Here is a 109,010-nt window from a genome sequence, read left to right on the forward strand (position 1 = left end):
GCTGGGGTGCTGCCCAGGAAGGGGGAGGGTGGCTGGGCCGTTATGTCTGAGGGAGGAGGGAGGCAGAGGAGGGGAAATAAAAAGAGATTACATTTTTTAAAAGGTACTCTAGCTGTCAGCTGACACCATCCCTGGTCTCCATCCGTTTTACAGCCTGCGGGGATCAGGCAGCTGGGCCGTCTGTCAGCGGGCGGAGGGCGGGGCGAGGAGCCAAGCCCCCCAGGCGGCCCAGCCATCAGGGCCTCTCCCCGGCTTGCCTTCCCCAGGGGCTGCCCAGGCAGCAGGAGCCCAGCCCCACGCAGGGCGGGTGCTCAGTGCAGGTGAGACCCCTGGGTGGAGGGGAGCTGCCCCCGCGGGCGGCCACTATCGCTGCCCATCTATCCCCCTGACAGGTCAATTTTCTCTCGTGTTTTACAGGAGCTTTCAGGGCAGGAAATGTGATCGGGCAGCTGATTTATGTCCTCACCTGGTCTTTGTTCACCAGCCTTTGCTCCAGCCCCCCGCACTGCTGCAGGGCCAGAGGACATCTCCTGAGGGGAGTCCCACCCTCACGCCTCCTCCAGCAACCGCTGACCACCAGAACTCGAGCTGGCCCCGCTGAGATGGGGACATCCTTGAAGGCTCATTCCCGTGTTTTGTATGAAGGGTGCCCAGGCTGGTGGGGGTCCCTGGCTGCAAAGGCCTCACCTAAGGCTGAGGCCCGGGGCCCAGGAACCAGCCTCGCCTGAGGGGCAGCTGCCCCCGGGGGAAGGAACTGATTGCCCAGGACGACTTTTCTTTTTGAGCTCAGAGTTCTTGTCTGATGTTGTAGCCAAATCCTTTTATTACCTCTGCGGACAGGGGTGGAGGGGTCACGGGGAGACACTTGCACCCCCTTTTGTCTGGAGGAAGGAGTGGCTAGAGGCCTTAGCCTCCACTTCCTGGGGCTACCTCCCGAGAGAAGACCCTCTTATTTGTAACTGGTGGCTCTAAGCTTTTGGGGAGTAGCAAAGAGCATGTTCAGAAAACTTCCCGCAGACCGTCCTAGTGCGACAGCTGGGCTCCACACAGCCCCAGCTCTGTCCCTCTTCTGCCAGGTGCTGCCCTGTTGAGAGCCACAGCCGAAGGGGCCCCAGCAAACTTCCAGCTGCCGGCTGATGATTGGCTCACAGCGGCCCCAGCAACATCTAGCTGATTGGCTCCTCTGCGGTGATGCTCATTGGGCTGTTTCCCTGCCCTTTCAGACCACGGAGCTGCTCATTGGGGGACTTTTTTGGCTCCGCCCACGTGACCCAGCCAATCGGCCTCAAGAGCAGGAGGATTGTGGGAGGTGGAGAGAAGCTGGTGTGGGAGAGAGAGGCTTGTGGAAAGCCAGTGGTGGCAGTTGGGCTCTGAGGGTTTTTCCTGAGGAGCTGTTTTGTTTGGCGTGTGTGGTTCTAAAAATAAAGTTAGTTTCTTTTGACAAGTGGCTCCTGATTGTGCCCAGCCAGACTGCGGCACTGCCCCCAACCCCTTTCGGATTCTGGGAACTTGGGCTGCGGTCCCCTGGACCTCCCCCAGCAGGTGGTGGGCGCTGTCACAGACTCAGGTGCTACCAGGGTCATACTACAGCCACCAGACAGGTGACACTCACTGCAGCCCCCTGCTACCCTGAGAGAGTCCTGGCCCCCAGCGAGGACCCCCACAGCGTGCGTGGGGCCACGTGGGGAAGTCTGCCTGCCAGGAGACCCCACTCTGGGACACTGGGCTCTGCCCTGGAGCCTGGCAGGAGCCACAACCTGATCTTGGCTGGAGGAGGACTCCCTCAGCTCTGTAGCCCCTGCTGCCCAGAAGCTGGGCTCTGCTCTCCTGCAGCCAGGATGCTGTGTGACCCAGACCTTGGCTGGCAGACATCAGGTCCCCGGGTGATGGGTTGGCAGAGTCCTGGTGGTGTGGCTCTGGAGCACTGGCCAGGTTGTGCCACCACAAGATGGCCGATGCTCTGCCCCTTCAGAAGGCCCTTTTCCTGAGCTCCACCTTCAGCTGCTTCTCAGCTCGAGAAATAAGGGTCTTTTTTTTTTTTTTGGTACCAGGATTGAACTCGGGGGCACTCGACCCCTGAGCCACATCCCCAGCCCTGTTTCATATTGTATTTAGAGACAGGGTCTCTTGCTGAGGCTGGCTTTGAACTCAGCCCCTGGAGCCGCCGGGATGACAGGTGTGGCCACGGCTACGTCATCCTCTTCTAATCTCAACCTTTTCATTTCCTCTTTCTTCTTTCTCTCAAGGAGCTGGGGGTGGGACCCTGGGACCCCAGGCCCTTGCATGCTAGGCAAGTTCTCTACCAATGAACTACGCCCCAGGACCCAATCTCAGGGTTTGTTTTAATTTATTTTCATTTTTTATTTTTTAGTACTAGGACTGAACCCAGGGACACTTAACCACTGAGTCACAGCCCCAGCCCACCCCTCAACTTTTTTGAGATAGGAACTCCCTAAACTACTGAGGCTGGCTTTGAATTTGTGATCCTCCTGCCTCAGCTTCCCAAGCTGCTGGATCACAGGCGTGGGCCACCTCGCCCAACCCACTTTTTATTTTTGTGGTGGTGCTGGCAATTGAACCCAGGGCCCTTTGCATGCTTCAATCCTTTTGATGAAGAGAGCAGGATTGCTTTCTGTTGTCAAAAACTGGCTGGAAGCTGTGGTTGATGTAAGTTCCAGCAGAATGAAGTTGACAGGGTTGAAACTCAGGGTTCTACCTAGAAAAGACTTCAGTCAAGATCACACCCACAAATTCACCCATTTATCTATCCCTCCATCCTTCCACCCACCAACCCCTGTATTCACCTGTGCCTCCATCCACCTGTCTACATAACATCTGTCCACGCATCCACCCACCCATACATCCATCTACATAGTTGCACACTTACCCACCAACACACCCATCTGCATGCTATCCACCGACTGCCCCCTTCCGTCCACCCATCTATCCATCCATTCCTTCATTTATTTACCTACCTATCCATCACCCACTTACCTATCCATCCTGCTCTCTAGTCATGCATCCATCCACCCTTCCATCCATCATCCATCCTCTCTTCCATAATTCTACCTATCCATACACTCATCCATTCTTTATTCACCCTCCTGTCCATTCACTTACCTGTTCACTCACCCATTCACCTACCTGTCCATTCCCCTTTCTGTCCACCATCTACCTACCACCTGCCCACCTTCTTTTTGGAGTACTGACACGTTTCTGTCCTGAGCTCACTGACCTCCTGTTTGTCACGGTGGAAGAGACAGATGTCCTATAAATGCAAGAGCTCTGGGCACTTGGGCAGGGCACCTGTGACCCAGTCGGGGGGGCGAGCAGTCCAGGGAGTCTTCCAGGAGGTGTTTAGAGAGGGATAAGAATGAAGAGCCCGTTAGGTAGAGGGTCAGGTTAGGGTTAGAGGGAAGGGGGGCCTGGTTTCTTCAAGGTGCTGGGCTCCAGAGGGCCAGAGGACAGCCCTGGGCCTGGAGCCTGGCAGGAACTGGGCGGGGCAGTGGGCGGCTGCTGGAGCTCACTCCTAGGTGGCAAGAAGGGAGAGGGGTGGTGGGGCTCCTTGTGGGGCTGTTGCTGCTTTACCAGGGCAGAAGGGTTGGGAGGAGGTTTGTGATGAAGAGGGGCAGGGTCACCAGTGTGGCACCCTAATCCAGGGCCCTAAGGGAGCTTCCCAGCCCTGCACATGTCCCTCCATGACTCTGCCTTCTCCCAGCCGCTCTCCTCACCCCTGAGCCGTATCTGACATTTGTAGGTCGACTCCTGGCCAAGAAACAAGTCTGGCTTCCTGGGTGGTGCCCATTACAGTTGCAGAAGGTGCAGACTGAGAAAGCGCCCTTGGCGTGAATGCTGCTCTGGAATTCTTAACAGATTTATCTCTGCACTTGCTTTGTAAGAGAGGTCTGGGGGGTGCTGGAGCAGGCCCTTCAGAGCTGCCATGCGCCTCACAGGGTCCCTCGAGGCCACGTCTGCATGCAGAGTCCTCAGTGCCGCAAGCACAGAACCTAGTGGCCCCTGGACTGCAAAGGACCAGCTGCAAGGTGGTCACCATGCGAGGTTGGGTCATCAAGGGCCCCGGGGGCCACACTTCCTGTTGGAAATGGAAATTGCCCTAATGGAAGCACAGAGGCCGGCAGGTGCCCTGTGTTCCTTCCTGTGTCAGCCGACTGACCACCTGCCCCCTGCCCTGGGGTGAGAGGGAAGGAGGGGAGGAGAGGGCAGCCCAAGGCTCCTTTCCTGTCCTGCTCTCCTCCCTGGGAAGCAGGGAAGAGCAGCTCTGTGGAATGCACACACATGGAGAAGCCAAGCAAAAACAGTCGGCTCTGGGAGCGGGTGGCCGGGGGCTAGCCGAGCACACCCTTGGTTCCTTCCCCAGCACCACAGAGACAAAGAAGCAAAGAGTTAGTTCCTCTGGTGCAGTTCATGTGCCGTGTTGGTAATGAGGACACTGTGCTCCCGCTGACTACAAAAGGCGGGTGGGTGTGGTCCCAGGTTTGGCCTCTGTTTGGGCTCTGAGCGGGCGCTGTACCACACAGGGATGGACAGCGGAAGCCATGCGGATCATTTGAATGTTTCTTTCTTTTTCTTTTTTTTTTGTGGTGCTGGAGACGGAACCCACACCCTCGGGCGTGCTGCACAAGTGCTCTACCACTGAGCTGCCCCCAGCCCTTCTTTATTTTATAATGATGTATTTGGCAAATAAAAAGAACCATGGAGCCGTCCTGGTGGTGGACGCCTGTTACCACAGCGACTCAGGAGGCTGATGCAGGATTGAAGTTCAAGGCCAGCCTCAGTAACTTACGAAGCCCTGTCTCAAATTCAAAAAAAGTAAATAAGGGCTGGGGATGTGGCTCAGGCGGTAGCGCGCTCGCCTGCCATGCGCGCGGCCCGGGTTCGATCCTCAGCACCACATACAAACAAAGATGTTGTGTCCGCCGAGAACTAAAAAAAAAAATAAATAAATAAAATAAAATAAAAAAAGTAAATAAGAGGCCGTGGGGAGCTGGGGAAGCGGCTCAGTGGTAGAGCAGCCCTGGGTTCAACCCCCAATACAAAAAAACAAAACAGGCAAGTGGAAAGAAGGGAAAAGCTTTAGACTAAACACTGTTGATGGCATTTTTTTCTGCCTTTTGAACAAGGCACCCCAAATTCTCAACTTGCACTGGCCCCACAGACTACACAGTAGGCCTGGCAGGTGGCCGAGCAGACTCCTCCTTCCCGGGGGTTTGGAGTGCAGTGCTAGGAAAGCCAGGCCTGGTACCTCTTAGGAATCGCCTCTTGGGGCAACTCCCACACATGGCCATGAAATGGCCAGTTTAGGACTCTGTCAGTTGAGAGTGACCTTATGGCTCGGTTTCCAGGGCAAGAAGTCCCTTTCAAGACCTCCTGTTGGGGGCAGCTCCTGAGGCTCTGTCCTTCCCCAGGATGCAGATGGGTCTTCCCACCTATGCTAAGCACAGGACATTTGTCTGCGGGGCCACAGGGAAGGAAGAGAAGTGGGCCTGGCGCTGGGGCTGGACAAAGACGCAGACAAAGGCAGGATGATCTCTGACTCCTAAGCCTCTCCCTGCCCAGCATGGAGGCGGAGAGGGCCGTCTCTCTGGGGCAGCACCCCAGGTGGCAGCATCAAGGGCAGCAGGCCTGGGGGCTCACACTGGGCAGGCCGCAGAGCCTGGGCCCAGGGCCGCCCTGGCCTGGCCTCTGGGATGAAGGCAGTTGGCACCGACGCTCCCCAGCCTTTGGCTGCAACCTTCCTGTTCCCCAGGCCTGTCTGTCTTCCTCGGAGCGCAAAGCCTACACACCGGGTGTCCCAACCATGGCCTGCGGGTGTGACCTGGAGGTTCTGGCCCAGCCTGGTCCTGGAAGCAGCCTCTCTTGCCCACTGGGCACCCACCGCCTCAGCCTTCTCTCCCTGCCGGCTCCACTCTGTCCCCAGGGAGAACCTGCCTCCCTCCCTCCCCCTGCTCACTGCCCCATCACTCCTCAGCTGTCAGGGGCCTTAATCACCAGGCGGCATCTGATCTGCCTGGGCCTCTGCACAGCTGGGAAGGCTCTCTGGAGCCTGGGCATGCTGCATACCTGCATATCTCCCTGGGGCCACTGTCCTGCCCAGCTGCAGGGTAGCCAAGGGCACAGGGATGGGGCGGGGGGGGGGGGGGGGGGGCTGCAGCTGCTAGAGGGAGGATCTGGACACAGCCCAACTGTGCCCCAGGACTCCCAGCTGTGTCCCTTTGATTCTCTACCCCCTCCCCATTGTAGCTTATCCCACAGCCTCACAGAAGGAAAACAGGGATTTCTGTCTCCAGGATCCAGGCCCTTGAAGGAGCTGAGTTCTAATCAGCAAAGAGGCCCAGAATCCCCACGCCAGGCAGGGCTCTCTGAGGTCCAGTCACTTCTGACCCCGTGGGTCACAGTCTTTCCTGGAGTTAAGCCCCACTTGGGTGCACCTTTTTGGGGAGACTGGTAACATTTCTGCTGATCTGCTGCCGGGAGTAGCCAGCCCTAGAGTGGTCTCCCTGTCTTTAGTATCAGCAACTCCAGCGTCTGCCTGCGGAGGACACAGGTGAGGACCCCAGGCCCTCCCACCCACACCACAGGCTTCCTGAGCAAGGCCAGGGTGTGGGCAAGTGCGGGTTTGGGGGCATTGCTGCCTCTCCCTTCCGCAGTGAGAAATTGAAAGTCTTTGGGGTGTCTCATGCTGGCCAGCCGGGATGCACACATCCTACCCTCTACCCTCTGCCTGTGATGTGGCCTGAGCAGCCCGAGGTCTCAGCTGTCGTCTTGGGTGATGTGAGGCCTTGTACTCCCCTCACTGACCTTCCTGGACACAGGATCCCTGGACAGGGCAGGGCAGGCTGAGTGTGTGCTGGTCTCAGCCTGGATCTGCCCAAGGCTGAGGCTGGGCAGAAGGTGGCCATGGTGCTGCCTGGCCCAGAGAAGACTGAGGCCTGTACCCTACAGAGACCCTGTGCCACTTGGTGGTCAGCGCCAGCCTGGGTGGGGTCAGCTGGGTTCTGGTGCGAGGACACCAGGAGAAGGAAATGAGATGGAGAACGTGCTCAGAAATGACCGCTTCTGTTCTTATGCCTCCATGACCTGCCTCCTGCCCAAACATGTAGGGTGACCATGTGTGAATTTCCCAGGGGCCTGCAGGGGAACCTGCCAGAGCCCGGTAGAGGCCTGTGTGTGCTGGCTGGCCGCTGTGTGTGCGTCTCCTTGTATGCCCTCCACCTGTGTCCAGGCACAGAAATTTGAGAAAAGGGACAAAATTATAGAGGAAAGCAGGTTCTCATCTTGTGGAATTCTCAACTGAAGGCTCATGGGAAGTCCCCTCCAGGTGGCCGACATGATAACCTGCAGCTCTTATCTGAGCAGCAGACATCTGTGAAGGTCATACTGTCTGGCCAGCCCCCCTCCCCGTGCTGCTGTCTGGGGCCAGGTAGGGCCCACCACCCTCAGACCCCACCCTGAGGGCCTGGGGACACACATTTGCCGCGGGACCACTGCACCCCCCTTGCCCACCCTCTGCTGGGCCTGGCAAGGGCTCACATCCTGAGACCTGGGCAAAGGGAGCCCTGGCGTGGGGCCCAGCTGCCCTTTCTCTTGGAGGTCTGCAGAGGGTTGGCCCTGAGGCTCCAGTTTAGCACACAGGGGCTCAGCAGTGTGTTCAGTGTGTCCTAAAGCCCCGGACTCTGCAGAGCAGTGTAGGATCGACACCGCCGAAGGGCCAACCCTCGTTGATCCCACCCTCCCCTAAGTGTGGGGGTTAGGTGGAAGTGGCCCAGTGGTGTTGAGGTCACAGTGACCTGTGACCTGCTCAACACCTGGCCATACCCTTAGGAGTTCTGTGGCCTTGAGGGCATGACTTCGGCTTCCCCTGTGTAGAACGGAGACCGTCATGGCTGGGGGTCACCGCTGGCTGCCTCTGTCAGGAACCCAAAGCCACAGTGACTTGAAAACCGAGGTCTGCTCTGTTGGTGGGGTGCAGGCCCAGGCCGAAGCGGGAGCCTCCATCCTCAGGCCCAAGCTTCCTTTCGGCCGTGCAGTGCCTCAGAGCTTCCGCCGCAGGGGGAGGGAGGCCTGATGAGCAGTGGGGGGCAGACGGCAGGGGGAGGGGGACGTGCCCAGGGAGACCGCGGCAAGGGCAGTGCGGGGCGGGGGGGCAGCGCTGCCCTTCTCCACAGATGGAGAGGCAGGGGTGGCAGGGCAGGAGGGCTGGGAAGACTGTGCTCCGCGGAGGCCACAGCCAGTCCCCAGGCCTGGGGAGGGACCTTCCGGAAGGAGCATGGCTGCAGCAGAACAACAGGTGAAGGTGCCGGCAGACTGTGCTGCAAGGGCCTGGGCTGAGCAAGGGCGTGAGCTGACCCTCTGGCTGCTGTGTGCTGGCAAGACCGGGGCCCAGCGGGACAGCACTACAGCAATACAGTCTGGGAGAGAAGCCATTGTCCTGGTCAGCTTCCGTCACCATTCAAGAGACCTGAGTTGGTCAACTTAAAAGGAGGAAGGTTTTATACTGGCTCATGGTTTTGGAGGTGACAGTCCAGGGTCACTTGGCCCTCTTGTTTTGTGGTGACCCAGAATGTCCTGGTAGGGAGTGCATGGGAGAGGACGCTGGTTCATCTCGTGGTGGCAGCGAGAGGAAGAGGAGGAGGGGGACTGGCTTCCCAGGGTTCCCTTCAAGACCACACCCCCAACACCTAACCTCCTCCCACAGGCCTCCCGCCTAAAGGTCTCACTCTCTCCCAGAGCACAGGCTGGTGGCCAAGCCTTCCACACTTGGGCCTTTGGGGGACACTTAAAATCCAGGCTCCAACAGCAATGATGACCCAGGTTGGGGCAGAGACATGAGGTGGGAGGGATGTTCAGAATCACAGGCATCTGGACATGGACTCACCAGCATTTCCTGACAGATCGGATAAGGGGTGGGACTGGGAAGAAGTCAAGGATGGTTTGATAGAAGCAGCCATCGCACCTGCATTTCAGGCAGCAGGAATGAGGAAAGTGGGGAGGTAAAAGCGCTTTCTTGCAGTCCACCCAAGCCTCTTGCTCATGTTGGTCCGGTCTTAGTCACATAGCACGCCTACCCTCTGCCTGGCTGCCCTGCTCTCTTCCCACCCTTTGGTGAAGCCTGGCGCAGTCACTGGGTCTCTCTACAGACGCTCCCCTGATCCTCCTAGAAAGACCCTGCCCTGTCTTGAGATCAGCCTGCCCCTGTGCTTCTCAGCATCTCAGAGACCTCAAGAGCAGCCAAACAAAGCACCAGTGTCCTGGAGCTTGCCTCAGTGAGGGACCCAGATTGGCTGGCCCACAACCACCACAAGTCCATTCTCTTCTGGTTCCAGGGCCAGGAGTCCAACAACGAGCGTCGGCAGGGCCATGCTGCCTCCTGTCTCTTGAGAGGGGTCCTTCCTGACCTGCCCATCTTCTGATGATCCTGATGTGTGGCCATCTCACTCCAGTCTCTGTGCTGTCACATGGTTTCTTCTCGCTGCATTCAGGGCCCACTGGACATCCAGGATGCTCTCACCTCCAGATCCTCACCTTAATCACATGTGCAGATGAGGTACATTCTGGGGCTCCAGGCAGACCAATGTTTGGGGGGCCACTGTTGACCCACTATAGAAGGGAATCCCCACTGTTTCCTGCCTGACAAACCCCTCCGTAGCACTCAGAACCCCTCGCACCTGAGTTTGCTCATCTCCCCTCCTGCTCCTGAGGGCGTGAGCTCCAGGAGAAGGCCTTGCCTGGCTTCCTGCCCCTTCTGGCCTCATGCCAGGGCCCAGCGCACCCCTGTGCCCATGCAGCTCACCAGTTTCCTGAGCGCCTGGCTCCCAGGGACACTCACCCTTGCTCAGCACACAGCCCCGGTCCTGGCTGGAGCCATGGAGACCTGTGACTCCTGCAGAAGTGTGGCTGGCCCTTGTCCAGCAGCTCCCCTGAGGCTGGGACAGGAGAGACTGGGGACACAGTGAGGATGCTGCTGGCCCGCCCCTGCGGCGAGGGCCAGGAGCAGGGTGGGCCACAGGCAGAGGGCCCAGAGATGGTACGATTGCACAGTGGCAGCAGTGTTCTCAGAGCTGGGGAGCAGCAGGGACTCTCTCCATCCTCAGGGACAATGAGGCCAGCAAAGGTGAGGTGCCTACCTGCAAGTCTCCCCAAGAACGGGACTGAGCCTGCAGCTCCTGGACCCCAGTGGCCACCCAGCAAGGCAGGCAGGAAGGAGCCCAGAGGAGCCGGTGGGCGTCTGGTGGGCTTCTCCGTCTGTGGCACCCGCGGGAGGGAGGCTGCATTTCGCACAGCGTGCTTCCTGTGGTTCCCAGGGGGAGGGCTGCTCTGATGCTGTGAACTTGGCTCCGGGCGAGTGTGCAGTTGGGTTGGCTTCAGGGGTGGCTGGGTGGTAAGGGCGCCCAGAGCCCAGGCCGGCAGTGTGAGAAAGGCACGAGGGACTCACGGTGGGGCTGGGTGCTGAGGGAGGCTGTGGCAGGTGCAGAGCTGTGGTGGCCCGCTGTTGGCCCTTCCAGCTGCCAGCAGCCCGCATGTGTGCCTGTGGCATGGTCCTGGGACCTGCGTGCGCCAGCACACGCGGGGCGAGGGTCCTGGGGTTGCTAGCACAAAGTGCTGTGGACGGCGGGGAGCGGGGCTTGACACAACAGGAAGCATCTCAGGGCTCTGCGGGCCAGATGTCCAGTCCAGGTGGGCTTCTCCTGAGCTGTGAGACAGCAGAAGTGCAGCCTGCTCTCTGCCTTCATCTGCCCATGGCTCAGCCCCATGCGAATGTCTCCAAATCTCCCCTCTGATGAGGACCCCGGTCATGTGGGAGATAGGACCCGCCCTACTCCAGAAGGACCTCAGCCTGACCAATGGCATCTCTAGAGGTCACATTCTGAAGTACCAGGGCTGGGACTCTGGGGGGAACGCAACCCTTGCATGTAGGGGACAGGTGTCCTGGGAGTTTCTTAGCGGGGCCTGCCCTGGCGCGCTGCAGGCTTCCTGGGCAGGTATCTAGGGGTGGGTCCTGGGGCCCAGGGGCAGGGGAGCCTGCTCAGACGTGGCCACTGACCAGTGGCCGTTTCTCACTTCCTTGTGGAAAATTCCCTTTGGTCTTTCCACCCTGGGTCTCCTCAGTGAGATTCCTGGGGATGGCAGGATGGTCCCCAAGAGCAGGACCGAGCCTGGGCTCCTGGACCCCAGCTGAAGGAGGGAGGTGTGGTGGGGTCTTCCCACCTCTGGGAAAGGTGGAGGGTAAGCTGGGGCTGGAAGGGCTTCCTGGGTGCCCTTCTTAGGTCCTAGACCCACAAAGAGGGATCCCCAACTCCTCCCTTGGCCTGTCTGGTCTCCCCTAGGGCTGGTGTCTCCCTGCCTGCTGCACACAGCCCTGCCTTGGGCCATCTTGAGGGAGGTGGGAAGGGCTGGTGGAGGCTGCCTGGCCTCCTGGGAAGACTGGGGGAGGCTGTCTGGCCTAGGATGGGCTGGGAGGAGGCTGGCCTGGCCTCTTGGGAGGACTGTTAGAGGCTGGCCTCCCAGGGCTCCTGCCTTCTCTGTCTCCCGGAACCCTAGGGGTGGGCATGCTGGAGGGCTGGCCTCCCATGTGTTTTGGCAGTGCCACCACCAGCAGTTTTTCCAGCTGAGGGTCTCGTGGCCCCTGGCTGTAGCGAGAGGCCTCTAGAGGAAGGACACCCAGCAGAGAAGGTGTCCAGGCCCCTAGGCCCCGCTGACCCCTAGTGGGCTTCCAGGCCTGCTCCACCCAGGCGCCCAGGCAGCTCCCTGCCTCCTCTCCTGTCAGGGTGGCAGCAGGAGGGTGTCCACCTGCCCAGCACCCCCTGGTCCTCAGACCCCCAGCCCTCCTCCCAGAAGGAGAGACACCAGGGGCATTAAGCCTGAACTCCCAGCTTGGGCTCCCCCCACCTGACCCCCTGGCTGCCCCCACCCCACCCAGCCCCAACTCTGCCCCCTGCCCCTTCCTCATGCTTCGTCCTAAAGCATCTAGGCGGGGCAGGGCCAAGGGCTGGCTCAGCCAGGTCCTTGTCCTCCTTGGTTTGGGGGAGGCCCTGACAGAGAAGGAGGAGACCCACCCAGCTGGCCACACTGGGGGCGGCCGGAGCTAGCTTCTTCTCCCTTTCCCCAAAGGGCCAATGAATTGAACTGACAGGAGCCCTTCAAACCCCACCGAGGGGTGGGAACAGGACAGCTGGGTCGGACTCCTCATCCCTCATGCCCCTACTCAGAACACGCAGGTCAGGGCCAGTGTGGGCACTGCACCCTGAGACTCCCTGAGCCTGTCTGTCCCCAGGCTGCCCCTGGGATGTGGCCCTTGGCATTGGTCCTGGTTGGTCCCAAGACCCTCTGTGTGGGAGGGAGTGGACTGACTCAGCACCCACGGACTGGCCCCAGCAGCTTCCCGTCCAGCCATAGCCTCAAGGGCTGCAGATGCTAGATTAGATCCATTCTTGCCTGCTGGGCCTGTGGCGAGCTTTATGGCTCTGGGTTTATACAAACAGTGGGAAGCAAGGCCGGCTGGACAGAGGCCACCAGGCCTGGGACCCCCATCCCTTCAGATGTCACCCTGTGTTGGGTGGCCTCAGAGTTCTGCTGGAGCACAGAAGACTGGAAGGGAAGGGTTCCTAGAGGAAGGGGCAGGGCCTGAGTTTGCACATGATTCAGCGCCTGAGCCAGGGGGGCTCTTGACCCCTCCTTGCTGGGGATGAAACCCAGGCCCCAACACAAGCCTCCAGGACCCCACGGTGCCAGCCCACAGTCCATCCTGGCCTCTAAGCATGGCTCCAGCTTGGATTTGGAGACAGATGGAGGTGGAGGTCAGCCCATGGGAGGACCGCTCTCACTGGACTTCACAGAAAGCCTCAGGGGTCATCAAAGTCTCAGCTGTCCAAGTGACCTGACCCAGCCCTGTCCACCGCTGGTGCTCCTGGAGCGCTGGTCTCCTCTCCCAGGCATTCTTCCTGGAAGCGGGCCACGGCCCCTGTGAGGCCAGCCTCTGTGTTTCTTTGGTGGGACACTTGAAAAGCCACAGTCACTCTGGGGATTGATTGCACTCTTGTGGATGGAGGCGTGTGGGTGGAGAAGGGCCCCGGCGTGTCCTCGCCCTACTCTTCCTTAAATTGTGTCTTAAGCATTTAGGCAGAGAAGGACCCGGGGAGTGACTGAGTTGCGGGAGGGGTGTCTTGCGGATGGGGCCATACAGCGCAGATCTCGGAGGGCGGAGGTGAGTTCCTCACTGTGGAAGTCACGAACATGGGTGGGGAGAAGGCTGGCCAGACAGTCCTGAGGCCTGGGCCTCCAAGGTGCTTGGAGGGGTGGGTGTGAACTGTGTCTTTCAGTGCAGGTGGCTGACCCAGGAAGGAATGGAGACAGGGATGTATGGTGCGGTCACCCAGCGCATTGAAGCACACATACATCTTTTCTAGCTGTATCTACAGACGGAACCTGGGAGCAGAAGTTTGGCAAAGGCTGCAGACACATAACGCCCAAGTCTGGCCTCCAACTCTGTCCTCCACTGAGGGGAACCAGAGATCCAGGGAGACCAGGCTGATTCCAGCCAGGAGCACCCAGAAAGCAAGGAGGTGCTCAAAGAATGGAGGGATGGAAGAACACGGGAACCACAGAGGGGTTCTGCAACCCAAATCTGGGTAATTCCAGCATCAAAACAGTGTTAGTTGCGTCACATGCATGAGGCCTGGGTTTGATGCCCAGCATTGAAAAAAAAAAAAAGTCAGCACAAATTATAACCCACTGAATAAAATAGGAACCATGAATCTATACTGATATCGTTATATTAATTAATGAAAAGCTTGGTAAGAAACAAGATATGTCATTTCAAAGTACCTCCCCAGAAACCATTCATTAATTCTAGAAGAGAAAGAGGTAGATTTGCAGGGAGAGACCTCATCAGCGATGGGAGGGCAGAAGTCGTGTGTCACCAGATGGGACGGTGAAACAGCACCACCTCATAACCCACATCTCATCATGGGGGGATTGGCAGAATCATGGCCCCCCAAAGATGTGCACCCCTTAATCCTGGAGCCTGTATGTGACCTCATGTGGCAAAAGGGTCTCTGTAGGTGTGATTAAGGTCACAGACCTTGAGATAGGAGATTATCCCAGATGATCTGATGGGCCCGATCTAATCACATGAACCCTTAAAATCGAAGAGCTTTCTCCTGCTGGGTCGGAGATGCAGCATGAAGGGACCTGACTCTCCTCCCTGCGTCACTGGCTTTGAAGATGGAGGAAGTGGGCTGCGAGCCAGGGAGGGCAGCAGCCCTGGAAAGGTGGCTGCAAGAAACGGGCTTTGGCCCGGCAACCAAGGGTGCAAGTCCTGCCACCCACCAACCGGCAGACCCCCCCTGGAGCCTCCAGATAGGAAGGTGGCCCACTGGCAGCTTGAACTCCGTCCAGCGAGGTCTGTGCTGGACTCCTAACCCCCAGAGCTAAGAAATAAAAAGTGGGCATCAAGCAACTGGATTTGTGGTAATCCGTTACACCAGCAATGAAAAATTAGTGGAGACATCAGACAAACCCAAATTAAGGGCCACGGGGTTGCTTATCTAGAACATAGAAATAATGCCTCAAAATTCATAAGGATGAACAGCTAAAAAAGAAAAATGGAGGGCTGGAGTTATGGCTCAGTGGTAGAGCGCTTTCCTAGCACATGTGAAGCACTGGGTTCAATCCTCAGCACCACATAAAAATAGATAAATGAACCAGGCACGGTGGCACACGTCTGTAATCCCAGTGGCTTGGGAGGCTGAGATTGGAGGATCACGAGTTCAAAGCCAGCCTCAGCAATGGCAAGGTGCTAAGCAACTCAGTGAGTTGCTTTCACAGAAGAAATGTGAACAGAAAACCAAAAATATGAATAGATGATTAACCTCATTTGTAATTAGGGAAGAGAAATTAAAGCCTCAGTGAGACTACATTTTATTTACCAGATTGGCCAAGCTGATGATATCAAATGTTGGGGACAACATAGAGCAGAGCGTCCACAGTCCACAGCCTTCAGGTCAACTGGGCCAACTGCTGTTTTGTAAATAAAGTTTTATTAGAGCAGACACACCCACTTGTTGTGTATTGTTCAGGACTGCTTTAGTGCTAAAGTGGCAGAACTTAACAGTTTTGAAAGAAACAGCGAGGTCAAGGAAGCAGGAAATACTCACCAACTGACACTTAACAGGAAGCTTGCCAACCTCCAATGCAAACCAGGAAGGACTCTTACAGCTGCGTTCAAGAGCAATTTGGCGGGCTGGGGATGTGGCTCAAGCTGTAGCGTGCTCGCCTGGCATGCGTGAGGCCCGGGTTCGATCCTCAGAACCACATACAAACAAAGATGTTGTGCCCGCCGATAACTAAAATAAATAAATAAATAAATAAATATTTAAAAAAAAAAAAAGAGCAATTTGGCAATTACTAGTAAAGATATGCATGGGTTTGAATCTGCAATCCAACTTCTAGGTATTTACCCTGGAGAACTTCTAACATGTAGACACTGAGGTGACAAGTACAACAATACTCAGTACATCACTGTTTATAATGGCAAACAACTGGAAACAACTCAGTGCCCTTGGCAGGAGAATGGATTTATATTCTGGGCTACTTAAACAATGGAATCCATAGAGCAGAAAGAATGACTTACCCCCACCACACTGTCGTGATGGTGATGGTGAATCTTATAAACAACGTTGAATGAGATAGTTGCAGAATGTATACAATATAATTCCATTTAGTATACAAGTAAAAAAATGCAAAAATGCTTTATCCCAATATACTATTGAGTTAATTAGGCTATAGCTTTGGCTTCGTGAAACAGAATCCAAAATAACAGCAGCTTAAACCAGACAGTCTGTCTACCTTATGGAGCAGTCCAGAGACAGTAGTCTGCACAGGTATGATGGCTCTGTCCCACGGTGCCCAGGAACCCAGGCTCCTCCTGGCTCCACACCTGCCATGGTCTCATCCTGGCCCCCATGGTCTGTGTTCCAAACAGCACATGAAAGAAGGGACAAATTCCTCCTTCTGAGGATTGATCTAGAAGTTGCAGCTGTCATTTTTGCTCACTTCCTGTTGGCTGGAACTTAGTCACACGGTCGCCCTTACTTGCAAGGGAGGCTGGGGACTGTTTTCCTTATTCTAGGCAGCCACATGTGCAGGCCAAATCCCTATTAAATTGGAATAAATAACAATAAAGACACAAGCATAATTGTTCAGTGGTAAACTTTAAAGAAAAGTAATGATAAAATCTGGATAATGATGATTTCAGAGTGGTAGGGAAAAGGGAACTGGGGAGGAACTCAAGTTTGAGTTTCTAGTAACCCCGCTCTTAAAGCTGAAGTCCCCACAGGTATTATTATTCATTACAACCTGTGTTAAGTTTCACATCTTGGGGCTGGGGTTGTGGCTCAGTGGTAGAGTGCTCGCCTAGCATGTGTGAGGCCCTGGATTCGATCCTCAGCACCATATAAAAATAAATGAATAAAGATATTGTGTCCAACTAAAAAATAATAGATATTAAAGAAAGTTTCACATCTTGAACACGAAATTTCATAAAAATTACATAATTAATCAAAAGTAGTTTATACACTGTATGATATTTGCATAAAATAAATGAGTGCAGGCATTTATTATTTTGATTTTGTACTCAGTTACTCTTAATCCTGGCATCTCCTCCTCTTCTTCTCTTGAAGGTGGGACAGGGCATTACTTAGTGGCTGCACTGCCTCATGCCTGAAGAGCCTCTCATTTAAGACACAAGACCCTGCATTTGCCTGCAGACATGGCCAAGAGCTTCCCCAGCAACCTGCAATTCTCATGTGCAATTCCAGTTCAGGGGACTGGTGGGCATCGCCAGATATCAGGATTTATTATGGGTCAGGGCCCTCCTTTCTTCTCTCACCTCCCCAACATCTATTTCTACAGGAAGAATTTTCATTTGTCCAAGCCCCAGCCTATTGGCCACCCGCTCTGGAAGCTCTCCCAGATTTCTCTGGTCACATCAGTCTTTCCATCTCTTCCTCTCACATTTCCTTCACTCCTTTTCATATTAGGCTGTTAGATTCCTCCCACTACTGCAGGGGCGATTCTGCAGACTCCACGTCCGGCTTCTGTCTTAGCTAAGTCTCCTGCCGGTAGTGGAGTGGACCAACCCCTCGGTGCTGAAGTGGCACCCCTTTCTCCACAGAAAAGTCTTAACTGGGCATTTCTGAAGATTTCTCCAGAAATCTTCACCATGGCTGATTTTAGGATTGTCAACAAGAGTCTCTGCAAAAGAGTTTAATGTAGATAAACTTCCTTTTTTTCGTGTTGCCGTTTTACTTGGCTACTGGCTGGGAAGAAATCAGCACTCCAGGTGCTGGACACCCTCTTACTAGTTTTTCACAACCGGATCTAGTATAGCAGTTTGTACAAATGTGCAAACTAGGCCTCTGGCCTTGAGCTGGGCTTCACAGAGATGTCCACATTTCTAGGATAAGAGAAGTTACCAATTGGGCTCCATGGTAACAGCTGGTAGGGGGGAGGAAAGAGAGGGGATCTCAGGTGTTGTCCTTGAAGGGCTAACTTGCCCAGAATAGTGAAAGAAAAAGCTGCTTTTATGTGAACTTCTACAGACTGTAAACTTCTGAGCCCCTCCCCTTAGATGCTGGGTATAAGACTCTGAAACTCCCTGAACTCGGGGTTCAGGTTATTGATTGATTACAGCAAAAGCTGTGCCCTCTGAACCCGGCTGCAGCCAAATAAAAGCGTTTCCTGCTCTCTTCCGTGCCTTGCCTCATATGTCCCACAACAGTGCCTCGGCCATCAGAGTACCAAGCACACGCCCTAAAATCAGTCGTAAGGGCTAAGCGCTGCCGATGAACGCTAGAACCCCGCTCGTCTTCGCAGGGCGCAGCGACCCCCTTTCTCTCCAGCCCTGATTGTCCTTCCGCATGAAGCTCCCAGGGGAAGAACCCCTGGCCGTCCAGCCCCATTAGTATCCGAGGAGGAGCCGACCTGGTTAGCGCCGGCTAAGTACCAGGCAGGAACCGGGCTAGCGCGCCGGCACCGCCCCTCCTGGGCACGCTTGCCTCTCATTGGCGCTCACCACCCCGAGGCCCGCCCCGTCGTACAAGCCCCGCCCCCATCCCTCTCAACTTTCCGGGACCGCCTCTTGCTGGCTCGGGTCCCGCCGTGCCCCGCCTTCGTTACCGTCACTTCCGGGCAGGGAGTGAGCGGAAGGCGGAAGTGTGTGTGCTGGGGCCGGCGAAGCCGGGCTGAGGTGTAGCTCCAGAGCCGCGGCTCTTCCGGGTCGGCGCCGCGGGCCGCGAGAGCGAGCGCAGGACCATGGCTGGGAGGCGGCCGCGCGGCCTGGCGGGGTCTGGAGGCTGACTGCGCGCCCCCGCCCCGACACTCAGGATGACGGCGGCCGCCGCCTCCAACTGGGGGCTGGTCACGAACGTGGTGAACAGCATCGTGGGCGTCAGCGTGCTCACCATGCCCTTCTGCTTCAAGCAGGTGAGCCGGGCCGCCGACGTGCGAGCCGCCCGCAGGCCGCGCCGCGCCGGCTCCGGGCTGCGCCGACGCCAGGGCAAGGCCCGGGCGCGGAGAGGTCGGTGTCACCGCGGAGTGACTGCCACGTGGAGGACAGCGCCGCGTCTGCGTGGCCCCTGCTCGCAGCTTGCGCGCGCGGGCGGGCGGGCGGGCGCCCGGGAGGCCGCGCCCTCCCGGGGCCGTTAACCGTGCGCTGGCCCCGGTCCCGCTGCCGGGAGGTCCTGGCCGCTGGCCACGCCAAAGAGGCAGGCAGTGAACATGCAATGGGGGGCTGCGGCTCAGTGGCAGAGCACTTGCCTGGCCTGTGTGCGACACTGGGTTCCCTTCTCAGCGCCACGTATAAATAAGTGAATAAAGTAAAGGTCCAGCAACAACTAAAAAATACATATTAAAAAAAAATGAGACGGGCATTTTGGAGCCGGAGGTGGGTGCCGGTAGTTGTTTGAGCACTTCGCGTGTTTCACAAGTAGCTCTTTTGGATGAAAACATCAAAAAAAAAGTTGCGATCCAGGAATTTTCCGTCCTGCACGCAGAGCTCTGCAGCCTTTTCGTGTGGGTTGTTAGTCTAACATTGTTGGCCAGTGTAGGCGGGAGGACAGAACTGCGATGTCACCAGAGCCCCTGGCTAGGGCATCCCAGCACTGTGTTACCCCAGGGTGCTTCCGGAATTCCTGCCTCCCCCAGTGTCCGCAGCAGAACTGTTGGGGATAGCGGTGGCTGTGAAATGCCTCCGTGGTTGGGACTAGGGCCCAGGTGATTCATGTGTCCCCAGATTTGGAGCACCTGCTGCCAGAGGATGAGGTCAGCAGAGGCCTTCCTGGGAAGAGCTTGGAAGTTTAGCCGGGAGCCTCTGTGCTAGCAGAGGATGAGAAACAGTCACACGTGTCCTTAGTGCCAGCCAGCTGCTTCCTCTGGACTCATCATCTCCTTCAGCAGAAGCCAACACGCTAGTTGGAGAGGGGTGTGTTTAGTGTTTGGCAGCTCTGCCATTAAAAAACTTGCATTAGTGTTTCTTTTTCTCACCCAGTAATTCTGGCACTTACACACACATGCACACATATAAACATTTTGTTGAATTTTAATGTATAGAAAACTTTATATGCTTCAGGTATACTCAGTGATTTTTTATAAAGTCAACAAACATAGTGATTTACTTTGCATTGAAGAATGCCATAGTGCTAGCATCCTTGCCAGTCACTCCTGCCCACTACACAGGCCACCACCTGCCTCTGGTGCGGGAGGTTCCATTGCCTGCTTTCTGCTGACATTAGATGGAGTTGGTGTGTTTATTTCAGGATCTGGTAGTATTCTGTCATATGGAAATAGAGTTTGTCCTACCTTTGCAGGCATCTCTGGTGTTTCCTGTTTGGAGCCCTTGGGACCAGTTGCCGAGGCTCTATGAGTGATAGCGTTTATTTTGGGTGTGTACCTGGGTAGAACATCAGGGTCACAAGGTGTGTGTGTGCAGTTCTAGTGGATGCTGCTGAGAGTTTCCAGGGCAGATCGATGTTCTAGTGTTCACTCCTGCCAGCAGGTGTCTGAGGTCCAAGTGCTCCACACTCTGCAGTATTTGATATCCTGTTTCTTTTCCATTTGAGCCATTCTGATGAGAGTGTGGTGACATCACATTGTGTGTGCATTTATTTTTTTGTGGTGCTGACAATTGGACCCAGGGCCTTGCACATACTGGGCAAGTGCTCTACCACTGAGTCCCAGCTCTTGATTTTTTAAATTTTGACACAGTGTCTCATTAAGTTGCCCAAGATGGCCTGGGACTTGCCATCTTTCTGTCTCCCCTGAGTAGCTGGGATTACAGGCATGTGCCACCATGCCTGGTTCATTTGTGTTTTTAAAATTGATAGACTTATATTTTTTTATATTTATTTTTTAGTTTTAGGAGACACAATATTTTATTTTTATGTGGTGCTGAGGAGCGAACTCTAGTGCCTCAGCTGCTAGGCAAGCACCCTACCTCTGAGCCAGAACCCCAGCCCCTAGATTTATATATATATTTTTTAATTTTTTTAAATTGTTGATGGACCTTTATTTTAATCATTTATCTGTATGCGGTGCTGAGAATTGAACCAAGTGCCACATATTCGAGGCAAGCACTCTACCACTGAGCCAGAACCCCAGCTGGGATTTACATTTTTAAGTAGTTTTAGGTTTATGACCAACTGAGTGGGAAGTACAGGGAGTTCCTGTAGACTGCCTGACCCCTTAACGCCTTGTCCCACGTAGAGGTGCTGATGTTTTAAGAGTCCATTATTATTATTTTTTTTTTAAAGAGACAGAGAGAATTTTAATATTTATGTATTTTTTAGTTTTCGGCGGATACTACATCTTTGTTTGTATGTGGTGCTGAGGATCGAACCCGGGCCGCATGCATGCCAGGCGAGCGCGCTACTGCTTGAGTCACATCCCCAGCCCTTAAGAGTCCATTATTAAGGGATCGTTTACATGCAGTGAAACTTACCTATTTTAGGGTGTGGTTCCTTGGATTTTGATGTTTGTGTACTGTCATGTAGCCACACAACCAAGTTCCATCACCTCATAAAGTGACCTCTGTCCCTCTGCTGTCCACACTCTCCCATCCTCAACCCCTGTGACCTGCACAACTTGCTCAGGTTGTACCTTTCTTGAATGTCCTATAAATGTCACCACACTTCATTGCCTTTGGGTCTAGCTTCTTTCCGTTGGCATGGTGCATGCAGGATACATTCATGTCAAAAGGGGTACAGTGGTTCCTTTTTTACTGCTGAATAATGTTCCTTTGCATGGATGGACCACAATTTCTTTATTGTTATTGAAGGCCACCCAGGTTACTTTCCAGTTTGGGGATTATGGTTACACCTGCTATAGAGATATAGGTTTGTTCAAGGACATGTTTTCATTTCTCTGGGGGAATTACCTAGGAGTTTAGTTGCAGAGTCACATGGGAAGTGTCTGTTTAACTAATAAGAAAGTCACACATGTCATCTCTTATCTCTCAGAAGGTGCTTACCACTTATAGTTGTTGATCCAAGTAGCTAACACGTGGTGAATGTGACGTGTGTGCAGAGAATTGGGGAACCAGCTAGCCGGGTTGGCAATACCTAGCTGTCGAGTAGGACTTGAGGAAGGGGAAGATTCACATGCAGGATTCCCCTGCTTCAGGGCAACAGCCCTCAGTAAGAGGAGACTGCGGTGGAGCCTCCCTGCGGGCAGAGAGTGCTGTGTGAACCCTGATGCTGTGTGTGAGGTGGAGGTGCTGGGGAGGATCTGTTTTGTGATGTCTCTTTGTCTCCACTCTCCAGTGTGGCATTGTCCTGGGTGCCCTGCTCTTGGTCTTCTGCTCCTGGATGACGCATCAGTCATGCATGTTCTTGGTGAAGTCTGCCAGCCTGAGCAAACGGAGAACCTACGCCGGCCTGGGTGAGTACTGGCTCTTGGAGTAGTTGGTTCAACACAGTTCAACACAGGGGCTGGGTTGAAGTCACTGGCTGGCCTTCTCTGCGCTTAAGCCCTTTCTCAAGAAGCATGACATTCTACCTCTGGGGCTGTGGGGTCTTATTCCTCTGATTTGGTTGTTTTTCTTCCATTTTATTTCTTAAATTAATTATTATTGTTGCTATTTTTTGCTGTACTGGAGATTGAACCCAGGGGTGCTCTACCATTGGGCTCTACCTTTAGCTCCTGATTTTTTATTCTGAGACAGAGTCTTGCTTAGTTGTTCAGGTTGGCCTTGAACTTGTGATTCCCCCTGCCTTAGCCTCCTTACCGTGGGGATAAAAGGTGTACTCCACTATGCCCAGCTCTACTTTATTCTTAATGAGTTTCTTGGACATCAATGTTCTTTCTTATTTTAAAATTTAATGCAATTTAAAATAAAAGTGTTAATAGAATCACCTGCTTCAGTATTGAAGTGATAGGGAAAGGTTGAGGTGTCAGGTCTCCCACTTGCTCTCCTGCACCCCCACTCTGAGCGGGTGATGTATGTACTTTCCTCTCCAAGTCTGGCAGGGATAGCTATGCTCACCCTCTTTAGGGCTGCCTGGCTGTGTCACTCCCCTTACCCAGAAGCCTTCCTTGGAGCTGTCGAAAGGGATTCTCCTGAACTCCCCACCTGGAAGTCTATGGAGGATCTTGTTCTGAGCTTTGGCTGTATCTGGGATTAGACGGACAAAGACGATAGGCTTTGTCTGTCTCCTGGTTCCCTTGCTGCGGTTTTGTTTCCTGTAGTTTTTTCTTCCTTTAATGTGACTTTAGTCAGAAGGAGTGAAGGCTGTGCTCTCCATTTCGGTTTGGGCTCTTAATACTTTGGCTTTGAGGGCACCGCCTTCACTCTCCTGTCTGCCTGCCTAGTCTGGTGTATTCAGCCAGGGTAGTGTGTGTTCTGTTCTCTCCAGGTCTCTCTGCCTGCCTTGGCTCCCTCCTCTCAGCTCTGGGGGCACAGGGAGGAGACTGGTGAGAGGAAACAGGGTGCAGAATTACAGGGCTGAAGAAAGTAGACTCCTCTGGACATGCACAGTGAACTTGGGCATAGCCTCTCGTTTCCTCCCAGCCTGCCTTGCACTGGCACTGGGACACTAGTATTTGTTTCTGACTCCAGAACCCAGGGACCCCTTCCTTCTCTTCTGCTCTTGAGGATAGTGGCACTCAGTCTTTCGTTGTCATTGAGTATGTATGAGTTATTGGTGAAACTTGACCCATACTGAGAGGGCCTAACTGCTAGGTCTGAAGTAGTCCCTTCCTGGTCTGCACACCTGTGGCTGGTGAGATGCTTGTCCCCACTGAGGTCTTCCTCTGCATTTTATAGCAGAGACTGCAGCTTCGTACTCATACTGTATCCTGAAAGAAGTTGTGGGGCCCTCGGCTGGGAAGGTCATGGCTTTTGATAACTGGCTGGCTGATTATTCTTCGAAAGTTCCTGAGAAGTCAAACCGGTTTGACAAGATGTGAAAGATTGAAAGAAAATTGCCTTGTGAGCAGTGCTGTATGCTGGCCACCTGGGCTCCAGCCTTAACCACGTGGGCAACTGCTGCCCAGCTCGTCCTGCTGCATGTGGACACCCTCCTTCAAGCCTCGTTTCATTTCAGAAAATGCACAGGCATCAGAATCGATTGTTTAGATGCCATGACCCCCATGAAACTTTCTGAGCCCTGGACGTTGCCCTGAGTTATGGCCAAATCCTGGCACGTGTGGTCTGGGCTGGAAGCTGCTTCTGCTGCAGCAGGGACCTCTGAGTTCTTGGTTGTGAGCAACCAGTGTTGCCGGTGCCGTGTCACACACATTCCATGGCCCTTGGGCTTCCTGGGCGTGTGCTGTGTGGCTTGGGAAACAGGGCTGTCAAACTGAGCTTTCAGACCCTTTCCACCCTTGGCTTTCTCCTGCTGTGTGCTGCTGGCCCTGTGTCCCATGCAGCAGTTGGGTCCCCAATACCATTCCTCCCCTGGTTCCAGGAGGAGCTGTGTTGAAGTCACTGGCTGGCCTTCTCTGCCTTGTATGTGTTGTCCTTTTTTTTAATGGGGGTTATTGGGGATTGAGCTCAGGTGCATTCGACCACTGAGCCACACCCCCAGCCCTATGTTGTGTTGTATTTAGAGACAGGTCTCACTGAGTTGCTTAGCCCCTCAGCTGAAGCTGGCTTTGAGCTCATTATCCTCCTGCCTCAGCCTCCCGAGCCACTGGGATTACAGGTGTGTGTGGCGTGTTGTTCTGTTTTGAACAGCACCCCTTCTCTGCCCCGTGTGTCCCCCCATCTTGCACAGCACCCCCTTCTCTCCTTTGCTGCTGCTGGGTTTTGCAAGCAGGAGAGGGTGGGAGTCAGCTCTGCTGGGCAGCCTGTGGTGCTGGGGAGGAAAAGGTGGCCCTGTTTCTCAGGGTCCAATGAAGGCAGGAGGCAGGCAGGTGGAAAGCCTGGGTGCTTCCCTGGTGCCAGAGCCAGCTGGCCTCCTCGTCCCCATGTGGCCTGCCCTGGATGGAGGAGGGGGCCCATGAGTGTGGGGAAGGGTGTGCCCACCCACACTGAGGTGGTTCTTGGACACCTGCAGACACTGGGGTGTGGGTGAGCCAGGGGAAAAGAAGAGAGAAGAGGGGCGGCTGCAGTGACAGGGCCTGGTTTTGGCATGGCCCTGCTTGGAGTCATGTTCTAGGAGCCAGAAGAGAGCTCTGCCTCTCACTTCTTCTCTGATTTCCTGTGGGCTTTCCACTCTCCCATGTCTGGATGCAGGCATGTTCTGGAACTTTTCTGCAGCAGGCATTCCAGTGTGAAGCATCCTGTAGACTCAGCTTTCTTTTGGAGAAGAATTGGGGATGGGCAGGTACCATCACTTCCACCTGTGGGACTGGAGATTCTGTGTCCTGCCAGCTGGTGCTTAGGTCTTGATCAGCATTCTGGATTCTGGGTAGGGATCAGGCTCAGGCTTTGGCTTTTGTTAGATGCACTTGAAGGGTGCCAGCTGAGTTTGGGAAAGGCCAGAGTGACCCCTGGAGGCAGAAGCCTTCTCTGCTCTCAGGATGGGCCTAGGCTAAGGCCAGTTCTCCAGCTCTTGCCAATACAGGGCCTTTCCCAAGTAAATTAAAAATGACGGGATCATTCATACCCAACAGGCTGCATGTTTCCTGCTTTCAGACCTTGCCAGGGGGCCTCCAACCCCCTGTGAAGGAAATGAGCAGGAAGCTGGGGCTGCTGACAAGGATGAAGCCATCCTGTCACATGCACCCCCTTTGGGCTGCTCCTTGGAGACCAGAACTTCCCCTTCCCCTCATCTGACTGGACCATAGGGAAATTGATGATGACCAGATCACCATCAGGGTCCTGGGAGGGACTTTGCCAAGTCAGCAATTTCTCATTTCTAGAAATGATTCTGGGGTCAGGAAGGAAAGACAGAGGCTCCGTTTGTGGTAGGGTGCCCTGTGTTGTGGCAGTGCCCACTGTTCATCAGTGCAGCATTCTGGCTGTCTACTTGGACACGGGCAAGCCCCAGAGCTCTCCTCTCCTCCCTTGGTCCCAAGAGTGACATGCTCATAAGATTGTGTTTCCTTCTGCAAGTCACTATTGAAGGTTGAAGACAAAAGCCCTCCTTCCTGTGCTGCAGGCTTGGAGATCGGCCTTCTGGCCAAGGGCTGGACCTGCGGGGTGCCTGCAAGCCCTGGAGACCTTTCCCCTGTGCCCTCGGTATTGGCCCTGTTCTAGGCAGGCCTCCTCGTGGTCGCCACATGCTGGGAACCTCTGCTTTGTGGGGACTTTTCTCTGTTTCTTTTTAAAAATATTGTCATGTGGGGCTGGGATTGTGGCTCAGCGGTAGAGCGCTTGCCTCTCACATGCGAGGCCCTGGGTTCGTTCCTTAGCACCCACATAGATAAATAAAATAAAGATATTGTGTTCAACTACAACTAAAAATATATATATTAAAAAAAAACAACATTGTCATGTGAAAAAACAACCTGACTTTTGTCTCCCTTGCTTTCTTTTTGTCTCATGTGGTTTTGTTTATGGAGGGTGGATTCCCCAAAATGCCTGGGGCCAGAATTTGAAAGTATCCCCCCCCTTAGATCCATAACACATAAGACCAGTGGGTTTGGGTCACATGGTCTCACTGCCCTGCTGCTCACCGTTGGACTGAGCGCTTTTCTTCTCTTTGGTGCTAGCGTTCCACGCCTATGGGAAGGCCGGGAAGATGCTGGTGGAGACCAGGTAAGCCGCGAAGCCACACCCACCTTCTCTTTCCTTCATCATTACCTGCAGCTGCAGATGCTGCGGATGTAGGAGGCGAATGGCCTGTTTCACATGCGGATTGGTTTATAACTTAGTCAAAAGTCTAATGTGTCTTATTCTGAAAGTGATTGCTGCAAGGTTGAAAGCCTTACACAAGTCTTACCAAGAAGTCCATAAAGCTGGGGAACTTGGAACCCAGTAGAATAGCTCTCCCTCCACTGTAAATAACGGCTCAGTGCTGTTCCCTTACCTGTAACCCAGCACTGCTGCAGATAGGCGGATTAAACTGAGGCATGTTTTTTTCATTTGGACTAAAATTTTATGAGATGAAACTTTGCTGGGAAATTGCAATTTTATTTATATGCTTATTTTTTGGTACTGGGAAATTGTACTTTTAGCTTTCTAAATTAGGGAATTGTAAACTTGCGGGGCGAGGCCTCCCTTTTTTGGGAGCAGATCATCGTTCTTTTTTTTAGTGCTGGAGATTGAACTCAGAGGCACTGGACCACTGAGCCACATCCCTAGCCCAATTGTATTTTATTTAGAGACAGGTCTCACTGAGTTGCTTAGTGCCTCGTCGTTGCTCAGGCTGGCTTTGAACTCACGATCCTCCTGTCTCAGCCTCTGAGCTGCTGGGATCACAGGTGTGCGCCACTGTGCCCTGCTAGATCATTGTTCTTTTAACTTGTCTTACGTCATGATGCATTTCTGCACAGCTAAAAGAACTTTGAGACCCTCCTGTCGAGAGAAAAATACAGTACCACACAGAGAAGTTTACTGTTGTTCAGTCTTCACTCCAAGTACGATAGAGTGCACCCCACTCATGCCCAAGTCCTGTGAACTTGGACGTTTGAAATTGCACTCTCATCCCACCAGCCTATGCAGTCATGGGTCAGCACAGCCCAGGGAACAGGTTTCCTGGCCTTCAGTCCTGTCCTCAGGACTTGCAGGCACCTGCTCCCTGCTTCAGTCATGACAAGATGTCCCACTCCTTCAAAATACTGTTTCAAACCCACGGTTTCCTTTGTTGCAGCATGATTGGGCTGATGCTAGGAACATGCATCGCCTTCTATGTGGTGATCGGTGACCTGGGGTCTAACTTCTTCGCTCGGCTCTTTGGGTTTCAGGTAAGGGCGTTCTCATCTCTTCTGGTCTGTTGGCCTGCTGGAGGTTGTCTGTGGCACCTAGGGGTCAGGTCACTCCCACTAGCCAGCTGAGATCGGTATGCTTGGCTGGGAGACGCTCCCTGGGCCTCGAGTCCACTGATGCTCCCTGAGCTGGAGCTCGAGGCCTTGCTGTGGTAGCCTCTGTGGAGGTGGCGGAGAGGCAGGACGCGCAGCTGCCGTGCTGCCCATGGCTGTAGGCATGAGCGGGGAGGAGGGGCAGTGGGACATCTCACAGCAAGGTGCAGCGCAGAGCAGGTGAAGTGGCCAGGCCCTTGTTGGCCACTGTGCTCAGGTATCGGTTAGAGTGGCCACCCTGGGAGCTCTGTCTTTATCCTGCTGAGGTGGACGTGAGGGCACTGCGGCCAGGGCTGTTGGACTCACGCTTTGTGCAGTCTGGGGGATTCCGTGTGGCATCCTCCAAGCTTGGTGTTCCTGCCCCTGAGGGTCCCATCTGTGAACTGGGCCCCTCACATACCTCTTTACTTCCCTGATGGCAGCAAAGCTGTAGCCAGAGGCTGGCTAGGGTGAACACATGATGTCGCATAAAGGGTCTTCTCTATGAAGAGTTCTTCATATTTGGATGCCAGTGGGGTAGAAAAGGATTTCAGTTTGCAAAGATTATGGCTGGGGGGAGCAGTCCTCTGCATGAGTGGAATGTGCCAGACTTACACATTGCCAAGAACATTCCAGTGAGTGAGTGTGGCCCTGGTCTGTGCCCTGAGCATGTCTTCCCAGTTGATTTTCTACTTCCCAAGTCTCACCATGGACTCTGTAGACGTAGTTCTGCCTGTAGAACACAAGGGGACCGTCTTTGTACCACCAGCTGCACCCCAGGTCCAGACGTCTCACTGGTCCTGTGGGACGCACAGGAGAGACAGTGGTGGCTGCTGCTGCCTGGCAGTGCTTCCCAGCAGGCCAGTGTGTGCAGCACCTGTCCATCTCATCCCCCTTAGTGGGTTGTCGAGGTCACTCTGCATGTGTGACGCTCCCATGCTGAGAGGCATGGGGCTGGGATAGGTGCGCAGGTGTTTGGAGCTGGGAGAATGTGTCTTGGCAGAGCCCCCACCACCCCTGGCTGGCTGCCGGCAGCTCTGAAGCTGGGTAAGCATGTATCAGCTGCAGCCAAGTGACATGTCAGGTACCCCAGACCCTTGCAGGTTCTGCTAAAGTAAACACAGTCTGGAGTTTTGCCACTGATTTTTCTGGATCAGTATTTCAAGAGTCCTAGCCTGCTTGAAGCAAGGTTGGCTTTGAGTTGGCTGGAGAAGCAACCTGTGGTAGGTTCTCTGGGTTTCTGTCAGCCTGGGTGCTAGGCTCCCACCACCTTCCTTCCCTGTGTGAAGTAGGGAACAGCTGACTTTTTCTTTCTTTTTCTTTTTCTTTTTCTTTCTCTCTCTCTCTCTCTCTTTTTTTTTTTTTCCGGCTCTGGCTGATCTCATTCTGGGGTGGACTGTATCCCATGGTGTTCAAAAATGTGCACTGAGCCACACTGCCCAGTGACCTTGAGGGCCACTTCTGGAGACTCACCACCTTCTGCTTTAGATGCTGTTGGTCCCCTAGGCCCCATGGTGCTCCCCATACCCTTGCTAGTGAGTGAGCTCAGGGCTGCAACCCAGGAGACCCTGCTGATTCCCTTCTAGGTGACCGGCACCTTCCGTGTGTTCCTGCTCTTCGTGGTGTCCCTGTGCATTGTGCTCCCACTCAGCCTACAGAGGAACATGATGGCCTCCATCCAGTCCTTCAGTGCCATGGCTCTCATCTTCTACACTGTCTTCATGTTTGTGGTGAGAGCCTTGTGCCCTGTGGAAGGGCTCAGTCACATGCCCAGACCTGGTTTATCTGCCAGTGCCTCTTGGGGAACCATGGGGAAGTGGCTCAAAGCCTGAGAAATGTTTTAGAAAGATCAGAATGTGCATGAAGCCCACAGGTCTCGTGGCCAGTGAGCACTTTCAGCAGGAGTGGCTCTGGGGACTCAGGTGTAGCACCTGCATAGTTTCGTTTCTTTTCTTTTTTTTTTTTTTTTTTTAATGACACTGGGGATTGGATCCAGGGCTTTGTGCATGCTGGGTAAATGCTCTCCACTGAGCTACATCCCCGGCCCTATGTCTGCATTTTTCTGGAAAGACCTTTCATGTGGGATTTGTGATCCAGAGCATAGCAGTTCAGTTTTTTGTCCCATAGTGGCAAGTTATTGTTTTTTTTAAGTGAGCATTTTGGTGGACTAGGCTGGAAGATAAAGTGTAGCACTGACACTGAGGATAGGGAGGCTTCCCTGGGAGAGCCTGCCCCGTGAGTTCCTTGGGACTTGAGCTGTTCACAGCAAAATTAGAATGGATTCTTCCTGAGGGAAGGGCCCTGGTGTTTCTACAGGCGGCTTGCACTGGAGCCAGCTGCGGGTTATGTGCTGGAGCTGCAGTTTCTGGCATTCCACAGCTCTCTGAGGACTAGTCTAGCATGTTAGGTCCTTGCCCTTCAGAGAGCTGCCCCTCGGTTGGTTGAGCTCTTGAAAGACGTCTGTGCTCAGCATGATCCAGGGCCAGGGAAGGACCTTTCCATATTGAGGAGACTGTCCTCTGTAATTTGACGGGCACTGGGACTGGGCAGGGTGAGTGAGCAGGGTTGTGCTTCTGCCTGGGCTGAGTGGCCCTTGTAGAAAGTGGCTCGGATGTGAGCAGGGAATGGGAATCCTATGCAGCTGGGTGCATTCCTTTGACAGTGTCCAGCCAACCTGTGGCATGAACCAGAGTTCTCCAGGGCAGGAGGCAGAGAGCCCGGGAAGGCGTGGGGTCCTCCAGCCGCAGAGTGGAGTGGGAAGGGCCGCTTGCCTCCTGCCTCAGGAGGTCGGCCGAAGGAGGCTGCTCCTGACCTATGCCCTGCTCTCTCCTTGCAGATTGTGCTGTCTTCCCTCAAGCATGGCCTTTTTGGTGGGCAGTGGCTGCAGCGGGTCAGCTACGTCCGTTGGGAGGGTGTCTTCCGCTGCATCCCCATCTTTGGCATGTCCTTCGCCTGCCAATCGTGAGTACTGCTGGGGTGGGTGGTGGGGGGAGGGTGCAGACGGCCGTGCCCAGTGCCTGTCTTTGTCAACCACACGGAGCTAAAGAGTGCTGTCTTGTTCCAGTGTGACCTGTGAGTTCTGTGTGACCCGGAGAGACTCTTGCTGGGACTGGCTGGCTGGAGCGCCTGCTTTGCCAGATCCTGGGAGAGGAAAGCTGGCTGTGGGTGCGGCAGCAGCACAGCCATCTGATTGCGCAGAGTCCCGAGTGTTTTGCCAGAATTTAGCTGCTGTTCTGAGAATGTTGAGAGGAAATTGCACAAACATTGAGTTCAGGCTGCTGCTGGGACATCTCCGGTCTTGTGTGTGCGCAGGCGGGCAGGCTCACTCTGGCACTTGGGGCTCTGTGAATTCAGATCAGGCTGCTCCGCCATCGCAGCGGCAGTACCTTCTCTACCAGGGTGGCAAGAGCTAGTGATTCATGCCTGGACGGGAGCAGTAACTGGCTGAAAAGAGAGGCGTAAATCCGGTGCGGACGGGAAAAGACCATCAGCGTGCAGGGGGCTGGCAGAGTGGGCCCCCCCATAGCAGCAGTGGGCATGTATTATGCCAATCGTAAACTAATGTGACAGATAAAATTTGCTCACACTGCTGTGTTTACACCCACATACGAGATCCAAATCGTCATTTCCCACTTACCATCTCTCTCTTGGCAGCTCGGTTTCCGCCAGAACGTGCTCCAGCCTTGCTGTTTAATGTCCCCATTATCATCGGTGACAGAAGTTGCATTCTTGCACTGTGTACCTAGTTACCAGTTGTCCTTTCTGTCTGTGTGTTTGGGTTGTTTTAAACCTAAGCCTGTAGTCTGGCTGCTTCAGTGGTGTCCACATAGCAGCCAATGCACATCTGTTGGGGTTTGATTCTCAGGCGAGTTGTGGATTGGGAGGGGGATCACAGGCAGCTATGTGCAGGTTTGTCCTCTTCCCAGAAGGGCCTAGGGCCAAAGACTTGTCCTCTTCATCCATGCCGGGCAGCCTGCTGCCCTGGAGCCTTGAATACTCGAATGTTCGCCAGGTGCAGTGACAGGGTCTCTTCACTCCCAGGGCACTCTGCAGCCAGGAGCCTGTCCCTGTTGGTCTCGTTTTCAGATTCACTGTGTGGTCCTCCTGGCTTCACACAGTGAATGCTGGCTGATGCAGAACTGTCATCCTGTGCCCAGAGAGGTGGCTGTGTTAGCATTGATCATAGGAGGCCTGGGGAGGGCAGTCTCCCTGGAGACCTGGGTCCCAGTCCCAGTAGTGGGGACAGCTATGATGGAGGCTACTCTGTGAGGTGGGTGGTCTGGGAACACCTTCGGGTGCCAGCAGTGGTGCTCAGAGTCACGCCCTCCAGGGGAGCATGGGAACTTTGTGGAGGGGGCTGGGAGGTCTATGTCTCTGACCTTTCTTCTGTCCAGTCCAGGGGATAGTCCAGGGGTCCCTGGGAATGCAGGTTAGAGGAGAGCCTGTGACTTGGCCTCTCCACCCTGTCCATCCCCAGGTGTCCCTCCTCGTAGCTGCTGCAGCTTCCTCCCAGTAGTTCTCTGAGTGTATTGGGGTCAGGGGCAAGCATGCGTCATGGGTCTCTGGTGCTGATCCCCACAGGCTGGGTTCCTGGTGTGGTCCGGCTCTGGGCAGATGGTGAGCACTGAGAAGCTGGTTACAGGACATAGTCTTCTCCAGAGCTTTGGGGCCGGGGCTTTTGGTATCTTCCTTTGGCTTTCTGCTGGGCTGCATGGGCATGTGGCTGCCAGTTCCTGCCTATCCTGACTGCTGTGGTGGCCTGTGTTGAGGTGGCCTGAGGGACAGTGTGCCGTGAGCTTGGGTGAACAGCCTCACCGGGCTGGGCCTTCCCACCTGTTTGTTTTCGTCTGCTCTTGGATCTGGCTCGGGTGTTCTTTTTTGTTTTTCTTTCACTTTTAAAAGGCAGTTTTGTTATTTGGCTCAACTGACCTTGTGCTTATCTACTTAGTAGCTGCTGATTTTCTGCATCCTGACCTTCTCCTCCTGCCCTGCACTGACCTCGTGTCCTTTGTGCCTTGAGCCTAGGTTGCCCTAGAGGGCACCACTGGACTCCCTCTTGAGCCTGAGTCAACCCTTGTGCCCTTACTGAGACTGCTCCCAGCATAGCTCCCACCTCCTCGTGGCCCCGTCTCCTCCTTTCTGTCTTGGCTCCCACCCCTTGCAGGCATCCTGTCCCCTGAGCTTTCCTCAGTGCTGCCTCATGTCCTCAGGGTGCAGTTGCAGAGCCTGTGTGGGGCTGTCATCCCCTGCCCAGCCAGTGACTGGGTCCCTCCCATCTGCCCAGTAGCACCATACTTCTGGCACCAGGTATGAGGCAGGAGCCAGTGTTCTCATCACACAGATAAGAGGCTGCCAGCTGGGCAGTGTGTCTGTGTTGTCCCCTCTCTGCGCATTCCACTCCCACCTGGCCAGAGTGCTGGCGGGGCTACAACTGCCAGGCTTGTTCCATTGGACTCTCCCTTCCCTGAGGTGTGTCTGAGCAGCTGCCTTAATCCTCAGTGCCATGCTCTCCGCAGTGGGCATCTTGTGTCCCCTCGACACAGATGGCCTTGGCTCTGTAGTACTTGTGAGCTATCCATGTGGAACATGTTCTGGGGGCTGGTCTGGGGGCCATCACGGTGCTGCCACTGCTGTGTCATGAGACCTGCTGGCTTTAGGGTGGTGAGTCCGTGTGTGATGAGTGCCATGTGAAGAGGTGCTAGTGGCCAGACTGCAGAAGAGGTCCTGGGAGCTGGCCGCCAGGGCGGGCGAGGCTCTGCAGAGCCTGCTTTAAGAACCTCTTGTCTCCACACAGCCAGGTCCTGCCCACCTATGACAGCCTGGACGAACCGTCAGTGAAGACCATGAGTTCCATATTTGCCTCCTCTCTCAACGTGGTCACCACCTTCTATGTCATGGTAGGACCCTGTTTGTGCCTCTCCTCTCCTGGGTCGCATCAGCAGGGGGCTCTAGCCCTTGAGACCCTTCATTATGCAGAGGTGTCACTGTCCCATTCCAGTGTCCGGGGGTGCACTGCTCATGTAGCAACCCAAAACAGGTCCTCTTCTCAACCCCGGTCATTACTGGGCTGGTCGTGCTAGGCCTTTCACCCTAGGCTGCGTTGACACCTCCCAGTCTGAGGAACCCAGCACCTCAGCAGCAGAGCTGCCCAGACTGCTCTAGTAGAGGGACTCTGCTTACCCTCTCCCAGAACTTTGTTAACTTACTCCAGAGGTGGGGTGTGTCCACTAAAGAGAAATGAGGAGGTATCAAATAGTAGGAGAGAATACCTCAAGTCCCAATCTGTAAATGCAGTCACTGTTAGCATTTTGGTAAATTTTTCTTGCAGTCTTATTGCTCCAATTTCTGTCTTTCAATCAGATTATAAGTAGGAGAAGGTGTGGCCTCTTTCTTTTGCTTTTGTGCTTCTAGTGTTGCTCTAGGTAACTAGGGATGGTCCCTGGCAAGCATCGTCCACTCCTGCGTCTACTTCTGTAGAGGATCATGGTTCCCTGGTTGTGTTTTGGACCCAGATTACGAGTGGGTCCTTGGAAGGGCTTGGGAGCACTCTGGTGCCTGCCTTCCACCCAGGCAGCTCCGTTTTCTCCTCCCTGGGACCCTCTTGGAAAGCTGTGTTGGACTCCTCATTTAGCATTTTAAGATGGCCTCTGCTTGTCAGAGGGGGCGGCGTTTTACAGAGGAGGAGCCGAGTGGCCTTTTTGTCCCTGGCAGGCCCTCTCTTGAACCAGCTTCTTTGGGAAGGGGCTTGAGGGCATTCTGGGAGCAGCCCTTCTCCCCACACTCTGCCATGTTGCTGTTTCCTCTGACAGGTGGGGTTTTTTGGGTACGTCAGCTTCACTGAGGCCACTGCAGGCAACGTATTGATGCACTTCCCCTCCAACCTGGTGACAGAGATGATCCGCGTGGGCTTCGTGATGTCGGTGGCTGTGGGCTTCCCCATGATGATCCTGCCGTGCAGGCAGGCCTTGAACACGCTGCTTTTTGAGCAGCAGGTATGGTTCTTGGGGTGTCCTCCACTGCTTGTGCTCATCCTGTTTTCGTAGGTGGTGGGAGGGGGGCTTTTCCTAGTTAAAAACAAGCAGGCTTCAGTGGGAACAGTGCTGAGAATGTGCTTAACCATTCCAGCCCCTAGGAGGCAATTTTTAAGCCAACTTTGGAAGAAAGAGGACCAAAGACGGGCCTTTGGGGTCAAGCCAGGTGTGCCAGAAGCTTAGGTTGACCTCTGATTTCCCAGCATGGATACTGTCATCAGAATTAGCGGGAACAGAAGCAGCTTTTGTTTTTGAGCAGTCCTGGGGAGGGATGGAGGAACCAGATGACCGCCAGTGTTGACAAAGGCTGGAGGCAGGGCTGGGCTTGTTACACTGCCTTTTTACTTTTGTGTGACTTGGGAAACCTTAACAATTAAAAGGTTTCTGTACTGCTGTGTGTGTATTCAAGATAGCTGCCTAGGCCTTTACAAGAAAATTTCTCATAGAGGTTTGAAACAGAAAGGCTTTCTTGGTTCCTCACTGCTGTTGCGTGTGTATCAAAGACATTCGTATGATACTTGGGCCCAGGTTATTTGGGCTTGGGCCCCTCTCCAGAGTGTCCACAGGAGCCTTGCACCATCTTGGCTTCCCACCTACCTGTCCAGAGGTGCTTAGCTAAACGGTCTGCAGCGACTGGAAGCTTCTCTGTGGTAGCATATTCTGCCCTAGGTCGTTGGGCCCCACCTATCTTGTCAGCTGGGACTCCTGGTGGCCAGGGACACAAGGTCACTTAAACTACTATGGCAAGGGGTTGTTTAGTGGTCCTAGAGAATCCAGGGGAGAGTCCAGCGGGCAGACTGGGAAGGGCAGCTGGCACAGGGCTCCCTGCCCGTGAAGGCCAGGGACATGGTTGTGGCAGAGCTGCAGCTCTTGTCTCCTTGTGGACTCTGGCATTAGCAATGGCAGAGGCCTAGTCCAGAGACCAAGTGCCCTTCATGTGCTGGCACCCTGGTCTGCCTCTGCTAGCATTCAGGCACCTGTAGCCAAACAAGGCAGAGGTTAGGACTCAGGCTCTTGCAGGGCAAAGGTGAGGCCTGCTCATCTGGCTGTGGAGTCCTCCCTGGCTCACCCCACCCTGCTTCCACCTGTGGGTTGCTGAAGTCCATCTGTCTATGTTTGGTGGAAACATGTATTTTGTATTGCAACAGCATTTGTGCATTTGCATACATTTTATCATTTTTTTTGTAAAGTAAAAAAAAATCAATAGTGGCATGAAAGGCAGTATCAAGGAAGAAAGTTCACCTGCAGTCTTCCCGTAAGTAGCACTGTGTACCTGCTGCCCCACCTCCTGGGTCTGATTACAGAAGCACAGCACCATCCCTCCAGCTCCTTGTCCCTCTGTCTTCTGCGGGTGTGTAGGAAGCTTTTCTCTGAGAGTCCTTGGAAATCTCAGCACCTGCACCCTGTTATGGATGGTTCCTAGCCTTTTCCCCTTGACCTCCTTGGGTCACTGGCTTATGAATGTGCACACGGTTCCCCTACTTCCCCTTTTCTTGGAGTATTTCTTAGCGTATTCTTGGTAAACCTGTAGTACTGGGACTCCTGGGCTATAGACCTTAAAACCTTGGACAAATTGTCGCACCAGAGTAGAAATTGTGGCTCCAGCCCTCTCTCAGTTCATCCTGTGTCAGTCTATTCTGAAAATTGGTGCTTTGAAATTCTAGTTCTGAAAGGTTCTGCAGTTGTTTCTAGCCAGAGATCAGCATGGTCAGCCCTTCCTGTGTGTTAACTCATTGGGTCCTCACTGCAGCTTGATGAGATGTTTCTCTTGGCAGGGGGAACCTGAGGCAGGTGAGTGGCAGAGCCAGGATCTGAACCAGGTAGTCTGGAGCTCCTGGATGGGATTCTAAGGCCAGCTGCCTCTGCCTGTGCCACTCCACCTGGAAAGTGTTCTGTGTTCTGTGCGTGGCATGCATGAGGCCGGGTGCAGGGGGCTCTGCCACTTTATACAACGCCCCCCCTTTTTTTCTTCTTCTTCCCGGACTTTGAAATTGTTATTTGCTCATTATGGACCATTCAGAGATGACGGTAACACAGCCAGGTGCATGGGGGCATGCCCACGTGTGGCAGGGCCTCTGCCTGAGCTCTGCAGCCTGCATTTGGGAGATGCCGGCTGCCTCCCTGCAGAACAAGTGTTGTCTGCATTTGGTGTTTCTTTTGATAATCTCTCTGTGGCTTTGCTCTGAAAATGAAAAGGAAAACGGAAGGACTTGACTCTGTCTTCTGTGGGTGTGTAGGCCAAATTTTAGGATGGGTGGTCAGCACCTGGGTAGAGAGCTCTCTAGCCGTGCTGCAGGGCTTACCTGCCAGGAGCTCCCTTCCCCCAGCGTGGAGCCTGGTGCGTTTGTCAGAGCCCAGTATAGCATTGCTCCTCAGGAGAGTGGTGAGGAGATCCACCCTTTTAAACCTTTTATTTCCTCCATATAGCAAAAAGATGGGACCTTTGCTGCTGGAGGCTATATGCCGCCTCTCCGGTTCAAGGCACTCACCCTCTCCGTCGTGTTTGGAACCATGGTTGGTGGCATCATGATCCCCAATGGTAGGTAAGGTGGGCGGCCCCTCCTTTCTCTCCACTTCTACTCCATTCTTGACGTTCCACACAAGGTCCAGGTGTCCCTGCCCTGTGTCTTGGCATTCAGCCAAGGCTCCCAGCTCCCATGCCGTCCTCTGGTCTCCTACTAGCCCAGAAACTCCCAGGCTATTTTTTCCCTTGGCCCACAGAGAAGCAGGGGATAGCGTTGGCAGCCGGATGGAGCAGCAAATGTGTGTTGACACCAAGCAGTTCGGCACCTGGGCAGAGACTCAGAGCTGGGACATGGGCCCAGTTTGTAAAGTGAATGGCTGTAAAGCTGCTGCTTCCTTACTGTCACTATTGACTCCCAACTTGTCGACACAGTACCCAGGGGAAGGTCCGAGGCCCAGAGCAGCACTTTCAGTGTCCAGAGGCACACACTCCCTCACAGACGTGGTGGGTGGAGCTTGTCACCAGATAGGAACTTGCAGGTGCCCTCCCCAGAAGCCACCTGTCCAGGTTTTTCCTGGGACTCTACCTGGCCAGCACACTTCTGCCCCCTGGCTTTTGTTGTGTGCTAGGACTAGTCACTGAGTCACCTGTGAAATTGCAGGCAGTATGACCTAGGCCATGTGGAGTCAACAACTGATTTTGGTAGGAAATTCCAGATGACTGCCCTTTAAAGACTGGCAGCCAGAGCAGCCTGGTGAATTGACCCTGGTTTGTGGAGCCCTCGGGGCACAGTGGCTGCCTGGCTCCTCACTGACACTTAGCCTTCACCTTAATGCTGCCCACCTGTGCACCAGCTGGGCGTGCAGTCTCTCCCCACGCATGCTCTTTCTGGCTCACCCCTGCTGTTGCATCTGTTCCAGTGGAGACTATCTTGGGTCTCACGGGGGCCACGATGGGGAGCCTCATCTGCTTCATCTGTCCGGCTCTGATCTACAAGAAGGCCCACAAGAACGCCCTCTCCTCCCAGGTGAGTGTGTGGCCAGCCAGGCTGGCTTGGGAGAGGAGGTGGCGGTGCAGAGCCCCTCTCAGTGTTCAGATGGGTTCTGTTGACTGGTTTTGTTTCCTAGCACAAGGGGAACTTGGTCAAGGAGGCAGTTGGACAGTGGTACAGTCAGGCTGAGCAGTCTCTGTCCTCAGTGTCCATGTGCGTCTGGTGCTTCCCAGAGTTTACCTTCCTGCCCGAGTGCTGGGGCTTCACCGCTTCTCCCCACTACGTGTTTCCGTGTTCTCAAGGCAGCATGCACATGGGGGTGCTTGTGTGTGCGTGCTCATGCTTTTTTCTCCTGTGGTGCTGGAATCAAACCCAGGCTCACACATGCTAGGCAAGTCCACTGCACGACTCTGCACCCAGCCCCACTTTGCACCCTTCCAGGCTGCTTGCACAGCTGTGGTGTGAACCTCAGAGCTGTTGCCAGGAGGAGCTGCTCCCCAGGTTGCCTTCTGGGGACGGTCCATGGCCCAGGCTCCCAGGAGCCTGTCTCGAGCCTTGTGCTGCAGGTCAGCTGTTGTGGGCATTTCAGCGTGTGCAGGAATGTGTCTGTAGGAAGCGTCTGGACACGGGATCTCGGGGCCTTTTGCCCGTGTGCTTGATGACCTCTCGCTCCTACCTTTCCACCTTCCTCTTGGCTTCCCTGGAGTGAACGTGAACGTGGTTTGGAAGCCACTGGCTTTTCTTTTCCTGTGGACTCATGCTTTTTTCACTCTTGATGGGGTCGCTGAGCTCTTTCTTACCCATGTGTATTGGTAGGTATACAGCTTGACCCACCTTTGCAAAGGGTGCCCAGGCACAGAACCACATTCCGGGTCAGGTAGAGAACATTCTGGCACCCAAAACTTCCCTCGGGCACCTCTTGGTCATCCACCCTCACAGTCCAGAGGTTGCTGCTGTCTTCTGTTGATGTTTTGGAATAATTTTTTTCTGTTTTCAAATTGACAGCCTCATGGTGTCTGTCCCTGGGCGTGGGCCCTGTGCTCAGCCTTCCTTCTGAGCTCACCCCTGGGCCTGCGAGGAGTTTGCTGCCCGCGGCTGTGTGCTTTCCTTTCTGTGCCATCACCGCTGTCCACTCACTTGGCAGGACAGGAAGCTGCTAGCCTGCTGTGCCAAGCGTTTCTTCCAGTGCCCGTGGGTGTGTGGCTTGTTGTGCACTTGGGAGGGGGTCCTGGGTGTGGCCTTGGCTCTGCCAAGTGGACTTGTTTTCCACAGTGGCTCCTCCAGTAGCACAGAGAGTCCCCTACACTTCCCATCTCCTCTCCCTTTTTGAGAGCTGCCCTTCTGAAGGGTGGGTGTGGGTGTGGAGGCCCCTCGTTTGGGTCTGTTTGCAGCCCCTGCGTGACTGATGACCTCATGTACCTTTCCATGGGCTGTGAGCCACGTGGGTGTCGCCTTTTGTGACTTCCTTTCAAGTCTTGGTTTTTCTCCTACTGGGTTGTCTGTCTTTTTCTTATTGATTTGTAGGAGTTTAAACAGATTCTGGCCTGGGGTTGTGGCTCAGCAGTAGAGTGTTCACCTAGCACGTGCGAGGCCTTGGGTTTCATCCTCAGCACCACACTAAATAATAATAATAATAATAACAATAACAATGATAATAAATTTAAAAAACAGGTTCTAGATGTAAATCCTTTAAAAAAAAAAAAAAACATATTTTGGGCTGGGGTTGTGGCTTAGCAGTAGAGCCCTTGCCTAGCATGTGTGGGGCCCTGGGTTCGATCCTCAGCACCACCTAAAAATAAATAATTAAATAAAGAAATTGTGTACCTCTATGACTAAAAATCTTTTGTTATTGTTGTTGTAGATGGACACAATACCTTTATTTATTTATTTATTTATTTTAAAGATAGAGTGAGAGAGAGAGAGAGAGAATTTTTTAATATTTATTCTTTAGTTTTCTGCGGACACAACATCTTTGTATGTGATGCTGAGGATCGAACCCGGGCCGCACGCATGCCAGGCGAGCACACTACTGCTTGAGCCATATCCCCAGCCCCACAATACCTTTATTTTATTTATTTTTTTTGTGCTGAGGCTGGAACCCAGGCCTCACACATGCAAGACGAGTGCTCAACCACTCAGCCCCAGCCCCGTGCCTTTTTTTGGTGTTGTTTTTGGTACCAGGGATTGAACTCAGGGGCACTCGACCACTGAGCCACACCCCAGCCCTATTTTGTATTTAATTTAGAGACAGGGTCTCACTGAGTTGCTCAGTGCCTCACTGTTGCTAAGGCTGGCTTTGAACTCATGATCTTCCTGTCTCAGCCTCCCAAGCCACTGGGATTACAGGTGTGGGCCACAGTGCCTGGCACCTTTTTGCTTTTGTAAGGACATCTTTTGATGAACAGAAGTTCTGCATTTTAGGGTAGTCCAGTGTGTGGATCTCTTTTTCCCCTTGGTGCTTTTTGATTCTTGCCTACCCCAGGGTCCTGAAAACAGCTATGCTCTGGAGGCTCACATCTACACCTGTGCCCCACTGGGATCAGTGGGTGTGGGGCAGGCCGTGTGGCCCTGCCCTTGCCCTCCAGTGAGGCTGCCAGGGTCTCTCTGTCCTGAAGCAGCACTGCCCACTTCAGGACTGCAGCTGTGCAGAGTGTGTCCATGGTGGGCAGTTGGAGTCCTCCTGCTGTGTTCCTCTATAAAATATTCTTTCCTGTAGTTGGCTCTTAGGCTTCCTCAAAAATGACCTGTTGAAATTTTCATGGGAGTTGCATTGAAGGGTTGAAATCATTCTTCAGTTCACAAAATTTTCTGATTTCTACTTTCACCCACGGCTTCTTTAGCTTTCCAAACCTTCAGGATTTCCTAGTAATTTTTTTTTTTCCTGCTTTCAAGCTTAGTCCCAGTGTGGTTGGGTAGTACACTACAGAGAATGCCAGTCCTTCTTGGTGAGGTCACTTCCGAGGCCTGCAGCGGCTGCGGCTCAACATCTCGCGGCTGTGTGTACCGCCCCTGGCTTCAGTCGAGGTTTCTAACAGGTGTTCAGGTGCACCTGTGTGTGGCTTATCACTTAGGTGAAGGTGTTGCCTCTTAGTGTGTCATTGGAACACACGGGTTCTGGTTGGTTGAATCTTCTGCCAACCTGACACTTCCCTTGTGAAGGTCCTAGTGTCCGTGGGGCTCCCATGAGCCGGCCTTGTGGCTGCCCTAGCCCCACTTTACAAGTGGTCACTTGTTTACCTTCCTGTGTCCTCTCTGTGCCCTTCTGAGTTGAAGCCATGTCTCTGGCAATGGTGTGTTACTGGGTTTTGTTTTGTTAACAGGAGTCTGTCGTTAGGAGTTGTACGATTACTTTTACGTTTACAGTTAATACGATCACTCATTTCGGGAAGAAACTTCTGTCCTACTCTTTGTTTTTTCTGTTTATTTTCCTATTTCTTTGTTTTGATCAATCAGGCATGTAAAGCATTTACTCTTTTCCTGCTGTGGGTGCACTCTAACCTAGTGGTCACACTAGATACTACAAATCCTCGCCTTGGTCCACTGTGAGTTCCTTTTTTTAGCCACTTCCCAGACAAGGTGCATGTGCCTCAGTAATTTCACCCTGTTTGCCCTCGCAGGCCTTTGGTGCTTCTGTTCTCACTATCACCCATTTTTTTAAAAAATATTTTTTTTTTTAGATATTGATGGATCTGTATTTTATTCATTTATTAATTGAACCCAGCACCTCACACATGCCAGGCAAGTGCTCTACCACTGAGCCACAATCCCAGCCCTATTACCTGTGTTTCAAGTCCTGCCCCTTACTGTTGTTGCCAGTGTGGACAGTTCTTAGGTGGCTCAGCTTGGAGTTGGCGATGGGTGGTGGTGTGAGAGCAGTATGCACCTGGTAGAAATCCTGCTTCACGTTTTGAGTTCACTCTCTCGAGCTGGCATTGCCTGGTGTGTTCTCCTGTGCTGCTGGGCAGCAGCCGTGGCAGTGAGCCCCGCACCAGCAGGGCCCCACTGACGCTGTGCTGTGCTACTCAGCCAGGGTACTAGCAGGCCAGAAGAATTTCATGCAGATGGACTTAGGGTGGTTTCATTGTGGCTTGGGTTCATCAAGATCCCACTGTATATTGAGGAGCACGCGTGGTCAGTCTTGAAGCCCGTGTTCCTCTTTGGTCTTTTGATCTTTGTCATCTGGCCCTGTCTTCTGGTGTGCTTGCTGTTTTGCAGTCATCAAGGCCTGCAGAAGCTGAGTGGTGTGACTTCCGTCCATCAGATAGCTGAGGTGGCCCTGTTCTGCTCAACCCTGTGCTGGTTGCTCTCATTCTCCTGCACGCCCTCCTTGTTCTGTCCTTGCTTGGTTCTTGGCTCAGCTGGTAGCCACACGTGCCTCCAGGAGAGTGGCAGAAGGTGGCGTGGCAGCTTCTCGGGGGCTTCTTTCTCCGAATCCCGACCTCCTCCCATGCGTCTGCCTGAGTCCATTGCCGCCTGCACCGCCCTCACTGTGGCACCACTGGCCCTGGGTGCCATGGGCAGTCAGCCTGGCTTGTCTGAGTGCTCTCCTGCTCTCTGGGTCTCGTTGGGTGGCTTTTGGTTTTGTCTGGCTTCTGTGGCTAAGTGGGAAGACCAGTTGAATACCAGCTCTTGTGCCTGGGCTTGAGGCAGAAGGTCCTTAGTGAGTTTGAAGAAGGTAGCCCGTTGCCTGTCAGACTGCAGGTGTTGTCCCAGTTTCACATCCTCCAGTTTTTAAGTATGTCAAACTTTCTTTTCTTTTTTTTTTTTGAAAAAGACCTTCCCCATGCCAGTATTATTTTTAAGATTCTTTTATCATTTTGTCTAATAGTTTTGTGATTTCATTGTTTTTCATTTAAATTTTTGACCCATCTGTGTTTTATTTTGGTGTGAGAAGCAGATTAGGTACTTTTTTCTAGATGGTGCCTAGCTGTAGAACTTGGTTTATCCAAGTAGTCCTCCCTGGTGGGACCCCGCCACACCCGTGTCGACTGCCACAGCTGCCGCACTGCGTTCCCTCCCACCTGTCCTATTGCAGACCTTGTTTGAATCGGCTGATCTGATGAACAGAAGTCAGTCCCCTGTTTGTTTTTGGTCTAGTTGAAATTAACTCATTGATGCTTTAGATTAATGTAGGAGAATCAGTGTCTTTGTGCTTCATCAGATCTGCACTCTGTACCAGGAGCTGCCCTCTTCAGCAGCTGGGGTGAGTTCAGGGTGTCCGCATGCCCCCACAGGGCCGCCCTCTTGCCCCCGCCTTCCTCCCTGACTGCTTCTCCTGTCATGTGCCCTGAGCTGGGATGGCTCTCGGTTGGCTTTCCTAACCAGTTCTTTTATATGTAAGAAGCTGCAGATGTTCATGAATTTGTTTTTTACCTACTTACCTTAATGAACTCTCACTGGATCTCTTGGATTTTTTACCTGCAGCTAATGATAATTTACCTCCTCCTTCCCACCGTCCCATGACCTTGTCTGCCTGCTTCACGTGTGCCTGCGGGAGCCGCTGGCTGGGTCGGCAGCTCCCCTTCCTCACTCAGTGGGGATGTCTTCTAGCGTGTGTGCAGCCCAGTGCTCTTGGCTTGGTATAGGAGCAAGCACAGATGGGCCCAGCTCCACGTGCACATGGACGCTCGCACACAAGGTGTCATGCCAGAGACCTACTGGGCCTGTTTTACTGCATTTCTTAAACTCTAGAATGTGCTGCAGTGCCCAAACTTCTTTTTGGCCAAGTTGGAAAGATGCTGAGGTTGTGTTCTCCCAGGGAGCTGCCTGCCAGCCACCATTCTGTCTGGAATGGGCCATTGGACCAGCTGACTGGGGTGTGCCAGAGTTTTTATGTTGTGAGGGATGTGTGTTTGGAACCCCAGTCCCCCATGGGGCCAGACCCTTGATTCCCTTGAGCTCTCTGTCTGCTTTGGTGCTTATTCTCTGTACAGGTGTGTGCATTGTGGATAGCTGACCAGCGTGCAAAGGAAGGAGTGTTGTGAGACTGTACCCAGAAGAGTAATTAGAAAGCATAAAAACAGCCAAGTAAACTAACCCTGTGTGTCCTTATGAATTTCATTTTTTTGTCTGAGAAAATCAGAGTTCTTTTCAATCTTAAATGAGGGCAGCCCCAGTTCAGCTGGTGGACCCAACTCAGGGCTGCCCTGAAGCCAGCTGGCGGGGGTGGGGGCGGGGAGGGGGGGCAGGAGCTAGAGGGAATGTGCTTAGGAGGACGGTCCCCTAGGACAAAGAAGGCCAGCCCAGGGAGGCAGAGGAGGGACAGCCAGAGGGCCCCAGGGCAGGAAGTCCTGCTCTTGGAGAGGTGCCAGTACACATTGCCATGCAGAGAGAGGTGGCCATTGGGGCTGGGAGCTGAACCCTGACCCAGATGGCCTTGGGTTCCACATTGAGCCACAGGGCTACAGAGTGCCAGAACCCCAGGCTCCAGGTGCTTGATCCATCACTGAAGGGCAGAGTGCAATTTGTGTGCTGTCCACACAGTAGAAGTGAACGTTTCATCCCCCAGAGGTTGTCTCTGCACCGAATCAGCCCCTCTCAGCTGGAGCCTCCGTCACTCCCCGACAGGAGGGGTGCTGCAGAAGCCTTGTAGACTATGGCCCCAATCAAGGCCCTGCATTCCCAGGCCTGAGCAGAACTTCCAAGATGGATTTGCACCTCTCCCAGCTGGCTCTGTGGCTGTGTAAAGAGGTGTCGCTGCCAGAATCTCAGTCAGCAGGGTGCTCTGAGGTAGACGGCTGGCAGGCGAGGCCCACTTATCCACTGGGTCCCCTGCTTCAAAAGCAGCTTTTCTGTCATGCACTAGGCTGTGTCTCCTGGCACAGTGCTGGAGGCTGGACTGGGCATCTAGAGGCCAGGTTGGGTTCCTCCCTGAGCCTGAGGCCGCACTCGGCCGGCTGCTCCCTCCCCAGGTTCCCAGTTGTTCCGTCCCTGCTGAATGTTAGAGCTCAGAGCTTCATTCTCTTTCTTATTCAGGACTCCCAAGGGAACCATCATGGCTCCTCTGCAAATGGTCAGCAGTTAGACCTCACATTTCAGAGCGAGGACCTTCCGCCCTTGCTATCCTTTGCCTGACATTTTTTTTTTTAGACTGGGAGTTGAACCCAGGAGCACTTAACCCACTGAGCTACATCCCCAGCCATGTTTTATATTTTATTTAGAGACAGGGTCTCGCCGAATTGCTTAGGGCCTCACTAATTTGCTGAGGCTGGCTTTGAACTTGAAATCCTCCTGCCTCGGCCTCCTGAGCCACTGGGATTACAGGTGCGTGCCACTGCACACATCTTCTCTCTGCCATCTAGTAGAAGCTGCAGCTGGAGGGCAGGGAGCCTTGATTTAGGACAGGCTATGCAGGCAGGGTGGAGGGGTCACAAGGCCTGCTGTCTGATGTCTTCAGTGCCCTGCTGGCCTAGGTTACCCACTGGCAGCTGCTGCTCATGTGGACTGTTGCCACGCCTCCCTGCAGGGAGCTGGTGGTCTCAGGAGGTGGATATTTCCTCCTTTTTATTAGCCTCAGAAGACCCAGCTCACTGTCAGATGACGTCCTTGTCTGTAAATGTGTTTGCAGATATTCATGCAACAGCTGAGGCTGGGTCTTCACAGACTTTTAGGAAAACACTTTGGGCCCAGTGGGGTCAGGAGCTTTAATCTCTGTGCTTGGTAGAGCTTCTGAGTTCTCAGTCCCAGGGACCAGTTCAGATAGCATCCCCCTGGCACCTGGGCAGCCCTGCTATTACCTGACAGGCTGGCTGGCTGCAGTTCCTGCCGTGGGCCTGTGGGCTCCCCACGAGCCCTGCACATCCACGAGGCAGGCTGGGACTGGCCCCTGGGCTCCAGGGCATCCGTGAATGTCGAGCAGCTCAGGGTGTCTGGTGGCGGAGAAGCAAGTGGACTTTCCCTGAGGTGTCTCTTGTGGGTTGGTCACGATCCCGCTTGAGAGCCTTCTTTCCCCGTGGGAGTCTGCCTTCTGTGAGTGTCAGACCCAGGCGGCCTCAGCTGCTGAGCTGCTGTCCTTTCAGGCAGCCGGCCCTGCAGAAGAGGACTGGAGTTGGGGCTCTTGAGACCGCAGGCAGTTGGTGAGTGAGTCCCTTCAGCTGCGCAGGAAGGCCACTCTCTGGCCTCTGTTGCAGAAGCATCATAGCAGGAGTTTCTGCCCCTGGAGGGCTGAGGCAGGGCAGCAGTAGCAGCACCCACTGCTGAGGTGGCACAGGTGTGCAGGCGGAGAGCTGGCCCAGCAGGTGCCCGCTTTGCAACAGGAGTTGGAATTGGCTGAGGAGGAGTTGGTGGGACTGACGGCCTTAGAGTCAACCGTGGGTCCTTCAGGAGGAGGCAGGGCCCCTTGAATGCAGCTCATGGGGACACTGATGGGTACCACCACACAACTGAGAAACGAGGTGCTGTCTTTCCGAGTCTGGCCTGGCAGGGTTTCCCACCTTGCCAGCTCTGGGCATGCTGAGCCTACTGTTGGGCATCAGATGTGGGTGATGTTGGGGGACAGTGTGTCCATACCTGTGTGGCCTGCATCCTTGGTACAGGGCCCACTCTGTGGGGGTTGTGCAGGAGGGTGTACCTTGAGGATGGTAGGTTTAAGAGACACCTGGCATGGGCAGGTGTCCTGAGATCCTCGCTCCTGCTCCATGGTGGTCAGGAGACTGCCCTCCCCAGGAGGCGGGATCAAGGCTTGGGTCTCTGCCTCCATCGCACATATAGCACCCCTGCATTCCCGAGGCTCCTCTCCTGGCTGCAGCTCTCCAAAGTGTTCCCACTCCACCCTCATGCCCCAGCCCTTCCGCCCTGCCGAGGCAGCTCCACAGGCCTGACTCATGACCCAGCTGACAGGACCCATGGGCACCCAGACCACCTGCGTTGACGGGGGAGTCGTGGCTTGTCAGTGTCCCGTCACAGCCCCTCATGTCATCTGGTTTGCGGGAGGCAGGCTGTCTCCCCTGGGTGTCACTGTCAGGACCCGTGCCTACCTGTGCTGCCCTCCCAGCGGGCTGCTTCATACCACTGTCCTCCCTCCTTCCTCCCTCGCTCCATCCCTGGCTTCCACTGCAAGAGGAAGTTTTCACAGCAGTGTGTGGGGACTGCCGTGACGCCTCCTGTCTTGGGGTTTTTCATCCAGGTGGTGCTGTGGGTCGGCCTGGGCGTCCTGGTGGTCAGCACACTCACCACCCTGTCCGTGAGCGAGGAGGCCCCTGTGGACTTGGCAAAGGAAGCTCCTGGTAGCCGACATGGGGAGGTCGAGGGAGCTAAGAAGGCGGAGGTGGCCCGGCTCTCAGGTATGCGTCCAGGTCCCAGCCCCAGCCCACTGAGCCTTCTCGGGATCAGTGGCCACTGCATCGTCTCAGGGTCACGGGCTGCCTCTCAGCTCTGCTCGGAGTGTTTTATGTCTCCAGCAGCAGCCTCCATCCAGTGGGTGATAGACCTGGCAGAGGGCTGCTGTCTGGGACTCACAGACCTGGCCTGTGAAGGCCTCCTTCCACAGAGGCTGGCCGGTGTGCGGGGGCACTGGGTGGTGCAGCGCCAGCCTGGGACAGGCTGAGACCCAGCACCTGGCTCCTGGGTGTGCTGGCAGGTGTGTAAATCCATGGGGGTGCTCGTGTTTGTTCATTTATTTTGAGGATGTAAACTTTGAGCCAGTGTTTCCTCAGTAGAGTGAGCAGTTGTGTCTCAGCTTTGTTTCCTGTTACTTATTGCTTATCAGTCATCGATAGCACTGCATCCCACACTGCCCACCAGCTGCAGGTCCCCGCAGAGTCCTGGTGGTGCTCTCAGCCCCATCTGTGGCCACATCACGTGGGGGTGCAGGGGTGTTTTATTGTGGCACGTGGAGTACCCAGAAGTGTGTCTGGGCCAGTCTCTGAACCCCAGGCTTTCCCAGACACAGGTGGGAGGGGTAACGCAGGGAGGGCCCACAGACTGGCAGACCCCATCCAGCTCCATGCCTGCCCAGCAGCACCAGGTGGCATTGGGGGTGCTAGCAGGTGGGTGTTCCCTGTGCTGGCCTTCATTCTGGGGCTTCCGTCCCTGAGGCCAGGTGCCACACCAAGGTGCATCTGTGGGTGGTCATTCAAGAGACTTGGGTCCACACACCAGGTTTCTGTCCAGCCTGCAGCTCTGAGGAGGCCGTGTTGGGGGAGCAGTGCTCTCTGTGTTGGTGGATTCCAGGTCACCATGAGGATGCCTGTCCTTAGTGGACAGAAGACACAGGTCCGTTGAAGGGACCCCAGCAACCTGGCATGCCCACTGGCCTGCCCAGGCACTTGGAGGTGTAGCCTCAGCACAAGCCCAAGATGGGCCATTCCTGCATTCTGGGATACCGTTCCTGGGCTTCCGTAGCCCTTCCCCAGCATTGTCACCTTGTAAAACTGTCCTGGGAGCTCCCCTGGCCCTCTGCTCTGGACAGCCCTGTGCAAGGAACAGCTTCAGGAACTTTCTTCTGTCTTCCTTGGTTGGCAGAAGCAGGTGAGAAGGTTCTTCCATCCCAGTTCCTTGCAGTCAAGAGGCTGAGAAGCAGACACGGCCTGCCAGGCAGGTGCCGAGGGAGGGCAGGCTGGGCCCAGAGAAGCCAAGCGTCGTGTTAAGCAGCCACAGGTTGCTGTGTACCGCCTTGCCTCAGTGGTGACGACTAGACTGGGAGGAGGTACGCTAGAGGAGGTGGCTGGTGCGTGCCCACCCCCGTGGGTAGCCTGGACTCAGTCCCTGCTGGGAAAGGCCAGTCTGAAGCTATCTGAGCTGTTGGGTATAAAGCAGGTGCTGATGCCGAGGGGATCTAGTGATGGGGGGTCCTGGCGACCAGAGCTGAATTCTGGTCTGCAGGGTCCCTGGGGGAACTTGATGCCATGCCTTTCCCAGTTCAGTGCAGGCCTGCCTGGTGATGAGCTTCTTGGTTGATCAGCGCTGGGCTCCTGTCCCATGGAGCTGTGTTGTCTCTGGTTGGGGACAGTGTCTGCATCTTGTCATTGCATGCCGCATGCTCACTTGAGGCCCTCCACCACCCATTCTGGTCTTCATTTCTTCCCTGAGACTAATGCGTGGCCCCTCAGAGCCTCATGCCCGCAACTCCCCTGTCTTCTAGCTGCCAGTCACCCCTGTACCAAAGGGCTGCCTCCTGGGGCGTAGCTGGGGGCCTGGAAACTTCACCAGCCTGTGCCCATGAGCTGCACATCAGCATGAACTGAGCGTCTGGCCTTCTGATGTTGAGGAGACCACAGATGGAACCTGCCTCCTCTGCTGAGAGCCCTTCCATGGACTCAGTCCTGCCTTCACATGGGACACGTGGGACTGGCAGGTGCAGCCCAGGCCTCACAAAGGCCCTTGGCAAGCATGGCTGTGTCCCTGAAAAGGCTCATGGAGACAATTAAGAAAAGCTGATTAGGCCATTTGCCTGTCTGGAAGCCCTCTGGGTCTGGGGTGCGTAGGGGTCCTGGAGTGTTGCAGCTCTTCCTTGAACCCGGCCATGTGCTCATCTAGCTTCCCTCTCACCTTCCCCGCCCCCCGCTCATGCATACTGGCCATAGTCTTGGCCCACACCCTGGTGCCTGTGCCTGTCCCCTCTCCCCAGCAGTGGGGAGGCTGTGTGGCCTTGTGGGAAGAGGAGGTGGGCCTGCACTTCAGCCTGCTTGCAGCCAGAGCTGCCTACCTGTGGGTGCTGATGCAGAGGCGACCTCGGCTTGAGTGGGCCACACATCTGTGCCTTCAGCTGGTGGGATCTCTCTCACTCCATCATTGTTTGTTCCTGATGGTCTTCCATAACCTCACTGCTGCCCACACCCTGGGGGTGGGAGAGCCTCTGAGCACCTTTGACAGAGCATCAGGACACTGAGGGCGAGACCTGCTGTCACGTGTTCCTCTGCTCTCTCCTTAACCGGGTAGTGCTTCCTTGTCCCCGCTGAGCAGGTTCTAAAAGTCCTTGTTCTGACCCAGCTGGATCAGACTATACCTCTAATCCCAGCTACTTGGGAGTTTGGAGCGGCGGGTCACAAGTTCAAGACCAGCCTGAGCAACTTAGTGAGATCCTATCTCAACCTAAAAAACAAGAAGGACTGGTGATGTAACGCAGTGTCAGCTCCTGACCACACGTGTGTGACCTGGGCCACCTTGCTGCCTCTGAAGATTGACCCTTCCCATTGGTCACCTGGCAGACACCCTGCTTGTAAAGAAGCGTGAGGGTCCAGCATCCCTCTCCTTGCTGGCACCCCAACTTTGCACTGCTGGCCCTGGGCACCAGCCTAGGCCTCTGAGCATCAGGAGTCAGCCCTCTGACCCTGTGGCTCACGTAGCAGCCACATCCAGAGGCGGGTTTTTTCTTATTTATTTTTATTTTTTAGTTTTAGGTGGACACAACATCTTTATTTTATTTTAATGTGGTGTTGAGGATCGAACCCAGCACCCTGCGCACGCCAGGCGAGCGCGCTACCGCTTGAGCCACATCCCTAGCCCAGAGTTTTTTTAATATTCATTTTTTTAGTTGTAGTTGGACACAATACTTTCATTTTTATTTATTTATTTTTACGTGGTGCTGAGGATCGAACCCAGGGCCTCGCACATGTTAGGCGAGCGCTCTACCGCTGAGCCCCAGCCCCAGAAGGCGGGGTTTTAAACAGCCCTTCCTGGGTAGCAGGTTAGCACAGCCACAGCGAGGAGGGCAGCAGCTCTGACCAGAGCTGGTGGAGCCTGTCCCCGCTCCATGCAGAGGCCTTGGGTCCCGAGTCTCCAATGTGGCTCTGGTGGGAGCTCGTCCTTGGGCTGCAGGGACAGCCGCAGCATTACAGAGGGGATAGTTTCCATCTGTACTGACCACAGGACACAGTGGTGGTGCCCAGAGGCAGAACGCGCCAGCCCTGTGACGCTCCTCCCAGAGCCCCAGTCAGTGACCAAGCTGACTGTCTGCTCAGCCTGAGGACAAACAGGTTTGTCTCCTGCTAGAAAGCCGCTGCTCAGGGGCACCTGTTCTGGGGAGAGTGGGCTTCTCTTTGTTTCACTGTCCCTCCTCCCAGCCCTTTGTCAACTCTGCACTCTGCTGGAAGCCCCTTTTTTGGATTTTTCTTGTAGATGAACAGCATGCCTTTGTTTTTTTTAATGTGGTGCTGAGGATTGAACACAGTACCTTCCACGTGCAAGGCAAGCGCTTGGCACTGCTACAGCCCCAGCCCTGGAAGCTCCCCTTGACCTGACCTGTGGTTCTTCCTGTTCATGCACAGGGCTTCTGCCAGGGGGCTAATTGTGTGCTGGGGACTGGTGCCTTGTCACCTGCCTGAGTTTGTCACCCGGTGGCGCTGTAGAGCTTTCTGTGAGGCATTCCAGCACAGGAGGTGCCAGCCTCCAGTTCGTTAAGGACTCTTGAGCCCCAAATGGACGGTACCTTTACACCTGGCTCATGTGTGTCCAGTTCTGCTTCCCTTGACTAAGTGTCAGTCGGCTGCCACGTGAGGCTGATGTGGAGCTGAGGCGGCTCCTCATTTTCCCCTCCGATGGGCCCATGGACGAATCCTCTCCGCACGGCATCTCATGGGTCCCAGGTCCACAGCACAGCACCCAGGGCCCATGGCGCACATTTACTTCCCTTTCCTGACAATTCTGGTCGGGGATGGGGCACAGAGGTGGCCCTGGGCCTCTGGGAGGAAGGGGTTCTGATTTCCAGAGTTGTTTTCCCCTAATTGGTTCTTTGGATTCTGCCATGCTCGCCTAAAACATAGAAAGTGGCCATTTTAGCTGGACGTGGTTCCTCCTGGGCCCTGTTGGACCCCTCTCGGTGGCCTGCTGGCCCCTGCACTGTGGCTTGCAGTGGGATGCACTAGGACAATAAAGAGCTCTCCTTGTGCTGTTGTCCTTTTGAAGTGAGTTTCCCCCACCAGCAGGAAGATGTTCACAGGATTGCAGGTTAGCACTCCTAATGTTTCCCTTAGAGGAAGGGTAGGGGAGTTTGGGCAGGTCATCCTGCAAAGGGGACCCTCTGTAGACAGCCCATCCATGGGTTCATGCTGCCACCTGGTGGTCATGGCCGAGCATTACATGGAGTGGTCTGTGCCATTAGGTGTAAATTGCATTTTGACATATTTTTGTTATGAATACACATGAAAAATGACAGTTTTCTTTGCTGTTTAGCTGTTAATGATTGAGCTGGGAAAAATGGCTGCTGAGGCTCTGGCACTCGACTGGGAAATGTGGTCATGATCCCAGAGAGCCACCTGCTCCCTGTGCTGATTGACAGGCAGCTGGGTGGAGGGTGGTTCAGCTTGCTGTGCTGTGTTTACAGTCCAGGATCCCCCGGTGAACATGGCCGAGGATGGCCGGGAGAAGCCAAAGCTGCCCGAGGAGAAGGAGGACCTGGAGCAGGCCCAGATTAAAGGCCCCGTGAATGTGCCTGGAGAGGAAGATGCCAAGGAGAAGCAAGAGGCCGCACAACTTGATCGCCCTGGTCAAGGTGGGTGGCACTGGGAACAGAGAGGGACCCCAGTCCTCGTGGAGGGACACTGAAGACTGCGCATCTTCCCTGGGCCCAGCCTTAGGTCCTGCGTCCAGCACTCTCGGTCTCTCCATTCTCTGCTTGCCACTGCTTCCCTCGTGGCTTTCCAGAGTGGGGTCAGACCTTGGCTGATGCGGTGGGCTAGCAGGGGGGCGGTGCTGTTGGGTGCTTCACCCTGATGAGAACTGGAGCCAGTTCAGGTTCCCTGGGAAGTTGAAAGTGGGTACCGCTTGCTCAGCCTGACCCCCCAACCTCCCTGTCCTTTCAGGCATTGCTGTCCCCATGGGTGAGGCCCACCGCCATGAGCCTCCTGTGCCTCATGACAAGGTGGTGGTGGATGAAGGTCAAGACCGAGAAGGGCCAGGAGAGAGCAAGTTGCCTTCCAGACGCACGGATGGAGGGGCTCCTGAGGGCAAGGGGCAGATGGCGCTGCCTCTCCCTGAATCAGAGAGAGAAAGGAGGGAGCCTGAGAGGGGAGAGGCAGGGAGAAGACCTGAACAGGCCCAGGTCCTGGAGGAAGCAGGTGGTCTTCCCGAAAGTCTCCAGAAGCTTCCAGAAGGAAACGACCAACCAGATGTCCAGCCTGGGAAGGACGAGTATGGGCCAGGCAACAGAGATCTGCACCCAGGGCCCCAGGCTGTGATCTCTGCAGATCAGAAGGTCCTGGCCGCAGTTGGAGGGGAGCCTGCACAAGGTGCTGTGGGGCACACGGAGAAGCCTGCAGAGAGTGGCCCTGGTGGGTGTCAGCCAGCTTACCTTGGGGAGCTCCCGCGGGGTGGGCTTGGGAATGGGCAGGAGGGACTGATTACTCTCTCCCATTTCACAAGATCAGCGTGTGAATGTAGCAGCCCCTTCAGCAGCTGGTGGGGAAGGAAGAATCTGGTGGCTTGACAGCTACTATAGTGTCTGTCACACAGTTGTTTGCAGACCACTAAATGTCAGGTGCCACGCTGTTCTGGTGTGTCTGGGTGCACACTGGGGACGGCTCGGGAGCGCTTGACAGGTAACACATTGTTAAGTGCCCGTCTAAGAGCTAGTTAGGACGCGGCTTGCATTTTAATTGGCAAAGGTAGTTAACATTGGCTCACTGCCACAAGCCTATGAGATTGTTAAATATTTTTTTATTACTTCCCTGGTAATCATCAGGTTGAATATAAACTGCTGACAGGCTGGGGGGGCTACGTCGGGGAATCGTTTTAGGAAACATCTGCTGCCTCCTTTGTCCCCCACCCCCAGCATTTTGCAAAACCTGAGCCTCCTGTATGTGCAGGTGGGAAGGCGCCCCTCCCAGCGCAGAGGCCAGCTCCTGGGGCTGGCCTGCAGCCAGAGCCTCGTGAGCAGAGGGATGCAGAACGCCCAGGCGGAGACCAAGCGGGCAGCAAGCTGGAGGGTAAGGCCTGAGCATCAGTCCCCCCAGTTCCCCAGGGTAAGGTTGGGGAGAGGCTGGGGTGGTCCCCGGAGCCCATCAGGTCCCAGCTTCTGCTCACCTCCATTTCTCTAAGGAAGTACCCTCTGCAGCCCTCTTCTGTCTCCCCCTTGGGGCTTTCTCCTGGCCCTTCTATGAAGAAGTGCTTTTTTATCTCCCTTCTCCCCTTCAAAAAGAACCTGCCGTGGTGCCTTGTGGCTCGAAATTGCCCTTTTATTTTACCTTAAAGCAGGCAGGTCGCTGCTTCCAGCACTCAGGGTTGGAGCCATCCAGGGTGGGTGTTAGCATACCCAGGTGTGAAGACTCGCTTTAAGGCCTGGGGCCACCTTGTGGGGTTGTGACCCTGTGGTCCTCGCAGGGTCCCTTCCTGCCCATCTCGTGCTGTAAAGGACTGTCCCCTGCCCCCTAAAGCTTGGCCATGCCTTTCCTGGCTTTGAACCCTACCTACCTCATCCTAAGTGCTCCCTGGCAGAGGAGGAGGTGGTGGCCCCCTAGTGGCCTGCTAGTGATGGCCCCTCTTGCTGACTTTGGTGACGGACAGGCTTCTGTGCCATGTTGCCTCCTAGGCCGGCCAACTCACGTCACCATTCCCTCAGGACACAGCTGGGAGGTTGGCCCCACTGTCCTTGGGGACGGCAGGCAGCAGGTTGCTCAGGTCTCCTGGGCCAGCCTGGCACCAGCCTCAGCTGCTCTGGACATGGTGCTGCCTCGTGCTCCAGGGCCACCCTCAGGGTGGGGGAGAGAGCGGTTTTGCGCTCTGCTGGGTGCCAGCAGGCACTGTGGCAGAAGTCCTGGAAGGCAGCGCTGGGCGCATGGTGGGTTTCTGCAGGTGTGGAGTTGCTCAGAAGGCTTTCCTTTGCTGTGGCTCTTGCCTCTCTGTTGGTCTGGCTGTGCTCGTTGGTTCCAGTTCCTATGCTCTGTCATGTAAACCTATTTGATGCTTTGGTTTTTTTCTTTCTGAAAAGAGACTTTTCACAGTTTCCTATTCTGCCTTTCTTCCGTATGCCTCTCAACGGGACGAACAGCTGAAATTAAAAAGATAGTAGCAGGTAGGACCTGAAGGAGTGTGTTGGGATGCAGTGCGCTCGCGGAGGGCCTCGTGCGGGTGGCGTCGGCTGGGGAGCCCACCCAGCTGGGCCCAACACCCAGCGTTCTCAGAGACTCTCCTGCTGTGGCTGTGCTGTCCTCAGAGGACCACTGAAAGGCTTCTGTGAGAGGACGGCCCGCCCATTAGAGATGGGTGTGTCACACATTCCACACGGGGCTCCACATGTGGGCAGCCACAGCCCTCTGCCTGGTCCATTGGTTTTGGTGGGCTCTGGCTAGGTGGTCCTACCCCTCCAGTGTCTGACTTGTGTCCCGTGGGACTTCCTGCAGCATCAAGGCCCTCTTTCCTCCTTGCCCTGTCCCTCTCAGCAGAGTCCAGGGCTGGTCCTCCAGGCACGGGGCCGGGGGGGGGGGGGGGGGGGGCTGCACTCTTGGAACCCCACCCCAGCAGCAGGAGGGTGTCAGCAGACGTGGGACCTCATGTGACCATCATGACTTGAGACAGCCAGGGTGACGTGAGACCTATGGCTGAGGTGGCTGGTCTGTAACCCATGGGGACAGCTCCCTGAAGGGAGGTATGTGGGCGCCACTCTGTATTACATGGCCTTTCCCTCTGGGCAAGTGTCTGGGACTGGGCAGGGAGTAGGGGCTGCCTCTCGTCCTCAGCCTCGGCATCCTTGCCACTGGCCCACAGGAGATCAGGGCGAAGTTTAGGGCTGTGTCCGGGGAACCCTCAGTGCCCCTGGCAGGATGCTGCCCTGAACTGCTGCAGCCGGTCACCATGTCACTCTTGGGGAGGATGGCCTGCCGCCAGTCTGTGAGGCACACAGGGCCCTTGCTGGGCATTCTTCCGTCTAATGTGAGCCATTCCCCTGGCAGCCCTAACCCGTCATCTTTCAGAGATTCTCAGTTTTAGTACTTGTGAAAATTTCACAAGCCACAGGTGCCTGCTGCCCACAACTGACCCTGTGCTGAAGGGTTTGCAGAAAAAAGCCAGCTCCCTGCTGACCCCATGGGTGGTGGTTGCTGGTGATGCCTGGCTCTGCATACGAACAGGGCGCAGGTGCAAGTGGACATTTGGAGCCTCCCTCCCCTCCCGTCTGTGCTATCCCATGGCTGGCCACTTCCCTCCGTGGGTATGTGCTCCCCTACATGCCAGGGCTGCTGGGTGTCCAGGACAGCTGTGTGCTGGCCACTGGCCTATGCCTCACTGGGTCTGGCCCCCATGCTCTTCTTAAAGGAGAACTGTGTTTATTCTCACCTTGGAGGAAACTTTCTTAAAGTACCAATATTCTTTTTTTTTTTTTTTTTTAATATTTATTTTTTTAGTTTTCGGTAGACACAACATCTTTATTTTTTATTTGTATGTGGTGCTGAGGAGCGAACCCAGCGCCCCACGCATGGCAGGCAAGCGTACTACCGCTTGAGCCACATCCCCAGCCCCACCAATATCCTTTTAAAAAAACTAGCTTGTCACTTTTATTTTCTTAGGTGACTGGCTTAGAACAACAGTGTGAACAATGGGGAAACCACCCACCCCAGATAACTGCTGATCTTCTGGCACATTCCCAGACTTATTTGGTTTTTCTCTGGGCACATTTTTTTCAGCAAGTACCGGGCAGGGAGCTGGGCTCTGCAGTTGTCTGAACCACAGCAGTGGGGGGCTAACTGGTTGGATGGCCCTGGCCACCAGGGTGTGGCTGCGGGCGGGAGCTGGCACCCAGCTAGTGGTGGGCGGGTTTCTAGGCCTCCTTGGAACTCTCACTGGCGGAACCCTCACTGCACTCATGCGGCTGAGGTGAAGGCGGCGTGGCCCTCCGCTGCAGCCCTGGGCCTTGAGGTGCGTCATGCTGGCAGCCCAGCGTCCTGAGTGTGTGCTGTGTGTGTCCCCACCAGAAGCCGGCAGGGCAGAGATGCTGGACCACGCTGTCCTGCTGCAGGTGATCAAAGAGCAGCAGGTGCAGCAGAAGCGCCTGCTGGACCAGCAGGAGAAGCTGCTGGCCGTGATCGAGGAGCAGCACAAGGAGATCCACCAGCAGAGGCAGGAGGATGAGGACAAGTCCAGGCCTGGTAGGCTGGCCCTGGCAGGGGGAGGGCATTAGGCATCTGGGGCTGGACCTGAGGCTTGCTGGCCTGACGTCTAGAGGGCGAGTTTAATTTTGATTTGTAATTCTTAACTTCTCGAAGTCTGTTCTTTTTAGTCCTTGCATTAGCAGCTTGTATTCGTTTCTATGGCCCAAACTAACATCAGCTTTACTTGCAGAAGACATGCAGCCAGAGCCTGGAGTGGGTGTGCCCAAAGGTCAGGATAAGGAGGCCCGAGATGGGCCTGCTGGGAAGATGGAAAATGCCCCTCCACAGCCGTTGAAACCTGCACTTGGAGCTCCAGGGGATCGCCGAGCTCCACCCCGGGAACTGGGCCAGCACTCCCCAGAGAAACCCGAGGGGGCAGCGGGCAGAGACCTAGCTGGTCCTCCTGGTGGAGGATCTGACATAGAGCCGCAGGGAGCCCAGGCCAAGCCGAGAGAGGAACAGAAAGGTGCCGTGCCCGAGGTGGCCCAGGCTGTGAAAGAGCCTAAGGTGGCCCAAGACTTGGAACCAGCACTCAAGCCACACCCTGCCGGGGCCCCTGGGAGCCCAGAAGAGCATCTTGCTGGGGAGGTCTTCAGGCAAAGCCAGGACACCTTTGGCGGAGGTTCCCAAGAAAGGAAAAAAACTGGACAGGAAGCAGCAGCCACTGGGGCCAACACACAGAAGGAGGCTGACCGGCCCATGGTAGGGGCAGTTGTAGAGGCTGGGGACCCTCATATGAAGTCCAGGCAGTTGAGCCGAGACCTGGGACCTGCCGTGGACCCACCTGGCAGGCCAGCAGGAGTGGACCCTCAGCCCCAAGCCATGCTAGGTCAGAAGGAACCCCAGCCCATCTCTGAGGGGGGCCAAGGTGGTCACGTGGAGGCAAAAAAGGAGCCCCCTGGTGGGGACCATGTACCTGCTTCTCAAGAGCAGCCAAGAGCCGGGGAAGATACTGCCAACCAGGAGCCCAAGCAGAGGCCAGACCCTGCGCCTAGCCCCAGGATAGTTGCTCCTGGGGCTGAGAGGCCAGACAACCCCAAACCCAACCGAGACCTGAAGCTGCAAGCTGGCTCTGACCTTCGGAGGAGGCGACGGGATCTTGCCCCTCATCCAGAGGGGGAGCCAGCCCCAAAGGATGGGATCATCATCAGCTTTAACCCCCTCCCTGATGTCCAGGTGAACGATCTTCGCAGTGCCCTGGATACCCAGCTCCGCCAGGCAGCAGGGGGCGCACTGCAGGTGGTTCACAGCCGGCAAATTAAACAGTTGTCTGGGGCTCTGGAGGAGGCCAGCTAGTGTCTAGCCGCGTCCCTGGTGAGTGTGAGGTCACACTTGTTTCTTCCCAGGTATTTGTCTGAGCCCCTTAGCAAGCGCTGGGAAAGCCTGAAGGACCGCCTTGTCTGCGGCTTTGTCCCCTCCCTGGCATTCTCCCTGCTTTCTCAGGACCTCTAGGACTCTGCAGCTGTGGGCTCTGGCTGTCCTCAAGAGGAAGAGGGTCTCACCTGTGGCCTGCTGAGGCTCTGTGACTGGCACTGCTGTGCCTAGTCAAGCAGTGCTGGTCCCACTCTCGGTCTCCATGACACCTGCATTCTACCATGGTCTCTGTTCCTCCAGGGGCTCCTCCCTAAGCATGCTGAGGCCTCCCCACTGGCAGGCAAAGCCCTTGGTGTGAGAGACATGCGGGGTGAGCCTTGGCCAGCTGTAGGGTGTAGCTGCTCTGAGCTTCCTGTCAATCATCCACACACTTCATGGCCTGTTCTTTGAAATTAGTTGAGATTTTTTTAAAAATAAAAACACCACTGATGACTGAAGAGTCAAGTTGGCATTGAGTCACCTGAAGGAAAACCCAGTCAGGATTTGATTGGACTGGGGGTCCTGGGGGGAGGTACCCCACCACCAAACATCACAGGACCCGCATGCTCACAGTGCAAGTGCAGCCCCACGTGCATGCCCACAACCTTGCCAGCTGTGGAGTGGCACTGCCGCACCAGGTGCTATGCCTGCAGTGGGCTCGCAGCCCGGGGTGGGGCTGCCTCAGCCACCCTTCCTTTTCCACTCTTACCTGCTGGGGAATTAGGCGGGGAGCTGTGGGTTTAGTTCTGTGCCTTTAACACCCCTGGCCTGGGGGGGAGGCACTTGAGGAATGCAGGGACAAGGAGCCTGGCTTGTCTTTGGGTCACGGAAGCCTGGGGAGTAGGGCTGTGTGGTGCCGCCCTGCACCTGCTGAAGTCCTTAGATTTTACTGTGATCTTTTAACTTACGTCATTGGGCAGCCTGATGGCTAGAAAATGAATAGGAGTGGAGTTTCTGCAGGCCAGGCTGGGACTCCTGCTGAACGCTGCTCAAGAGGGGTATGAATCCCAGGTCACCTTCCACCTTTCGTTCCTCACAACTCCAGATCAGCTGTGGCGTGGTGAAGCAGCCTCTGGGTGACCCTGGGATCAAGCTCCACGGGTTAGGATTCTGGGGTGCGAGTTTTCTCTTGCCTTGACTTTCCTGAACATCTTAACTTCACCCAGTTTGCTTTTCCTTGCTGGACTCTCCCCACCTCCCAACGCCCTCCTTAGAGTCAGGGCCACCTACCCCAATAGATGGATGTCATGACTGGGCACGTCACAGCTGCCACTGCCCTCACCTGCCCCCTCAACACTTTCCTCCTGGCTGTCCATCTGCCCCTTCCAATCAGCAGCCCTCCACAGGTAAGGACAGGAACTTCTTCCCCAAGAAATTGCAGACCTCTGAACAGGGCTCTGACTCCTTGGCACCAACCCTGTCTGGGTCACATGACTACTGGGAGCAGCCAGTAGTTCTGGCCAGAACTCAGACTGGGTCATCAGTGAGCCACCCACCAAGTCAATTGCTGCCCTTGCCAGACAAGGGCCAGGTCCACCCCAGTGCAGACCACAGGGCAGTGGTGCCTACCTGAGGCTCCCTCCTAGAGCAGCGACAGTGCTGCCTAGTCAGTGCACAGCACCCTGAGCCAGGGCGGGAACCCAGAAGCATTGGCTTTGCAGAACTCCAGCTCTCCCTTGGGAACCAAGACTTCTGCCTGGGCATAACGTGAGCCTGCCACGAGAGCACCGAGGTGGTCCTCGAAGAGGGGCTTGGGTTACGAGTCACCCCCATGGCAGGAACACAGCTCTTGGGAGCTCAGGTGGTGCCTAGGTGTGCATGCTCCTACCTTGCCACCTGCCAGGAGGTGCAGCAAGAGGGCCCTCATAAGACACCATTGACACTGGACTTCCAGCCCCCAGAATGAGAAAGGGTTTTTATAAACCGCTCAGTCTCTGGTATTCTTTTATGGCAGCCACACAGAGCACACCTGAAACAGTACAAGCCTAGACAGGTCATGTGTGCAGCAGCAGACACCATTCCATCTGAGAAAGGAACACTTGAGAAGTTAGTGTTTCTGAGATGTGTGTTGCCCCGTCCCAACACCCCAGCAGCAGCGGAGAGTCATGCCAGCACAATGTCCCTCTCTCTGGACAAGACCCAGCCTCTCCAGAGCCTTGGCACAGTGGCCACTACACCCTCTTGGAAGGCACATCTTGAAGTGGGAGTTTCAGCACTTACAGCTTTGAAATAGGGTTTAGATGCAAGGCAGAGGCACAGACTTGAGTTCACAGGAGGCAGTGCCAAAGGGCCCCACCCTAGCTCTGCTCTGCCACAGGGCCCTGAGGGGGGTGCAAGCTGTGACAAGGATGGCGTGCCCTCTCTGCCCAGCAAGTGAACAGGATGGTCCCCCACAGTGCCCAGCAGGTGGTGCTCAGGCCTGTAGCTTCCCTGTGGCCTCAGGACCTTTTAGAAAGGTCCCCATGAGATGGGATGGGGAACTCAAGAAGGGTTGGAAAAGGCTTGTGCTCAAGAGCACCTTGGGCTCAGGTACTCGGCAGCTGCAGTCAGAGCAGCCTCCTTCCTAAGTCCAATCATCTGCAGAGTGGGTCCCCTTGTGCCACTGGACTATTATCTCTGGTGTGTCCTGGGCACTGGCTATCAGGTTCAGGGGCTTCCTCACTACTCAGGTTAAATGCATCTGGGGAGAAGGTTCTTAAGTGGGGACCTGGTGGCAGTGTTCCATGGCCCAGACCTGCCAGCTTCTTGGGGGAGGCCAGGCCCACAGGCCACTCACTCTGTACAATAAAGCTGAAGCTGCAGGATTTAATAGTTTTTGTTGCTGGCTTGACTACATCTTAACCTAACCCAGATCTTTACATATAATAAGTCCCTGCCCACCCAAGGTTCAACCTGTTGAGAAGAAACACGCTCCAACACCCAAGAACTTCGTTGCTCCCACCCCTTCTAGCCCCAAGAGTGTTCGCTGTGTGCCATCCAGTGGTGGTGGACGGAGGTCAGAGTGTAGGGTCCTTCCTAGGAACTTCCCTTCAAGGTTCTCTTGGCCTGAAAGATAAAAGCGTTTTGTCAGAGTGGCTTTTTTACAAACTAGATATGGCTCAAAATTAACAAACCCACCACAATAAATGCCATATTTTACCAAATACCTTATGGGTCCTGGGGGAGCTGGCTGGAGCTCACCCCAGGGCTGGGTGTCCAGTTCAGCTGTTCACAGTGACCCTGATGGCCAGCACAGACCTCACTTGCCTACCCCTGAGCACCACCTGCACCAGACCCCACCAGGCCCACACACATCTGGTCCCATACACACACACTCGGGCAATAGCAGTGGGAGACTATTCTCACTAGGTTCAGACAGGGTGAAGTCACTTGTCCAGGTCACAGGGCTCCAAGGATGCAGCAGGAATTTGAGCCCAATGACCTTTCCACCTCCTCATGTAGAACCCTGTAAAAGTGCCTTGGATCATGGGGAGGAGAGGCCCGAACCAGCTTATCGGCAGGTTTCCTCACTGTGAGAAACACCTGGGGGCCCCAGCCCAAGTGAGTGAGGGCACATGCAAGGACTGCTGTGGGGAGGCCTTTACCTGACCTTGGCAAAAGAGTGTGTGGGGGGGGTCACAGATGGCCAGACAACCTAAGGGTTAGCTCTTGACCAGCCACAGAGACCTACAAACAGCAGGAGCACGCCACTCTTCATCTAACAAAGAGCTGCCACAAGCTGCCTTTCCCCTCTGAAGGGCAGTGAGGCCGGGAAGCTGCCGAAAGGAACAAAGGGCAACTGCTGGTGAGTGACTGGCCTCTGGATGGGCAGCTAGTCAAGGGGCCACATGGTGGGGCTAAGCCATAAGAACTAAAAGAAGAGAGAGTTCCCTAAGCCTTCCAAAAAGGAGAACACGAACCAGATTCCTCGTCCACTGCCATTCTGCCTAGGGCAGTCCTGAAACATCAAGAAGTTGCTTGAGATTCACTGAATCCTGTGAGTCTTAGCCAGCTATGGTTTTTTTTGGCCCAATTCCCTGCATTAATAGCTTCCAGTAAACAAGTAATCACTGGCATCATGACTCACCTCAGACCCCAGACTGAATTAGGGGTACCTAAGGTATATGCAACCCCAGAATAATGATGGCACAAGACCCTTGTGGTTAAAGCCCTATTGGGCCCGGTGCAGTAGTACCTGTAATCCCAGTTGCTAAGGAGGCTGAGGCAGGAGGATTGTGAGTCTAAAGCCAGCCTCAGCAACTTAGCAAGGTCCTGTCTCTAAAATAAAAAATGCAAAAAAGGGATGGGGGCGTGGCGCAGGGATTAAGTGCCCTGGGTTCAATCCCCAGTACAAAAAATTAAAAATAAATAAACAACAAAAGCCCCATTGGCAGGTGACAGCTTCCCAGTCCTGTTCTGGAACATTCACCATGGCCCAGTCCTCCAGCCTCCACGAACCCCACTTTCACCAGGGCCTGGGTCTTTCCCCTTAAAGTATGTGGCTATTTGTACAGGACTTTTATTGCATAAAGACCCATGGCACGGACCAGAAGATGCTGAAGCCCAGAAACAGGAAGGACGCAGGTGCAGGGGTCAGAGACAGACGAAATCTCGGACCAAGAACCGACCAGGACTCCTTGTGGAATGGTCAGCGATGAAGGGGGCGCGGGGCAGCGGCCACTAGCGCGTGCTGCAAACAGGACGCGGAGCGCGGCGCTGGGGTCCCTTCGGGCAGGACGGCCCTGGGTGACATGCCAACGTGAGTTGGCGCGAGCGCCTTCCACCGGTCACCGCCGGTCCTCCCCGCGGCCTGAAGGAGAGAGCCCGACCCTGGGGCGGGTTGGGGCTGGGGTCGCGCCCACCTACCGCGGCGGCGAAGCAGCTCCGCAGGGCCTCGAACTCCCGCGCGCAGACGTCCTTGCTCAGGCGGCCGCCGGGGGCCGTGGAGGCCTGCACGCACCTGCCGTACGCCGCAGCCTGCAAGGGGAGGGCGCCGTCGGGGGCCTGACCGCGGCCATCGCCCCCCCCGCCACCGCCCGCGCGGCCCTTCTGGCCCCACAGGCACGGCCCCGCCCTCGGCTCCTTACCTCGGCCCCGCAGGCCGCCAAGCGCTCCGGGAAGGCGCGGAGGCGGCTCCGCACGCGCCCCCACACCGCTCCGTTTGCCGACATGAGCGGGTCTTCTGGGCACCTGAGGGCGCCGCCATCTTAAGCCCGCCCTCTTCCGGCGTCCAGCTGTAAATCGGTCGGCGCTTCCGGGCTTAGCTTGCCCACTCTTCCAGGTTGGAGGCCTAGAGCCCCTGCAGTTGGCTCTGGTCCTTGTCTGTCTGTGGTCTGGGACTGCGGGTTGGTTCAAACTCAAATTGCTCACGAAGCCGACCTTAGGGCCCGCCTCCCGCGAGCGATTGGCTAGCGGGGCCAGAGCCGCGCGGTGATTGGAGGACCCGGGCCTGGCGGAAGCGGGGCAGGCCGGGAGGTGACTTGGACCATGGCTGCCGCGCCGCCGCTGCGGGACCGTCTGAGCTTCCTGCACCGGGTGAGTGAGGCCGGCTCGCCCCGCCGACTCCGGGCGCCTGGGGACCTTCCTGGGACGACGGGAAAGGACTGTTGAGCAGCAGGAGAGAAGGGCCGAGCTCTCCCTGATCGCGGAGGATGAGGGGGCGGCGGGCGGGCGACCTCCCGCACCCGGAGGCCGCGGCGCTCCGGACGGCACCTTGCCTAGGGAGCCTCAGGTCCTGGAGATGTCGCGTGCGGGAGATGCAGACATCTCCAGGCGACGGAGGGGAAGCTAGAGGCTTGGGTAGTGGGTGTTCAGGAGCCTGTGACCAGCCATTGTCCGGAACGCTGCGTCGTCCTTTGACAGCCCAGAGCCCTAGAGCACCGGGTAGTCCGGGGACGCGCGCCTTGGGCTGCCAGAAGGGTCCGGTCTCCCGCGCAGAGCCTCGGACGGGACGCTTCTGTGCGAGCTCTCCTGTGTTCTCCTGTCGTCCTGCAGACCCCTCCCTCCAGGTCCCCTTCAGGGCGTGGTGGGCAAATAGCATGGTGTGGCCGTGTGTGTGTGTGTGTGTGTGTGTGTGTGTGTACACAAGCGCTTGCGCTCACGGCCTGTTGTAACACACGTTGCACGATTTTAAGTATAGTCCTGACACATGGCTGCCATTCAGGTCACTGGCACCAGACATGATTCCAGTGCTTATTATTTAAAATAACCCCCAACATATAAGTAAGTAAATAAATAAATTAATTAATTAAATGGCCCCCAACTTTTCCATTCTGGGCAGATACTGGATAACATGACAACATGTTAGTTTTCAACAGCATACTGGTATGATTACTGGTATGTCTGTTGATGTGTGAGCATAAAATCTAAAACTTCAGTTAGTTGTTCTCAGGAATCTGGAGAGTGAATGGTTCTGATTCTTTGAACCTATGCTCAGGAGAACTAGCAGCATTCACATTCTCTACGTAGAATGTTCTGGGCATTTTGCTCTTACTAGTCAATAAGCAGGAGTATTATTTAAAACCACCTCACATGTCAGTAAGAAGGTTGGGAGCTGGGCCTCGTCTTGACCCAAGAAGAGAACCATCATTCCTTTCTCTCCTCCCTGTGGCCTGGGGTTGGTTCTGGTCCCTCTTAGCTAGGTGAGGCCTATTTCTAACACCTCTGGTGACTGTGGGCCTACATGTGTAAGATGGCAATGTGTCACAGCTCTTGTTCCCTTTCAGCTCCCAATTCTCCTGAAGGGCACCTCGGATGATGATGTCCCGTGTCCAGGCTACCTGTTTGAAGAGATTGCTAGTATCCTTCCTCCATGTTCCTGGTGAGGGGGAGAGTGGATGGCAGGGGCCCTTTGTGGCTTTGAGGTTACTAGGGTTTCTGCTCTCCTGTGGGCATCCACAGCTCCTTCATCATAGGATCCAGGGATGGCAGGTCCAAGAACTGCTATACAGGAGACCCTGGAAGCCCAGCACTCCTGAAACCAGGGCCTACAGTCAGTGCCGCTAGGAAGCACGCCCTGAGAAGGCCATTGGCAACAGGAGGTTGGGTTTCTCTCCTCAGCCAATGCATCCTGATGCAATGTGTGTTACAACAGGCCGTGAGCGCGAGCGCTTGTACACACACACACAAACACACAGGTTCCTTCCCTAACCTGACCGCATTCCAGAAATCTCCCATGAGTCCCTGGGCAGCAGCCAGTGCCTACTGGAATACCTCCTGAACCGCCTGGACAGCAGCTCTGGCCACGTCAAGCTCAAGGTGAGTCCTTGTGTGGCAGCAGTCAGGCCCCAGTTCCCACTGTGGGTGTCAAGGCTGGAGGGGAAGACATGTAGCCAGGGTGTCGGGTAGCTGGGCTCTGCCCTGAGCATCCCATGCCAGAACTCTCAGCACTCTGTACCTGTGGACCCCAGGTGCTGAAGATCTTGCTCTACCTGTGCAGCCACGGTTCCTCCTCCTTCCTGCTGATCCTCAAACGCAACTCTGCCCTCATCCAGGAAGCCACAGGTACGTGGAGCCAGCACAGACTTGCTGGGGAAAGCCAGGGTGGGATGGCAGGGAGAAGGATTGTCAATTGATTGACTATTAAGGGGTGAAAAGGGGAATTTGTTTGCATTGGAGGTATTGGAGGTACGGGCTAAGGGTTCTCCACGGGCAGCTGTAAGCCCTCATGGGATGAGGTTGAGTAGATGAGGGGTGCTCTCATGCTCTGAGGCAGGAGAGCTTGGGGGTGACTGAGTCTGGTTTTCTAGGACCTCTGCTTTTTAGCAGAGGGAGCCTGGCACAGCCCAAAGCTGGGCGTGAGTGGGGCTGAACCAAGCAGGGCCTTTCAGGCCGTGATACAGACCTGGGTTGCACATCCAGTCCCTGCAAGGCCTCTTGTGTTGCGTCTGGCTGGAGGAGACTAGGCCTAAGGCAGCAGTGAGGGGTGAAGCAGGGACTTGGCAGGAGGGGAGGCATGGGTACCTGGGGAGACAGCAGCCACCACGGTGGTAGATAAGGGGCCACCGCTGTCGGGTAGGTGAGGAGGGTGCTGGGGATCTGCTTGGGTGTGGCCTGCGTAGGTCCTGAGGAGGGACTCCTTGCTGGCCATGCCGGTAGGGATGGGGCATCCGTAGCCCACAGCTTGGGAGGAATGGGCCTTAAGAGCCATACTCTACAGGTGGTCAGCAGTGCCCAGGCTCAGCCACCCCTTGTTGGCTTTCTCTGCCTTCTAGTTTTTGCAGGGCCCCCGGATCCTCTCCACGGGAACAGTTTGTACCAGAAGGTGCGGGCAGCTGCCCAGGTGAGCCCAGGATCAGGGTCACTCTGAACTTGTACCAGAGTACCCACAGGGTGTTTGCCGCTCTCCTGCCACATGGGACCCCAGGCTCTGCTCCTTGCTGCCAGCCTCCAGCCCCTGTGTCTAGCTGGGCAGCTCAGGGGAAGCATCTGAGATGGAGCAGAGCTGACAGGAATGGGGCCAGAGCAGCAGGCCCATGTGGACGCTGAGCGCCCTGCCTCCTCCTCCAGGACCTGGGCAGCACCTTGTTCTCTGACGCCACGTTGCCGCTGCCTCCCTCCCAGCCTCCCCGGGGCCTGGCTCCAGCAGGTACTAGACATGGAGATCACGTTCAGCCTGTCACTGGGTTTCTTCCTCTGGAGTATTCTGAGCTTGGTTGCTTGTGTGGTGGGGCTAAGGGTGGGGTTAGCTGGTCACTGACTCAAGAATCCTCCCATAGGCATGGGCTCCCAGTCCAGGCCTCAGGGCACCCTCCAGGGTTTTGGCTACAGCAAAGAGCAAGCCCAGGCAGGTAAGAGGGTGAGGCTCTGGGGCCCCTAGCATATTGGGGGAGCAGGGAATAGGAGGACAGTGGGAGCAGGCCCCTGGGCCTCCCCTGCTAACCCCAGCCCCACCTTTGTGGACCCTTTCCTGGCATGGTCCCCATTGGCATCTTTCTGCCCGGCCACGAGGAGAGCAGCAGGGCCGGGGCCACACTGGCTTTGTGGGCAGGGGAGAGAAGTCAGGCTGGGAGGGCAGGGTCTAGCCAGCAACAGCAGCAGGGGCTCAGTCCCCTGATGGGACTGAGGGCTGAGGCAGCGGCCAGCAAGGTGGAAACAGCTGTCCCCTGTGCGAGGGGTGCGGGGAGCAGTGTCTGCAGACGCCTGCGGGCCGGGATCTGTGAAGCCTGTGCTGCTGTCGGGCATCTCAGCTGGCCCCTGACGCTGGCATCTGCTGGGGTCCCGTAGTTTGGTGCTGGACTCTAACAGACCATCCTGGTTGCAGCTCTGGGGGTTCCTGCTGGTGCCTCATTTGGCTATGGCCTACACAGAGGCAGAGGAGAGGGTCTCCCTGCTGGCCCTGGGGACAGGGCGGGGCTGGCTGGAGCACCGAGCTGGGAGGAAAGGGCCTTGAAAGCCAGGTTCTGTGGGCTTTTCTGCTTTAGCCCAGGAAACAAAAGGGCAGCCCCTCCTGGCATCAGTCCTAGCACCCCTCAAGCAAAGGGCCCCAAACATTTTTGCTTCTTGGGACAAGCCCGTTGGATGCCCTTGCCCCAAGCTCCTGTAAGCTGAGGGTGTCCAGGACCATGGTCCTGGGAACTGCTGAAATGGAATATGCTGGAAGCTTCCAGGGAGCTGGGGTCCCACTAGGAACCTCTGCTCCTACCTGCAGCAGGTATCCTGTCTTCTTCAGCCCTGAGCAGGGAGCAGCCCTGGCCCCTCCGTGCTGGAGAATGTGGGGACCAGGGGGCAGACTGGGGCTCATATGGCTCCCTTCTGTGGGCCTAGGCTCTGCCAGCGAGGCCCTCTTCTCCACCATCCAGAAGGCTGCAGAGGTGGTGGCTAATGCCGTGCGCCCTGGAGCCCAGAAACCCCCACCCTGGGGAGACACCTACCAGCCTGCCGTGACCCCTGCAGTCAGCCATGGCCTGCCCACCCCTGGGAACCAGCTCCCTGGAGCCCTCCCAGGTGTCCGAGGTACTGAGGCAAGGACTCCTGCTCTCGGGTCAGGCTGCTCCTCCTGTGTGCTGGGGCCTGGGGCTTTGGGGGCGTGGAGGCAGGTGGCAGTGCTTCCTCACTTGGGGGAAGGGACAGATAGGAAGCAGAGCTGCCCCCCCACCACCTGGAACAAAGCCTCTGAGGGTCACAACTGCCATCTTTTCTTGCAGCCACCAGACACCAGCCTGGGCAGGCCGGAGGGGGCTGGGATGAGCTGGACAGCAGCCCCAGCTCCCAGAACTCCTCCCAGAACAGTGACCTGAGCAGGGCCTCAGACTTGGGCAGTAGGTCTGGTAGTGACAGCCAGTCAGGGGCCAGCCGGGAGCCAGGCGACCTGGCAGAAAGGTGAGCAGGATCAGCTAGGGGAGGGGACATGTAGCCTCCACTCCCACAGGGGTCTTCCCCAGGGCTCCTGCTGTCCAGGCCTCACCCCAGCTTAGGGAGGGGGAAGGGCCGTCCCCCTCCACCAGAGCTGGAACTGCCTGAGTACTTTCCCTCCCCAGGGCCGAGGCTGTGGCCGCCAGTGACTGCCAGCAAGAGCTAAGCCTGGTGAGGACCTTGGTGCAGGGGCCACGCACCTTCCTGAGCCGGGAGGAGGCCCAGCACTTCCTCAAAGAGTGAGTCGACGCCCGCCCCACCCCCCACCAGCCAGGCCTGCGTGGGGACACCCAGCCATCCCCTCCTGCCCACAGGTGCGGGCTGCTCAACTGTGAGGCCGTGCTGGAGCTGCTCCTCCACCGCCTGGACGGGGCTGGCGAGCACCAGCAGATGGTGAGAGGGGCTCTGGGGCCACGTGGGGCGGGGGCACCGGGGAGCCAGGGGGCGGTGTGCACAGGGCTCAGCCTTGGGGTTGGGTGTGCTGTTGGGTGCTGACCCTGCCTCCTGCCTCCCAGAGGGCCCTGAGTGCCATCGCCTCCCTCGGCTGTGCTGACCTCCTTCCCCTGGAGCACGTCCTCCTCCTCTCCCAGTCAAGGTTGCAGCAACTCAGCAGGGGAAGCCCTGGACCTGTGACCAGCAAGGCCACCAAGGTGGGCAGCAACTGGGGCCACTGGCAGTGTCCCTCTCCTGGACACATGCCCCACAAGGCCCTTCTTGGTGGGCAGTGCTGGCAGAGGAAATGGAACAGGGTCCTTGCTGTCCCCTGCGCCCTGTGCTGGCTGCACCATGTTTGGGGCACGGTCACGTCCCAGAACCCCAGCCCTCAGCCTCAGCGCCTGGCTCGCTCTTCCTCCTCCCTCCCTCCCTCCTCGCAGCCTCATGGCCAGGGGAGCCTCCTCCGACTCCAGTCCTGGTCTGCGTCCACTTCCCCAGTGTTCTGAGTGCTGCTGGCCCCTCCCAGCCAGGCCTGGCCCCTCCATCGTCCTGGTCCCCATTTTTTCCCATTCTGTGGCTGCTGGGAGTACAGCTGCTCGTCACCCAGCCTCATCTCCGTCTGCCAGTGCGGCCCGCTGATGGGCTCCAGTCACAGTGCTGAGTGAGCCTGGGCTGCACATTGGTGTGGGTGCATTTCATGTCCACCTGTTGGGGTGACCAGACATGCTGAAGAACTGGCTCTTCAGTTTCCCTAATGGTTCCCAGGAAGTTCTGAGGACAGGAATGTCTACCTGCATGGCAGTGACATAGGGAGGGCAGCGATGACGACAGGCTCCTGCCCAAGCTGGCCCTGCCTTCTAGGCAGTGTGCTAAGAAGGGCATGTGAGGAGGGACCAGCTGTCCCCCAGGACTCCTGGAGCTATGCAGGAACCTCCCACTTCCTCTCTTCCTCCAGATCCTGAGGCACCTGGAGGCCTCCTGTGGACAGCAGCCCCCTGCTCCCAGGTCCTGCACTGAGCCTGGCCCCGCAGCGACCCTTGCAGGCCCATCGGACTTGCTGACTGGCCTCTCGCCTCCCCCTGGGGGCCAGGCCTTCCTCCAGCCGCTGAGCTCCACCCCAGCCTTGCCTAGGAGCCCTGTGCCCTCCCCACCCCTGGACTCCTGTCCCCTCCCAATCCCTGGAGACACCAATGAGGCTGAAACTTCTCTGGCAGTGTCTAGAGAGCAGGGCCCAGACACCCCAAAAAGAGGCCCTAGTCGCTGTCGTGGCTCCTTGTTTGCTGGCATGGAGTTGGTGGCCTGCCCCCACCTGGGTGGCACCAGGGCTTCTATAGAGGCGCCCCACCCAGCCCAGCCTCCCCAGGCACGGGCCCAGAAGGCAATGGTTGCAGAGCCTGTGGGCTCCGAGCCCTCAGCTTTCCCGTTCTTAAATGTGTGACCAGGTGGACCTGGCATCTGGTTTCCTTGTTCTCAGCTGGTGGCTCCCAGGACCCTGTGGCCTCCTGCCCGTCAAGGCATGGTTCTCCTAGGGGTCTGCTGGCAGTTTCCTTGCACCTTTCTGGCCTCACCCTCACCCACTGGGGCCTTGGTGTGGACAGCCACTAATGGAGCCTGTGCGGCACCTCTACATGCCCCAGACCGGCCAGGACAGGGCGCACGTGCTGAAGAGCAGGTTTATCTGGTGCCCCCACCAGTCATCTGTGACGCCTGCCCTCCAGGCCAGTTCCCCAGCCATGCCCCTGCAGGATAGGACCCACACATGCCTTCTCAAGGGTCTGGGTGGCTGGGGGCCACCTGTCGTCTTGGGGTTTTGGCCAGTGCGTCTGCAAACTAATGCTTCCTGAAGGCTACTGGCCAGTCTCCAGGCAACCTGACCAGAGAAGAGTACCCCAGGGCTATCTCAGTCTTGTCCATCTGCCTCCTTGGCTGGATGCTGGCTACTTGGGCTTGAATTCCTGTAGTGGCAGACAGGGTTTCAGGTGCTGGCCTTGGGGTCCAGGAGCAGCCATGCCTTCAGAGTCGAGGGTTGGACTTGGGAGCAAGTTCTTACTTTGGTTCTTTCTTTGTTTTGGTCCCGACCTCAGATCCTTCTCAGAAAGGCCACAGTGGCCAGAGCCCACTGCCTTGTGGGGTTGGGTGCTGGTGAGGCTGGTGTGGTGCCCATGGGTGCAGCAGGCCTGGTTCCTGGGTGCCCTGCCCCGGCCTCGTGCTGCTCCCCTTGGCCCCAGCTGCCTCCTGCAGACTGCATGGGAGAGATGGAGTGCTCCTGCCCATCCCACGTGAGCTGCCAGAGTGCTGGGGTCTACACTCTGAATAAAAACACTACTGTTATATGCAGTTGGGCCACTTTTTCCCCCTTTCTTCTGCATGTGTACATTTTAATGAAGACACCATTAGTAAGAACACACTTTGAGGATTTCTTTTTTTTTTGGGGGGGGGTTATTAGGGATCAAACTCAGGGGTACTGAACCACATCCTCAGCCCTTATTTATATTTTATTTAAAGACGGTCTCCCTGAGTTGCTTAAGTTGCTGAGGCTGGCTTTGAACTCGCCATCCTCCTGCCTCAGCCTTCCGAGCTATTGGGATTACAGGTGTGCATTGTCCCGTCCCGCTCGCTCTGAGGATTTCTTAACGTAGGGCGGCTGTTAGTAACTGTTTGGCACAACTGCCAAGTGGCCCCATCCTTGCCACGAACCTTACTGTGTCCATTCACACCTCGATCCTGGTGGTGGTCACATCACTCTGCCTGCGATGAGAGATGTCAAGCAGAGGAGATGAGCACCAGCATCGATGAAGGGATCCCTGCTTCTGAACCAGAGACCTGCAGGCTTCAGGTGACCCCGTCAAGTCTCAGCTGGGATGGAACCCAGGGACTCACCTGCCAAGCAAGTGCTCTACCACAGAGCTGTGCCCCAGGTCCTTCTGCTGGATTTTTTAAGATATAGTGACAAACAGTGAAAATCAAAGGAATTAGAATAGCTGAGGTGATCTTGAATAAGAACACACCAGTAACTGATCTCAGCACAGCTGAGGCTGGTGTTGGCCACAAGGTAGATGCTGATCAATGGACCAGCACATGTAGACCATCCGTCTTCTGCAAAAGTGACTGGCCCTGAAGAAGGGGCAGCCTTTAAGACAGTGCTAAACAGCAGACATCTGCATGTGGAAAAAGGAATAAAAAACAAATCTTGGCCCATACCTCACACCTTACCTGTAGTTTAAACGGAACCATAGGTCTCAACATGAAGCAAAACTGTCAAGCTTCCAGAAGAAAACAGAAGTTTCTGTGGTTTGGTTAAGCAATAGTGTTATGAGATAGAAAAAGGACTTTATTATTAAAGTTAAAAAAAAAAAAAACTTGGGGCTGGGGTTGTGGCTCAGTAGTAGAGCGCTCAGTGTGTGCAAGGCCCTGGGTTCGATCTCAGCACCACATAAAAATAAAATAAAGGCATTGTGTACATGAAAGAAATGAATATTAAAAAAAAAGAATGATTAAAAAAAAACTCTTTAGCCAGGTGTTGTGGTACACACCTGTAATCCTAGCTACTTGGGAGGTTGAGGCACGAGGAGCCCAGGCAATTTAGCAAGACCCCCAGCAACTTAAACCCTATTTCAAAATAAAAGGGCAGGGGTTGTGGGTCAGTGGCAGAGCACTTGCTTTGCATACATGAGGGTTCAATTTCTACTACCTACCAAAAAACTACAAAAACAAAACTTCTTTTGACAGTTAAGGGAATGAACAGAGACAGAGAAGATATTTTCAGGTCACCTGTCTCCTATGAAGGACTGATATAAAGACCTTGTAAGGAACACTCAAAACTGAGAAAAAGGACCCACGTTACAAAGTGAACACAATATGTGAACAGATATGTCCCCAAAGGATCTGTGTGAACACAAGGCGCACGTGTCAGGAGTGGATTCTCAACGCCCCTGATCATCAGGAAGGGTCCTGAAGGCTGTGTGGGCTCCCACGACCTGCCTGTCACTGGGACTGTAGAGGAGGAACCCTGGCAGCAAGGGGCCCAGAGGGCTGCAGGAGTGTGGAGCTGCAAGCTTGTGGAACATTCTGGTAGCTTACAAGCACCCAGTACCCGACCCACAAGCCCCTCCCAGCACTCACCGAAACAGAAGCCACCTCCACTCAGTCTAAGCTAGTCTAGAGCCACTGCTTCAGTGGCAGTGCTGGGATTGAGGCTGGGTCCTAAGGTTGAAGAACAAGGTGACAGCTGGGCTTGCCTGTGGCTTGAGCACTGCTGCCAGGAGCAGAGGGCTGTCCCACACCAGGGGGAGAACCAGGCCCAAGGCTACACCATGACCTTGAAGCTGCCTGAGGGCGGGGAGGGTTTGGCAGTGAGGAGGTCCAGTTCTAAGTCAGCTTTTCATCACGGGGACAAATACCCAAGAATAACAACTTCTGTTGTAGCTCAGTTTCAGAGCTCTCCACCCATGGCTGGCTGGCTGCAGTGTGTTGGGCCTGAGGAGAGGGAGGAGAGGGAGTGGGAGAGAGGGAGCAGGAGCCCCAGCAAAAAGTACCCTTGCAGGGCACACACCCAGTGACATGCAGCCTTGCTACAGCCCAGTAGTCTACGCACCCATCAGTGTGAGCTCTGACCTCCTGATCCCGTTACCCCCTGAAGGCCCACCTCAGGACACTGCAGCACCGAGGACCACGCCTTCAGCACACCAGCTTAGAGGACATTCCGATCCACTCCAAACACACACACACACACACACACACACACGTGTGGGTGGAAGAGTGTTTTGCACCTGGGTTGCAGAGGTGGTTACACAACTCACACGGCCAACACCGTGAATTTTACTATGTATAAACCAACTCTTCTATTTTATTTACTTATTTATTGCAGTCCTGGGGAATGAACCCAGGCAAACAACCACTGAGCTACATTCACAGCCCTTTTGGTTTTTATTTTGAGACACGGCCTCATTAAGTTTTCCAGGCTGGGGGCTGGGGACATAGCTCAGTTGGTAGAGTGCTTACCTTTCATGCACAAGGCCCTGGGTTCAATCCCCAGCACCACAAAAAAAAAAAAAAAAAAAAAAAAGTTTTCCAGGCTGGCCTTGAACTTGTAATACTCTTGCCTCAGCTTCCCGAGTCCCCAGGATTATAGGCCTGCACCATTAATGCTCCCAGCTTCAAACCTCTTTTCTTTCTTTCTTTTTTTTAATTTTGAGACAGGTTCTCTCTAAATTGCTCAGGGCCTTGCTAAGATGCTGAGGCTGGTCTCTATTTGCAATCTTCTTGCCTCAGCCTCCCCAGCATCTGGGATTACAGGCATGGTCTACTTGCCCCGTTCAAACCTTTTTTAAAAGAATAAAATAATAAAGGTGTTTAAGGGGAAAAAAAGGTGGGGGTGGAGGTTATAGCTCAGTGGTAGAACGCTTGCCTAGCATGTGTGAGGGTTCGATTCTCAGCACCGCCTATAAATAAAATAAAGGCTCATCGACGACAACAACAACAATAAAAAAATATACATATACCTGTAATCCCAGCGGCTAGGGAGGCGGAGGCAGGAGTTCAAAGCCAGCCTCCGCAATTTAGCGAGGCGCTAACTCAGTGAGACCCTGTCTCTAAATAAAATACAACATAGGGCTGGGATAGGGCTCAGTGGGCAAGTGCCCCTGAGTTCAGTCCCTGGTACCAAAAAAAAAAATTATATATATATTAATATAAAAGGTATGTGGAGAGGCCAGCACTATGTTGTTACTGTAATACAACTTTTGTTGAAGAGGGCATCCGATCTGTATGTCCAGGGTTCCCTGGGCAGAGTCAGGAGAGCCAGAGCGGGGCGAGGGCTGGGACCACGCAGCACGGGGACGCACTCCCGGCCTAACGCGCGCCTTCCGTGCACCAGGGGACGGAGCCGGGCCAGGGGTGGGATCAAGAGGCGCGTTGGCCCCGCCCCAGAAGCTCCGCCCTCTTCCGGCCTCATCCAATCGGCAGCCCGCCGCCGTCGCGGGCCCCCAGCCCTCCGCCGCTCCTCCCACGCTGGAACCTCCCGAAGGACAGCCCAGTGGTCCAATGAGGTCCCGAGAATTCCAAAGCGGGAGGCCAGAAGACCAATCCGAAAGCGACGCTGGCAGGAAAGGCGGGCCGGGTGACGGGCAGGGGAGGCGGTGCCCGAGGGGTTGCTAGCCGCGGCCCCTCGCCCGCCCTCACGGCGCTTCATTGTCACCCGCCCGGGGGCACCGCTGGGGACCGCGGGGCGCCAGGTCGCCCGCCCGGCCGAGTCCGCGGGCCCCGCGCCCCAGGCCCAGCTCGCGCAGGTGAGGGGTGTCCGCGCAGGTGAGTCTCGCCCTGCAGGTGAGACGGGGCTGGTGCCCCCGGGCGGCCCTCTCCCGCCCTCCCCAGAGGGCGACGTGGAGTACGGCCGGGGGTCTCAGGACCCCGCCTTATGCCCAGGGGAACCGGGGAGACCGGAGCGGCCCGGGGAGAAGCGGAGGGCGCCGCACTGCGCAAGGGCCCTACTCCTGCGCGTCCCCGCGTCCCCCCCACGCGGGGCCAGGCGGGACGCTGGACCTGACCCCTCAGGCCCCGCGAGGAACACCTTTCCACCCGGGGTGCGGTTGGCCTCCCAGGCCTCCCTTCATCCTGCCGGAGGTTTCCATGGAGAGGCTGTGTTTACCCAGGAGCCTCGCTGGCTGCACGTGTGGCTGGGACAGCAGGGTCCGCTGTGTCCAGCTGGGCGTGGCCAGTGCCGAGGGGGGGGGGTGTTAAATTTCACCGGCAAGCCGGAAACGCAGAGCTGAGGCCACTGACCAGGCCAGTGGCAGGTCTGCCGCTAGAAAACGGGGGACCCACGATAGCTCTGTGCCCTTGGCACACCGGATGCAGTGACAGGGACTGTAATCACATGTAACATTCGGGTCCTCATTCCCTCAGCACTCACCACTTGAGCCCTTTCTGTGTGTCAGGTACTGTGGCTACAAGGTTCCTGTCCTCTCAAGGGAGTCACCCAATTCAGAAAACAATCTTGTGTGGTGTTTGAAGAGGAAGCAGGATACGGGAAAGAAGAGGGTTGGGGTGGTAGACAAGGTCAGGTAGGCAGAAGGGCCAGCAGGTGCAGAGATGCTGGGATGGGCCAGCTGAGCATGAGAGTGGGCAGGGTGGGGGGTGGGTGTGTGTCAGGGAGCAGGGTCAGATCTGGGGTGTTTGATTCTCTGTGCCTGGAAAACCGTTTCCACCAGGATATAATGCCAGCTGGGGGTGTTGTGAAACTCAGGTGCCCGGTGAGGACAGCAGGGGGCCGGGCAGGTGGAGGGGCTGTTACAGGAGCCAAGACAAGGAGTCTGACCCATCCAGGGTTGAGATGTGGAGGGAGCCAAGAGGCCAGGGGTGGATGGGAAAGAGAAGCTGGGGCTGAGCCCTGGGGGCTTCCAACTCGGAGGAAAAGAGCAAGGGAGACTAAGAGCAGCCTACATGAAAAGGGGTGGCAGGGTGCCCCGAAAGCACAAGAGCAGCTGCCTCATCCAAGAGATCAGGGAGTGCCCAGGGGCTCTGAGGGGGTCTTGCCTAGAGCTTGGGGACCCTGAGCTTATTGTCCTAGGACTTTCAAGACCAAATCCTGCTGGAGTAACTTGGGTTGTTGAGTGCACACCCTGTGCTAGCCCCAGGTCACACCTTGTGGTGCCCACACAGAGGCACTTCTAGAATTCCCATTTCACTGAAGAAAGTGGCTCAGACAAGTGGAGTGCCTTGCTCAGGATCATGGTGCTGGTAGTAAATGGTAGTAAATGGTAGAGCTCTGCCATTTACTACCAGCACCATGATCCTGAGCAAGGCACTCCACTTGTCTGAGCCACTTTCTTGTAGTAATATGCTGTCCACCTGCCTATCACCCAGAGGCACCTGCTCAGCCCTGTACTGGCATGGGGTTTAGAACAGCCCCCTTGTATTCCTGTTGAGGGGCTCACCTGCCAGTGAGGAGGGTGTCAGGTTCCTGGAGGGTTTGGTGGCAGGTGGACCCAGGTGTCTTGAGCTGGCAAGGCTCTGCTGCAGGTGGTGTTTGCAGGGGACTGCAGTTTTTTTCGGGTGTCTCACTGTATCTCTTGTTTCCCTCTTAAGGTCTGTCATGTCCACCATGAAAGGCTCACGGGCCACTAGTGGTACCCCTGAGGGCAGCCCGGAAGGTGTGGACCTGAGTCTGACTGGCCTCCCTCTGCCCATGTCCCGGCGTCCTAGCAGTGCCTCTACAGCCAAGCCCGTCACCCGCTCCATCTCTGTGGCCACAGGCGGCACAATGAGGAGGAGGGCTCTGGTGAGTGCAGCGTAGGGCCCTGGGTCCTGTTGTCATGGGTGGCATCTGGCCCCAGGGCAGTTCTGTGCAGTTCTTGGCCATTTCCAAGCAGGAATGGTCCAGGCCGTGCACACCTGGGAGCTGACCCACAGGAGGACACAGTGGCCAACTGGCCTGAGGCAGAGCCCACATCCTAGCACCAGGCCCTGTCCCTCCTGCTCTGCTGCCCTTGGATTTGTTTGGAATCTTAATCAACAAGGTTGACCTGTGGGGAGGGTGCCACGCTCCTGTGACCCTGGAGAACCCTGGATGGGCTCCAGTGTGCTGGGCAGGGGTGCTCCTCCTGCCACCTGTGCTGGGGCAGGGAACGAGGCTGTCACCCACACATCAGGTGGCTGAGGGGCTAGGATTTGGTCTCAGGGAAGTACTGGGGGGGGCAGGGCAGTGCCCCACAGAGGGGCCTGGGAGCTTGGCTTAGATGCCCAGACAATCTGGGGCTCAGACAGTCTAGTCCTGGTGGGGATCCTGGCAGGGTAGAGAGTAGCCTCATGGGTTGGGGTGGTGGTTCCCCTGTGGATAAAAGCCTTGCTCCAGCTGGGCGGGTGGACATGCCTGTAATCCCAGTGGCTCAGGAGGCTGAGGCAGGGGGATCATGAGTTCAGAGCCAGCCCTAGAAACTTAGTGAGGCCCTAAGCAACTCAGTGAAACCCTGTCTCTAAATAAAATATAAAGGCTGGGGATGTAGCTCAGTGGTTAAGTGCCCTTGGGTTCTTCCCGCCCTTCTCCTTAAAAAGGTCACTCCTGCTTTCATGAAAGCCAAGTTCTGAGGTGAGGACAGCAGTCTAGTAGAGGACCTTCTATCCAAACAAGATCCCAAAGCCCAGGACCCTTGTGATGGGGACGTGGGACGTTCTACCAGGGCACTCGTGGTGGCCATAGGTTTAAGATACAGTGTGCTGCTTCAGCGGAGTGATGGCCAATTTGGGCTAGTGTGTCACTGATACCTGCTGCCCTCTGCAGCTCCACCTTGCTCCAGAGTCACTGGACCCTGCCTCCTGTCCAGCTCCCTCCCACTGCCCAGGAGGCCTAGAAGGGGGCGTGGAGGGGATGATGCGGTGACACACTGTGGCACAGTGGTGTGGAGTTGCTGGCTTGCTAGTGCCCAGCTGTGGTTGGCTGCACCTGTGGCTGACCTGGGCACCTACCGCCCTCTCCCACCTCTCCACTTGAGGGCATTCTGTTCCTGAACATGGGTTCAAAGACAAGGCCAGCACAGGTCCTATCCAGGCATCTTCCCAGGCTGCCCCCTTGCCTGCCCCAGTGTTGAGGGTGGAGCTCGTGAGTCCTCTCCGTGGCAGAGTGTCCAGCTGTTGCCTACATCTGTGATCGCAGCTTGCTCCCTGGTATCCCTGGGCAGGGGTCAGATGTGGGTAAAAGCCACCACCCAGCGAGGAGTGGCTCTGGGCAGTGCCTGTCCTCTTGGCCACTTTGCTGCCACAGGTGTCTTTGGGGTTTGTGGGGAGCACTTGCCAGGCCATGGCTCCATGCCTGACATGGGGCTGATGACTCTGTTTCTCCTGTTCTCTGTGGGGCTGGAGTAGCCCCTGGCTGGGGGCCATTTTGCTGACCATCCGCCTGGTATTTCCATATCACCTTTGTCTCCAAAGACTTCCCTCTCTCCAGGGCCCTCTGTCCTGCGATTGTCTGGGACATGAGCTGTAGTCACTGGTGGTCTTGTGGCTCAGGTGACGTCAGTGCCAGACCACCCTGCAGTTGGAGGGAGGGGCTCCTGGCTTGTGACTTTGTGTACCTTCCGAGCATACCCTTTCCACCTTGGCGCCTTCAATGAGCACAAGACCCTCCTCCCTTCTTGACATCAGCCTCAGCAAGGAGGTGGGAAACCGCTGCCAGGAAGACCCAGGACAGACGAAGCTGTCCATATCCGTCACCCGGTGCCGCCGTGCTGCCGCTTTGTTTGAGTGTTTTAAAATTCTACCTATGGGACTGGGGCTGTAGCTCAGTGGTAGAGTGCTTGCCTAGCGTGGGTGAGGCCCCGGGTTCGATGCTAAGCACCACACAAAGGTAAATAAAATAAAGGTATTGTGTCCATCTACAACTAAAAAATACATATTTTAAAAAATTCTGTGTGTGCTATTTTTAATGGTCACATGCACACGGTTTAAAATGCAGAGAGACACCAGAAGGGGGCCCATCAAGCAGCAGACCTGCCTGTCACCTCTCCGGGCAACATGTCAGGGTGGCTGTGTGGTGCTGCGGGTCTTGCTGCTCCAGTACACAGGCACACATGGGCCCGCGTGCGGGCTGTGTCTTGTAGAACCCCGAGTGGCTGTGCGCAGCTGTTGCCCTCTCTAACAGCAGGACAGAAGGTCCTCTTGTGGGTGGTGCCACCACGAGTGTCTTCAGGCCTGTGTTTGCCAATACATACATGATCTTGTAGAATAAATCTTAAAGGTGGAACCACTGGGTCAGAGCACGTGGTATTGGTATTGCCGAGTGCTCCCGGCTGGGTGTGGCTCAGTGGGGGCCCTGGGTGCTGCCAAAAGAAGCTCATCGTCCCCTCACCGGTGGCAAGGAGAGTGCCACTGATTGACTGTGACACACAACATGCCCACAATTGTTAGTCTTTACTAATTTGGTATGCACAGAAAGAGAACTGATGGTGCTGTTTTTTAGCAGTTGTAGAGAAGTTTATTTAACTTAAATCATTAAGGTCTATATTTGTAGCTTTGCTTCATTTAGGTAAGCACATTAGGAAAAAAATGTAAATTACATACTATGAAAGTGTACTTTTAATGAAATGTGGTTTTAACAGAACATGAATATGTAAGTTTAGTGTGTTTTATTACATTGTTAGAAAATTGTATTAGAAAGATGCAGCCAGGTGCCGTGGTGGCGCCTGTAATCCCAGCAGCTCAGGAGGTTGAGGCAGGAGGATCAAGAGTTCAAGGCCAGCCTCAGCAATTTAGTGAGGCCCTAACCAACTCAATGAGACCCTGTCTCTAAATAAAACACAAGAAGGGGCTGGGGATCTGGCTCAGTGGTTGAGTGCCCCTGAGTTCAATTCTTGGTATAAAAAAATCACAATGTCATTTTTGTTTATTTTGCAACCAGTATGCCATCTTTTACCACATGGCTTTGAATCTTGTTCTCTTCAACAAGTTTCAAAGAATAATTTATTACATGCCTTAATAAAACATAAATATTTTCAAATTCAAGTAGATGTTTGGCAATGAGAAAAGTTTACCTGAGAACTCACACGTCAGAAATAATGAGATGCCACAAGAACTCAATCACGTGTGTGGAGTGGGTGGCAGGGCCAGCCTTTACTTCTGCTGAAGGGCTTCCGGGGAGCTAGGCTCGCAGGCCGCTGCATGTACCTGGATCCTGACATAGCTGCCCTTCACTCTGCTTGAAGGAGCTTGGGGGTCACGGTCTGCGTGATTGACTGATTCTAGAATCAGGGCAGCAGAGGGGAAGGGCTGAGTTGGTCCACTACAGGCCGAGGGCCAGGTTCTGTGCTGGACACAGCCTCTCACTGTGCACTTTGCCCCTTGTTTCTTCCCCCGAGCTGCCGGCGTGGCAGTCCACATCTGTGTCTGCGGAGTCAGAGGCATTGATCTCCCTGTGTGAAATCGGGTCAGCATGAGCTGCAGGCTGCGTCCTTACAGCTTCAGAGGGAAAGCCAAGACTGTCCACACGAGCTGTGGGGTACCAGTGTGGGATGCTGGCCCAGGCCGTGACCTGGTCAACGGCTGAAGCCCACAGTTGTCACATGCCCGATTTTTGCCTGACATCTTTTTTTGGGGGGCGGGGTACAGGGGATTGAACTCAGGGGTACTTGCCCAGTGAGCCACATCCCAGCCCTATTTCGTATTTTATTTAGAGACAGGGTCTCACTGAGTTGCTTAGTGCCTCGCTGTTGCTAAGGCTGGCTTTGAACTTGCGGTCCTCCTGTCTCAGCCTCCTGAGCCGCTGGGATTACGGGAGTGCACCACAGTGCCTGGCCTGACGTCTTTATTTTGCCCCAGGATCCCACAGGGCATTGGGCCCCCTCGGTCCCCTATGGCCGAGGCTCAGCCCCTCCTCCGTGACTTGACGGTGGTCTTCGGGACGTTCTCATGGGTAGGCAGGTTTGGTGGACCACAGAGCTGACGGCCCTTTCATGGCATGAGGCCTCCCTGCCACTCGTCAGGTTCCCTTTCTTACTTGCTCTCTGGAGGGCTCTTACCCATGTGGCCCACGCTTGGGGACCTGTGGGCCCTGCTCTAGCCAGAATGTCTCCACAGGTTCTTTGGGGTTTGTGACCAGTGGCTTCTCACTGTACCTCACTGTGAGAAGGCTCCGCAGCACGTGCTGCTCTGGTACCCCTTGCTTGCTGATCTGCCGGCTCCAGCCTTGGCCCCGGGAGCTCTTGCGCCTGGCTCTTGCTCCCTTGGACTGGCTCACCTTTTGGTTTTGAGCACTTGCTTTCTTCCTTTCTGGCCCAACAAACTGCTCTGGCCTCATCTTGTGTGTTCTGCTTTGCCCTGCTCCATGCAGAGGTGCGGTGGGCACACACTGGCCCACCTCAGCCTACAGCCCCCCAGGTGGAGTGGCACTATGTGGCCCACGCCCCCATCCCACCTCACCTTCTGGGTGTTGTTGAAATCCCCTCTGTAAACCGTACTGTTGGACATGAGGCTGGCCCAGGGTCCCAGGTGAACTGGCGTTTTGATCAGGTGGGAAATTCTGGGGACTTTGAGGTCACCCCCGAGACGCTGGGGGCAGAGTCTGGGGCTTGCTCTGGTGAGGCGCAGGCCTCCGTTGCCCCTCTCCCTGAGCAGGTGCGGCCCACCTCAGCCAGGCTCCCTGAGGAGGCGGAGGGTGCCCTCTGCCCATGTCTGATAGGCACAGGGCCAGGGCCAGGCAGACATTCCTGGGTCTGCCCAGAAGAGCAGTGGCCTCTCTGGGTCCATTGTCCCAGTTTCAGCCGTCGCTCACTCCCTTCGCCGGGTCCTGGGTGCTGGGTGCACGCTTGGTGCCCTTGCCACAGCCCTGTCCTTTGGAGCCTTTCCCAGTGCCTGGCCTGGGCCCCTAGTGTGGTCCAGCTGGGACCACCACAGGAGTAGCACTGGGCGCATCACTGACCTGCCAGACTTGACAGCTGCCTCTGGAAACAGACCCTGACAGTCCGTGAGGGTCGCCGCCCACAGCCTGGGGGGAGTGTGCGTCCTCTGCAGGGAAGGTGGGTGCTCCCACCTTCTGACGTCAGAGCCCTGTGTCTCTGCTGTGGCCGCTCTGGCCGCTCCGGCCCGCTGTCCGCTGCTTCAGAAAGCGACTGCGAGGCCAGGGGAGATGCCAGGGAGAATCGTCTGCTTCGCGGCTTCCCGCATGTGACGGGTCCCTTGGTTTTGTTTTTTGTCTTCTGTGAGGGGGGTTTGTTTTTAGCTTAAGGATTCTGATTTTTAAAACCTGAAAGTCTGTGTCTGTTTTCCGGTCTGGGGGCTCACTGTTGGGGTGGACCCCCGTTGGCGTCAGGTTGAATCTCACTGATGATGTGAACAGTGTGTGGGGTGGGGAGGGTCCCCCGCTGTTTCTCACTCCGGACTTTCCCCCAAAGTGCTTGATTTGGAAGATCTTAAGCCTGCGGGAAGCTGGAAGGCAGCCCCTGGCCTAGCCTCGTTCCACTGAGCCCTTCCCCACCTGCCTCAAGCCCGTCACTGCCTCTCCCAGGAGCGAGCCCCAGCAGTGGCCCAGAGGCCACCCACAGTGCCTCCCTCAGCCTGGCCTCAGGGCTCCACACGCCCTCGCGGCCTGCGGCACTCTCCTCCCCAACAGCCTCCTGCCCGGGACTGTGCAGACTGCCCTCTGACCCAGACTCCCTGAGGGCTCGCTGCCCATGCCCACCGGTGCCCCCATCTCCTCTCTCACCCCATGGCAACCCAGAGCCGCCTGGCTGTGCTCCCGACAGGAGACGGCTCACAGCCAGCCTGCTGCCTGGCCACGACCCTCCCCACCTGTGCAGAAAGTCCAGGCTCTAGGAGGTCGGCCCTGCCCAGCCCCCACACTGCCCCGTCCTGCCTACCTGCTCCTGGGTCACTTGTGTCCCAGTCCGTCCCTAAACCGAGCATGCGTTCCATCTGTCCCTCCAGGGCTTGCCTGTGCTGAGCAGGCTGACAAGGGTCGGAGACTTCGGCCATTGAGTGGCTTTCTCTCCCTCTTCGCAGGAGGCCACAGGGCCTGGGGGTTCCCGGGCCATCAACAACCTTCGAAGATCTAACAGCACCACACAGGTTAACCAGCCGTGGACCAGCTGCCCCAGGTAACCCCAGCCCATCGGGTGGCCTCATCACCCCAGCTTCTCCCAGAGCCCTCTGGTAGCCCAGCCCCCAGGTAGCCCCTGTCCTCTCCTGCCTCAGCCCTTTGTCAGCTCCATCTGTGCCCCTTTAAAGCCTGGGGCCTGGGGTGAGCTCCATGCAGGTCCACCTCTAGCCATGGGCTGGGTGGGGAGGCCACCAACAGGCAGACAGTCTTGTCTCATTGGCAGGGTCCTCCAGGCAGATCTGTCCACCTTCCCCTGGGGTCAGGTCTGGGTACAGAGGCACCGGCACCTGGCAGTTCCGCATCCTCCTGGTGAGCCTGTGCTGTTTGCGCCAGTTAAGCAGCTGCTGCCCCGCTGGCTCCACTCCAGTGGGAGGGGATGCCAGTGCCAGCAGGGGACCCAGCCTGCAGCCAGCAAACCCTCAGGACAAGGGCCTAGGCTGACACCTCCTCCTACACGTCTTGTCTGCAAGAGGGCAGATGCCAGCTAGGGCTGCAGATGTGTAGACTGATAAGTTCTGGGCCAGCCCAGGGGTCACCTCCCCTGAGGAACAGGACAGTGCTGCCCCGCCCAGGGTCGGTGGCCTCAGGGGTTGGCATTGTATGTCTACCAGAGGCAACTTCAGAGCCCAGGACTGTGGCGCAGAGCAGCTGGGATACTTGCTGCACTTTTTATTTCTTCTTCTTTTCTTTTTATTTATTTTATTTATTTATTTTTTTTTTGGTGCTGGGGATTGAACCCAGGGCCTCCTGCAAGCTAGACAAGTGCTCTATCACTGAGCCACACCCAGCCCATCAGTGATCCTTAGTACACTTGAGTTGTACCGCCATCGCCACGGTCATGTTTTCTCCCTAGAGAAAGCCCCGTGACCCTTGATGGTCACTTCCCTCCCTCCCACCCGCTGGCCACCAACCTGCGTGCTGTGGGTTCGCCTGTTCTGGAAATTTCCTGCAGCCGGAGTCACAATGTGTGGCCTTTGGTGTCGGGCTTTTTCCTGGAGCTCAGTGTGTCCGAGGGCCATTTGTGCCATGGCGATGGCCAGTGGATGACCAGTGCTGCATACCTCATAGTGGGTTGATTTATCACTGGCTGGGCGCAGTGGCATGTACCTGTGATCCCAGCAACTCAGGAGGTTGAGGCAGGAGGACTCAAGTTCAAGGTCAGCCTGGGCAACTTAGCAAGGCCCTAAGCAACTTAGGAAGACCCCATCTCAAAAGCAAAGAGTGCTGGGGATGAAACTCAGTGGCTAGCGTCCCTGGGTTCAATCCCTGGTATAATAATAATAACAACAACAAAAATAATAATAATGCAGTACTGTGGACAGACCACATTACCATCAGGGCAGCTCTGTTGGGGCAGCTGTGGCTCTTGCCCCAGGTAGGTTTGGACATTGGGGCAGGTATGTCCTAGGCCACATGGGGGGCCCTGTGGACCCCTCTGAGCTGCAGGCCTGTGTGGCTTCCTGACCACAGGAGGAGAGTGGTAGCAGTGGCTGGTCACATATCAAAGACCCTTGGTCCTCAGAAATCTAAGCTCAGTGTGGCTAACGGACGGGTTCTTGGGCCTCTCCCCCAGGCCCCAGCCCGAGCCCGCTGGTCAGGCTAAGGAGCGGCTTTGGGGGCAGAAGCTCTCACTGGCAGCACAGCCCCCTCTGTCCTCTTGTGAGACGTGGCCCTGTCTTCCTGGGGCTGGCCACCTGTCTGGCTGACCTTGTCCTCATGTGCCATCCTCTTGTGACACAGGCCTGCGGAGCCCACTGACTTCCTGGCGCTGTTCGAGGGAGATCCTGGTGGGAGAGGGAGGCTGGCCAGCCTGCCCAAGCCATGCAGTGGGAAGGGAGCCACCTGGAACGTCCTGGTGAGGCGGGCCGAGGCGGCGTGGGTCTTGGTCCTGCCACAGGACTGCCGTCTGCTCCTTGTGTCCTTTTGCCTTTGTCTTGGTCAGCAGGCTGTGATCCTTACACCCTGGGCACTTGGACACCTCCATTTGTGGGTGTGGCAGTGTTGGGAGGGCAAGGACCCTGGGGTAGGGCCTTGAGGGTGTCCTGTGTGCCCCTAGGATGATCAGCCCAGGGGCTTTGGCTCGCCGGCCAGTGCCCAGAGTCCCAGCACCCTCAACTCCCCAGGGGGCCCACGGAGGAGGGAGTGTGCCCTGGCACCCAGCTTCACAGCCAATAACAGGTACCACCTCTGCAGTGTTGGTGGTGGGATCTGGCTCCTTTGGAATGAATGGCTTTCTTACTCAAGGGCAAAGGCTGCAAGGTGGGGTTGGGGGGGCTGTTGACCACTCCTTAAACAGGGGCTTGTGCTTGTCCCACAGGCTGTAGCCGCCATGTCCCGCGGGGAGCTCTTGCCCCTCCAGAGTTCCCTGGAGGTTGGACTTGGTTCCTTGTGTCTCTGGTGGTGGGGACCATATGGCCTTCAGGCCCAAAGTGGCCTGCCTTGTCAGGGATGCAGTGTTCACTCTAAGGTCACACTCTGGGGACCTGAAGGACCAGAGCACGTCCGAAGGTCATGGTCAGGGTGGTAGGAGGGTGCGGAGGAGCCCCGGAGGAAGCAGCAGGCCAGCCCCAGCCTCGGCCTCATGGGGCCTGGGGACACAGCTGTCTCCCTGAGAGACAGGAAGGGCTTCTCCACTAGGTGCAGGACATGGGGCCCTGGAGACTCCCGACGGTGCCACAGCAAGCACTGGCAGCCCCTCGACACCTGTACCCATGCTGGCGGTCCCAGCCGCCTGCTCCCACACTGATGCACCCTCCTTCTCTGGCAGGAGCAGCAAGGGAGCCGTGGGCAACTGCGTCACCAGCATGGTGCACAACCACTACGCCCCCATGGAGAGGGCGCCCCCACTCAAGAGCTCTAACCAGACAGCCCCCGCTCTCAAGTAAGGCTGGCACCGGCCCAGGAGGCACCAGGCCCGGGGTCTGCTCAGCAGGGCACGCGGTGCACGTGAGTGCACTGGACTGAGCAGCAGGTCCCTCACCCTCAGTGCTGTCACCCAGTCCCATCCAGGGCCAGGCCCACTTCCCAGGGACTCACAGCGGGCGGGGGCCCTCCTGAGGAAGCTGCTGGCCATGTCCAGAACTGAAAGGGTGTCGCCGTGGGGTGACTGAAAGATGCAGAGGAGCCCCCTGCGCTGCTTTGCTGAGTTGGTGGCCCTCCAGCTTTCCCGAGCCACCTAGCTGTGGACTCCTGCTGCTTCTAAGAACTTCTTACTTTTGTAAATGTAAAGAATATCTGGCCCAACGGTACATGCCTGTAATCCCAGATGCCTATAATCTCAGCTACTTTGGAGGCTAAGGCAGGAAGATGACAGGTTTGAGGCCAGCCTGGGCAGTTCAGGGAGGCCTTGTCTGTGTAATAAAAATAGAAAACTGGGGCTGGGGCTGTGGCTCAGAGGCAGAGCGCTTGCCTAGCAGGTGTGAGGCCCTGGGTTCAATCCTTGGCACCACATAAAAATAAATAAATAAAATAAAGTTGTGTCCAACTACAACTAAAAAAAATACTTTAAAAAAAAAACAGAAGACTGGATGTGACCCAGTGATACAGTACCCCTGAGTTCAATCCCAGCACCACTTAAAAAAATAAATGAATGTGAAGCCCATTTACTCAGGCGCAGGCTGACGGGTCTGTCATAGTACAGGTGTCCCCAGGGACTGGCCAAGTAGAGGAGGAGGGCAAACTTCTTGCCGTGCCCAGACCTCCTGCTGGCTCAGAGCCCAGGGCGGCTGGGGCTCCACTGGCGCCTGGGCAGAGCGCTCCTGGGGCAGTGAGACGGGGTTTCTCTTCTGATTAGCAACATCATCAAGGCAGCCACCAACGAGGGCAGTGAGGGTAGCAGCTTCCGGAAGCCCCACAAGAACTTCAGCACTGACCGTGCGGCCCGGGGCGCTGCTGGGGGGACCACCACCAACCTACTCAGGCGGAAGGAGGTGACGGAGGAGGAGGCCGAGAGGTGAGGCTTGCAGGGAGCAGGGGCAAGGGCCTGGGGGCTTTAGGGAGCAGGAGGAAGGGCTTGGGGGGCTCTAGGGAGCAGGGGCAAGGGCCTGGGGGTTGTAGGGAGCAGGGGCAAGGGCCTGAGGGGTTGCGGGGAGCAGGGGCAAGGCCTGGGGGGTTGGGGGAGCAGGGGCTAGGGCCTGGGGAGTTGGGGGAGCAGGAGTAAGGCCTGGGGTCGGAGGACTCCAGTGGGAATCTTATTCAGTAGTTATTTAAATGGCAAGTGACAGACACATGTGGTGTGGCTCATCTGCATAAAGTGCCAAGAAGAGGCAGATCCTTAGAGGCATGAAGGGAGCAATGGCTGCCAGGATTGGGCAGAAGCTGGAGACACAGGGTGGCCGTTGCTCTTTGAGGCAGTGGGAACATTCTAGAAAAGGATTATGTTGATGGGGATTGTGCTGGTAGTTGCAGACTGTGTAAATTTGCTTAAAATCATGAAATTGTGTGCTGAAAATGGGCAGGTTTTAATAATGTGTCAGTTATTCTCAGTAGAGTTGTTTGTTAAAAGAACTTTATGGGGCTGGGTGAGGTGGTGCACACCTGTAATCCTAGCAGCTCACGAGGCTGAGGCAGGAGGATCACAAGTTTAAGGTCAGCTTCAGCAATTTAGCAAGGCTATAAGCAACTTAACGAGACCCTGTCTCAAAAATAAAAAGGGTTGGGGATGTGGCTTGGTGGTTAAACACCCCTCGGTTTAATCCTTAGGACAAAAAAAATAAAAAAATAAAGTTAAGGGAAAGAAGATAACAAGACTGAGAAGAGCAAGAAACCCTGAGGGGCTGTACACTTGAAGCTGCCCTTGGGGGCTGCGGGGTGGGTGTAGTGGAGCCTCTGCCTCAGGATAGCGGCCCTGGTCTCCTCACTTAGCAGCCAGACAGCTTCTGCAGACGCCTCCACCTGGCCTTGGCCTCCACCCGGCCTTGGCCTCCACCCGGCCTGCCCTGCTGCAGCTGCTCAAAGCCTCTGAGGTGTCCTTGGTGGGCGGGACTCACCGAGTCAGGGCCCTGGTGGCAGACGAGTTCTGCCCTGTGCTCTCTTAATGTCTTTGCTGAGAGGATCTGCGCTTGGTCCTAAGGGTCGGGGTCAGCGTTTTCACTTGGTCAGCTGTACTGAGTGTGATCTTGAGTGATAAAAGGCTTCCCGTGGACAGATGCACACGTGGTGTCGGTGGATGCAGTGCACCACCACCAGACGGCTCCGGCACCACGGTCCCTGGAGTCCTGTCTGTCCACCCTCAGGCCCCTGCCCAGCAGTCCGGCTGTTGTGGCATGCCCTAGACAGAGCCCCTCCTCTGTGCCTGGCACCAGCGCAGGTGGTTGCTCCTTGCTGCTGAGCAGCGTCCTGTCACCTGTCACCTGAGCTCGCTCTGAAGACAGTGAAGCATGTTTGGGTTGCTTCCTGTTGGTGCCTTTCGTGCACAGACTACCCAGGTCTGTGGACAGACGGCACCTGCTCTCCTGGTGACCTGGGACGTTGCATTTGGGTGTTGGTGAGATGAGCCAGGAGGGCTGGTCCTGCCAGGTTTCAGTTGATGGCAAGGGCTGTGTGTAGCCACCAGCTTGCTCTGCCTGGCTGGGCCTCTGTTCTGCAGGTTCTTACAGGGCCTTGGGGGCACTGGACCCCTCTCAGTCCTGAAACCTGCTCTCTGGACAGGTTTATCCACCAGGTGAACCAGGCTGCCGTCACCATCCAGCGCTGGTACCGCCACCAGGTACAGCGCCGCAAAGCAGGAGTTACAGACCTGGAGCACTTGCAGGCGGCCACGCAGGAGGTCATTGTGGGCACAGCCACCCGGGCTCCCCCCTGGGTGGGTGCAGAAGCCCAAGGTCTGAACTGTGCATAGGCAGTTTCTGGGACCAGTAGAACAGAGACCTGGAACCACACAGGTCACACCTCTGTGGCCCACATTGTCCTCGAGGGGACCATGGTCAGGCCTGAGTGTCCTGCTGGTCCCAGGAGGCCTTTGCATGGGCACCTGACCCCGAGGCACAGTGTTGACTCCCCTGCTGAGCACTCTCGGGGTTGGGGGCTTGCCCTTCATGGGGCAGAGGGGGGGTTCAGAGTCCTGGGGGCTTGCCTCACCCTCCCTAGCTCTTGTGGCAGGGGCAGCAGCAGCAGCTGGGCAGTGGCAACCTCCTGGACCTGCACCGGCAGAAGGAGGCGGCAAGGAAGAAGGCCCGAGAGGAGAAGGCTCGCCAGGCCAGGCAGGCGGCCATTCAGGTGCCCTTCAGCCCCCGGAGGCCAGGAAGAGCCCAGCCCCAGCCCCAGCTCCAGCACTGCTGCCTGGGTCCTCAGGCTCTGGACGTGGAGCCCCAGGGCAGCTGGGCCGTGGGAGGCAAGGGGCTGGCCTCGGGGCTGCTCAGAGGTGCTTCCCCTGGCAGGAGCTGCGGCAGAAACGAGCCCAGCAGCCAGGCAAGGCTGAGCACGGGCTGCCCAAGGGGAGCCCAGAAACCAGAGCACCGGGGCAGCCTCGGCCCTCCCAGGGGCCGCCCCTGACACCAGGCAGTGACGCCCGCCAGCCCCTCAAGGCCAGCAACACTGGTGAGTGACCTGGAAGGCCTAGGATAGGAAGGAGGTGCAGCCTTTGCTGTCATGCCCTGGCCCTCGTACTGTGGCCAGGTGGGCAGCTTCTACCCACAGCCTGGGCCATGCTAACAGCCACACCACCTCTGCTCCTGACCAGCTCACCTGTTTGGTTGGACTTGAGGTGCTCAGTCCTTGACAGCTGGTCCTGGACACAGGACCCACGGAGCATCGAGGCCTAGAGCCAGAGGTTACGCCAGCTCCCCAACCTCAGTCCCTGGAAGCCGGGGGCTCCCCGATGCCTCTGCTCTGGGTCATACCTGCCTCCCCCTTACCTGGCTCCTTCCCAGGCTCTTCCAGGTTCAGGAACCTGCTATGTTCTGTTGGGCAGGCACCACCGTCCACCCCACAGGCCCCAGGAACCCCTGCCTGCCTGCCTCTGACTCATCCTCAGAGCACCAGCTATCTCCGGAGGACAAGCCACAGGTCTGGGCACAGCCCACCCTTCCCTCCCTCCTGGACTTTAGTTTTCAGGGGCATGTCCATGCCAGGAGTGGCCTGAGCCGACCTTTTCCCTGCCCCTCCTCAGCCGGGTTCCCCTGAAAGGCTTCCCAGGGCTCCTGTTCTGATGCAGAGTGGCAGGCTGGGGGGGCCCTGGCTGGGTGGAGTCTCAGAACTGCTCTGGAACCCTGTAAGGTTTTCACACTGGGCCTGGGTAGGGCCTTGTGTCCCCGTCCACAGAAGACGAGCTTGAAGGTCAGAGGTGTCAGGGGACAGCGAGGCCACCAGGCTGCTCAGTGATGTAGCTGAATGGCCGAGCCTGTCTGTCTGTTCTCCTGGGGGAGGGTTGCCACTGGTGGAGATGCTTTCAACCTGTAGGGTGGGCTTGAGGAGCCACAGGACGTGGGCAGCAGAGGCCCCACCCAGCACCACTGGGGTCCGCCTTGGGCACGAGTATTCTCTTGGGCACCAGTGGCCTTGGTGGCTGTGTCCCCCCTGCCTGTCTACTGTAACGCATCCTGTCCCAGGACATGGCCAGTGAGGACGTGGAGATGGTGGGCCCCACCAGGAGCAGGGTCAAGTCCAGGGAAACCCTGGACGAGCTGCTGGACACGCTGAGGCTGCTGGAGGAGGATCCCGAACCACTGTCCCATGCCAGGGTCTATCACAAGGACAGATATGCTTGGATGGATGAGGTGACTCAGCCACACGATCCCTCACCCCAGCCCGTGCTGCCACCATCCTCACAGGCCCAGAGGCCAGGGAAAGCGGGGTTCCCCAGCTCCTGGCTGCAGTTGAGACCCTAACAAGCCAGCTAGATCTCACCGACCCACTCTCCCCTCCTGTGCAGGGACCGTGAGGTGGGACACAGACCCTCCGGGTGGGCGACACCCAGCTGCCTCCCGCCTCCCACTCTTACTGCCTCTGCTCCCCCAGCAAAGCACCCAGCCCCGGGGACCCCGAGTGCTCGGGCCACCCCAGCGGCACCCATTGCTGGCCCCACCCCACAGGACAGTGCCAGCTCCCTGACGGCTGACAACCTGGAGAGGTGGGGGAAACTCGGTGCACCCTGCAGCACCCCTGAGGAGGGGGCGCTGCTGTCCGAGGCGAAGCTGCGGGGCGTCAGGAGCTTCCTGGACGAGATGGAGAGGTCGGGCCAGGGCCAGCCCGCCAGGCAGCAGGAGGTGGGCACCTGTCAGGCCCCTGCGGCAGCCCAGCCCACTCTGCTCTGGGGGTCGCACCTGCCTCCCCCTTACCTGAGGCCACCAGGCTGCTCAGCCATGTGGCTGAGTGGCCCAGGCGGGGGACTGGCAGGACCGACTGTCCCATGCGGATTCCTCTCTGGGTGAGCCTCTCGAGCATCCTCCCTACGCCTTGCCCAGGGAGCTGTCCTGGCACCCTGGGCCCTGGTGTCCCCTGGTGAACACCAGTGGCCAGGCTGAGTGGAGTGGTGGCCAACGGCAGGAAGGTCAGAAGTGACTGTGACCCGGGCACTGCCTTCTTCCCAAGGCGCTCTGTGCCTTCCGCACGGCCACCAGTGCCCAGCCCTGGGTCTCTGGCTGGACTGGTGCCAGAGTGCTCTTTAGTGGCTGTGTAGGGACTGAGGTCACAACCCTCATTGCCCTGTACCCAACAATAGAAGCCTTCTGGGGGAGCTCTCCCATCAGCCTCAGGTGCCTGCACCTTGCTGCTCCTTCCCCTGAGGGTGGAGTGGGGGGGACATGGAGGTCCCCCGGAACATGGGCAGGCAAGGCACCTTGCACATCCCTGCCGCCTCCTGGTCGTCCACCCAGCGAGCGGTGGGTGGTGGCCCACCTGCCTGACACTTGGCCACGTCTGCAGGGGCTGGCAGCAGACGTGGGGCGGGGGCGCCCAGAGCTGGCATCCGAGGGGCGCGTGTCTGTGACGCGGCTGGAGCTGGAGGAGCAGAAGCAGGCTGTGGTTCTGCTGCAGAGGGCACTGGTGAGGCCCTTAGCCTGTCACCCAGGGCTGCCAGCTGGGCCACAGGCCCCCATAGCACCTCGCTGAGAGCCCTGGGCACTGGCTTCTTCCCAAGGCGCTCTGTGCCTTCCGCCCTGGGTCTCTGGCTGGACTGGTGCCAGAACCTCCTTCCTGCCCACACCCCACACAGGCACAGCAACGTGACCTCACGGTCCGGCGGGTCAAAGAGACAGAAGAGGAGCTGAGGCGGCAGCTTCGGCACCAGAAAGAGCACTATGAGGCCACCATCCAGCGGCACCTGTCCTTCATTGACCAGGTGATGCCCTCCCAGGGAACCAGGAAGACGGATGAGGCCAGAGGGTCAGAATCAGGCTTACAGAGCAAGGGGCTGGCCGCAGGTGGAGCTGGCCCGAGGTCCACATAGCCCGCTGTGTCCTGCCCAGTGTGGTGGGCTGCCGGGACAGCGGGCAGAGACAACCAGGCGTGCCTTGGAGGAGCCAGGCGTTCCAGAGCTAGCTGACTGCTGGCCCAACAGGGAGGTGTCCTGGGCAAAGTTCAAAATTTTCTGTGCCATGCCTGGGCCATCCGATCCCTGGAGGGCCACCCCTGGTCTGTTGGGGCTTCTGGGACAGCCAGAGTACCCCCAGTGAGAGCAGCAGAAGCTTCCGGGTTGCCCCTCAGCCACATCCCTGGCCAGGTCTGGAGAGATCTCTAGGCCTGGGGTTGGAAAGATGGTGGTCACTACTGGGTGGTCGACATCAGTGTGCCCAGGTCGAGAGTCGGGCTCTCAGTGAGGCTGGTGTGGTTCCAGGAGGCTTCCTGGACACCCCTTGGCACCAGCCTGCAGGCCCTCCTGCAGGCAAGGTGCCACCCTCATCCCAGGAGGGTCCTCAGCGAGGCTGGGCTGGTCCCCACTGGGGCTTCTCTGGCATCCACCATGTCCTCCAGGTCGAGTACCCAGAGGGGCAGCCGCCCCGTGTCCACATGCACACACAGTCCTGCATGGAGAGGGTGGCCCTGGGAGACAGGCCTCCTGCTGGGGTGGGGACCTTAGTGCAGAGCCTTACCCCCGCCTCACAGCTGATCGAAGACAAGAAGGTCCTGAACGAGAAGTGTGAGGCGGTGGTGGCCGAGCTGAAGCAGGGCGACCAGCGGTGTCGAGAGCGCATGGCCCAGATGCAGGAGCAGCACCAGCTGGTGAGCAGCCTGGGGGCCTGGCCGAGCCGCGCCGCGGGCAGCGGACCCCAGAGCAGGGCGGGGCTGGAGGAGGGTCTCCATAGTCGGGGACCCTGAGGATGTGGTCCAGACAGGAGGGCTGTTCCTCGCACCAAGCTGCGTCTTCCCCTGGCTGCTTCCGTGTTTCCACCCAGATCCAGACATGGTGCCGGCCTGGCCCTTCCCGTGGGCAGTGGCCCTGGACTCGGGAGGCCAAGCCCAGCCTGGGTGCCCAAGCAGCTCAGGCCCAGGACCGCTCCTGGCGTCCTCCTGCTTGGCTGCCAGGAGTGAGAGGCCGCCTCAGCCGCCTCAGTGTGCTTCCCATCTGGATGCCAAGTCCCTGAGGCCACCCCAGACCAGAGCCCAGATTCTGAGTGAGGGTGGCACCAGCGTTGCCAGAGGCCCCTGGAGTCCATGGCGACAGCCAGTGTTGAGGACCGCCGGCCACAGGGGAGAGCAGGGCCTCTGCAGTTGGAAGGCTGCTGCCCTGCTCAGGACACAGGTGTGGCAGAGGGGACAGATGTCATTTGCATCTTCTCTTTCCACTTCCCATGTCCTTGTTTCTAGGAGATCAAGAAACTCAAAGAACTAATGAGTGCAACAGAGAAAGTCCGCAGGGAGAAGTGGATCAACGAGAAAACCAAGAAGATCAAGGAGATCACCGTCAGAGGTGGGCCACTCCAGCACTGATTTGGGTGCTCTTGAAGGGAAGAGTGGCTGCAGTCCCCAACAGGAGGGACTCACACCAGACCTCCCAGAGCAGGCACAGTGTTGAGGGGCAGCCGCCCGGGGGTGGAAGGGGCAGGCCCACACCAGTGGGCCATCAGAGACTAGAACTCGGGCAGCGCCCACCTCCCCTGGGGTGGGCTTGGAGAAGTCGGGTTAGTGGGCCACCAACAGGAGGCCACGCTGTGGGAAGCAGCAGGGAGCAGGAGGCTGGGAGGCGGGCTCCAGGGTGCTGTCGGAGGGAGCCCAGGCCCTCAGGTGGCTCGTGGGGCTCTCCTGGCCTGGCTCTTGACCCAGAACCCTGGCTCCAGGGTCCTGGACACCCATGCTAAGAGGCCTGATGGTTAGGGCAGGCGGGCACCTGCCCAGGCTGGACGGGCCCTGGAGTCCCCTTCAGCTGCTACAGAGTGACTGCCCCAGGAGCAGGGACCAGGGGCAGCACTTGAGGCACAACTGCACTCCGAGGTTGGCGCCCTGGAGGGGTGGTGTGGGCGGGGACTCCCTGCAGCTGCTGTCCTGCCCCCAGGCCTGGAGCCCGAGATCCAGAAGCTCATCGCCAAGCACAAGCAGGAGCTGAGGCGGCTCCGGGGCCTGCACGAGGCCGAGCTGCTGCAGCGGGACGAGCAGGCCGCCCAGCGCTACCTGCGCCAGGCCGAGGACCTGCGGGAGCACCTGGAGCGGGAGAAGGAGGCACTGGGCCAGCAGGAGCGCGAGCGAGCCCAGCGGCGGTGGGCATTCGCACATCCTGGCTGCCCAGGCCAGGGGCCCGGGTGGGGTGGGGCCATGCCCAGACCCTCAGCCGAAGCAGGGCATTTCCTCTCTAAACCCTGAGGGTATGTCCTGAAGGCCTGGGTCTGGGGGTCTTGGGAGGGGGAGGGGCCCAGGGTCTTGGTGCAGCTACCCAGGAGGGCACAGGAAACTGTGGCCCCAGAATAGCAGTCCTGCCCATCTCAGCACCGGCCAGTAGCTCCTTTGTGCTTGTGGGTGCAGCCCCTGCACCAGCCAGCACGTCCCTCCCGTGAAGCTAGGGTTGTGACTCAGGAGGTGTGCAGACCCCCACAGCTGGCCCAGAACTTTCAGCCCCAGACAGGTGACTCCAAGGCCCCTCTGGTGCCCAGAGCAGCCTCTTGCCCTCATCTCCTTGGCCCTGTGGGGGTGCAGGGTGTCACCGGTTAGAGGTGTGACCAGGCTGGGTGGGCCCTCAGACCCTAGGGACCTGAAGGCTGGGGGACATGCTGGCAATGGCCAGTATATGCAAGCAGCTCCTTTTGTATGGCTGGCCCTTCAAAACACAGCTGGCCAGACCCACAGCCCTGTCTCAGGTGGGGTGAGGACACAGGCCGACGGCAGCCTGCTCCCACCGTGGACCCTGGCCCTGGCCCCCCACACAGGAAGCAGAGCTGGCAGGAAGAGGCCCTCCTCGCCTGCGGGGCCAAGCAGGATGCGGTCGGTGAGGACAGACAGGAATAGGAGATAGTAGGTGGCCGAGCCACGAGGCCATTTCACAAGCCACCACAGGAGCCTCAGCTCGGAGTCATGGTGGACTTGTGGCCTGGCTTTGCTGACCTGGGCAGTGGCTCCGACAGGCATCAAGTGTCACTGGAAGGATGCTCTGAGGACTGGTGTTTGTGGCCTGTGGCTGCCCCTGCCCTGCCGCACGAGTGTCCTGGGGCCTGTCCTGGGACTGCGCGACCTGCCAGGTGAGCCAGCCTCGCCCTCCCGCAGGTTTGAGCAGCACCTGGAGCAGGAACAGCGGGCCCTGGAGCAGCAGCGGCGGCGGCTGTACGGCGAGGTGGCCGAGGAGAGGGAGCGCCTGAGCCAGCAGGCAGCCAGGTGCCGCCAGGGCTGCTGACCCCCCTCACAGTGAAGCCCTCACCCAGCCATAGACTGCTCACGTGGTGACCCTCGGTGCCCTGTGCCCACTGACGCCTGGCCTGGCCTGCAGGCAGCGAGCAGAGCTGGAGGAGCTGAGACAGCGGCTAGAGGACAGCAGCTCAGCGCTGACCCGAGCCCTGAGGACCGAGTTCGAGAAGGGTCAAGAGGAGCAGGAGCGTCGGCACCAGGTCCCCTCCCCCGTGCCGAGCCTGGCATCCCCGTAGGGCAGGGGCCGGGGCTAGGCTCTGGGCGGACAGGGCTGGCTGCTGGCTCTCATGCCCTGTTCCCCTCCAGGTGGAGCTGAAGGCTCTGAAGGACCAGCTGGAGGTGGAGAGGCAGGCATGGACGGCCAGCTGTGCCAAGAAAGAGGTGGGAGGGCAGGGCAGCACCAGGCCTCCGGGGCCCTTCCAGTGTCGCACAGGGCTCCGTGGGGCTCTCCTGACTCGGCTTGCAGGCTGCTCTCTGCCATCCTGTGGCCGCAGGAAAGCCAGGAGTTGGCAGCAGGAGGACAAGGCCTGGTCAGGGCATCTTGTCCTCCATGCCCGGCAGCTGCCAGCCCCTGCCCCTCCGTCAACTGCTTGCCCGCCTGTGGGGGCCGCCCTCCTTGGCCTCTGGTGTTTCCTTGTGGGAATTTCCAAATAGCTTCCAGGAACTGGCCCCATTCGCACTCTCACAGCCCCACTTAGCAGTATGGCCAGTGCCTTCTTTGTCCCCAGCCTGTCTGGTGGCAGAGTGGTCTCCAAGGAGAGGACTCGCCTGTTGGCCGCCTTATCCAAGGGCTCCAGCACCTGGGGAACTAGGGCAGGGCAGGGCAAGCCCTCTCTGCCCGATGAATGTGTCCGTGCCCCCGTTGGTCAAAGAAGGGAGCCCCCGGGAGCCTGCCCTGTGCCCCTCCACCTCCCTTGTCCTGCGCCCTCCCAGTGGTTCCCCAGCCAGCTGCCTGGCCCCGCAGGAAGCGTGGCAGCTGAACCGGGAACGGGAGCTCAAGGAGGAAATCCGGAAAGACCGCGACCAGGAGATCGAGCTGGTCATCCACCGGCTGGAGGCTGACATGACCCTGGCCAAGGAGGAGAGTGACAGGGCCATGGAGAGCCGGTGAGGCCTCCAGCGCGGGAGCCAGCCAGGGGCTGGTGCTGGGCTGCCCTGGCCGCTGGGGTGAGGGGAGGGCAGGAGTTCGTCCCGGCCCCTCTGCCAGCCGCACCCCGCCCACCCACCAGCATCAAGCGTGTGCGGGACCAGTATGAGGCTGAGCTCTCGGAACTGGAGCAGGCCCAGCGGAAGCTGCGGGATCGGTGCTCGGAGCTGAGGGGGCGCCTTGGGGAGGCCGAGGGGGAGGAGGAGCGCCTGCAGGCCCTGTTGCGGCAGAGGGAGCAGGAGCTGGATGACCTACGGGCAGTGAGTGTCCCCCGCCCCTCCCAGGTCCAGAGCCCACCGCCGCGGGAGCCCTGTTCACCACCTTCCCTGCCTCCAGGTCAACTCGGAGCTGTCCAGGGAGCGAGGCAGCCTGGTCGAGGTGGTCCGCCAGGAGTTTGCTGACCGGCTGGCGGCCTCTGAGGAGGAGAACCAGCGGGTCAAGGCCGAGCTGGCTGAGCTGCAGGCCCGCCGACAGCTGGAGATGGATGAGGTGCACCAGAGGTGGGTGGCCAGGTGGCAGGGGCCGGAGGCCGAGGGCAGGGCAGGTGCAGCACCCCCCAGCACCACGGCGGAGGGCACCACAGACGAGGAGGGTGAGCAAGGTGAAGGCCTCCGGGGTGCAGGCCGCCTGTGGGCGGGGGCTGGCACGTGGTCCAGGTCCGAGTCCAGGAAGCCGGGACCAGTACCCCAGTGGCACTGAGTCCTGGGGCATCTGGTGCCTGGCCTCACCAGGAGCACCTGAGCAGGGGGCACCCCAGGGCCTCCTGAGGGCTGGAGGCCTGGGTGGGGCAGCTGATACACAGAGAGGGGAAGCTGCAGGGGCAACAGTGAGCCCCCAGGGACCTCATGGTCCTCCTGCCACCTGCCCACACTTGCCATGGCCCTGCGGGCTGGGTACGAGAAGTTCACGCCTGTCCTGGCACAGCCCCCTGGCCCGTGCTGCTCCAGGCACGCTCTCTGGGTTCTGACCCCCGCGAAGGCAGCTTCTCTGGGCCCAGGCCAGCCCTGGAGCTGTGGCCAGTGGGCTGGGCAGGCTGGCTGCCCCTGAAGGCTGGCCGAGGGGGCGCTGTGCAGAATCCCACTGTGTGCCTCTGCAGGGTGAAGACAGCCCTCGCCAGGAAGGAGAAGGCCGTGAGCAGCCTCCGGAGACAGCATGAGGTGGGTCCCAGGGTCCCTGTGCTGGTCCTGCCTGAGGTTGGGGCAGCCCACGGCTGACTCTGGTGCCCGTCACAGGCTGCCATGAAGCGGGCTGATCACCTGGAGGAGCTGCTGGAGCAGCACAGGCGGCCGCCCCTGAGTGCCAAGTGACGCCACCTGCAGGACGGAGGTGCCGTGCCGGGCCCTGGGGCGCCCTGCTCGTGAGCCCTGTGCTCAGGACACCCAGTCTGTGGCTGTATTTTTTACAGTAAAAGAGGTGGTTTTTTTTTTAAGAGTCCTGTGTCACCTGCCTTATGTTTCTCTCCTGGGCTGCAGGACACCGCAGAGCTCAGGCCTGCCTCCAGCCCTCTCCTGCCTCCCCATCTCCCTCCTTTGGGCTGTTCAGACTGAACAGGAAATGGCAGGTGGCTAGCAGCCCTTCTGCTCTCAACGCCCCTGCCACTCCCATCTGTTCTCTGCCTTGCCCCGTGGCCCTGAGACTCAGCTCTGGTGCCCAACTTGGAGAATGGCCCTCTGTCCCCACCTGGCCCATAGGAGGCTCCACGCAGTCTGTGGGTGCCTGAAGCCCCTGGGCTGCTGTTGTGTCCCCCAGTGACTGGAGAGACTCCAGGGGAGCAGGTAGCCCTCCTAGGAGACCGCCCCCTGCTGAGGCGTGACTGCCGGGAGCCCTCTGGAAACGGGGACTAGACAGGCACCCCGAGGAGGGCGGGCACTGCCAGACAGACCCTCCCTCTGCAGCCTCTGCACTTGGCACTTTAGCTCAGAATCTGCGAGTGCCCTTCACCTTGCGGGTTGTCGGCACAGACGGCTGGAGGCTGCAGCCTCGTGGACAGGAGAGCCCTGGAGCGCTTGCAGGGAGGTGAGGGTCTACTCAGCAGGCGTGTTATCCTGGATCGGGCTTCCGTGTTGGGATGCTGCCCAGCAGCCCCAGGGGGCCTTCACCCCAGGCCTCTCTCCTTGCCTGCAAGTGGTGTGCAGACCCCAGGAGGCTTCCTGTGCATGTGGTTCTGCTGCTGTGTCTGGGACGGCTCTGAGGGTCTCCCCCCATGAGGGCCCGACCAGCCCCATGCCCCCCCGCCCTGTACCACCTTGCACCCGAGTCACCATCCTGTTCACTGCTGGACGTAAGCCATGTCTGCTCCTTGTCTAGCCCCCTCCCAGACAAGAACTCAACTGGTCCCTGGTCTCAGGCTAGGCCAGGAGGCTGTCGATGGCTCCCCTACACGGCAGAGGGTGAAGGCTGCTGGGCCTCTCTGCTCACCATCTGCAGGACAGGGTGGCTGACCAGAAGGAGAAGCCCAAGCCTTTGGGTGAGGCTGGGGAAATGCCCCTGACCAGGACACAACCTGGAGGCAGATATGAATTTGGGAGAGAGTGCATGTTGTCAGGAAGGCCTGGACTCCTGGAGAATGAGGGTGGACAGGGCTCAGAGGGGAGTCCATAGCCCTTGGGTCCCTCTGGCAGCCTGTAGCACTTGGGAGTTCCACAGGAGGTTTCCTGGGGTCTCAGGGGCAGCTGTGCTCTGGGGGCATCTGTTAGTCCTCAGCCTCCTGCCTGGGCCTTCCACCTCCTCCTACTGCAGGTTGTGGACCAGAGGTCGGGGCAGGGGCAGCCGGATGTCACCCAGCAGGACGTAATCCTGTGGAGCTCCTGGGGGAAGGGAGGATCTGACCATGGGGGGTCCCTAAAGTGATAGGGTGCCTGAGTAGAAGGTCTCTGAGTCGAGGTGGAGGAGCCCAGACTCCCTACCATCTTCAGGGCCGTGTTCTGTCCCTGGACTGTAGAGTGGTGGGGTAAGGTCTGGTCCCTCGGTGAGGAGGAGAGCTCCCACAGCAGGAGGTCAGGTTTTAGGTGTTCTCTTTATTTTATTTTTGGTGCTGGGATTGAACCCAGGGCCTTGTGCATGTGAGGCAGGCACTCTACCAGCTGAGCTGTGTCCCCAGCCCTAGGAGGTCAGGTTTTAGAGCCTCAAGTGGACTCTGCCTAGGGAGTCCCCCTGCCCACCTTGCTGCTCTTGTGGGTTTCGTGCTCCCCACAGAGCCTGCGTCTGAGCCACATTCCTTCTGAGAGAGGCCACACCATCAGCAGCCATCTCTGTGCCCGACTTAGACCTTGCGGTGCAGACCCGAGCAGACACTGTACCTTCCGGGGCCCACAGGCTAGCGGGGGTAACGGGCAGAAAGCCAGGGACTTACCATTTCAGAATTCCTGCCCTTTATTTCCTTCCCTCTCTTTTCTTTAACTTTAATTTTCTGTTCTTTTTTCTAAGTTCTTGGGGAGGATACTTAGATCATTGATTACCAGCCCCTTTTCCTTTCAAATCAATGCATTTAAGACTCTGAATTTCCCTCAGATTACGACTTGAGCTGTACCCACAAGGTTTGGTATGTTATATTTTTGTTAATGTTAGGTTTGATTTTCTTATTTCTGTGGTGGTTTCTTTGAATCACAGGCTGTTTAGAACTGTGTTGTTTTTCTTTAACTTTTGTTTTTGATTTCTAACTCATCTTCCCAGAGGACCTGTCCCATGTTATTCCAGTCCTTTCACTTGGTTGAGATATGCTTTAAGGCCTGGCTGTTGGTCAACTTTGGCAGATGTTACATCTGTATATTTAAAGAAGAACGTGCATTCTGCATTAGGGGGCTGCAGAGAACTGGCTACATCCAAGAGCCAGCCCTTCGTATTTCCCGAGCCCTCTGTAGGCTGACTGCTTCCTTTGGCTCTCGGTCTCTTGGTCCCTGGGGTCGAGTGCTAAGGTCTCTCACCGTATTTGTGCATCAACTCTGTCTCATTCTGGTGTGTTCATTTTTCCCGTTGTGCATTTGGAGGCTGGACGTTCAGAACCATGGTGATTCCCTGACAGTGGCCCTTTATCGTGAGTCCTTCTTCATTGACCCTAGAAGTGCTTCTTGCCTTAAAGTCTCCTTCATCTGATAGTAAAGCTTTCTCTCCTTGGTACCTGCATGTGTCTCTCTTCTTAAATTTTTTAAAAGTACTTTTAAACCTTTGTTTTATTTATTTTTGGGTGGTGCCGAGGATGGAATCCGGTGCCTCACATGTGCCAGACCAGCGCTCTGCCCCAGCCCCGCGTGGTGTCTCTTTGCCCTCTTTTTACTTCCAACCTTTCTATGGCCTTAGCGTTAAGGCCACTCCCAGGCGATAAGCACACCAGGTCTGGCTGTGAGTTGCTGACCCACTTTTGCTCTGGTGGGCAGGCGGGGAGGAGGGGGCCGAGGGGCCAGGTCTGTGGGGCCGGCTGGGTTCTCTGTGTCCTGGCTCCTCCCGGGGACCCTGCTGGAGCTGCCATGTGGGCACCTCCTCCCTGGCAGATCCTGAACACCCAGGAGGCTGCTCAGCCCTTAAGCAGTGTCACTGGCTGGACCTCACGCTCACCTCCGGGGGCGCTCTCTTTCTGGGATCTCATACCCCATGTCTTTGATGCTTTGTTTGCTCATAAAAGAAAACGTGATGCACCTGTGAAGGTCATAGTGTATTGGAGGATGGGAGGGGCTGTGGGGAAGACCGGGTCAAGGGGAGCGTGAGATTCTGGGGGTGAGTGAAAGGCAGAACGGTGGGTAGGGACCTCACTGGGACGTGACATTTGAGGAAAACACTGAAGGAGAAGAGGGAGTTTGTCATGCAGCTGAGGAGCATGCCAGGCTGGGGGGACAGCCGTGGAAAGGCCCTGGGACAGGGTGTTCCTGGTGGGGCACTGGACGAGGCCACCTGCCCTCAGGAGTGCACTGAGGTAAGCCACTCTCCACACCGGATGACAGGCCAGGAGGGGGCCAGGGACAGCATAGAAATGGTGCTCACACTGAAAGAGGGTGGGCCAGTGTGGGCAGGGCAAAGACCAAGACGGGCCCCATGTCCCACCAGAGAGCTCGGGAGAGCTGGAGTCCTGGAGGACGGAGCACAAGGAGTGAGAGGGAGAGCCAGCCCAAAGTCGAGCGAGGCCAGGAGAGGCGGCCACCTGTGCGCTCTGGCCCTGGGGGCAGCCAAGGACACCTGCAGAGCACTCTGGGCCTCACTCGCCCTGGGCTGCAGGAATCCCCACACATGTCCACACATCTGCTGTGTGAGCTGGGGGTGTGGGGCCAGGTGGCCACAGGACAGACCCAGGGCCCACAGGAGGGGGCCCTTCAGGGTTCTGGGTCCAAGAAGCACCAGGCTAAGAGAGAGGGCAGACCCAGGCAGCCCAGGGCTGGGGGGACCTCCCTCCCAGTGCCCCCAGTGAGGTGAGACCAGGGGAGGGGAGGCCTGGACACCTGCCCGCCCATCTGCCCATTCCCCACCAGCCCCCAGCGCGTTCCGGCGGCTCCCAGGCGCAGGGAGGCATTCACAGACACACGGGCAGCGGCACCGCATTTGTTTAGAGCTCTGTTTCTTCCACTTTCCTGGAACAGGCTGTGTCTACCCTTGGTCTCCTCCGTGAATGTCCAGTGGGGCACATGCTCACCCCACACAGCCCTACAGGGACCTCTCGCTGGTCCAGGGCCGGTCAGGGTATTACTTCTTCTTTGGAGTCTTCTCCTTCTTGATTAATTCAGAAAATTCTAGGGCAGGAAATCCATACCTAGTAAACACGTCTGCTTTCTGAGAGCCTAGGCTGCGGGCCCCCAGACGGCCCAGGCTGCGGGCCCCCCTGGTGGCCTCAGCAGTGGTGAGGCTTGCCCCTTTCTGAGGGCCCACAGTCTGGAGGATCTGACGTCCCAGCCTGCCTGAGCCCTGGTGTGAGCTGGAAGACCAGTGAGTGGACCCTCCCTGAGCTCAAATGACCTGGGTCCGCCGAGACCCTCAGAGATTCCTGCCTGACCCTTCTGAGCAGGTGCCCTGTGATCAACCCACCTTTCTCAGTGGGGAAACTGAGGCTGGGGGCCTGAGTCCTGCACAGTCCCTTGGCCAGCCATCCTGTTTTATGCCTGTGGCACAGGTGGGTAGGGATGGGCGCACACCTGGACAGTGGTGTCTGGGGCCCTGGGCCGGTTGGCTCTTTCCTGGTGGCCACTTTGCCTGCCCTCTGCCCCAGTATCATGACAGCGAGTGGTGGCCAGAAGTCTAGGGCAGCCAGAGCCACAGGCAGCCTGAGCCCTGCCGCTTCCCTGGGCACAGCCCCACCCATACTGTCTCTGCCCAGCCGAACTTCCCAAGCCCACCCAGCACCCGTCTCTGCTCAGTGAGACACCCACCCACTCAGCAACCCCCAGACTGGTTCCCCACATTGAGTTGGGGTGCTGAGAGATCTGGGGTGGGGTGGCCACTCAATGCTATGCCTGGATAGTGCGTGTCCAGCACTGGCCAGGGCCTTACTGTGGGGCCAGGTGGTCACATGGGGTGGGGCACTGGAGGAGTCCCTGGGGCCCCATCTGGCTGCCCCCACCTTCATAGTCGATCCTTCCGTCCCCATCTGTGTCGGCTGCCTGGATCATGGCCTCGGCCTCCTCATCCGTCAGGGGGGCATTGGGCATGTTACTGGGGATGGTGGTCAGGAGGTACCTGGGCCGAAGGGGGCTCAGGTCAGGGCCAGGAGGGCCTGACCTTCGCAGCTGCTTGTCCCCACTTCACAGGTGGGGAAACCAAGGCCCTGGATGGATGCCTCAGGCCCAGAGTCCCCCACCCTCTGGGTTTGGGTCCAGCACTGACACTGTGGCCCTGGCCAGTGGGGCTCCAGGGGGCGTGTCAAGTCTGCTGGGTGCATGGGGGCACCAGCTGTGGCTGGCCAGGGACACCAACACCCTTCCCAGCCCCTGCCGTTCGTTACTTGATCTCATTCCACTCAATGAAGCCGCTCTTGTCCTTGTCCAGGGTCTGGAAGGCCTTGCGGATGGCGCTCTCCAACTGTCCCGAGGTCTGGAACTTGCGCATGTACTCAAAGAACTTGAGGTAGTTGAAGGACCCTGGAGCCAACCGGGCTGGCATCAGAAGGGCCAGCTGTGCACGGGGCTGGGCAGGTCAGTGGACCCAGAGATGGGGTCATCCAGGTCCACTTCCTTTCTTCCCTGCCCACCAAGGTCATAGTCCTGAGTCCCTCAGTCCCAGGGACACAAATCAGATGTCCCCTGCTAAGCCTGGGCCCAGGGACAGGGGCAGCCATGTCCCATTCCCCCTTCCCAGGCTGGGGCCGGGCCCCCAGAGCTGGCTGTACCGTGGTGCCTCATGTCTGAGGGCAGAAGCTCTATGTCCTTGTCTGATAGGGATGTGCCCATGGCCAGGGCCATCTTCTTCATCTGGGAGGAGAAGTCCTCGTCCATCCTGTCCTGGGGTGGGCAGAGAACAGCCTCTTGGTACGTCCCTGCCCAGGTGTGCACCGCCCACCTGGGCAGCAAACATCATGACTTTGACATGTGGGGTGGCCCCAGGCTTAGAAGTGGGGCAGCTGGTGGAGGGGTTTCCATGCCTCAGTTTCCCCACTGAGAAAGGCAGGGTAATCCTGGGGCACCTGCTCACGGGGGCAGCCCCTGAGCCTGGGTGGCCAAGGAGGTGCCGGCATCACTGTCCGCACTTGACAGGGCAGCTGGGCAGCTGTGCCCCTCATGGCAGAGCCTCACGACCTGTGGGCTCTCAGGTTCTTTCCCTGGGGGGTGTTGGGTTCCAGGATATGAGTAGGAACAGCTATTTCAGAGTCCAGGGCTGCGGGCTAGCAGGTGTCCAAGGCCCCTGAGCCCTCCAGAAAGTTCACAGGGTGATGGAGACATCTAGAACACATGGCCCCACCAGGAGGGCCAGTGTGCACTCATGGCCCTGCCGGGGGCTGGGCAGTGGCTAGAGGCCTCTCTCCTCTCCTCCTGATAGGTCAAAGGTTGCAGCCCCACCCTGGGGCCTGGACATGGGGAGCACTGGATGCAGCCCCAAGACGGGATCCTGCTTCCTGCCTGGGGTGGCTCCCCTGGGGCAGCCCCTGTCTTCTAGCAGGAGGGAAGGGGATGGTGGGGCCCGGGCTTTTGCACGTTTGATGGGCTTAGAGCTGCATCCCCCATCGTCACCTCAGTGGCTAACTCCTGCAGCATAGCAGAGGCCCTACCACCCCGGGACCGGGCCTGGTCCCTGACTCCCCTCCCCGGGCATCTCAGGGTCCATTCTGGAAGAGGAGAAGATGGTCTGCCCACTTGGGGTCCTGCTGGGGGACCTGCCACCTGCTTCCATCAGGAAGGGGCCCAGCCAAATTCTAGGCCAGGCCCGGCCTGGCCAGAAGGCGACCTCCTGTCCAGAGTCTGTACTCGTCACCAGCCCCCTTCCCACCTGGCTGCTGTCAGGTCCCCACCAGCATGCTGGGGCCGGGGCCGGGGAGGCAGGGCCTTGGGCTCTTGTTTATTTATAGCTCCTGCGTCCAGACCTGGGATGGGGTTTGACCAGTCCCCAGAGAAAGGCCCCCATGTCCAGCCTGATGGGGCTGCAAGGCCCAGGTGAGCAGGCCCCGCGCTCCTCTCAGCGCCTAGAGAAGTCCTCAGGCCTCCTTTCCCCTCCCATCTCCCGGCCTCCACCACCAGAGCTGACTGAGCTCCGAGGCCTGCCAGTGGCCGTGTCCCCAGTACTGCCATCAGCTGGGCCTTTGTGCCCAACCACTCCACACCACCCACATGGCCTTCCCTGGGAGCGGGGGCTGCCCCAGCACCCAACCTCTGCCAAGGACTTCAGACGCGACGGTGAGAGGACTCACTGGTGGCCAGGAGATGATGGGCACAGGGGATCCACGGATGGGGCTAGGTGAGGGGCCAGAGCCAGCTCAGGGCTCCTGGGTCAGGAGGCCCTGGAGCCACTGCCCTGTGCACCCCAGGGCCCAAGGGTGGTGGCCGTCAGCCCCTGTGCAGTCCTGGCTCACGGCCACCCCCCGTGGGCACACGTGCGGACCCGGGCCACCCCCCGTGGGCGCATGCGCGGACCCAGGCCCACTTGGCTGCCTTTGGAGCAGAACTCCCTTGGGGCCAGTGGGGGCGGCTGGCAGAAGAGCTGCCCCTCTCCTTCCTCCTCCTTTCCCTGTCTCCCCTGGACTTTGCTAAGTTCCTTCCAGATCCCAGGGCACCTCTTTGTCCTGAGTATAAAGACAAGCCCCAAGCTCCTGCTGTCCAGCTTGGGCAACTCTAGTCGGGCCTAGTGCCCCGAGCTTCCCAGCCCGGACAGCTTACCGCCTGGCTTTCCTCGGGGCTCTTGGGAGGCAGTCAGGCCGGGTGTTAGAGGACTATGGGGACGTCAGGCTTTATACCTGGGAGCGCCCGGCTTGTTTACATCTTGTGACTGCAGCTGTCCTCCACCCCTCCCGGGTACTCCAGCCTGGCACTGGCTGCCCCAAGGGGCTTGCTGGCACTTGGCTAGCCTGTCCAGACTGGGCAGTACCTGGCCTTAACGGGCATGGCGTGGGGATGGGGAGGGACAGGCAGATGGTGCAGGGCCAAGGGCCTTGCCCAAGGTCACAGGATGGGGCCAAGACCTGGAGCCTCCGCCACACGTGGAGACCCAGGTCCTGACGGCCCTGGACACTGGAGCGCTGGGCCGTGAAGCTCGAAAGATGAGGCCGTGGCCATTGCCTGGCATCTGTGGGCTGGTGGGACCCTGGAGAGGTGGTGCTGTGGCATGTTGGGGACCTGAGTCAGGGCGAAAGCTCACAGTTCAGCAGCTGCGGAGCCTCCAGATGACACAGGACAGACCTCTTCCCAGGTCACAGTGTGTCCCTCTGCTGGGGCAAGGAGGGCAAGGGGCTGTCCCTGCCTGGCTCTGAGCACCAGGCACATCGTCACCTTCTGCCCAGGGCAGGTAGCTGCAGTCAGCTTGACCCTGTGAGGTGGCCACGCTGGGGGCAACAGGCTGTGCGAGGGCAGGAAGGAGCTGTCAGAAGGGGCATGGCTGGGCACAGAACCTGGTCCTGTTGGTGGTGTGTCACCCTATGAAGGTGACGTTCCTTCTGATCTGTGATGATGAAGCTGTTATGCAGTGCCATCTGCCCTCAGGTGCCCTGCCGGCCAGTTTGAGAGGGTCTCAGGGAACTCTCACAGCAGCCTCCCGGAGGCTCTGTCCCCAGAAAGTGGGAAAATGGCCCCCAGTTCTGTTTGCTCCAGGCTCAGGGGCCAGGGAGCACCTGGAGCCTCAGGGTAGACACTAGGCCCAGGACAGCGAGGGGACACCAGTGTGTCCGACAGCTCACGTTCCTGCAGGGCTGAGCCAGCTCTGTCCACAGCAACTAGGACGGGGGAAATCCTAGCACCTCGGGGTCCAGCCAATGTCCTTGCTTTACTGGGACAATGGTGGGATGCGTTACTGCAGCAGGTCTGCAACGTGGAGAGCACACAGGGCAGGCCTGGTGGGAAGGGGCCACCAGAAGCCCTCCCCGTGGGCCTCTGGCTGCTGTGCTTTCTGCTTTACTGTGGTAGAAGGCGAGCGGCCTAAAGCTCTCCAGCACGACTATCTTCAAGTGCACCGCGTGGCCACCACCACTGTCCCCTCCAGGACCCTTCATTCCAGACTGAAGCCCTGCCCCCCGGCACACTAACCCTCCTCCCTGCGCCCAGGGCCACTCCATGCTGCCCATGTCCCCACATCAGCAAGACGCCACCCTAGAGTCTGTACTCGTCACCAGCTGCTGGCCACCGCATCCACTGTCGGCATGAACGGGGGGTCTGGGCACCTCCAGTAGGAGGCCTCGCACGGTCCGTGTCCTTCTGTGACTGGCTTATTTCATTCACCGCGAGACCTTCGAGTTCTCCCGTGTGGCACGCGTCAGATCTTTTTTTTCTTCTTCCTGGACATGACATAGGATTTATCAGTGGATGTGATTAAGGGCACAGGGGAAGTCCTCAGGAGTGCAGGGTCCCGTGTGTCTGGGGAACCCTGACTGGGGCGTACTTGACCCTGTAGCCTTTGGGGATGAGCCACCACTCAGTCACCATGTCTTCACATTTGTCTGCATTAAACTTGGTCAAGTCCCCCTTCTTTAAGATGTGGACCTCCGGCCGCCGGGAGTGGCTCTCAGCCATGTGCTTCTTATCCTGCAACTTGACATGGGTGGGCAGGATGACTTGGCCACTGGGCCCGGGGCTGGAAGGCATCCACACCCCCGGCTGGAGCCCTCAGCCCTGTGAGGGTGGCGTCTTGCTGATGTGGGGACATGGGCAGCGTGGAATGGCCCTGGGTAGTCTCTGCGGCAGCCTCTTACCAGGTGCCTATGTCACAGACAGGGAGCCTCCAGGGCTGGGTGGGGAGATGCCCTGGTCACCAGACGCTGTGGGGCTGCAGAGGGGAGCTCACCCGTGGTCCTCCTTCCACCCCGGGCCAAAGACGCTGCCCTCAGCA

The 109,010-nt window shown here is 57.1% G+C and overlaps 5 protein-coding genes and 1 long non-coding RNA gene across 14 annotated transcripts; 3 read left to right on the top strand and 3 right to left on the bottom strand.

The window, feature by feature from the left end:
- Positions 1 to 14,886: 14,886 nt before the first annotated feature.
- LOC124105818 (uncharacterized) lies at positions 14,887 to 16,220 on the bottom strand. The gene is made up of 3 exons (XR_009228511.1): positions 15,865 to 16,220; positions 15,174 to 15,362; positions 14,887 to 15,036 (listed from the first exon to the last, which is right to left on the bottom strand). It is a non-coding gene; the product is annotated as an uncharacterized LOC124105818 (long non-coding RNA).
- Positions 16,221 to 18,221: 2,001 nt separating this feature from the next.
- Slc38a10 (solute carrier family 38 member 10) lies at positions 18,222 to 58,769 on the top strand. Of its 6 annotated transcripts, none has more exons than XM_058585265.1 (17): positions 18,222 to 18,501; positions 21,834 to 21,951; positions 26,170 to 26,215; positions 27,270 to 27,363; positions 29,043 to 29,186; positions 30,293 to 30,417; positions 33,251 to 33,353; positions 34,266 to 34,448; positions 36,915 to 37,026; positions 37,872 to 37,978; positions 47,067 to 47,223; positions 52,203 to 52,370; positions 52,681 to 53,148; positions 53,683 to 53,802; positions 54,864 to 54,887; positions 56,782 to 56,955; positions 57,152 to 58,769. In XM_058585265.1, the coding sequence occupies exons 1-17, from the start codon at positions 18,403 to 18,405 to the stop codon at positions 58,252 to 58,254; spliced, it is 3,345 nt and encodes a 1,114-aa protein (XP_058441248.1). In that variant the 5' UTR covers positions 18,222 to 18,402; the 3' UTR covers positions 58,255 to 58,769. The 6 variants fall into 6 exon arrangements, with proteins under 6 accessions (XP_058441248.1, XP_058441249.1, XP_058441247.1 ...); XM_058585264.1 differs by having other exon boundaries at positions 18,223 to 18,501; positions 57,149 to 58,769; XM_058585266.1 differs by lacking the exon at positions 34,266 to 34,448 and having other exon boundaries at positions 57,149 to 58,769.
- A 2,333-nt stretch (positions 58,770 to 61,102) lies between these two features.
- Ndufaf8 (NADH:ubiquinone oxidoreductase complex assembly factor 8) lies at positions 61,103 to 63,531 on the bottom strand. Its single transcript, XM_046463197.2, has 3 exons — positions 63,378 to 63,531; positions 63,157 to 63,267; positions 61,103 to 61,356 (listed from the first exon to the last, which is right to left on the bottom strand). The coding sequence occupies exons 1-3, from the start codon at positions 63,459 to 63,461 to the stop codon at positions 61,327 to 61,329; spliced, it is 225 nt and encodes a 74-aa protein (XP_046319153.1). The 5' UTR covers positions 63,462 to 63,531; the 3' UTR covers positions 61,103 to 61,326.
- Positions 63,532 to 63,684: 153 nt separating this feature from the next.
- Positions 63,685 to 71,415, top strand: Tepsin (TEPSIN adaptor related protein complex 4 accessory protein). 3 transcript variants are annotated; one of them, XM_046463195.2, is made up of 13 exons: positions 63,685 to 63,825; positions 65,016 to 65,088; positions 65,456 to 65,547; positions 65,700 to 65,793; positions 66,504 to 66,571; positions 66,799 to 66,877; positions 67,008 to 67,079; positions 68,056 to 68,244; positions 68,436 to 68,610; positions 68,769 to 68,882; positions 68,958 to 69,036; positions 69,159 to 69,293; positions 70,034 to 71,415. In XM_046463195.2, exons 1-13 carry the CDS (start codon positions 63,778 to 63,780, stop codon positions 70,514 to 70,516), a joined length of 1,701 nt encoding a protein of 566 aa, XP_046319151.1. In that variant the 5' UTR covers positions 63,685 to 63,777; the 3' UTR covers positions 70,517 to 71,415. The 3 variants fall into 3 exon arrangements, with proteins under 3 accessions (XP_046319151.1, XP_058441251.1, XP_058441252.1); XM_058585268.1 differs by lacking the exon at positions 63,685 to 63,825 and adding an exon at positions 63,927 to 64,298; XM_058585269.1 differs by lacking the exons at positions 63,685 to 63,825; positions 67,008 to 67,079 and adding an exon at positions 63,927 to 64,298.
- Positions 71,416 to 75,236: 3,821 nt separating this feature from the next.
- Cep131 (centrosomal protein 131) lies at positions 75,237 to 99,000 on the top strand. 2 transcript variants are annotated; one of them, XM_046463198.2, is made up of 26 exons: positions 75,237 to 75,384; positions 77,164 to 77,356; positions 83,563 to 83,657; positions 85,400 to 85,514; positions 85,716 to 85,837; positions 86,427 to 86,540; positions 87,453 to 87,611; positions 89,309 to 89,426; positions 89,759 to 89,875; positions 90,037 to 90,196; positions 90,570 to 90,664; positions 91,207 to 91,374; positions 91,690 to 91,863; positions 92,522 to 92,641; positions 92,811 to 92,936; positions 93,701 to 93,817; positions 94,403 to 94,505; positions 95,088 to 95,289; positions 96,287 to 96,394; positions 96,507 to 96,624; positions 96,731 to 96,805; positions 97,389 to 97,531; positions 97,654 to 97,831; positions 97,908 to 98,071; positions 98,668 to 98,728; positions 98,804 to 99,000. In XM_046463198.2, exons 2-26 carry the CDS (start codon positions 77,171 to 77,173, stop codon positions 98,876 to 98,878), a joined length of 3,213 nt encoding a protein of 1,070 aa, XP_046319154.1. In that variant the 5' UTR covers positions 75,237 to 75,384; positions 77,164 to 77,170; the 3' UTR covers positions 98,879 to 99,000. The 2 variants fall into 2 exon arrangements, with proteins under 2 accessions (XP_046319154.1, XP_046319155.1); XM_046463199.2 differs by having other exon boundaries at positions 75,238 to 75,365.
- A 4,238-nt stretch (positions 99,001 to 103,238) lies between these two features.
- Pvalef (parvalbumin like EF-hand containing) lies at positions 103,239 to 104,980 on the bottom strand. Its single transcript, XM_046463181.1, has 4 exons — positions 104,875 to 104,980; positions 104,491 to 104,626; positions 104,110 to 104,225; positions 103,239 to 103,285 (listed from the first exon to the last, which is right to left on the bottom strand). The coding sequence occupies exons 1-4, from the start codon at positions 104,978 to 104,980 to the stop codon at positions 103,239 to 103,241; spliced, it is 405 nt and encodes a 134-aa protein (XP_046319137.1).
- Between the last annotated feature and the right edge of the window lie 4,030 nt (positions 104,981 to 109,010).

This window comes from Marmota monax, unplaced genomic scaffold (assembly GCF_021218885.2).
Source record: "Marmota monax isolate L192 unplaced genomic scaffold, Marmota_monax_Labrador192_F-V1.1 WCK01_AAM20220418_F8-fsc00220, whole genome shotgun sequence".
Lineage (NCBI taxonomy): Eukaryota > Metazoa > Chordata > Mammalia > Rodentia > Sciuridae > Marmota > Marmota monax.

Excerpts from the sequence above, each read along its gene's own strand:
- Slc38a10 (XM_058585264.1), top strand. The coding sequence starts at position 18,403 with ATGACGGCGGCCGCCGCCTCCAACTGGGGGCTGGTCACGAACGTGGTG. Across the intron at positions 26,216-27,269 it reads AAGATGCTGGTGGAGACCAG|CATGATTGGGCTGATGCTAG; the intron begins GTAAGCCGCGAA and ends CCTTTGTTGCAG. Across the intron at positions 47,224-52,202 it reads GGAGGTGGCCCGGCTCTCAG|TCCAGGATCCCCCGGTGAAC; the intron begins GTATGCGTCCAG and ends CTGTGTTTACAG.
- Cep131 (XM_046463198.2), top strand. The coding sequence starts at position 77,171 with ATGTCCACCATGAAAGGCTCACGGGCCACTAGTGGTACCCCTGAGGGC. Across the intron at positions 97,532-97,653 it reads GACAGGGCCATGGAGAGCCG|CATCAAGCGTGTGCGGGACC; the intron begins GTGAGGCCTCCA and ends CCCACCCACCAG. Across the intron at positions 97,832-97,907 it reads AGCTGGATGACCTACGGGCA|GTCAACTCGGAGCTGTCCAG; the intron begins GTGAGTGTCCCC and ends CCCTGCCTCCAG.
- Tepsin (XM_058585268.1), top strand. The coding sequence starts at position 63,942 with ATGAGGGGGCGGCGGGCGGGCGACCTCCCGCACCCGGAGGCCGCGGCG. Across the intron at positions 64,299-65,015 it reads CTGCAGACCCCTCCCTCCAG|CTCCCAATTCTCCTGAAGGG; the intron begins GTCCCCTTCAGG and ends GTTCCCTTTCAG. Across the intron at positions 67,080-68,055 it reads CAAAGAGCAAGCCCAGGCAG|GCTCTGCCAGCGAGGCCCTC; the intron begins GTAAGAGGGTGA and ends CTGTGGGCCTAG.
- Pvalef (XM_046463181.1), bottom strand. The coding sequence starts at position 104,980 with ATGGACGAGGACTTCTCCTCCCAGATGAAGAAGATGGCCCTGGCCATG. Across the intron at positions 104,226-104,490 it reads ATTGAGTGGAATGAGATCAA|GTACCTCCTGACCACCATCC; the intron begins GTAACGAACGGC and ends CCTTCGGCCCAG. Across the intron at positions 103,286-104,109 it reads CGGAAGGATCGACTATGAAG|AATTTTCTGAATTAATCAAG; the intron begins GTGGGGGCAGCC and ends TTCCTGCCCTAG.
- Ndufaf8 (XM_046463197.2), bottom strand. The coding sequence starts at position 63,461 with ATGTCGGCAAACGGAGCGGTGTGGGGGCGCGTGCGGAGCCGCCTCCGC. Across the intron at positions 63,268-63,377 it reads TGGCGGCCTGCGGGGCCGAG|GCTGCGGCGTACGGCAGGTG; the intron begins GTAAGGAGCCGA and ends CTCCCCTTGCAG. Across the intron at positions 61,357-63,156 it reads GGAGCTGCTTCGCCGCCGCG|GCCAAGAGAACCTTGAAGGG; the intron begins GTAGGTGGGCGC and ends TTTATCTTTCAG.